Below are 144179 nucleotides of genomic sequence, written 5' to 3'. Positions count from 1 at the left end.
GAGGCCAGGCTGAAAAGATGAGATTAGAAAGCAGTGCCAGCATCAGAGGTCTGGACTCTATTCTATTTAGCATTGAATTTTTCTGGGCATGGCATAAGCCAGAAAGATATTTGTGTTTCCAAAGATTAACATGACAGTTATATATAGAAAGGATTTTAGGGAGAGTGGCTGGGAAGCTAATCAGATAGCTAATAGGTAAATAGGTAAATAGCAGTGGAAATGAAAAGAAAAGATGGATACAATGGGCATCCGTAAAGAAGAATCATAATGTTTTATTGTGCTGATAAGTTAGTATATATCCTGAATATTAGAGTAAATCTTTTCATTTATGAAAGTTATTTTGGAATTCTTAAGGATGACAGGCGTTTTTTCATAAATACTAATTTTGTTTCTTTGGCCAAATTAATTAACTGAATAATGATAGATAAAAGAGATAACAATTACAATGCGCATGTAATTTCATGTTTACTTTGAAATCTACTTCTCTCAATTGGGGATTGACCATAATTCAGTTACACAATTTAGAATTTACTTATATGAGTTTGGGCAAATTTTAACTCTCTGAGCTGCACATTTTTCATCCTTAAAATGCTGAAAGAACCTTTTCTTATAAATCTATAATGAGGATGAAATAATATAGCTTAAGTGCTCAAACATATGTACATTATGTAATAATTACAGAATAAATATTAAGTATATCGAAAACAAGGAAACCATGTTTAAGGAAGCAGAAACCTCGTAATACTGTCATGTCTGTCACTATAGCTAGAATATAATGTACTTTATCTTTCTTCATTCAACAATGTTGCAGTTGTTTTTGTTTGTTTGTTTGTTTGTTTCCTACTGTCTTATCCGTGCTCTTTAAACCTTCACTGATTTGTCCCTTCTGTCCTCTTTGACTCTTGCTGTTGGTGTGATCCAGGGACCACATCTTGGATTTCTCTCATATTTTCCCTCAGTGATTCCATCAGTTCTAAGACTTCACATATCATCTGTGTGCTTCTAACTTCGATGGTACTTTTAAAGATGAGTTCTCAAGTTATTTGATGTTCTTCCTTCAAAAAGTTGAGCTTAATTCCATCTCCTTTAAGTATGAACTCCACTTAAGGTCTGTCTTATAGAATACAAAGTGGTGTATCACTTTTGAGATTAGCACACCATCTTGGGCTCTCTCCCTCTTCCTTTCTTTCTCTTTCCTTCATCAGTTGCTCTGGATGAAGACATGCCATAAGAAGCTCTACAGAGGTCCAAACAGTGAGAAAGTGAAGCATCCACATGAGTAAACTTGGAAGCAGATTTTAGTTTCAGTCAATTCTTCAGAGACTGTAGCCTTAGTGAAGATTTCATTACATCCTCATGAAAAACTCTGAGCCAGAACCACTCAGTTAAAGCATGTCTGAATCTCTGATATTCACAAACTGTGTTAAGATAATAAACATTTTTGTTTTAAGATATTAAATTTTGGGATAATTTGTTACAGACAAATAGATAACTAACGTTAAGTGCTATCTCCTGGACTTCAGACCTGTGTATCTAACTGCCTACTTGCATTTATGTTTCAATATCTAATACACATCTTGATTTAAATATGTTTGAAAGTAAATTCATATTTTATGTCTACCTGTCTCCATGACCCCAGCATAAGTTTCCTGTGTCAATTATAGTAAATTGTTAAGTTACTAAATCTTGGAGAAATCCTTGATTTTGTTTTATACCCTTTTTTTATCTATCATAAATTTCTTTGGGCTATACTTACAAATGATATCCTGATTTGATCACTTTCACCACATTATGATACCATACTAGTATAAGATGACCTGATTTCTTTCTTCTTTCGATTATTTTAAGAAATTCCTAATTGTTTCTCAGTTTCCATCCTTGTCTCCCTCTCTTCTTGTATATTCCCTGTATATTCTCAATACTGAAGATAGTTATCCTCTCAAATTTTTTCATTGTTCTTTAAAAATGTTAGTCAAATGTATTGAACTTGTCTTCCTGCAGATGGTAAGTATGAATCCTGGGCATTTTTTTAAAATAAGGCACTGGAGAGCTGTCAAAAATAGGCAGACATAAGAGGGACTTTACTTTGAAAGAAGGAAACCACACTGAGTGATAGACACATTTACACTGAGGGCAATAATCAATGTGTGGTGCAGTTGGATAAAGCTAAGTAGAAGCCCCAGTTTTACTGTCTTGTGATATCTAGGAAAAGAGCTAGGAGCCTCCAGAGTGATGGGAAATTAAGGGGAGAAAGTAGAGAAGAGAAGCCACAGACATAGGACCTTAAAAATCTACTTTTAAAATCTCTTTAAACCTGAAAATCATATAATTAAGGCATACTCTAAAGAGTTCAAAGAAAATCAACAACTTGAAGGCTGATAAAGCCAATAGACTTCAGCTATAGGTCTTTGTTGGGGAGTCAGAGTCTGGAGTTCGAGTCCTGCCAAGGTAAAGGAGCTTGGTAAGCAACTCACACTCTCCACTGAAACCCACAAGATTTCCCAAGTAGGTGTAAGTACTTTGTTTTCTGAATAAGGAATATACATTAATGCCAAGGGAAAAGCTCAGTAGACCTGATATAACAAATTACAAAATCAAGTCTTCAAAAATTTAGTGTGACCAGCCAATAATTTAACTGGATGCTGGAAAAAAATAAACAAATCACTTCTTATAGGATTATAAGGAATCCAGAGTCTCTGTCTATAATAATCAAGTATATAATAAATGTTTGTTGGGAATGTGAAGACAGCAGGAAAGTGAGCCATCATTAAGAATAAAAGTAATCAATGTGGTAACTAGTAGACAATCAACAGTCAAGGACATTATAGGATCTATCCTGAGGACTAACTTTAAAGAATGGTTATGATGAGTGAACAAATGGAGTAAACTCTATAGTGAAAGGGATACCATAAGAAATCACATAAAAATTCTAAAAATAAAAAAATTTTCAGTTGAAATAAAGAGTTCTGTGAATAGGGTTAGCCAAAGATTGGCATCAGCAGAAAATTTTTGGTGGGGAAAGTGGTCTATTCAAAGATCCACATTCTAATCTCAGGAACTTTTGAAAATGTTTTTTTTTTTTTAACATGGAAAATGAAATTTGGAGACAGAATTAAGTTTACAATCTTTAAAACAAGGGATATTTTTCTAGATTATGCAGGAGGGTCCAATGTAATCCCATGAGACCTTAAAAATGGAAGAGATTCAGAAATCTGAGATAATGGGAGAAGAGGAGAGATGTGAAACATCACCCACTGTTGCTAATTTGGGGAGTAAAAGAAGGGGATCACATGCAGAGGTATGCAGTTGCTTCTGCAAGCTGGGCCTAAGCTGATGGTAAAAAATTGGGACTTTAGTTTCATAACCACAACAAAATGAATTCTGTCAATCACCTGAATAGGCAAATAGGTTCTCATCTAGAGCTCCTGGAAAGGAAGATGGCTTTTCTGACATCTTGACTTTAGCCCAGTGAGAACTGTGTCAGATTTCTTACCTATACAATTATGAGATAATATATTAGTGTGGATCACCTGAATGCATGTTAATTTTGTATAGCATCAATTGGCAATGAATATAAAAGAGTCAGCAAACTTCAACACACACAAATATAAAGAACAGGGCAGAAAATTTATTTTTAAAATATTGGTCCTTAATTCCCAAGTTTGGGGAACAGCATAAATTTAAAGATCCAAGAAGCTTAGGTAATTCCTAGAAAGATTAATGTGAAGTAAATTATACCTAAGCAAATGATAGTACAGCTTCCAAAAATAAAAGGTAGAGAAAAAATATTGAAAGAATCTAGAGGAAAAAATATTGTTTCATACAAGGAAATAATTATCCAAATGATGGCTGAATTTTATCATCAGAGCATTGGAGGTCAGGAAACAGTGAAGACACCTTGCATTTTAACAAATGATGCTCAAGCAGATGGATAAATATGTGGAAAAAATGAACCTTAATTTTACCTTTTATCATACCCAACAATAAATTCAAGATAGATGACAGCCCCAAATTATAAGCTTAAAATGATGAATTTCTTAGAACAAGATTTAGAGAATATTTTTTGACCTGGGCTTAGGCAAACATTTCTTATAGAATAAAAATGCATTTAACTTGAAAAAAAATAAACATAAGCGAGACTTTATCAAAATTAAAAATATTCTTATTTTTTTTTTGCACCAATAAAGCCCAAAACCATGGACTGGGAGAAAATACTCAAAATACTTCTCTTTAATAAAGAAATTATATCTTGAATATTTGCAGAACTCTTTCAAGTCCATGACAAAAAGATGATAATCCATTAATTTGGGTTAAAAAAAATTAAATAGCTATCTCATAAAACAGGTTGTAGAATAACCAACAAACTATTCAAAAATGTTAAACATCACATCATCAGAAAAATACAAATTAAAACTACAAAGATATGCCATATACATCAACCAGAAATTATTTTTACCAAACATAGATTATATCCAGTGTTGGCAAGGATGTGGAACAACTGGAGCTCAGATATTGCTCAAGGTAGAGTAATGTGGAACAACTACTTTGGAAAACTTATTGGTAGCGTCTTAAAAACTTAAACAAGTAAAAAGCAGCCATCACTTCCTACCCCCAGTATTTATCCAAGAGAAATAAAAATGTGTTGGCAAAATAACATATAAAATAATGTTCATAACTTTATTGTTTATACCAAATAGCCCTCAAATATCCATTAATTATAAACAACAAATTTTGGTATATTTGTATGCTGAAACACCACTTAGAAGTAAAAGTAGAACAAATTTCTGATAGAAACAACAATTTGGCTAGATCTCAAAACATTTTGATAGGTTAAAAAAAAAACCCAAGACAAAATGTTACGCTATTTAAATCTGTTTATATGATCTTCAAGAAAAGGCAAAATAATATAAGAATTCTGAGAAGTAGGATCTTATGGAAGTAGAGACTGACAGAAAGGGGACACAAAGGAATTTTTGGTGACAAACATGTTCCATGAAAAAGCATTTATTTGAGCATTTGCACTTATGAATATTTATTGAATCATACATTTCAACGTGAATTAATTGTGTAACATTCACCTTAATTTAATCAGCAACAACACAACAAAACAAACATTAGTCCTCTCTTCCAGATCCTGTGATGGCTCCCCATCCCACTCAGCCAAAAGTCAAACAAAGTAACAATGATCTTGACATTTTTCTCTTATACATTTGTTAAAAAGAAGCAAACAAAACAAAAACATGTTTCCTCCAAGAAATCTTTAGAAAAATTTGTCTCTTGAAACTGTATGTGCATATTCATCTGGTAGTACTTGGCAGAAGAAAAGGAAATATCAACATAACCTAAAAGTGTCACACCAGGAACAGAAATGTCACATAATGGCACATGAAGGTCCTGGCTTGATGGAAAACTAAAAATGGGAGTTTCATGCATATGGTCTATGGGGTTCAGTAATAGTTGTAATGCTATGCCCTTCAGCCTAAAAGGTGGTCATTTTCCAGATGGTTCTCTTGAGGTCTCAGGTCCAGGTCATTCCCTGAGTTCTTCAAATTATTCCACTAGATCTTATATACCAAATTATACCCTTAAATCTGTCAATCTGTCCCTTCCTTCCTTCCTTCCTTCCTCTTTCCTTCCTCCCTCCCTCCCTCCCTTTCTTTCTTCCTCCCTCCCTTCCTCTCTCACTCCTCCATCCCTCCCTCCTCCCTTTCCCGTCCTCCCTCCCTCCCTCCCTCCATCATCCATCCTTCTTTTTCTTCTTCTCTTCCTTCTTTACTTCCTTCCTTTCTTCCATCCTCCTCTCACTTCTTTCTTCCATCATCAAATATTTATCAGAAGATGTACTGCAGTACTGGTAAAGGTAGAAATACACAATTCCTACCAATGAAGAACTTCAGAAGAATGAGTGAAAGAGATAAAAGTACATTTGTAATATAGATTGGTATTTGGAAAGTAGATGTATAGAATAACTATAGTTTTACATGCCTGCCTTTACATATTATGGTTTCACTCTCTCTAAATCTTTCTTTTGTGTGTGTTAGTGTTTTATCTTATTTTTTTAGTACCTTTCTTTTCATCAGATAATATATAGGTATTTAGAGATGTAAAAGTCACTAGTATTCAGATAGTTCCATGCTATTTATAAAGCCATTTCACAACATATTTCACAATGTGCTAGTGAGGGTACCAACATTTTACTAGTGGGAAGACAGCAGCTATAAAAATCACACTCCTTTACCCACACAGAGACCTGTAATCAGACCTTAAGTGTTTGGATTCCAAGTCTCATTCCCTTTCACTCTTGTTGGTGATATTTCAGGTGTTAACAAAATATAGTATGTATAAGAAAAATGTAGTATAAGAAAATTTTAAAAATAGTTGAAAGAGTTAAGATATTCCTTGGTTTTATTAAAATTTATTAATCTATGCAAAAATTAAAAGATATTAAAATGAAATAGAAATTACTACAATACTTTGGAAAGTGCCTATGTGATAATTAGCAAAGGATAAACATGGAGCATAGATACAGATTATAATCTAATTTTGTTAACTGTGATCTGGTTAAATTAAATATTTTTTGTTTTTGTTTTGGGAAAATATATATTGAGATACCTAGGACCTGGTCAAAAATAGTTTAGGGAAGTGAGAGAGTGAGTAAGTAAATGCGGTGAAATGCTAACCACACATGAAGTTGGGTAGAGGACTTCTTTGTAGTATATTCTCAGGTGCTTTTGTCCATAATTTCTAATTATTTCAAAATAGCAATGATAATGAAGTTTTTTGAAAAGAAAAAAATATTAGTGTCTACCAAGTGCAAAAAGGAATTATGATAAGTGATTGGGATAAAAACAGATGATTTCAAGAAACCAGTGCAAAAACATAAAATTAAATAGGAATTGCAAAAGGATGCCATGAGGATTACCATCTAAGTGTTTTGTCTTCTATACAAGGCTACTTCTGCGATCATCTGGTCTTTCAAAGAATAGTCCAAGATTCTCCACTCCATCACATTGTCTTAAGCCTTAGCCTTGCCTTTTATTCCTGGTCACTGTGTTACCTACATGGTGGGACATCAAAATGATCATATGCAGCTCATGCCTTACTTTTTACTTAGTTGTGATCTATATTTTCTGCAGAAGAAGAATCAAGATACACAGCATACATATGGGCAATTACAATTATAATTATGGGGTTTGTTGTATGCTTTCAACACCAACCAGACTATAATTTTTGGCACCTGCTACTGAGAGAACAATTTTGTTCATTAGAACAATTTCAGTAACCTTCCCTAGTGTTTTCAATGGGGCAGGATAAAAGCATGGCTCAATAAAGAAACATCCAAATTTCTGTCTATAGGAGAGAGAAAATTTGGTCCCTCCATCCCTGTGCCCATTTCAAATCATTGTACATCAGGAGAGGTAATACTGATGGTGGTGGATGCTGATGGGAAAGTAACAGGCAAAATGTGTGTAAGTTGGCACTTATCTATGGTTCTCATTTTACAGATGATAAGCTAAGACCTAAGAAAAGTAAAGTGTCTTTGCAAGATTATTAAACTGTTAGGTTGAGACCTATGGGACTGATGTTATTACACCTGCAAATTGTCCAATATTTGCACCATCATGAAGTTAAAATAATAGTGGTATGATGGTGAGAAACAAAAAAGTCTTCATACTTCTTGGAAAGAACCTTTGTAGTATAGTATGTTCTTCACTTGCACTACAAAGTTGTTTTCTGAAAAGTTCTCCAGTAGCGTGTCCTTCTTTTAAATTAAAACACTGTCATGATACATATACACAGTGGAATATTATTCAGTCATAAAAGGATGAAAATCTGTCATTTGTGACAACATGAATAGAAACATGTTGAATGAAATAAGTCGAACAAGGAAAGACACGTACCACATGATCTCATTCCTATGTAAAATATAAAAAAGGTTGTTCTCATAGAAGTTGAGAATAGAATAGTTGTTACCAGAGGCTGGGGAGTGAAGTGGGAAGGAGGGAGAGAAGAAGTTGGTCTGTGGGTATATAGGTGAGAGTCTGATAAAAATAAGAATTTCTGATGTGCTATTGCACAGTAAGGTGAATATAGATAATGAAAATGTACCACATATTTCTAGAAGCTAAAAGAAATGATTTTGAATGTTTCCACCATAAAGAAATGATAAATGTCAGAGGAGATATGTAATGAAACATGACATGATAACCAACAAATCTATAACATTTTTACATTTTCACGTTATCATTTAAAAAAGTAAAAAAAAATATGACAAAACATTTTTGTAACAGCAAGGGCTCTCACATAATGGCCACATTCATTCTGCAGGGCACAGTTTGGGAGGACAATTTGAGAGGATTGCTTGCATATTGTACAATGACTTTAGAAGAATCATTACATCATATTTTGGGGAAACCACATTACATTAATACTCTTGAACTTGTTTCTCTTTCTAGATATCTGACATAAAATATTTATAAATTACATCTACTTCTACTTCTTTGTATCATCATACCTTCAAACTTGCTTCAAATTCCCCACTTTTTGATATATTCTTTTTTACATAATCTCTTATGGTCTACTCGTTGACTTTCCATTGATGACTTATTCCCATCATAGCTTTAAATTCTTCCCTTCAATTTCTTTAATGAAGTTCATCTTCCATTATTCTCTTTTCTCCATGATCAGTGTCAACAAAGTGTGCTCACCATCTCTAGCAGTCAGAGAAATGCAAATCAAAACCACCCTAAGATACCATCTCACTCCAGTAATATTGGCAGCCATTATGAAGTCAAACAACAACAAGTGCTGGCGAGGATGTGGGGGAAAGGGCACACTTGTACATTGTTGGTGGGACTGCAAATTGGTGAGGCCAATATGGAAAGCAGTATGGAGATTTCTTGAAAAGCTGGGAATGGAACCACCATTTGACCCAGCTATTCCCCTTCTCAGTCTATTCCCTAAAGATCTAAAAAGAGCATGCTACAGGGACACTGCTACATCGATGTTCATAGCAGCACAATTCACAATAGCAAGACTGTGGAAGCAACCTAGATGCCCTTCAATAGACGAATGGATAAAAAATGTGGCATTTATACAGAACGGAGTATTACTCTGCATTAAGAAATGACAAAATCATAGAATTTGGAGGGAAATGGATGGCTTTAGAGCAGATTATGCTAAGTGAAGCTAGCCAATCCCTAAAAAACAAATGCCAAATGTCTTCTTTGATATAAGGAGAGTAACTGAGAACAGAGTAGGGATGAAGAGCATGAGAAGAAGATTAACATTAAATGATGAGAGGTAGGAGGGAAAGGGAGAGAGAAGGGAAATTGCATGGAAATGGAAGGAGACCCTCAAGGTTATACAAAATTACATACAAGAGGAAGTGAGGGGAAAGGGAAAAATAATACAAGGGCGAGAAATGAATTACAGAAGAGGGGATAGAGAGAGAAGAGGGAAGGAGAGGGGAAGGGAGGGGGGATAGTAGAGGATAGGAAAGGCAGAAGAATACAACAGACACTAGTATGGCAATATGTAAATCAATGGAAGTGTAACTGATGTGATTCTGCAATCTGTATATGGGGTAAAAATGGGAGTTCATAACCCACTTGAATCAAAGTGTGAAATATGATATATCAAGAACTATGTAATGTTTTGAACAACCAACAATAAAAAAAGTGTTTCCTGTCTCCACCCAAATTTAAATACACAGATTAAATCATTTAGATAATACAGGTCTTATTCTAAGTAGAGAACCAGGAACATGCATCAAGTAACAGGCAAAGGATCTCAGTGTGTTCATTTTTTTCTGTACTATTTCTGAATATGTAGGTGATTAGATAGAATTAGAATAATATTTGAAAGTCATTTATTATTTTATTTTTACATACACTTTGGCTGGATGAATGTGTTTCAAGCTGGCATGATGGTGCATATCTGTAAGGTACTAGGGAGTCTGAGACATGAGGAACAAAGTTCTGGGTCAGCCTAGGAAGCCTGGGAGACCCTCAAAATAAAATATAAATAAAAAATAAAATAAAAATAAAAGGGCTCAGGTGTGATTTAGTGGCAGAGCACTCCTGGGTTTAGTCCTAAGCTTTACAGGGTCTCTGCAGGGCACAGTGGAACATACCTGCGATCCTAATGTCTGGGAATGCTGAGGCAGAAGGATTGCAAGTTCAAGACCAGTCTCAGCAATTTGGTGATGCCTATCTCAAAATATGACAACAGCAGGGCTGGGATGTTGTGGATGTAAGTCAGAGTATCCTTGGGCCTAATCCCCAGTACCACATACACATACACACATACATGCACACAATATGTTTCAAGACAGTGCTCTAGTAGTGAGATGGAGAAAAAAAAAAAAAAACTAAGAAAATGTAGAGTAAGGCCCCCAAAAGCAGAGCTTGGGACATTTTCTAGGACAGCACTGAAGAAATTTATGTAGAAGAAACATCAGTAAGCTTGAAGGGGCTTCCGCTCATCCTAGCAGCAGCTCTTAACAACCAGGTCCAAGGCCCCATTACTCAGAGAACACTAAGGATCAAAGTTTTCAGTATTACTTCATTTTTAACTTCCAATATGCATTCTCATATTTAATTTGGTTTAATGTGCTCAACAGTTATTTTTTTAATTAAAAATCAAGTAATACTAAAAACTTTGGTCTTCTATGTACTTTTATTTCTGCATTTCACTTCATTTTTAAGTTAAACTACTAGAATTATTATTTTTTTCATCAAATGTAGGACCAATTTGATGTTCTATTGATTTAGAAATACCTTAGAAATACTTTGCTTTCTCAGATGTTGCATGCTAAGCTTTGATGGTTTGACTGCTGGGCCCTGTATTCTAGCACTGTGCCTTAATAACACTTTTAGTGATAGAAGATCTATAGCTCTTTGGTTGCTTCTGTTTGTGTGCTTATCATTTTCTTCCTGACTAGGAAGTCAATATAAATAAATACGTGTATTTCATGCAGGTTACAAATTACAGATTGGTAATGGTGTTGTAAGACATGGTTATTTATTCTCCTTTCATTAAATCTGGCATAAATAACAAACATTTGAAAAGAATAAACACGGAAGAAAGGAAATAACCATGAAATATATTATATATAATCATATAAAATAATAATAAAGAAGTATATATATACATATATATATTTCTGGGAACTGTTGTTTAGGCTCATGGATTCATTGTAAGTTACAAATTAGATGTCCAACTTCAATATCCTCATTATTTTAGGAATTTTATATAAATTCTATTCCATGCACTATGAAAAAACACAATTTCTTAAGTTATCTACTCTAGCAGCAGAATTTAAAATGCCATAGAAAGGGAAGAAAGTGGTGAGAATGACACTGCATAAAAGAAGATTTCAGTTGACACCATTGCTCAGTAAAATATAGATTAAAATCACCAGACATACTGGATCATCCATACCAATTTCAATTCAATTCACCTCAGCAAATAGGTTTTTAATAGTATAAAAATTAGAAGACACTGAAATGGACTTAGTAGGAATTAGTAGGTATTCTTAAATAGTTTAGTTGGGGTTAGGAGAGGCAATAAAACCTGTACATGGTAGCTGTTATAAGAATCGAGAGTAAAATGGGTTTTGTTAAAGCATTATCAGTCCAGTGCTACCTATGAAGAGTCCAAATGGGAGGAGATATCATTTCTTCTGCACTGAGAAAGTTATTAAGCCTTCATGGAGGGAGATAGTTTTTAAACGAAACTTGAAAGAAATGAACTAAAAGCAGATTGTGGTGAAATAGTATTTAGGAAGAAGTTGAAAAAGTGTGAACCAATTGCAAACTTAATATGGAGGGCAAATAGGAGGCAGCTATATGAAGTCTGTTGATAGAGATTGAAATAGCATTTTAGAAAAACTAACCTGACAGTAACATGGAAGAAGAGGTTTAGACAAACATCTCAGCAGATCACATAGGAATACATATTTTATTTTGTTTGTTTGTTTATTTTGCTAGGTGAAATATAACAAATGCTTAGTATAAATCTTTTTACAATGTAGACTCAATCTATTTATTTTCTTTGACATTTTTTTATACCCACTAAGATTATAAGTCAAAGCCTAGAAAATTCCAGAATTTGAGTGGTGGGCACAAACAGAAGTGGAATTAAAAGGCTGAGAAGAAACAACAGTGTGAGAAAAATACTTAAGGGTCAAACCAAAAGAGAAGGATGAAAGGGACACTTTTCAATGAAGTTTTTGAGCCTAGCATAATCCTGACCCCAAAACCTGAAAAGAACAAAAGGAAAACTACAGGACAATGTTCTCAATGAACATGGATTCAAAAATAGTTAATGGAACCCAGTTATGTGTTCCATTAACTATGGAATGAGAGATGACCTGGTGAGTCTTTTTCCAGGAATGCAAGGATAGTTTAAAATTTTAAAATAAACCAACACAATTCGTTACATAATCATATCAATAGATGCAAAGAACCATTTGACAAAACTCAATGGCCATTCATGATAAAAGTTATCATCAATCAGAGATTGATGAAACTGTCTTTTTTTTTTTTTTTAAATTTTCTGGGGATTGAACCTAGGGCCTTGTGCATGTGAGGCAAGCAGTCTACCAACTGAGCTATATCACCAGCCTGACACTGTCTTAATCTGACAAAAGACATCTGTATTTCAGAACTTGACGTTAAAGACACTTGGAGAGTGTGTTAATGGAATGTTTGTTGTGGTGAGCCGTTTCTGTGAACTGTGGCCGCCATTACAAGATGGCGCTGGTTTCCCCTGTAGTCTGTGACAAACAACTCCTTATCAGAATGAGTTGGCACGCTGTGACTTGGCACCCTATGAGAAAAGTCCACGTGGCAGTTGTGCATTGGGGCTTTATCTGCTTTATTAAGGCTGGGGCACACAGGAGTGGGGGTAGTGGCAGTAGTAGTAGTAGTAGTAGTAGTAGTAGTAGTAGAAGTAGCAGTAGGAGTAGAAGTAGAAACTAAAAGACATGTCAAAACAAAGGCTTAAATAAACAGCTGGAAGAAGAAAAAGTATCAAGGACCTGAATAAACTGTTGAGAGAAGATTCCCGAGTTGCGTCTTCCTTGCGGGCAAGGGGTCGCGACAAGTGGCGCCGAGACCCGGGAACCAGAACTTTCAGTCAGTCAGGGGTGGTGCACCGGTTAATCCCAGGTGAGTGGGATCTGCTATGAAAGCAGGGATAGTCCCAGTAAATGGGATCCGCGTCCAAAGCGGGGTCAGCTCCTCTACAAAAAAAGAGAGAGCCTCATATTTATTGCAGCTGCACTGTGTACTTTCACTTTTGTTTTCTGTGTTTCTTTTGTTGTGTCATCTCGTTTTTGTTTTTTGTGGTATCTCTTGTTGTTTTTTGTGCGTCTTTTGTTGTTGTGTCATGGGTGCCGCGTCTTCAAGTCCGCTCCTCCTGGCCCTAGATGACCTGTTACGTTCCAAGGGCCTGGAAGTGAAACGTAGTACTTTAGAGAGATTTTTACAGAAGACAGATATTGCTGCGCCGTGGTTTGCATTTTCGGGCAGCCTTACTATACCTAGTTGGGACAAATTAGGGAAAGATCTGGATTTCGCTTACAAACAAGGAACTTTAAGGGGCAGTACCATTCCGCTTTGGAAATTAGTGAGGGGGTGTATAATGGATGGTAAATGCCAAAAAGCTGTGAGCGAGGGTCAGGCCGTTCTTGAGCAATTACATGAAGAAAAATCGGAGGAGTCACATAGCGAGGTAGCAGAAAGTATTAGGAGTAAGAGGGGTGAAAAGATAAGGGAGTCTGAAGTTAAACAGAGGAGAAGGCTCTATCCGGACTTGACTGAGTTAAAAACTCCCAAGGACACAAGTAGCTCGGACAGTTCTGAGGAATTGGATCCACCCTAGCCGCTCTCAACCCCGCCTTCTCATCTTCCCCCTCCCTATCAGGCCCACAGAAAAGTCTTATTTGACCTTCTCCAGAATATTCACCATGGCTTATTTTAGGACTTTCAGCAAAAAAATCTCTACAAAAAAGTTCAATATAGATAAAACTTCCTATTTTCATGTTGCCCTGTTTTATTTGGCTACTGTCTGAAAAAATCAGCACTCCAGGTGCTGGACACTCCCTTACTAGTTTTTCACAAAAATATGTAACAAGGCCTCTGGCCTTGAGCTGGGCTTCACAGTGCTGACTACATTTCTAAGATAAGGGAGTTACTAACTGGGCTCCAGGGTAACAGCTGACAGGAGGAAAAACTGGAAAGGGAGATAAAAGAACTGGAGGGTCGATTAAAAAAGTCAAGATTTAAAGCACCTACGGCCCCGATGCAGTCATGCTCCCTCCTTGTAACCCCGATTGGGACAAGGACAACCCCAGAAGGCTGGGGGATGTTCAGTGGCAGCCTAAGACGGCCCAAACTTCCCAGTAATTGAAAACTTGGATGCCGATGGACAGCCGGCCAGAGTACATGTTCCTTTAGCCTTTAAGGATATTAAACAACTAAAGGAGGCAGTTACTAATTACGGATCCCATGCCCCCTTTACATTGACTCTCTTCGAGTCTTTCTCTGCCAATCAGCTGACACCTAGTGACTGGCAACAGCTTTGCATGGCTGTGTTGTCCGGAGGGGATTTTTTGTTGTGGAAAAGTGAAAATCAAGAGAGGTGTCGCGAACTAGCCCGAGTCAATCAGGACACCGGCTTCCCACGACATAACCTTGAAATGTTAACAGGCTTGGGATTATATGCTATCATAAATCAACAAATTAATTATAATCCTGGGGTCTATGCTCAGATAGCTACAGCAGCCATTTGGGCTTGGAAGGCTCTACCTATTTCAAATGCTAAAACAAAAATTTCAAAAATTGCTCAAGGACCCTCTGAGCCTTATTCTGACTTCCTTGCCTGATTGACACAGGTAGCAGAAAAAATATTCCCTAACTTGGAACAAGCCATGCCGGTCATTAAGCAATTGGCTCTTAAATATGCAAATTCCTATTGCCAAAATGCCATTAAATCTACCAGAGCAAAGAGTGTTGATGACATGATTCGAGCTTGTAAGGATATTGATGGAGCTCATATTACTGGACAGGTTCTGGCCGCTGCCCTCAAACCAGGAACAGGGGCCCACCCCAAGGTCTACTGGGCAATCCAGGGACGGAATGGTACCCCGGGGAGTGGGCGACTTCGTCACCTCCCACGGACCAACCCCTTTCTATCTGTAGACTCCCTAGGGGAATGCCAGGAAGTACAGGATGTACAACTGCAACCGCAGGTCGCAGAGACAGAACAAGCTGCTACCGCAGTAAGATCTTGGCCAGGCGGGGGAAAATACAGACAAAATCAAACAAAATACAATCGGCTAAGAAAACTTGGAGAACTTTTGCCCCGAAAATGGGCAGCGGACTCCATGTTGTTTGCATCACCATGGTAACCATGGGGTGCCTGGCCGGAAGAGTAGCTTCCTGGTCCCACCTCCCACACCTTTTCGGGCTTCTGATTGGTTCTTCCACAGTCACTCAGACAGGACTTCTAGTCCCGCTTTCCAGCCACTAACCTGTACTGCTGTGTTTCAGGTTTCTACCGGAGCTGCTCAGAGCCTGTATTTTTTTTTACAACAAAATGCCTACCTGTAAATGCTAATGAAAGATATCTTTTTCAGACAAAATTTAATTCCACAGGTTTCTATGTTACAGTCCTAAATTTAAGCTAATTCTAAGTTAAATAACCTGACTTTTTCTCTATAGTTGTGTTACTAAATAATGTTCTATTGATGAGAGATATCAAATATACTTCTTTATATTTTACTTTTAATTTTGAAGGTTATGAGGATGCATTTGCTCGCCACAGGAACAAGCCGACAAAGTTCCTGTGATGACCAAAAAATCCTTATTTTCATTGCTAACTATAAAAATAAAAATGTATACTCAAGGATCTTATTTCAGTTACATCAAGTGACGTCACATAGAAGAGTGCACTCCTAGTTAAAAAATAAATTTAAATGGATCCAAATATTTTAAGACCACGTGGTTACATAAAGTTAATACAATTATAAGTTATGTTCTTATTCTTTATATATATATTTTAGATATTTAGATAACCTATATTTGTTAATCTATAAATTAATTAGTACATGCCTAATTAATTAGTTAATATATATTTGCCTAATTGTTTTTCTTCAACAGAAAACCCATAATTTATGTTTTATATTTACATTTATCAGATACTCTGCCTTTTCAGTTACAGATATTTGAGATAAATGTGTTTACTATAAATTTGCTTTTCAGTAAAAATACAATCAAGTAATTTCTAAATCTCAAAGCAAAATTAATCAACACATTTTATCTGGGATTTTGGCTGCTAATCAAAGGATAGATCTGCTTCAAGCTCAAGTTGAGGAATTGTCTGACCTAGTACATTTGGGTTGTATTGATCAACGAGCACATTTATGTATAACCTCTGTCAGATTTTATGATTCCAGAAATGCCTCATGCATCATTGGAGAGTATCTATCCGGAACCTGGTCCATGGAAACAAAAAACTTGATCCAGTCTCAACTAACTCAGATTGCTGTTTTGAATAACACCCGTGTCAAACCAGTGACCTTGAGTCAATTCACCACTTGGATATTTTGGATATCTTCTGCCTTTTCCTTTTTTAAGGAATGGGTGGGAATAGGCATTTTTGGTGCAATGTGTTGCTTTGGTATGTTTCTCTGCTTGTAGTTTCTCTGTTGCCTCAAGGCCCGCAGTGCTCACGATAAGGCTATGATCATACAAGCTCTTGCTGCTTTAAAAAATGGCAACTCGCCACAGGTCTGGCTTGCGCATCTTAAACAGTAAACCTTTGACATGGTCGTTGCACCCCAAGTTATTATAACATTGCACTGGGATCGACATGTCCTTCTTTTGTCACTCTTCTAGTGTTGGAACTTCTACCATATCTTTCCTTTGTGCATACCTCTCCTCCCTGCCTTTCTGCACTAGGATCTTTGCTAGCTAATCTTACAGTCCAACTACACCTGCCATTTGATGGTGATGGTCATGGGTCCTGTTTATGGAGGCGGTTACCATAACAATGTCCTGTTGGCCACAACACGCTGAGCTGATCTTGTAGTACCCAGTGACGGGCAACTTCCACGCTTGCACTGCAACCTAAGACAGGGGAATGGGGCCTCCCCAGAGACGGGTAAGCAGTGCAGGGGCGGTGGACGACCTAAGACAGGGGCTACTTGATTCCCTTTGACATGCAATAAACAAAAAAGGGGAACTTGCTGATAGCAGGCCTTCCCTGGCCCCCGGGGCCCAGCCCCCAATTCCTTGTTCTGCATGTCAAAGTGGCCAGCTCACTAGGCCTCCTGTTTTTCCGCCTGAGACACTTGTATTCCACGGGAACGTCTTGACCTTTATCTAACAATGGCAGATGTCACAACCAAATTTCTCCCCCTCTCTATTGTCCGTGCCTTTCTCTTAGGGTGTTGCCAACTTAATTTTGTCTGCACTACAAAGACAGCCTCAGCTGTCCCCCTTTGTCTACCATCGTCACGATACAGGATGCGAGGCAAGGCACTGCACTTGAGTGATCCACTTGAGTGGACCTCAAGGGGAGCATGTCCTATTGCATGCGGGTTTGACGTCCTTCCTTACCCCACCTTATCCACGCCCCGCCCCACGAAAAAAGGCGTCGGCTGATATGGCCTCGGATCTGGGGAAGGCGCCTCCTTAGGGCTGAGCCATACTATGCAGCCACTTCTGCACAGTGGGATAGGACCTCTACTCTCGCCTGTATTGTCATACAAAAACAAAAAAGGGGGAACTGTGGTGAGCCGTTTCTGTGAACTGTGGCCGCCATTACAAGATGGCGCTGGTTTCCCCTGTAGTCTGTGACAAACAACTCCTTATCAGAATGAGTTGGCACGCTGTGACTTGGCACCCTATGAGAAAAGTCCACGTGGCAGTTGTGCATTGGGGCTTTATCTGCTTTATTAAGGCTGGGGCACACAGGAGTGGGGGTAGTGGCAGTAGTAGTAGTAGTAGTAGTAGTAGTAGTAGAAGTAGCAGTAGGAGTAGAAGTAGAAACTAAAAGACATGTCAAAACAAAGGCCTAAATAAACAGCTGGAAGAAGAAAAAGTATCAAGGACCTGAATAAACTGTTGAGAGAAGATTCCCGAGTTGCGTCTTCCTTGCGGGCAAGGGGTCGCGACAGTTTGTGGTTGGGAGAGTTGAAGCCAGACTGAAAAGGAGTGAAGAGGTGGGAACTCAATGTACCAGCCTCCCTTTTACAAGCTTGACAATGATTGGAAAAGGAGGAGAAGGGTGGTGGTTCCAGGAGAATATTAAGAAAAAGTATCTCTGAATTTTATGTATTTTTCTTACTTTGAAAATAGTAGAAAACTGAGCTTTTTATTATTTTTTGAATAGGCCAGCCATTTTGCTACCTATGCTTTGCACATTGTAAATTTCTGGCCACACAGGAAAAAGACACATACTAGTAAAAGGGTTAAATGTACAGACTATTTCCAAATGGTCCTACTCATCATCGTTCAGCAATAGAAGAAAATGTGTTAGCCAATATAACTAGAAATTTCAAAGTCTATATGGCTTCAAAAAGGTAAATCTAAAGCTTCAGAAGTTTATACAATGTCTTCAAGGTGTTTTCTTCCTCACCTTTACTTGGTTTAGCTTTTCTTTGCCTCAATATTGGCTCGATTTTTTCATTTTGACCAGTTCTCCCTACTGCTACTGTCAGCCATAGGTTTGCGTGACCTTGTCTTAGCATGCCTAGTTGTAAAAGAACTTCTTTCCAATACCCATTTATCAATTTGGGGAAGACCTCCATTTGGTCCTGCTTGTTTGCTAAATACTCACTTTAGGGTCATTTGCTGTAATGAGGAATTTGGTCACAATAATTCATCATGTTTTAGTTATACATCTACCATCAAGAATGGGAGAAATAGTAACTGTAGGGTATTAAAAAAAATGAGATGTAATGAAAGATATGCTGAACAGCCTCTCAGATATCTATCAAAATCCCTACCCCATCTCCCTACCACATCTGTTTTCAGATTAGATGCATTCTACTTTCAAGCCTTTTGTTTGTTTTTATTAATAGACTAGCCTTTCCATCAAGTTTCTCAGGAAACAATGAGCATAAATCTAATCATGTAGCACTATGGTGTTTTTGCCTTTGTGAAAATGTTTTTGCACTATATTTAATCTGCATAGCTTACCCATATTGCAGCTTATCAATATTATCACTCTCTTCAAAGGCACAGGAATGGCTTCATATTGAATGATTCTGTATTAGATTCATCTTCACTTTTTTTCAGGGTGCTTTCAACCTTAAATGTATACCTGACAACCCAGATTACTTTTCTCCTCTGTCTACTATTACCCATATTTCTTAAGCTTTTGGGGTCAACAAGAATTTGATGAAAGCTGATGGCCCATTTCCTAGAAAAATATGTATCTAAATATAGCTTTTTGTTGTTGTTGTCTTACAGACTCCTAGTAAGTTCATGCATCTCTAAAGTTTAACTTATGATGTAGGGAGAACAAACCTAGGAACTTGGTACCTTAGCTAAAGATTGTGCAAATTTTTCCCCCTGTGGGATTTATTTTGTGAACATTTCAAATGTTTTAAAAGACATGAGACATTGTCAGATTTGTGTTTTTATTATCTAACTTCATTTACAGAGGAGAAATAAATTGGAGGTTATGGGGAAAGGTGGGTGCCAGGGACATAAGTAGAGAGACCTATTTAAATGCTCAGCAGATCAAATAGGTATAGTTCTAGTGGTAATTATAAGTAGAAGTTAGGGTAGGAGCACTCTAGGATGAATCTCAAGTTTCCAGATGAATTGTAGGGATATTAACTGGGAATAGAAATAACAGAGGAGGAGCAAATTTGGAAGAATATAATAAGTTCTGTCATAAATCTCCACCATTGAATGTGCATGTGGGACAGTTGGACATACAGAGTATGCTTTCATGCTGAAAATCTGGAATCTTGATGTAGAACATGTGTTCTGAAACCATAGCATGCATCAGAATCATTTAAAGGGCTTGCAAAACATAGCTTGCTGTCCCCCATCCCAAGAGTTTTTGACTGGAGATTATGTACTTCTAACAATTTCCTAGGAGATTCTGAGGCTGCTGGTTTGGAGACCATAGTAAAAAATATGGATGTGAAGTATTTCTGTTGTTTTGAGTTCTTATCGACGTTTATTCTTATGATGGTATTCCTTCAGCCTCTCCCATTTCCTTTGATAAATTGCTTTCCTTTTATTTATTCTGTTATTTTTTTCTGTCTGAATATATGCATTCATATGCAATTACACATGGAGAAAGGATCTATGCACAAAGAAGTACCACTAGACTATGAGAAGTTAGGAATAAGAAAATAAAGAAAGAGAAAAGAAAACAAAAACAAAACAAGAGGGCCATGACAGTCTTTGAATCCCACTCATCCTGGAAGTTAGTACTAGATCTTTCCTGTCCAAATACTTTAGAAAAATATATTCCTTTCTTTTCTGAAGCTGATTACAATGTGTCTCTATAATTTTCAAATGAGAAAAAAAAGTCTGAATACATAATTTTGTTTAAAAGACTTTTTGAGACCCCTTCAAGTCTATATCTTGGTTAATAAAGCAAGTTGATAAATGTTCTTTATTTAAAAAGAATAAATATTCACGTATTCCAAAACTAAATTCCAAAAATTTAAATTTTATTTTATGTACTTTATGTTCTTGTTGCCTCATCTTGATATAGACCACAACTGAATGTACAGTATTTTATTGACTTTGTTATTTTACCATAAATCATCTGGTTAGAAACATAGGTGTTGGTAGAACTAGTGATGGTGTATATGCTGGCATGGGCAGTATTGAGTAGATCCTGTTCCAATGGTGGCATTGTTATCATTGTTGATTTAGAGGAAGAAAGTCAGGTCTCTTCTCTGTCTTGTAGTGTTTTGCAAGCGGTACTGATTAACATGTACAGCTGCTCTTACTACATTTTCTTGTAGTACAATGAAATTAATGGGAAGGATACCACCTGAGGCATATTAATTAATAGTTAAAAGAAAAATTTTAACCTATTTGCCCTCTCCCTTTTTCCAACTGGATAGATAATAGGTTTCCATTAATAAAATTCAGCATGCTGCAGTACCATATGCAATGTGAATTACCTTCCTGTTGGGAGCCACAAAACTTTGTGTAACAGGCAGAACTCCCAGATAGCACCAGATTTTTTTTCTTGTTTTCCTCTGAAATCTCTCTCTGGTATGACTCATGATGTTTGGAGGTGTTTTAAACCATGTTACTTTCTGTGAAAAAGGAAAAAGAAATAAATTGATAATTGTCACAGTCTGGCTGGGCACAAATCACGAGCCACTCAAGCAGGAACAAACTTTATTTCTGAACTCCACCAGCACACTTCAAACATGCTCCCCAGGAACTCTCCCAAACGCCACCCATGTGGCTCCACCAGGAACACACCAACGGGAAAATCCCTCCTCTGGCACTTCCCCAACCAATGCGAACTCTCCAGGAATCCCCGAGAGAACTCCACAATAGCGGGCCTAGGCGACAGTAAAGGTCTAATATACAATTGAATCAATCCAGCATCATCTTAATGGCTCGCTTCTCAACCAATACTATTGGCAAAATGCCAGGGGCCATTTCAACTCCGCTGTGGCTCTCAGCAGATAATTACTTGGAAACTGACTTGTCTAATGTTATTAATCTTCCCCTTTATTATTATTTTAGAGAGAGAGAGAGAGAATTTTTTTAATATTTATTTTTCAGTTTTCGGTGGACACAACATCTTTATTTTATTTTTATGTGGTGCTGAGGATCGAACCCAGTGCCCTGTGCATGCCAGGCGAGCGTGTTACCACTCGAGCCATATCCCCAGCCCCTTCCCCTTTGCTATTAATGGTGTCCCCAATTTCTTAGTGACAGTTGATAAAGAAAGGTGTTGCTCAATGTTCATATTGTTCAGAGAGAATCTTCTAATCCTAAGGGGAAAAATGGAATATTATGTTTTAATAAGTTCTGTTATTCCCGTGATGAACAGGACTTTAATAATCTACTGTTACTGAATAAATATAATAAACTACATTTCACTTATTCTTAAGACATCATTTAAACAGAAGCCTTGGAAGGTGGGGTTATTGTGTATCCACAGTTGAAAAAAACTGAGAACCTTATAGCTGTTATTCTCTGGTTCCTTTATTAAATTATAGATGCACACAGCTCTACCAGGCCTATTTAATTGCTGCCCCTGGCTTCTCTTTAGGAGTGAGGACAGATAGTACACATTTCCTTGATGTAGCACAAACAGGAACCTTATTTCATTTGTTAGTTGAGTAGAAGTTGAACAGTTTTTTTTTTTTTAAATATAAAACAGTTTCCCACTGAGCTAACCTCATTTTCTAGGATTTTGTATTGCCCTCTCCATATGTCCCATTGCATTATTACGAAGACCTCCAACTGTTGAGGTTATTTCTATTTCTAGTAAATAGATGCTACTTGTATTTTTTCAAATTATCTATAAGCAAGTTAAATTTCCCTCTGAAGGAATTATCAGTACTAATGTACAATAGCTTTAGTTCACGTAAATTTAAGTTGGGGGGAATGATGTGTATAGAAGGGAAGGCTGAAGAGATGAAGGAATGTTGGAAAAATAGATAGGAAGTAGAATATGGAAGAGGTTCAGGAGCTTGGAATTAATTTTGGTACTGTGGAGCACCCCTTATTGCAGTTGGCCTGGGTCTCTGGGTATCATGGCAATTTTAAACTTAAGCCATATGTGAAGGTTTCTTTGAGAACTTTCACTGCCAGCAGCACTAGCAGGCCTCACTCATGATGTGAAAGGGAGAGCTGCCTCCTTTTTAGCCAAAAGATAATTTCATTTTAGACACAGTGTTTTCATTCAAATAGCCCCTCCATCCATCCTCCTGCCAGCCTCCCTCTGATAAATGCAGAAATTGCTGCTGTAAGCCAGCATTCTCATACGGTAATCTTTCATGACTTTTCTCATAACTTGAGACTACCAAAGCAGTGTAACCTGAACTTTCATCATTGATACACACCACATACATGCAAGGAAAGGTGTGAGCCTAGTGACTATGAGCAAGGGTTCTAGAGTTGGAATGCCAATTCCACGTTCTGATAATAACTTCAGTGACCTTGTGAAAGTAATCTAACTTCTTTAAGTCTTTGTAAAATGAGGATAATATATAGGGCTTCTAGGATTATGTCAATGAATCAGTTAGTTAATACCCATCAAAGCACTTACAACAAGCACAATATATAGAAATGACTCAAAGAATGTCTGAAATATTTCTTCAGGTTCTGAATTGATTAGATTCCTAATCAGAAAATATGGATAATGCAAGTTCTTTGTAGTTAAGCAAATGTGGTTTTAAATCTTAACCCTGCTGCAATGAGGCATGCAAATTTGGGCTTCTCTGAGCCTGTGTCTATATCATAGGGTTGTTCACAGGAAAATGTTGTCTATGTGTGATAGAAAACTCAACCAGAACTGGCTTTGCAAATAAGGAAAGATACTCCCTCAGATAACAAGTGGTCTAGGGGCTGAGGTTCAGTGTGCTACTCTCTGAGTCTGGTTCATCCCTTTTCTCTTAATCAACTTGGTACTATTAATGGCTCTTCTATGAGCCCAAGTTAGTGACGAGGACAATTTGGGCAAGACATTTCTTTTCCTATCTAAAGGGAGAAGGAAAGTTTCTTAGCCAAATATGAAATACAACTTTATCCCTTTACCTTATGAGTCATACAATTACTCTTAGACTTAAGAATAATAAAGAAAATGCTTAAGTTCACCAGCATTGACTAGTTAGAATTATCCTTTGGCTGTAGGTAGGTGTTGGTGACCTACATAAAATCAGGGTTCTATTTAGGAGGAGTAAGGGAGAAATAGATGTTACATGAACAACCTAATACATCCATCACACTTTATTCTGAATCATGGAATGAGAAAAAATACAGTCATTGCATAGTTAGCATGGCTTCCAGGTGCTGCTCTCAAAATGCTTCTCTCTGTTGCAAGTTTCTTATTCATAAAAACTTACTATTTCAAAGTGAGGATTTACCAAGTGAGGATTTACCTGGCACTGGGATGATTAGTTGAAAAAATGAGGAGGCCAGGGAGCTGGAGTAAGAGACTTAAAATGAGTTAGAATAAATTAGGAGGTTTATTATAGTAGTTCAGATAAAAAGTAATAAATCCCTGAACCATGGTGATAGAAATTAAGCCAGAAGACAGTGATGGATGTGAAAGTATTATGGAGCTAGGATTTATAGGATTGGTGACTGATTAGTGATAGGAGGTAGGAGGAGAGGAAGTAACTCCAAGATTTAAATATGGTTGCTAGGGAGAATGCCAATGTCTTTACACAAGGTTAAGAAAAACTGGTTTGGAAGGAGTGGGATGATGACTTTGGCTTCTGGAATGCTCATGGCTCAAGGCTTTGTCAGAATACCTAAGTAGATAATTTATAAGACTCTTAATTAAGGGTATAAAACACACTCTTTGGGTCATTCAGATAAGGTTATTAGATTTGATAAGATTTGAGAAAAGATTGTATACATCGAATAGAAGAGGATCAAAGGAATAAAAACCTTACAAAGCAGTACATTTCTAGGAAGAAGAAAAAATGATCAAAGATAGTGATGTAATTCAATGATAATGGCCAAGGAATAAATTATGTCAAACAGAGAGATTCAACATTTTTTTTTTTGAGTAGTGAAGATATTTAGAGTAATTTAAAGAGAGAGGGCACAACATTTGGTGATTGGAAGGTCATTGTTACCACTGAAAGAATAATTTCAATAACATCTGTAAAAGAAATTGGGATGATCAAGAAAAGACTGTAGAGATAGACATTCTCCCAAAACTTTGGTGGAAAAGGGAGTGGCTGATGGTGGGAAGGAGAGCATGCAGCGAGCGGGGTGAGGGACTCCAGATCCAGAGAGAGCTGAGGTGATTTGTTGGAAAAAAAAGAAAGGCAGAAGCAATGTAAGAGAAAAAAGTAAAAAAATCAAGGAAGCAAGGCAGTTACCAATTAAATATCCCTCAGTTTTCAAGAACTTACTGTATGGAAGGTGCTGTTATAATTCCATTTGTACAAAGCAAAAGCCTGGCTTGTGGCATGGTAAGTACCTTGTGCAGGATTACATAACTGAAAAGGGGAAGAACCAGGCTGGGAGTCCACAGTGCTGATAACCCCGTACTCCCAGCTCTACTGCCAGGCAAGCTGCTGGAGCACAGGTGGGTGAGGTGATCAGAAGTACCAGTGAAAAGGGAATATCACTCTACTAATGGATGGGGCACTGCTTTCCAAATCCAGAACAAAGGAAAGGAGAAAGTGAAGGAGGGGAAGAATTTAAGATGGAGGAGGAAATTGAAAAGCACATGTGGGAGGACCTTAATTTGCTTCTCAGAGCCCTCCATTCAGAACAGGAGTCAGGAGGATTTCTCAGCCTTAAGAAAGTAGAAAAGTTTTCTAATATATAGTTAATACCTGCTCTTTCACCACCTATTAGGCCAAATTCAACAATGGTTTCATATGAAGTTTTTCTTTCGGTAAAGAATGGTTTGTTTTGTGTCTTTGAAAGGGTTATAAACATCTTTTAAAAATTCAGAGTGAAACATTTGGTTCATGAGAATATGAAATTGGTGAGTAGATGCATATATGGTTTTACCCATAATAAGAAATGATAGTATGATAATTTCTGATTTATTCAGTTTCTTTTACCCAATTAACCCTATTTATTGGCTAGACATTTTCTTAATTGGCCTAAGGAAGAAAAATCCAGTCAAATTCAGAGAATACAAAGAGTTAATTTTTGAGGTTTCAGAATTAGAATATGGTTTTCACCAAGTGTTTTTTTTTAAATAGTAAAAATTGAAGTAAAAGCAATAAATAGGAAATTATCTTGATAATTTAAATAAAAATTATGTTGTAGACAGATGTAGAGAGTTATTCCTGGGAAATCCTGGGAAATATGTGCTTTGATCCTGAACTATCATATATAACTTTTTATTTTGTTTAGTACTTGTAAGTTGTATCTTTGAGATAATTGAAATAATAAGCAACATGCCTATTTTCAGAAAATGACTTTGTGATTTATTGGAGTTTGGAAAGTTTATTTTCCAAATCTACTGCCATGAGCCATGGTATTGGTTGCAAAGCTGTTGGAATAGCTCTGATTTGATTTGAGTATAGGACCAATAAACTCTTTTATCAAGTGCTGGCAATTTAGTCAAAGAGCACCTGCTATAGCTCAAAGAGAAACTGCTAAACTAAAATTAATGCTTATGTTTCTCTTCCAAGCAAGTAATTTCATTAACAAAATTAGATTTCTTGAAGGGGTAATTGACACTATCTGGTAATTTAGAGACTTGTCATTAAAAATTAAACATATAGGGAAACAACATGAACTCCACTTCTACTACAAATCCCCTGGCAGCAGAGTATCTAAAGGAAAAATCTCACAAGGCAATGTCAACAGTATCTTAAAGACCAACAGGGGAGCTACAGGGAGCATGCACTCAATCTCTTTGGTTTTAGCAGAGGGAATAAAATGATGACTATATTTCTTTCATAAAAATTTGATCATGTTTGGAGAATGTGTTACTTTATAGAGAAATATTGAAAACTTTTAAAATTTCATGAAGAACTTTTCCAAATTCCTTGAAGAGTCAATAACTCCTGAATTCCAAGAAGTTGTATGAGTCTTCTTTTTAACCTCTGAAATTTGCCTCATATTAATCTTTTTTCATGTGAAATTCTTAAAGATTATGGAAAGATATGTGCCTCAGAAGAGTCAAGTAAAATCTCAAAAGTTTCAAAGGAGAGAGGTTAATACTTCAATGTTCTGTGCCTTAATTTATGGTCTTCCTTTTTTGAGGCTTTTCTCAAACCACCTTAGGTCTGTCTAGCAACAGGATTACTATTTTTCAGAAAAGTCACCCAACCATTCAGACTCAGTGATTTATTCCTTCTCCATATCCTTTTGCATTTAATTCCTGAACTACTCATTTGGTACCTAATTCCATGCCATGTTTAATTTGTTTTTACTAGTTTTGCCATTTGTTGTACATTCCCTAATTGTTCTCCACAGACAATGGCTCCATCTGTGGTACTAACTATGTACATATTCGTTTGTCTTACTTTCTATCAAACATAGGCTTTGTTAAAAAAGAAAAAAAATAAGGACTTAGATTTATAAACACCTAGAAAAAGCACACTGCAAAGTAGAAAGGCTGGTTCAACAAATTACACAATACCAAACATTTCAAAAGAAATTACTCTGTGAAATTAGAAAGATTTCTGAGCTTATATTTGTCTGTTCAAAGTGGAAAGCAACATCTTTGTGATAGGATTATTATGGTCACAAAGGCCACAGCACAGCTTCCACATCTGCATAGAAAAGATCAGGGGAAAATTTGTTCTTATCAAAAAATCTAGATTCCAAGAAGTGTTCAAATTTTTTATTTGGGAAATCAGAACCAGTTAGAATTCATATTATTTGTACTTCTTTTTTTCTGCAGAGTGTAAAGTATTGAGTTTTTACTACAGTATGTGTTTACTACTATTGAAAGTAGTGTCAAGGGTTAGCTTTGCTTCTACCATCTCCCCTTATGACCAAGTGTTTGCCATTGAGTTACCAAATTGACCACATAATTTTTTTGTCAAAGTGATTAATTTGATATTTGGTTTCATGGTGTTGTGGTTTGGAAGTGAGGTGTCCCCCATAAGCTCATATGTGATACAATGCAAGACGATTTGGAGGAGAAATGATTGGGTTGCATTCTTAAACCTAATCAGTCAATTAATCCCTGATGGGATTATCTGAGTGGTAACTGGAGGCTGTGGGTGTGGCTGGAGGAAGTGGTTCATTGGGGGCTTGCCTATGGGGTATTTATTTTGTATCTGACTAGTGGAGTCTCTCTCTCTCTCTCTCTCTCTCTCTCTCTCTCTCTCTCTCTCTCTCCCTCCCTTCCTCCCTCCCTCCCTCCCTTCTGATCATCATGTAAGCTGCTTCCCTCTGCTGCACTATTTTACCACGATGTTCTGCTTCATCTTGAGCCTCTAGGAATGGAAACTGCTCGCTATGCACTGAGACCTCTGAAACAGTGAGCCCTCAAATAGACTTTTCCTCCACTATAGTTGTTCTGGTTGGGACTTTAGTCTCAGCAGCTGACTAAAACACATAGTTTCATGACAATAGCTTATTATAAACATTTGGATATCTTTTCAGCATGACTAAAAAATGTAGACATGCGAAATATTAAGCTTTAATACTGAACTTTTATCTGCAGGTATTTAAGTGACATGAGTCTGTAGTAAACTTTCATGTCTCTGAAGAAATTTATGCTCCTATTAATTCCACTGAGATTAAGAACTAAAACACCTTCACACTTGCTGCTATCAGGCTTCTCTTGTAGATACCATACATATCAGGAGGTCATCTTTCACTGAGATCCCTTTTCTGTGGGCATCCTGGCTCTACCAGAAGTGGATGTCTTTACTGCTTGGAAGGCTGAAACTTCATATGCCACAGAGCAGGAATGATGCAATTTGTCCTGCAAGGAATTTGTAGGCACCATTTCTGTTTCTATGAAACAGTTCCTGCTTAGTACTAGTGGGCTTATCTGACTCAGTTAAACAAGATCTTTGGGTTGGCTATAGTGACACATTTGACTTACCCAATTATATTTTGATGGAAAAGAAAATACATTTTTATTAAACCCTTGTAAATAATTACAGAGTCATAAGACATATTTATTCACATGGTCACTTCCACATTTTCACATATTTGTTATAGTAGCCCAGATAGACAAGACAAAGTTCTAGGTAACTAATTCATCTTTAACTCAACTTGACTTAGGTATTCTACTCCCATGGAGTCATCTGCTTCTAGATCTGGTTAATCCTGGAAGTCCTGATTCTATCCTGTGCATCAGTTCAAGCTGATAATCTAGGATGCCTAAACCAGGAGTTTATAGCCAGCAATAGTAACAATCAAGTCTATGTTATTCTGATATTCTGCTGATGACCCTTCTAGAACCTTTGATTTTTAAATTTTTATCTTTTAGAAGACCTATTTGTCAAATATAAGCAAAAAGCAAAAAAAAAAAAAAATAGAATATTTTAACTGTTTTATTTGTTCTTTTTTAGTTATACATGAAAGTAGAATGTATCTTGACATACCATACATACATGGAGTATAACTTCCCATTTTTGTGGTTGTACATGATGTGACACTGGTCATGTATTCATATAAGAACATAAAAAATAATGTCTGATTCATTCTATTGTCTTTCCTATTCCTATCCTCACTTCCTTCCCTTCATTCCCCTTTGTGTAATCCACTGAACTTATATTCACTCCCCATGCCTCAGTTATTTTGAGTTAGCATATACATATCTGAGAGAACATGCAGCTTTTTTGGAATTGGCTTATTTCACTTAGCATGATAGTTCATGTTCCATACATTTACCGGCAAATGCCATAATTTCATTCTTATTTAGGGCTGAATAGTATCCCAATGTGTATATATATATACCACATTTTCTTTATCTGTTCATCTGTTGAAGGGCATCTAGGTTGGTTCCACAGTTTAGCTATTGTGAATTGAGCTGCTATAAACATTGATGTGGCCATGTCACTGTAGTATGCTGATTTTAAGTTCTTGGGGTATGTGCCGAGGAATGGGATAATCGAGTCAAGTGGTGATTCCATTCCAAGTTTTCTGAGTAAACGCCATACTGCTTACCAGAGTGGTTGCATGAATGTGCAGACTTGCCAGCAATGTACCTTTTTCCCACATCCTCACCAACATTTATTATTACTTGTATTCTTGATAATTGCCATTCTGACTAGATTGAGATGGATTATTATTGGAGTTTTAATTTGCATTTCTCTAATTGCTAGTGATGTATAACATGTTTTCACATATTTGTTGACAGATGATATTTCTTCTGTGAAGTGTCTGTTCTGTTCCTTTGCCCATTTATTGCTGAGTTATTTATTTATTTATTTGGTGTTAAGTTTTTTTGAGTTCTTTATATATCCTAGAGATTAATGCTGTATCTGAGGTGCAGGTGGCAAAGATTCTCTCCCATTTTTTTGGCTCTCCCTTCATGTTATTGGTTGTTTCCTTTGCTATGAAAAATTTTTTAGTTTGACATTATCCCAATTATTGATTCTTGATTTTACTTTTGTACTTTAGGAGACTTGTTGAGACTTCCATTTCTAAGCCAACATGATGGAGATTTGGGCCTACTTTTTCTTTTTTCTTTCTTTAATTTTTTTTTTTTTTAGTTGTAGTTGGACACAATATCTTTATTTCATTTTATGTGGTGCTGAGGATTGAACCCAGTGCCTCACACATGCGAGTCAGGGGCTCTACCAATGAGTACAGCCCAGCCCCCTACTTTTTATTCTAGTAAGTGCAGGTTCTCTCTTCTAATGCTTATGTACTTTATCCACTTTGAGTTGAGATTTGTGCAGGGTGAGAGATAGGGGTCTAATTTCATTTTGTTTCATATGGATTTCCAGTTTTCCCAGCACCATTTGTTTAAGAGGCTATCTTTTCTTCAATGTATGTTTATGGCACCTTTGTCTATTATGAGATAGCTGTATTTATGTGGGTTTGTCTCTGTGTCTTCTATTCTGTACTGTTGGCATTTGTGTCTGTTTTAGTGCCAATGTCATGCCATTTTGTTACTATAGCTCTGTGGTATAATATATGGTCTGATGCCTCCAAAAGCAGAAAGTTTTGTTTGGATCATAAGACTTTATGCCTATAGTTCTTTTATTGTAGCAGTCAAAGTTATTAAAAGAGAATGGTCTGTTCTGTTGATTTCATATATATATATATATCAACTTTATAAAGTTTTGATAAATTACCATGCTGATAGAATGAAGGCACTAGTAAATGGTTTTAAATTCACATCATTAAGTGCATTTTGGATGTCACCAATAATAATGGGTTATAATTAAGTGAATACTTAAGTATGAAGAAAATATCTTTAAAATTGGTTATTGACAATAATTTGTTAGTCTTTGAAAATGAACATAATTTTTAAATCTACTAAAACCATAAAAACTGAAACAATTATATTAATCTTCTTTTTCTATATGAAACTAACCCAAGAAGATTGGCATTTTTCCTCTCAAAAAGTAACAATAAGCAAGGTGGCTCTCCTAACAGTGGTGAACTAATCAAACATCTGGAGAATGTCAAACATATCTAATTATTTTTAAGATGCCTTCCTTTGAAACAAAGACTAGAGCTAGGGGTCTGGCTCGGGGGTAGAGTTCTTGTCTACCATTTATGAGGCCCTAAGTTTTATCCCCAGCACCACACACCTACACACACACACACACACACACACACACACACACCTATACACACACACATACCTACACACACACCTACACACATACGCACACCTGCACACATACATACACACCTACACACATACACACACACCTACATACACACACCTACACACATACATACACACATCTACATACACACACACACACAAACACAGAAAGAAAAAGAGGAATAAATCTGTTACCTGGTGAGCACTAGTAATGTTCTAACTGCAGGGTGATTGAAACATAATTTACATGTAAAACAATCATAAATCATAATAGTAAGTATTTAAAATTTGGAGCCTGATTTTGCAATAGGCAATATCAAGAAGAGTCATGAGAAAATATAAATTATGAAACTATGTCACAAGTATCTAAAGAAAATAGTAACCATGCAATATTTAAAAATAGCAATCACTAACAATGCTATTACTACTAAGAAATTAAACATTTTCAAAAGAGTAAGAAGCTAAAATGATTTAAAAGTGTAGCAAGAAACACAGAGGTTGGCTGTGGTGATAAAGACGGACTTTTTTATTTGAGCACCACATTATGTGGTCTTTCTAATGAGGAGAGCTCAAGTTTTGGGTTCACATTTTTGGATATTTTCCTTATACCAACATACGATAAATGATTCATATATTGACTTTCTTCATGAATAAATAAACCACATTTACTCAGCTTGGTTAAACATTTCAACACATTTCATACTTTATCTTAAATGTGTTACTTTTAAGTTCACAAACCCTGGCAAATGAGGTTCACATCTCCTCAAACCTTCAACATTTATGGTGCAAATCATTATCAAATTTTGTTTTAATATTCTTTTACATTGTGGCATATTCTTATTTTAGAACTAAATTATTCTCTTTTGTCACATAACAAACTAATATATATTCAGTACCTGTGTATACATCCCCTTCCATTCTGTACTTCTACATTTCTGCAGAAATGAATATGAATGTAATATAACCTAGCTTTGTTTGTACTTTTTAAAAATGTATTAACTGATGGATTCTCTCCATTGTAGTAAATGAGAACAGAACCATTTTATGAAGCTTCCCAGATACATAATGACTACTTATGAACTAATTCAAATTAGCATTATCCCATAAATTAAAATTAACAAAATATCTAGAAATCAAAATTTAGGCTGATTACATAAAATTGTTATGACTGGGCTCATTAAGTGTGTCACTCTCCTTTGATTAGGACATTGTTTATTATTATGTTTAATTATTTGAACACAAAAATTTCCAATTTCATAAGTAATATTAGTTTATTTATTGCACCAAACTTGAAGAGGAAATTTAGAGAATTTAAACTCTGTCTATGAAAACACATATCCAACTCTGCATAAACTAGAACATTTTGCTAGCATCATTTTACTACTTAATAGTAAAACCAGGGAGGAGACAGAGCTTTTTTAAACCAAATTCATTAAATCAATCAAATTTCTGCAGAATTATCTTGAAGAAGAAAATGAAATAACATTTTTCCTTTTATGAAATATTAAAACTTTGAAGTCATTTCAAGATAATTTTTTCATATCTTATAACATAGTAATTAAAAACTTTCATTAACTTTATTGGCAAAAGCTTTTTCTTAAAATAATTAAACTTCTTATTTTAAGATAATTTTATATTCACATAAAGTTGTAAGAAATACAGAGAGATTCCATGTGCTTTTATGTGATTTCTCTCAATAGTAATATTGTGCAAAAATATTGTGTGTGTATGTGTGTTCAGCTCTGTACAATTTTATCACTTGTGTGGATTTGTGTATCCACCAATGTAAAAATGCAAAATAATTTCACTACCAGAGGATCTCTACACATAGTAGTGTAATTTTGCAACCACATTATCTCTGTCCTCCTCTTATTCTAATGTCTGGTAATCCCTTCCTTGGTGGGGGGCAGGAGGAGAATATATATATATATATACACACGTATATGTATATATATATATGGCATTCTTAAAATATATATTTTAAGTGTATATTAAAATGGAATCATATACATAACATTTTGGTATTGTCATTTTTTCTCTTAGATAATTTCCTGGAGGTTCATCCATGTTGTTGCATGTGTCAATAGCTCAATTCTTTATATTGCTTAATAGAATTCCATGTTATGGATGTACCACAGTTTGTTTAATCAATCACCTGTTGGAAACTGCCAAACTGCTTTCCAGAGTGGTTCTACCATTTTACATTTTCACAAACAATGTAAGAGTGATCCACTTCCTTAGTATTCTCCCAGAATTCAGTGTCACTATTTTAGCCATTATGATACATATAAAGTGATATTACATTGGGGGATTAGTTTTAATTTGTTTAATGACTAAAGAAATTGAAAATGTTTTCATACTTTTATCATCTGTATAGTCTCCTTAGTAAAATATTTCTTCATGTTTTCTATTTTCTAACAAGATTTTTAAAATGTGTATGTTTACATACATCATACAGGTAAAACTTGCTGCAGCCCTCATTTTCCTTGGGTTTCTGTTGCCCTTTGAGTCAGTGTTTTTATACACATGAGGCTGGATTCAGTGTTGCTGACCTGCCATGTGCAATTTTTTTATTTTATCTTAATTAATTAATTATTTTTAAAATGTGGTTCTGAGGCTCAAACCCAGTGCTTCACACATGCGAGACAAGCATTCTACCACTGAGCTACAGGGCCAGCCCCTGCCAGGTGCGATTTTGAGGACAGTAATATTACTTGTTGCTAAAAATTTTTGACTCACTTTTCTGACAAGGGTCCAGGAACAGTCCATATATGATTTTTCTTATTTAGCAGCATAGAGATGACCCTCCATAATTTCTAAAATTAATTTTTTAATTTTAAATTTCTTTTATTTGTGCATTAAGTACTATGATAATAAGAGTAATAATAACATTCACTTATCAGGTGCTTATATTTTACTAAATACATTAGATAAAATACCCCTGTTTCTCACAATGGTTTTTTCCAAGGTAACATATTCTTTTTCCCATTTTACAGGTGAAGCAATTAAGGCTTGTATAGATCTTTGTTTTGTTTTGTTTTTTATTCTAGTGCTTTCATGTTTTCCAATCAGACTCTACCCCTTGCTATAGGCTTCCCATTACTATTATACTGAAACATGACAATTTGCCACAATTTTAAAATATTGTTAAAATTCTCAAATTCCTTTTATCACAACTTTGTCTCCAAACTTCTTATATTTTATTTATTTAATGCCATATTCAAACATTACATTACATGGGGTTTTCCTCCTTGTTTACTTCCTAACTTTAATGTCTGGCTATGTTTATTCTTCTCCTATACAGGAACTTTATCCCGGATGAACATACGTTCTCCATAAAGCTTTCTTGCTCCTTTCTTCTCATCTTCAATTCCATTATTTTACTTTGTGGTACATATCACTTTGTTTACCACAACCTTTTCAAATATAGCCAGAATTAACATGGAGACTAAAACATGCCTCCTTATGAAGTCTTTTTGATCATCCTCCTTCCACTGTTCACTCAACAGTTTCTCCATCCAACCAAGCCATTCATCCATCCCTTTATATATTTATCCAGTAACACAAAATATATTTGTAGGATACATACTCTTGTTAAACATTATATAGACTTGAGTTATGAAGATATATATCAGGTATGGGTAAGAATAAAAATATAATTTGTCTTAAGGGAGTTGAGTAAAGTTCCACTTGTGGGGTTACTTGGGTATTTTATTCAGCTTTTTCCCTGCTGTGACTAAAGGATCTGACCAAAACAACTGTAGAGGAGGCTCATAGTTTCAGAGGGCTTAGTCCATAGAAGGCTGGCTCCATTCCTCAGGCTCAAGGTAAGGCTGAACATCATGGTGGAAGAGGGTGGCAGAGGAAAGCAGCTTACATCATGATTGGAAAGCGGAGAGAGAGAGAGAGAGAGAGAGAGAGAGACTGACTCTATGCTACATATAAACTCCATAGCCATGCCCCCAATGGATCACTTCTTCCATCCATACCCCACCTGCCTCCAGTTACCACTGAGTTAATCACATCAGGGATTAATTCACTGAATAGGTTAAGGATGTAACCCAATCTTTGCTCCTCCAAACCTTCTTGCATTGTCTCCATTGTCTCACAGTGAGCTTTTGGGGGCCACCACATGTCCAAACCATAACATTGGAGGATATGAAAAGTTAGACAATTGAAAGGGTATAGGGAGAACATTTGAGATAGAGACAATAAGTTTTGTAACATTGTGGACAGAAGCAAGAGAAAGCAAGTTCCATTGGCATCAACCAGAGAGATTCAGTGTTAGCAGCTCATGAAACACCATGTGGACAAGGTGGGAAATAAAACTGAACAAATCATGGAGAACAATGATACTATTTTTAGGAATCTGGGACTTTGTAGTAAGATTGTTGAGATCATTTACATTTCTTAAATAGGGATTAGTGTGGGAATATTTACATTCACAATGATAATTCTATACAATACTGGATTGAGGTTCAGGCGTGATATTTAAGAAGGAAGACCAGATAAGCCTATCACAAGAAAAAGTAAAAAGGAAACAAAGAAAGATATTTGTTTACTCTGAAAGAGAGTAAACTTGTAGAATATGATATTAGATGGAGGTAAGAGAGAAAAAGGAGCAGATAAGAACTAGCATTGGGAAATAAATTCATAGTGATATATTTTGCCAAACTGGGAAATAAAGACCTAGGTAGCATGTTTATACTATTAAAGTGGAGAAATGAAAAGATAGTTTGATTTTATACATGTTGGCTTTAAGATACCTGTGAAACATCAAAGGGGAAATGCTTGGTAAATGGCTGATACATGGGTCTACAGAATGGACTATACTTGGGAATGGACTTGGGAATGGAATATACTATACTTGAGAGTCATTAATGTCTAGGTTAATAACTAATTGATAAAGCTGTTTCCCCCACTGCATCCAAGCACTCTTAACCTTATGTGCAAGGAAAGATAACTGACGTCTATTAAAGGCTCTGTGAATGTTATTTATTTGTAGCTCAATAGAGTAATCTTTGTTTTACTCTCTTGCCAATGTGGCCTCGGAGCTTATTCCTACTTTGTTTTCATCCTAATAATTTATTTAAGCAAACCATAAAAACTCTTGGTTATGCCAAATTATTCATGGGATAACTGAAAGATATGGTCTGCAGAAATAAACAGCATCCAGAACAACTGTATTAGGTTGAAAAAAATCCCCATTAGACAACATACATGTCTTTTCCTAGTCTCTCTTCTTTTCCTCTTGCAAGAACCCAACATGCAGTTCTCAGGATAGTGCCTCCTGTCTTCTCCCTCCTCTCCTCCCCTTCCTCCTGCTCCCTCTTCATAATGCTATGTAACTCTTTTCTCCCCAAAGAATCCTGTACTAAGATTCAGTCTAACTTTTGTGTCAAAAGAAGTCTACCAAGATCATTCTCAGAGTCCCTTTCTCCCTGAAAGGAAGCTTTGTCAGATGCTGAGTAGATAAAAATTTTTCTATGACATCATTAATATTTATTGTTTTAGAAGCTGTTGTTACATAAGAGAATGTCCTGTCATAGTGGTGTAATGCATGGTCATTTGATTATGTACATGCATTTTGTGGGTCAGATTTGGACAAGACATTTGGGAGAGGGCTTGTCACTTGCTCTATGTCCTGCCTCACCTGGGAATACTCGAATAGCAGGAGCTGACTCCTCCTGGGAACAGCATCATCTGAAGATTCCTACTTTGACATGTATGTTACTCAGGATGAGTTCACTGGAAGTCTGGGCTCATGTGTGACTGTCACCCAGAGCACTAAAAGCAGCCTAGCACATTGGATTGGGCTTCTCAATGCATTGCAGCTGGGTTTCCACAATGAAGGTTTCAAGAGGGAAGGCAGGCATTGCAACAGACCAAAACAGGAAATGCACATTCTTTTTTTTTTTTTTTTTTGATGACCTATTTGTGAAAATCACATTGGATCTCTTTCTTGGATTCAACATGATCTATTGGCCTCAGCAGCCCCCAAAACTACTAAATTTAAGGATTTGCAGCAGTGCCAGTTGTATACTTTATGGGGAGGGAGAAAGTCAGGAAAGAAAGTAGATTCGGGAGAATACCAACTGCTATGGTTATTGCTATAGCTCTATATAAATGTATTGTTTGGGGGTTTTATTTCTACAGGAAAAAATCTAAGGAAATATTAATGGTTAGGAATATTATCGGTAACTGATCTGCAACGTAGTCACAGATCTCAGTAGAGATTACAACTTTGTTCTGACCTCTTTTTAATTAATAGATTTTCTTTCTGAGCTCTTGACAACAACAAAATACCATTTGTTGCTACTTTTCCAAGTGATAAATTGAGTTGCTACAAATTTTCATTAAGGTTCTTATTAATATCTCCTATTACTACGAGATTCTAAGTACTTCATTTATAACATCACCGCTGGTTCTTTACTTACATTTTGTCAGAGTTGCAGGCTAGAATGATAGAGCATTTTGAATGCAATAGAGATAAATGATGGCATAAAAATGGATTCTGAATGTTGCTAGAAAAACCACAATTCCCTTCACCTAGTTGAAACTCTAGAGGGCCCACACTTAATCACCAACTGATCATTTTTGTACACTTTTCTTGTCTGGCCCACTGAAGAAAAAAAATGTAGGACTGCTACCCACTTGGAAGTCTCTGTTGAAACCATTTTCTAAGGTCAATTGGAGATACAAACACAAACACTTGAGCACAAGAGGATTTGTGCACACACAAACACACACACACACACACACACACACACACCAGTTTTCAGTTTGTCTGAGCTTCTTCATTCTTATATCTGTTATAGAATAGCATATTATTTTCTTGTCTTTTTTATTTTTTATTATCTTTATTAAGAAGTTATTCTTATATCATTAGTAATCATGGGAAAGTTTACTTATTTTAATAATCCAGTTCTGAACCTAATTATTTGCATACAAAACAATGACCTCTGTAGTTAGTGTACTTAGGAATTTGCTTGTGGAAGCCGATCACATACAGACTGTCATAGAAGCAAAGAAAAGATAGTACTTGCAAAACTATTAACCCGTTTAACACTTTTCCTGAATCTTTTGTGTGAGGGCAATTATGAGTGGTAGAAGAAAAGAACAAAATAATGGTAAATTACAAAAAAAAATATCAATAATTATATTATTATACCTAAAAAGAATGTTCTTTTTTCAAATTAAAGTTATGTATGCTTATTACAGAAAATTTGGAAAATATCAAGTAAAATTTAACAAGTTTTCCCACTTAAGGGAAACCACTCAATATTTTGATTTTTTTTTCCATTTCGACCTGAATGTGGATATGGGTGTATTTTGCATATAAAAATATTAACTCATAGAGCAGTGGTGGTTATGGTGGGTTTTTACTCAGTTGCTGAGCTAGCTTCCAGCTAACGTACTAATAGAATACCACTGTACCACAGAGGTTAAAAAATTCTTTAACAAGCACATTTTCTAGACCTTTTGTCGCTACACTTTTGGATGTAAATTGGCTTTGGCAGTCAGATGCTTCTTATGAGTTCCAGAGGGCTTGGGTTTACTTCCTCCTTGTGCTTTGGCTCCTGCAACTCATTGATTCAGCCAGAGGGTCTCAGCAGTGGTATTCCAGTGTTTAGGCACATGCTTCAGGAGTGTCTCAACAGTTCATCATCAGCAGTGATTTCCATGCCCTGGGATGTCAAAGGTTCCCAAGAGGTTCTCTGGATTGCTAGTTGTGCCCCTGGTTCCAAATTTAGTCAGGCAAGTTTAGCAATTGTATTAATTGGACAAAAACAGGTTTAATAACAAATGAACACTAAAATTTCACTGTCTTTCACTCGATTTTTTCTTATTATACCGCAACGCCAATGTTCCTAGTTAGCCAACACATTCCTTCCATTTTCTGCCTCTGCCATCTTCTGGGTCAACCTGCAGAATGAGATTATAGAAAAAGCATATATACATCTTAAAATCCCTGGACAGGAAATGATGCACATCCCTAGTAAGCAAACAAAATTGTATGTAATTTTTATCTTTGTGGGCATTTGCCCAGGGGCTTTCTTCTTCTTCAAGTTGAAAGCAAAAGTAGAGATGTCTGATCTACAATTCATGCTTTTTGAAAGTTGGAAGTAGATCTGTCTCCTAGGTCTTTTCCCTCTCTCAGCCTCTTGTGATAATTACAATCAGATCACCTTACTGTGGCAATCTTATTGTGGGTTACTGAAGATTGCCAGAGCCTTTTTTTTTTGTTTGTTTGACATTTCATATCACAAATAAATTTCTCTCATAAACACGATTTTGTGGCAGCTAAATCTCTGTGGTATGAATAAAGGAAGAAATGGAATACACAATTTGCTCAGAATAGCTTAGAATCCACTGATGGAAGACTGCCAAATATACTACCATCTCTGATAAAACCTGGAGGTAAGTCTCATGAAAGTGAGCACAGGAGAATTTAGTGACAGAAGCGAACCCAGGTTGGGGTAGAGGGGAGGATGGAAAAGGTAAGAAGGCTTCCTGGAGTAGTTAGTCTTGAGAGGGCTGACTGATGGTGGCAAGTCCCTGATGGGAAGAGTGGTGAACTGGTGAGAGGTGAGAACGTGGTATTTGGGAAACTGCCAGAATATGAGCAGGTTGAGCCCAAAGGGCAAGCAGAAAATTGAGAGGAGAAGGAAACTAAAGAGGTCAGCGGGGACACCATCTTGTAGATCCTGATACTTTATGGAAGGATTTACTGTGCTAACCTGGTGAGGGTAGTGATACATCAAAGACGTTAAAATGATCTATTTACATATATAGTACATGTACACATATGTGTATATATATTAGTTTACTTGCTGCAAATGGAAGAGACAAGAATTATGACAGCATGAAACGAAGGAGAAATATAACAGACTGTGCATCCTTACTCACTATCTGAAGAATAAGTACACATTGAAACTAAGAGGGAAAAGACTAATGATGAGTTTGAAGCCATCTGGAGAAAAGAGAACATATTCTTGGGTACTTAAAGAGGAAGAACACAGGTTGCAAGAAAGAAGATAGGCTTGAGGGGAAATAATTGAGAGTGCTAGAAAATAAAGTGTGAAAAAGAAAAGCACAGAAAACAGAATAAAAGCCCAGAGCAAAGAAGAAAAGAAATTTTTTACTGAGAGATGGGCATGAAGCAGAAAGTAAATGACAATCTTAAAGTGAAAACACTGGCTCTTAATTGAGTCAAGGAAGAAAGGATAGAAAAGCCCTTTGTCAATTCATGTGGAATCTTGGTTTTTATTTTGTCTTTTTATTCTTTCTGCAATACTTGAGGCAATCTAGTTAGAGAAAACATGTTTGTTACAACCAGTATAATTTTCTTACAAACAAAACTGTTTCCTTTACTATGTTAAATGCACTACAAAATATTGAGCTGTGTCATAAACAGTCACGTGTACTTTGTTGCATGACACTTAGTAATGGCCAGAACCCTAAAATGATTTAGTTGTGACGAGGAACTATAGGTTTAAAGCTCATCTGAAACTAAATTCTTTAGTAATTTCCTGGAAACAGAACAATTTTCAATGAGATTATTGATGTCATCTGATTTGATGCAGTTAGGAATAGTGTGTCTTTCAAAGGCATTGTGAATAGTACAACATGGGCACAAGAGGACATCAGTGGGAGGAACAATGGGTTGTCCCAGTTGCTGAGTGGTCTGAAGGGTCTAAAAATGTCTAAATTTTCTTCCCTGCTCAGGTTGTTGATGCTTGAAATTTTATTCTGAGAAACATATTCTGTTTCCTTCTTTCCTTCCTTCCTTCTTTCCTTCCTCTCCTCCTCCTCCTCCTCCTTTTCCTCCTCCTCCTCCTCCTCCTCCTGCTTCTCCTTCCTATTAGTAGTAGTAATAATAGTAATAGTACTGGGTATTGATCCTGGGGACATTTAAGAACCCTTTTTTATATTTTATTTACAGACAGGGTTTCACTGAGTTGCTTAGCACCTTGCTAAACTGCTCTGGCTTTGAACTCACAATCCTCTTGCCTCAGCCTCCTGAGCTGCTGGGATTATAGAGATGTGCCTCTGTGACTGGCATTATTTTTTTTCCCCGTAGGGAATGAGGGACCAAACAAATATTTTCCAATTCTAACTGACCTTTTAAAAATCCAAATATCCCTTTATAAGGTTATGTCCTTTGTTTGTTAACTCCTATATTTAATCATTACAAAAGCATGAAATTATGAAACTGTCAATAAGCTTCAATATCTGAATTCATCTATCTTTACTCAGGTACCTTAGATAACAACAACATCCAAATTCACAACTGCAGATGGAGAAGTAGCTCAGTTTATATGCATCCTGCCTGGGTGCTTGTGCTTAGTGATGGTGGATTATATTTATTTTTTTCTGAGAATGAAGGTCCAAGGGCATAAGAGTCCTGAGGTTCATAAGTAGACAGGACAGGATGGGAGAAATGGAAGGCAGGGCTAGACAAGGGAGATCGCCTCCTTCTCTTTGAAGCCTTCCATTGCTCTGTGAGCATGCAGGGGAAAGGGTAGGATATGGTCTACTCAGGTTTTAAACTTTTTCCTCCCAATAGATAGCATTTACCATCTTCAAGTTGGGATATTATTTATTTCAAAAGGGAGAAGCTTAAAAAAAAAGGAGAAGAAAACTTGTTGGGAAGTATTTTGTGTCTGTGTGCCTCAAGCAACAAACTTTCTGCTACAGGTTAGCAGAACCAGAAACAGGATTCAGGGAATGAAATTCAAGTGTTTTCTCAGTATTTTCCTCTACTCAGTATTTTCCTTCTACTCCAGCTGTGTTCCTGATTAGAGAGTTGGCATTTGGAACTTTTAGTCTCTGAATGACCCTTATATATACCAGTGACCAGGAAACCTGCAGTGTTTCCTTTCCCCTTTTAAAGTACCCATTTCAGGGCCTAGAAAACATTTCATTTGTCAGGGGTATCAATAATTTTCATGCTGTGAAAGTGGGCTGTCCTGGCTACTTGCACAAATAATGACCAACATTCTTTTCAAGAGCTACATAAATAAGCTAATCATTATGTAGAAAGTGCAATTGAGTGGTTCTATATTAAACTCTGAAAGATTTAGAAAATAAAATGTGTACCATTGTCAACTTCTTGGTATGCCTTGTTGATGTTAAGAAAAGCATATTTTACTGTAATTTCTCCCCATTCTCCCCCAATTTCACTCCTAAAAATAGTTTTAGTGCTTAGTATAAGGAAAAAAAAACATTAAACATACCTTCAATGGACACCTAAGACATTTGCAGCTAGTTTTAGCTATCTCTAATGCCCTGTTCCAGGGTAAGTCACTCAAGAGTTCTGATTGACTTTGGACAATTTGCAGATACAAATATCAAAAAGAGTAGTAGTGCCCTTAAAATAGCTCCCATTCAAAGAAATAATTACTTAAATTTTTCTATATATCTTTATGCTTTTTAAATTCTAGTTACACATAGAGAATATGCATATATACACAATTTGCCCAAATGGAACCAGGTCACACGTTTTGTTCTCCAATCCACTTTTGGTCACAATAATATTCCATGGCATGAGCATATTTATATTTCAGGAAAAAAATACAATCTATCATTGTTAATGTTAATGGGTGTTTTTATCCATGAATATATTTAACTAGGTATCTGTTGTTGGACACTTAGGTTTTGTTCCAGTTTTTCATGATTATAACTGTATGGCAATACACTTTGCTATCTGTATGCACATTTTTCACTGGTTAGATGGTAATTGGGCCAGTTTTCTAACTAGTCTTTTTTTCTTTTTTTCCAGAAGATGTTTAGCTAAAGGATTTGCACTTAGGAAGATTTCCTCATCTGATTTTATACACTGCTTTCCAGTGGTGCATGCTCTTTCTCTGCCCTGTGGGATGCTGCCTTATTGGTCAACCAGGGAACTACTTCTTCACCTGTGAAATGTAAGTAGGTGACATTATCCCAATTTGGTGATTGAGACAGCCTGCCACAGCTAAGATTGCTTACATAAGAATTCTATCCTTCAGTGGACACCCAGGTCATTTGCAGCTGGTTGTAGTGAACTCAGATGCCCTGTTACAGGGTCTTAGCCACTCAGGAGAGTAGCCTGGTTGGCTCTTTGGCCAGTGTTCACAGCGCACTCACCTAGTTACTTGCCTGTGCCTACACATAATGTTGAGTGTGCATTCTCCTGACTTCTGTTCCTTAAGTAATCAAGGAAACCAAGTTGTACTAGCAATTCACAGCCATAGCCCTATAAAGAGAATTCTTGCAAGTGGTCCCTATCACTATAAGAGGAAATTTAGTTTTGGTGAGTAGATGTTCTTAAATTAGTTTACTTTGCCTGAGGCCTACTAAAAAAGGGGATGGAATCTACATTTTCAATCTCAATTGACACAATTTACTTACAAATCTTCTACTCCAGTCAGTCCCCAGACTTCACAGCTGCAGTGCTTAATCCTAGACATGTCTATCTTTGTGCCATTTTCCCTTCTAAATGTCCTCCTAATTTCTTTTACTCATACTGATTTTAATCCTGTCCATTCTTGGGAGCTCAGCCAACCAGATCCTTCCCTGGATGCTCTCCTTTCAGATGTCTTGTTTCTACTACTTATTTAATGATTTGGATAGAGTGCTTTGTGGGTGTGTGTAGACATCTGTACACACACACACACACACACACATCACGCTCCCAGGACAGCGACAGCACTCCTGTTCCAGAGTGGTAACACGAGGAAATGCTTGTATACATCAGCCCATCACTACTTTTCCAGCAAACACTTATTGAAGCACTTAAATTGGACTAACCTAACTCTCCACTAAAGATTTGAAATATATATGTTGGAGTCATTAGTTGTGGATTCTGAATCTAGAAAGTTCTTCAGACTCAATGGATGAGTTATATTTTGTGAGAGCTGTAGCAAACGCAGCAGTGAAAATGAGAGAGGGAAAGAGAGAAGAGCAAAGATAGGGGAGCCATTTCCTCTCCACCCCCATCTGTGTGCAAATGCACATGCATACACACACACACACACACACACACACACACACACACACACACAGAGGCTATCTTCTTCTCTACTTTCCAGATTTCAATGGGTTTGCTTGCCGTGAATCTCTGAGGTGTCCCTACTTTCACATATATTCACATAAATTATTGCTTACTTAAAATAATTTCCTTGGCTTTTTACTCCTTGAAGCCAAACAATTGGTAATTAAGAAGTAAGACCTTCTTGTGTTGAAGCAACACTCCTAAGTTTCTGTAAGTGGAGTCTTCATCTACGCACTCTTCAGCTCTTCCTTCCTTGCCCCTGCTTAGCCTTTCTCTTCACTGCCCATAGAGCATGGCCTCATTGCTCTGTGGGACCCCTTCCTCCTCCTCTAGGTTGCATAACCAGGCACACTCATCTCTGTCCAAGTACACCCTTAAGGCACACCAATAAACTATCACCTCCTCCTTGTTCCTTACCTACACTTCCTGTTAATACCCTTTAATTGTACTCTGATGTCACTGGCACTGAAAATGTGTTCAGTTTTCTATGTAGTTTGTAAGCCCCCTGGAGAATGGAATTAGGTCTAACATTTCTTTACAACCTTTCCTTTAATGTATAACACAGGCTGTCGATATAATAGGAGATCCTCAAGTATTAATACTTAAACATGGATTTTTACTTCCTTTGGATTTATGGCCTTCAGGCAGTTTGTCAGGTTGTAGGCTTTTGCAGATCTATTTTATTCTAGTCTTCTATTTATCTATCCATACTTGTTCTTTGATTTATCCTTTGTTTAATGTATGTACTTAAGTACAGATGGTTAATATAGGGCTAGGGTTGTGGCTCAGTGGTAGAGCGTTTGCTTAGCATGTGTGAGGCACTGGGTTCGATCCTCAGTACCACATAAAAATAAATAAATAAAATAAATGTCTAACAACAACTAAAAAACCATTTTAGAAAAAGATAGTTAATATAGTTAGATTCCCATGAGCTAATAATGAAATAGAAACAAATGCCAGGTTTGTTTTCATGGATATATTAATTGGCACTCACACATAAAAACTCAATTGTTTCTCAGAACAGACAAACAATGTCTGCTTGGTTACTAACCCTACTTTACAAATGGGGACACAGAGCAATGAAAGATTAAACACTTGCCCAAATTAATGTTTCCAGCCCTTGCAATCTGGTTCCAAATCTCTGCACATATCTGTACGTGAATTGATTCTCAGCTAACTGATGGCATTTCAGGGACTCTGAGCTCTTTTGATTCAACCTGTTCACACTATCAACCATGACCCGAGGAGAGAAGAGCTTAAGTAACTTCACGCTGAACTTCACGCTGTGATGAAGTAAAGCAGAGAGAACTTGAACAAGTGTTGTTATTGTTGTTTTGTTTTTGTTTTTGTTTTTTAGATCCTAGCAGAGAGGCAACTCCATTCCCTCCTGCTCAAGGGATTCTCTTTGCATATGGTAGTAAGATACCACTATCCTAAATACAAAACAATACTTCCAAACTGTTCTAGTCATTGGAATTGCAGATAAAATATCTAATATGAGTGACTCCAAATATAGACAGCATATTTTTATGCCATGTTCATCTTTTAAAAATCATGCAGGATAGGCTCATTGCAGGATGCTGAATCAAACACTTGGCAAGTATCTTCTTTCTGTTGACCTCCAATGGACAAGCTCAGGGTAAGACCATGGACAAGTCATTCCTGCTATAATCTAGTGTCTCCTTAAAGAGATGATACTAGATATTAAACAATTGGGGTTGAATGATTCAGAATATCTTTAAATAAGAATGTTTAGGGTTATGAATGTTAAATTTATGAAGTGAAAGTGTCAAGTAGAAATATTCCAAGTTAGAGATAGGAAAAAATTCATAACAGCAGAATCTTTTTGCCTTTCTATCTCCCTTTTCAAGGTTTTGGGGCAGATAAGAATTGCACTTTCCTCGAAGCCAAATAACTTTTCACCAGCCCCAAATTCCTTCTAAAATTTAAAGCATTTGGTTGAGATGAATATTTTAGGTGCAAAGAATATTGACACTCTACAATAAAATTTTTGATTTCCCACTTATTTCTTTAATAATCTAGAATTAACTCGTGTTTGTGGGAGCAACAGGGGCTCAAACAAGATTACTTCTGGGATGGTTTTTGGAACTCTAGTTTCTAGTCATTGGTTCCTGCAGAAATTATGTTATTTAAATAATAACACTGCCTCTTTGACTAAAATTAGATCAGTACTTCCCACTCAAAGTTTATATTAGCCACATCTGGAAACATTTTTGGTCATCATAAGTGGGGCTGGGGTGCAGAAATGGTACGTTCTGGGCTTTGGGTGTGCAGAGGGACAGTTGCTGCTGGACCTTGCATCCTACCATGCACAGGACAGTATCCACAATGAGGAAAAATTTGACCCAGTATGTAAAAATTGATGGAGTCAAGAAAAAATCTAGACTAGACAGTTGATAGAAAGGCCCTGGCTGAAGATAGAATAATGACACATGAGCCCTTACTGCGGTTCACACACAATCTAATTTTGCAAAATCAGAAACCTGTGTAATGACAACTGAATGTGCTTAGAGGATATATTGCTAAGAAACTTTTTAAACTAGCAAGATAATTTAGGTGTAATGAGCCCTACTACCTTAATAAATATCTCCCCAAAAACTTTCTTTTAAAATATAAATTGAGCTATGAACCTTATCTGTTTAGAACATTTTAATAGATTGCTCTCAGGGAAAAGACAAACTCACTAAGTGGTCCACAAAACTTCACCTGGCCTGGTCCTGGCATGCTCTCCAGGCTTCTCCCAGGCTCCTGGCACAGTTCCTCCACTCTAGCCTTTTGGGTGCTTAAATGCATATCCTTTTTCCAGCTTGGGGCCCTCTCCAACCGTTTTCCTTTATTATCTCTGCTAAGAACATTTCTTCTGGGTCACAATGACAGCAGGAGATAGAAATGTGTTAGATAGACAGGGTTAAGCACCATCCCCGACCCCCACCACCCTTGTCATCCCATAAGGAGTTTACAAATGGAGCAGACACCTTGGAACCAGTGATACCACTGGATCCTGAGACCCTGATCCAGTCCCTGAGGCCAAGCTGCACTCGATCAACATCCTGCTTAGACAGCGGGTACATGAATACCAGGTGTCCTCCTGTTACTGGACTCAAAGACTCACTTCATTAGAATCTCTAGTCTGTGCTCTTGAAGGTCATCTCATTTCCCTCTAACCTTTTCCTATAAACCCCTAGACAACAGACACCCCTCAGCAACCCTCTCTTCAGATCCCTCCTGCTGGGGGAGCTCGGCTTTCCTTCTATTACTTAAATAAATCCCATTACTTTGCTCTCACCCTTTGCGTCCATGAATGACATTCTCTGAATTCATGAAACAGCACAAACACAGATTCTCCCTGCTCAACAGTACCCTCTGTGTACCTACTTACCCTGGGCTCTAATGTTGACATCTCTGCAAATATTTTATTATAATTTTCACCTAAACCACATTAGGTTCTATGACTCATGAGGGGGCAAAGTGGATGACATTTTATTTTTTAGGTTAATAGAAAGTACTTATTACCTAGTTTCATATTATTTGGATGATGACAAATAGAGAACACCTAATAGAGAACCTAATAGAGAACGGGGACTTTGGATTACTTTCCCCAACTTCATCCTCTTTCAGCAGGAAGAAGCTTGGCGATGCCGTTGCCCATTTTTCCATACAAATGGAATGCAGACATTGACAGTGGGGAAATGCAACAGCGGTCCACTTTATGCTTTGAATGTAGCCCTTGCTGCTCTACCACTGAAATTTATGTTTAAAATGGACATGTTTCTCTTCCTCTCCCTGTTCCTCCCTAATCTTGCCCCATCCTTAATCTCAGGGGAAACAAGAATGCCTTTCTTCCCCATTGTAGGCAGATTTTTCTGTGTTTAAGTACACACCCACCATAGGGACAAAGTAATGCAGACTTTGGGGATGGTAACAGAATATCTCAGAAATGACTATCTCCACAATTAATAAGTGAATTACAATCCAACAAAGAACACATGGGATATAGCCTTTGAATCACCTCTCTAATCATGGACCTGCTGAAGGGCAGATCACAGCCTCTGGGACACGAGTCCTCTGTATTTCTCCTTTGCTATCAAAGCAACAAAAGTTCTTTTTCCTTTTTCTCAAAAAAAAAAAAAGAAAGAAAGAAAAAGAAAAAGAAAAAATAATAGTTAATAACAGAAAACATTGTTTTATGAAAAACATATTCCCCTTAAATAGCTTGTACCTAAACTGTACTATTTTTCTATTGCTAGGCAATTCACAACAAACTGTGACTTAAAACTTCACGCATTTATTATCTCACAGTTTCTGTGGGACAGGAGGCCAGGAACAGGTGAATTGGGTTTTCTGCTCAGGCTCCCCCAAGACAGCAATCAAGGGGTTAGTGGGGTCATGATATCATCAATGGCCCAGGGTCCTCTTCCAGACTTATTCAGGTTTTTGGCAGAATTCAGTTCCTTGCAACTGTGGTACTGAAGTCCTATTTTCTTATTGGTGGCTGGTTGGAAACTACTCTCAGCTCTTAGGACTGTCACCTGCTGTATCTTGCCACATGGCCCTCTCCATAATATGGCAGTTTATACCTACAAGATCAGCTAAAGAACCCCTCTCAGGATCAAATCTCTTTTCATAAGAGTGCAGTCCTTTGTAAGGACTACTGAGTAGGTCACGCACATCCTGAATAATCTCTCTTGATTAAGAAAAAGCCAAATGACTAGTAACTTAATCATGAGAGTGAAATTATATCACATTTATAAGTCTTATCCATACTCAGGAAAAAGAGATCTTATAGGCTGTGTGTACCAATGGATGGGAAATCTTGGGGGCTGACTTTTAGTCTGTCTACCACACTTTCAAACCCACTTATTAATTTTTTCATCTCTTTCCTATAGACCTGTGCTGTTTAATATGGCAGTCAGGATCCACATATGGCTATTTAATTAAAATGAAAATTAAGAATTTAGTTTCTTAGGCTCACTTCCTATGCTCTTTAGACACATGTATCTGTGACTATTATAGTAGTTGATGCAATTATAGATTTGTATTATTGCAGAGAGTTGTGTTTGGGGTTAATGTGCTAATAATTGGTATAGATCACCATTTCCATATAACCTAAAGAAGATTTATATTGTCCTAAGAGATTAACTAAAAAATGGCAGTTTTAGGCATTATGCAGGCAGGCAAGAGGAGAAATATTTTTAAAGTGTTTTAGTGTGTATTCAGCTTGCCACAAAGGCAGTGTGTGTTGGTGTACTTATAGCTTAGCCTTAGGGACAATTTTATGCTATTATATGTTTTTCTTTTTTCTTTTCTTGCTGCAACTTATTGCAATACTGCAACATTGCCATAACTATAGAACATAGTATTGAACACTTTCATAGATGAATATATATATATTATTTCATAGATGAATATATGATATATATTATTTTGTAGATGAATATATATATATATATATATATATATATATATATATATATAAACAAACTTCAGCTAGAACAGAGTTATCTGATGGAAGGAAATGGTTTCTATCAGGGCTGCACAATATGGTAATCCCTAGCTACATGTGGCTATTTTGCTCTTGAAATGTGGCTGAGAAGGAACTGATTTCTTAATTTTATTTAATTTTAATTATAAATCACTTACATAGTTTAAAATTTTAAATAGATACATGTGGCTAGTCGTTGCCATGTTGGATATCACAAATTTAGACTATCACAAACTTTCAATAATGGGAGTGTTGAATGAAGTTCAGGACTGTCTTTGATCCATAAATAAAATCTGGGAGCTTTCAGGTTGATGCTGGGAAGCTGTTTCGGTAGATTAAGGAGAGATAATGTAATTTTCATTATGTTTTAGACAATTTGGAAAACCCAAGAAGAGAGGTTTAAGAGTAAAACTTTCTAGTTTTCAATCTTGTTTAGATTCAAGTTTGCTTTTCATCTGTAGCAATTTGTCTGCCATTAGAACGCTACAGCTTTATTCAGCTGGAAGAAATTTTCTTCCAATGTTTTCTCCTCACATTGACTTTCTTTTTGCTTTGTTACATTTAATTATATCTCCCCTTAAGGCAGATGGGAGGGAAAACATCAAGTAAACATGTTCCACTTCAGAACTTGTTCTTCCCCAAAAGGTATAATTTGTAACTTAATAAACATAACCACATTGTGATTTAATTAACAAGTCACAGCAACAAACAAAATAGTAAATCTGTGATTTATTTTAATATGATGAAAGTGGTAAGATCTCTTTTAGATGAGAATTTAAAGTGAAGCAAAATCAAATTTAGCTCAGTATTTCATCTGTAGATGTGCTGATGTACTGTCACGAAAGCACATATTGTCTATCTCCATGGACTAGACACCTATTTTTAGGGATGAAATTTTCCAGTATGTTAACATGTTTAGGTCTCATTTCCAGATGTTCAGCTTCTCAGGAACTGGATCACATGTTGAAACTTTATAACACACATAGTGACAATTTTCTCTATATTAAGGACCAAATTCAAAGCCCAAGTCAAAACATAGTAGTCAAGCAAATTTTTAGTCAAAATTCAACATGATTAGGGTATGGCATTTCACCTATGTAGATTCTTTGGAAAATAAAATCACTGAAATACTTGACATTTGTGACAGAAATGAGAAGGGTGGCTGTTCCCTTGTTTTTTTGCCTGTGGGTCAGGATGCCATCATGGGAAATGAAGTGGTATGACTGGATTTCCAGGAAAGAAGGTAGCATGAAGCTTGCTTCCATGTGTATGGTACTGTAGAAGGCCACTTTGGATAATGGCTTTGATAGGAATTATGAGTTCCAGTTCCCACCAGAACTACAAGGAAAATTAACAGAAACCTGAAGAGGTCTGTATTTCCCCTGCTAATCAATAGCCAACATGTCCAACCATCATTTTTACTTGCTAAAATTCTCCCTTGAGCTACAGACTTGATAAATAGGATTGGGAGATAGTCATATGCAGCAGCATAATGATGCTTTGAAAAATTGTCTGAATAATACTTTTCAATAGTTATTTGTTTTTTCTTGCAACCTTTACCACTCACACTTTGGTGTGAAGCTAAGATGTAATGTTCTGGAAAATGAGAAGGGAAGAGGGTATGTAGCTGAGAACATTTTTCATCAATAGAAGGAATTTACTTAAGTATCAGCAGATGCTTGGTCCAAAGCAAGTTGTATTTGATTTGCAAGAACCAGAAACAAGAGAAAGATAATTTTGGATTTGACTTATCTTGGTAGAGTTTTCTGGACCTACTGAATGGGAGGAAACAAGGCAAGGCATGGAACAGGAGTTTTTGTTTTGTTTTGTTTTGTTTTTTAACTTGGAAAAGAAGGTATTACACTTGTCCAGAGTGAGAAAGCATAGAGCATAGAGAGAGGAAAGCAACACACTGAGTGTAGCTCAAGTTCTACTCACTCTGCTTCTGGGGTAAGAAAATAGAGACTCTGACAATTTGAGGAATGTGAAAGACAACCATTCATCTTTAATTTATTTGTCAATTTAGTCATGATGCTTTGCACTATTCTAGGCACTGGACTCCCAATTGGAGTAGATTTGAGAGCATATGAGATGAAAAAAATTTCCCCTGGAAGAAAGAAATATGTGAGCCATATTTAAGGGAAATAGAATCAAGAGACAGAATTTTCTTAAAAGTACATATTTAGGGCTGGGGATGTGGATCAAGTGGTAGCGCACTGGCCTGGCATGCGTGCGGCCCGGATTCGATCCTCAGCACCACATACAAAGATGTTGTGTCCGCCGAAAACTAAAAAATAAATATTAAAATACTCTGTCTCTCTCTTTAAAAAAATACATATTTAAATTTTTCATTTAAAAAATAGTGTCATGCTATATTCTTTTTTAAAGATAAATTTGTTTAAATCAACAAATAAAACTGTATTTATTATGAACAATGATCTTTTGTAATATATATTTACTTTGTGAACTGGATAAATTGAGCTAATTTATAGTGGCACCCCCTTTCTCCACAGAAGTCCTAACTGGGCTTCTCCAGAAATCTTCACCATGTCTGATTTTAGGACTGTCAGCAAAAGAGTCTCTACAAAAGAGTTCAAAGTAGATAAACTTCCGATTTTCGTCTTGCCCTGTTTAACTTGGCCACTGGCTGGGAAGAAATCAGCACTCCAGGTGCTGGACACCCCCTTACTAGTTTTTCACAAACATGTATCCAGTATAGTAGTTTGTAGAGATGGGTAAACAAGGCCTCTGGCCTTGAGCTGGGGCTTCACAGAGATGTCTACATTTCTAAGATAAGAGAAGTTACCAATTGGGCTCCATGGTAACAACTTTCAGGGGGAGGAAAGAAAGGGGAGAAGAAGCTCTCCCCTTCTTAGGTATTGTCCTTGAAGGGTTAACTTGCCCAGAACAGTGAACTTCTGCTGCTTTATATGAACTTCTGCAGACTGAGAACTTCTGAGTCCCTCCCCTTACATCCTAGGTATAAAATTCTGAAACTACCTGAACTTGTGGTTCAGGGGATTAATTGATTATAGCAAAAGCTGTGCCTCTGAACGTGGCTGCAGCCAAATAAAACTGTTTCCTGCTATCTTTGGTGCCTTGCCTGATCTGTCCCTACAACAAATGAACATACCTAATCTCCCATGTTTTTTTCTGATGTGAACACTTAAAATCTACTCAGGGATTTTCAACAATAGGATATCTTTAATTAACTCCAATAACCATGTTGTACAACAGATCTCTTAAATATATTCTTCCCATTTAAGTTAAATTTTGTAACCCTTTACTAACATCTCCCTAACTTTACAGACCACCTAAATCTCTCCTGTGGTAACCACCATTCTGCAATCTGCTTTATGAGTTCAACTCTTTTAGATTCCACATGTAAGTCATATCAAGGGCATGATATAGTCTTAGAGGAATGTTCTAGCATGAAGCAGAAAACTGTCAATGAGTGAGGGAACAAAATCATTGCAACAATGTTCTTGAAAAAGAGACAGTGAGTGAGTCTGGAGAGGTTGGATTCCTCTGGAAACAACAAGAGAGACATGGGATCTGTGGGTAGATGTGATGACAGGATCAGAAATGCAAGCAAACAGAATGTGGCAGGACTTGAGTTATATAAACATAATGCATCAAATATTTAGGAAACTAAATGCAAGTCAAAAGGGACACCAGTTATGAAAGAGGAAGCTGACTAGCAAACTTCCCTACTTTGAAGGTATTACAGCTGACCAGTGGTTTTCAGCTGGGGTTATTTAGGGTCCCCTCTCTGGAAGACTTGGCCATGTCTGGAGACATGTTCCATGGTCATACCTGGTGAAGATGGTGCTATTCCGCTCTAGTAGATAGAGGTCAGAGAAGTTGTTTGACATCCTACAAGGCACAGGACTGTCTCATCATAAATATTCATCCAGCCCAACGTGTAAATAGCATCAAGTTTGAGAAAGCACAGCAGGGTACAGTTTATTTGACCTCTACTAAAATGGGCTGTAGCTGTTAATGCTACCATAGATTTCGTAGCTAAAAAAGAGGAGGAAAAAGAAAAACCCAGTATCAAAGCCAGAACATTAAAATCTTTTTGCATTTGGATAATATTTTGGCCTTGTGACCACACCACAGAGAATTCTTCTATCTAAAATCGTGTGACATTTCAGCTTAACTACTTGGCTCAGTCACACCAAAAATACAGTGTATTTCAGTGGTACACTTTGGTTCTAGGCAGCCATGCTAATGTAATTATCAAGGCCTATGAGAAACAAATACCTACAAGTATTCTGGGTCAGAAATAGTGCTTACTGGTTGTTAATTACTGGGAAAAATCAACTTATCATAGCATCATTCCTGAAAATCTTACATTTTGATACCTAATGTGCATCTTCTTAGTTCAAATAATAATAATAAGCATGCACTTTCACAAACTTTAAAATTGTATTTGATTTTTTAAAAGTTTTAGATGAAATAAGAATTTGAAAATGTTCTTATTTCAGATACAAATGTCACAGTATCTAACAGGTTTCAATATGATTTAAAGTAGATTCTTAATTACAATACAAGTAGAATGAAGGGAATGGAGATAACAGAAAGGTTTAAAAGATCAGAAAATTTTAACATTTACTAACTTGAAGCTAATGTGAAATATCACAGTGTAATTGTATAAGGTTTACCAGAACATTAGTAAAAATAATCTAAGAATATTCCCATCCTCTTTCTCAAGTTCACTAGAGTACAGACATTGTAAGAAAAGACAATAAAAGCAGTCAACTCTCAGATCACAAGATTAGCCTTAGTCATGCATAATAATGTCATTAAAACATATGAAAAATTAACTGACTCTAAAAAATGTCAGTCTGAAATAAATCATGTAAATATGTGTTTATTGTAAAGTACTTCAAAGTCTTTTTGAAAGAAGCAAGACATACACATGGAACATTTAGTGGCATATGCTTTAATATTGAATATGAGTTGACTTCTCTTGCATTTACTATTTTATTTTGAAGTTTCTTTAAAAGGGTTTTCTTGTGATAACTCTCTGGGCTATAACATTTTATTTCATCACAGAAAATAAAAATAAATTATAAGAATTACATGAGTTGTATTTGCAGAATGTTTTAAGATTGTTTTTCTTGATACATTAAAAATGAAATGCTAAAAGTCTCTTACCTAAAACTTAGGCATTGTTATCTCACCTCAAAACAAATTCTTGTTGTTCATATCTATTCTCTCCTGTTAGATGTTAATGAGTTGTATATGTACTTTTCTTATCCAACAAAGCTGTATGCTTTAATGATAATAGAAATTGTATTTTGCTTTTCAGTGAAGTTAAGGATCTTTACTGCACTTGTATTAAGTAGTTTCTTGATAAAATATTGTTAATATTGATGTTGAAGTACCCTAAGTTTAATCTTGGTACCCCTTTATTTATTTAATACTGCTTACTTTAAAAAGAAATAATGCCCAGGAGCTCTTTTCCAGTTAGAAACCTTGATTTTTCTAAAATCTCATCTTTTTGTTCTGATAAACCAAACTGCAATTATCTTCGACAATACCAAAGTGAATCTTAAAATCACATCAAAGGTGATTTTAATGTTCCATTTTGACCCAGTATAATTAAGATTTCAGAAATATTATTCTTTAAGTGCTTTGACATTTTTCAAACTATCTTCCGTAAATGTTATAGCTCAGAGAAGGGAAAGGGCCACTTTTGTAATAGCATGCATGTGCACAATTCTCCCTTTTACATTTCAATTCTAAGAAAATGCAAAAATCTTCCAACACAGCAGAAATTGTGAATTAATAAGACCCGCAATTAAATCTCTTTTTGTGGCATAAACTGTGCCTATGCCTTAACAAAACAAGATGTCAGCATTGTGAAGGTCAGAGTTGCTTGGCATCAAATAGATCAAATGCTGAATTGTTTATATCCATGTTAGAAAAGTGCACTGCTGTAAAAATACCCTTATAATCTGCAGAATTTGACACTGGAAATAGCATTTGCTATTTAATTAAATGTTAAGAAGGCATTTATAGATAGACACAAATAGACAGCAGTTTTCTTGGATAGCAACTGGAATGACCTTTATTTTCCTTGGCAATAATTCCCTCACACCCCAAATACTTGGCAAAGAAGGATATTTATCAATGGATATATTCTTTGTGATTTCAGCTTGGCTCTGAACATTATGGTCCAAGTGAGATGATTTTTGAGATTAGTTTTTTTTCATTAGATTTCATAATTATTTTTTTTTTCCATTTGATGTTTCCTACCTTTTTTTCCCCCTCATTCTAAATGTGGAATAGAACACAGGTTAAAAAGAGGAAAAAATGGAAAACAGATGTGGAGATGAAACCAAGGCATCTTACTATCATTATACGATACTCCCTTGCCCAAAATATCTCACTATCTTTTCCCTATTTAGTGGATAAAATCCTCCTTAGCTTTTCTATCAGCCAACCTTTCCAGCATCATCAAGCTGTTCTCCAGAGCTTAAATGGCTTACTAGAGGCTTCTTAGGTGCCCATTATACTGTCTTTGTTTTGCATGTTTTATTTTGTTTATATTTCATGTTAAAGAAACATCCTCTTCCATTTTGTTTGGATCCTGATGAAAAGACTTTTACATAAAGATACCTCCTGTACCTTACCCAAGACTAATTGCTACAGATAAAAATAAAATAAAACTTAGAAAGGGTACTTCCCTCAAGAAAGATCATTACTAGTCTCCATGAGGCTAAGCTCCACCCCCTGGGAGGAAATCTCAGACCACAAACCACCTGCCAAGATGCTTGCTCTTCTTCCCTTCATGCTGTTGGTCATGGTGCACTAGACCTTACAACATAGAGGAAATTTTATCCATATATTCATATGTCCTCTACCAAGCACATGATCAATAACATCAGGTAATGAACTAAAACCTCTCAAGGTCATCATGGGGCAAAATGGGAAACCATTGTTCTTATCTATGAGCTGTTATTTTCTAATTTTGGAGATTACTTAAATTGTGGCAGTGCTGATGGAAAGGATTGAGAGGATAAAAGGAGGGGAGAAGAAGTTCCAGACTCTCATCCTGTCAGAACTGTTTTCCTTTCATGGGTTTTAAAATTTTCCCCTAGAATATTTAATTTAAAGAAAAATCTCTACAGATTAAAGAAAAAAAAAACAATTCTACAGTTTGAAGTGAATCACTATCTATCTCATTTTCTTTATTCTAACTTTTCTTAGAGAACATCTTTTAATGAAGTTTATCCTGAGAATCCCACAGATATAACTCTTTCCAAAACTTCTATGGCAATTACTGTCTGGGGCCAGATAGTCCAAATGCCTTTGCAATTTATTTTTCTCACCTATAATATGAGATAAAAGCATCTACCTCAAGGAGCTATGGTGAGGGTTGAGAATAAAGCTCCTAGCACTGTATATGCAATTTATACTCTTACGTATTATGATGATTATTTGCTACTTTTCCCATTCTGCCTTATAGGTATCTTACATTGCTTTTTAATTTTATTCTGAAATATGATATACAATCGAATAATTTATTTAAACATATATTGAATAATGCCGTGCTTAACGATGGAGATAATATTTTGAGAAGTGCATCATTAGGTAATTCTTTCATTGTGCAACCACCAGAGAGAATACTAACTCAAGTCTAGACTGTATAGCCTTCTACACATGTAAGCTATATGGTGTATCCTATTGTGCCTAGGCTATGAACTGGTACAGCATGCTATTGTACTGAATGTTGTAAGCAATAGTAACACAATGACATTTGTGTATGTAAACACAAAGAAAGTACAGTAAAAAATATGGCATAAAAGGGAAAAACTGGTACAATTAAATAAGACACTACAAATGGAGCTTTCAGGATGGGAAGTTGCTCTGAGTGAGTCTGTGGGTGAGTACTGAGTGAGTGTGAAAACCTGGGCCAATACCATATGTTACTGTAGATTGTAAGTATGTGCACTTAGCTGCAGTGAATTTATTAAAAATTATTTCTTCCCTCAATAATAAATTAGCCTTAGCTTACTGTAGCAACTTTATAAACTTCATTTTAACGCTTTTCACTCTTTTATAGTAACTCTTCTTAAATATAATATATTGTGCAGTAGTATAAAATATTTTCTGCCTTTACATTATTTATTATATAAGCTTTTAACTTTTCAAATTTTTATTTATTTAAACTTTTAAACTCTTTTGTCATAAACTGAGATACAAACACACACATTGACCTATACCTGTGCAGGATCAGAATCATCAATATTGTTGTATGTACCTGCACATCTTGTACCCCTAAAAGTTTTTAGAGACAATGATGTGCACTAATCTGTCATCTTCTATGACAACAACATCTTCTTCTGGAATCCCTTTTGAAGGAGCTGCCTAAGGCTCTTTCTGAGAAGGAACTGCTCTTTACAAAAATTTTCCCATGGTGATCTGTTTGTTTTGTTGCTTTTTTTCATCATAGATTTGCTTCTAAGCAGATAATGCACCATGGAAATTCCTGTCTATTAATGAAAACTTTTTGGTATTGGGGTCCATGTTTTGAATGTTTTAAGGAACTTATGGAGTTCTGTAAAAGCTTCTGCTAAACCCTTCCTTGTACTTTTTTTTTTTTTTTTTGGAGGTTCTTCTACTTTTTTTTCTCCTGAAGTTTTCTTTTCTCTTGCTGCTTCTTCAGTTTTGCATTTATCAGGTACTAGGACTTTTTATTTTTAGCTCCATTATAATCTCATAGAACCACTGTAATGAGCATGGTCCATTGCTGACTGATGTCTTGTCGTGTATTGTTAGTCAGCTTTTTGGTACTGTGACCAAAATATCCAACAAGAACAACTTACAAGTTGTTTAGGAAAAAAGTTTATGACAAGCTCACAGTGTCAGGGGTTCAATCCAGAATTGACCTGGCCTGCTTCATTGCTCTGGGCCTGAGGTGAGGCAGAATATCATTGTTAAAGAGCATGGCAGAGGAAAGCTGCTCACTTCATGGTGGTCAGGAAACAGAGAAAGAGAAAGGGGCCATAGGAAGGATGATCCCTTCCAGGGTACATCCCCAGGGATCCACTTCTTCTTGCCATAACCCAATTGCCAACACTTACCACCCAGTTAGTCTATTCAAAGTGGAATGGACTGCTAAGATTGTAGCTCTCATAATTTAATCATTTCATCTCTGAATGAACACAGGAACTTTTGGGGAATATCCCATTTCTAAACCATAGCATGTGATGCATGACTGTATAGAACATGTATTATATAATATATATAAATAAATATTTACCTACCTGCTAAATATAACTTTCCCAGTATCATTGAGAGAACAATGCACCTTTTACTAATGCATTTTCTTACTTTTTTGCCAGAATTTTGATTTTCAAAATACTTTCATGATGTTTATATCCCTAAAAAACATTTTTAAAGTTTAGCATTTAAAAAAATGTAAATGGTACTATGCTACATGCATTCTTTATTTTAAAAAGCAATTAAAATTATTTTTTTCATATTTTTCCTGTGAAAATCTTGTGTGTTTTTATATATAGCAGTAGACAATTCATTTTTGTTGCTGAAGAATGTATCATTTATAAATATTCTAGAGTCTACTTCTCTGATTTCCTATTGAGAGACACTTTGATTATCTGTAGTTCTGTTTCAAGGACACTGCTCTTATCAACATTCTTGTACATGTTTCCTACTATTAAAAGATACTTTAAGTAATTTACTTCTTTACTCCTTCCCATCCAGCCTAAGTTTGAAATGCCTATTCATTCCTCTCCATAACATTCGATATGGCTTTGTGAATATTTTTTTTCTCCATAAACACTTACATATTCTGCATCATCAAAATAGATGTATCTACTGATCAATATATCAGTTAATTGGATTGGTCCATTTTCATTTTCTGTACCTTAACATTTATCCTTTTTCTGATGCTGTGTTCTCATCTAGCCATTTATTCTGTGCATTACAGCCCTTTAATATGTCAATGATATGTGGGTTCACATAGACAATCATGTTCACAGTTAATACAATATTTCAATATTATATACACACCATATATTGTAAAATCTACTTAAATACTCTGAACCCATTTCTTCTTCTATAAAAGTAGTAATAAAATATGTTTTGTACATTTGTTATAAATATTGAACACAGTATATTTAAAACATTTAGCATAGCCAGGCTCAAACTATGTATTACTAATACTAACCCTTGATTTATGTAGTTAACTCTAATCTCTACAGCCAGATGGCACATCCCTAGAGCATAAAGACTATTCTTATAATTATGCCCATCCACAATGCCTGACATAACTCATGTTTGTTGAATTGAACTGAGTAGTCAGTGGTTATTAAATAACCATTGATTGGCTCAATTCCTGTTCAGCAACTCTTCTTTCTTCTTTCTCTCACTTAACTGTGGGAAGTGATTTATAGATCTTTAGGACTTCCAGTTAGGACTGAGTGTAGGGGGCAGCTATAAGCTACTGCAAATTTAAGAAGAAATAACAAGAAACCTTCCTTAAGGCTGAGATTATGAGTAGACGAATTAGAGGATCACTTCTGTGTTATCATTTGACATATATTAAAATATTCATTTTTAAAATTTCACCTCCTACCTGCATGCCATATTGTCACAAATCTTCACTTTAAGTCATTTTCTTGGGTGAAGACAATGAAAGTTTTGTTCACTATGTTTTTTGGAAGTATTTCCTGTTAACATTTTGATGATTCAGAAGGAAGGAAGCATAATAATACTCAGTGAAACATTTCTGAGTACCAAAATCTTGACAAATTTCTTAATTTTTCTTAGGGCTGCCAGATTCCAATACAGACCATTATTAATCAGTTTGCTATGTGCTAGACAGTTTACTTATATCATTTATAATAGTCATACACCTCAACCACTGAAATACTGTATCTGTAATACAGATGAAGAAATTTGGACCTAGAAAGGTTATTTAACCAATCTACTCAGTTGCAGCCATTAATGCCTAGGGAGTTGGTCTTGGATTTCTGTAATTCTAAACTGTGCTTCACCATGAGGCCTTTCATCGCTTACCTTGACCAGTGTCCTGCTTAAACCACAGCAATTGATAGCATGATGAGATAATTGGGTAGGATGTTCTTGACTTTTGTTAACAACATTGTAACCACATTGTCAGCATTAAGATGGCTTCTGTTTACATAACAGCAAAACCTCTTATTAGGAGTAAACATTTTTCTCAACCATATTTGCGATCTGCATTTCTGTTCCTTCTCAGATCCACATTTCAGCTTGCTTCTCCCATGTAACACTGCAGCTCTCATCCCCATTCTTTACCTTTGTCTTTGTTGTGGCCACTAATTTCCCAGGGCAGAGTTTTGTCCTCCATGAGATCACATTCTTTACTTTTCCATGCCTAGAAAGTGCCAATATTACAAGATAATGACAAAAATTTAAAAACAATAATTTTCTTAAAAATCTGCAGAAGATGTTAGGGCATTGGTATGGCATACTTCATACAGGAGACATTTGTTGTTTTGGTAATGGGGATTCAATCCATGGGAGCTTAACCACAGAGCCTGAATCCCTATCCTTTTGTATTTTTTATTTAGATACAGGATCTCACTGTCTTGCTTAGGGCCTCATTAAGTTCCTGAGGCTGGCCTTGAACTCATGATCCTCGTGCCTCACCCTCCCAAGTCACTGGAATTACAGGTGTGCACCACCACACCTGGCCACACAGGAAACATTTAAAAATTGAATATTATTATCAGACTTCTTAAAAGTTCACATGCAGTCCCAGCTGCTAGAGATATCTCTTTAGCTTTCTATTTTGCTCAGGACTGAGTCTTGAAATCTGTCGTCTTCTCTCCATTGTGTTATTTTAATTTCCATAACCTCCCTAACTTTCTCTTTCTCTTAACTGTCATCTTACTTACCAAGTCTAAGAGGAGTGGATATGAAAGGCAATGGCTCTGTAGGTTAGATGGGAAGAACTGACTTCAATACTAAAATAAAGTATCTTGCAAGAAATGGTCCAGTCTTGAGGTGGTGATTCCTTGTGAGGAATGGCCAGTTGTCTCATCCTTCCTTACTGGGCCTCCAGTTAGCTCTCATTAGTGCTGTCAATTCCCCAGGACTCAGCCTAGTCTTCTTTTGGTTCAGGCTTGAGTTGTTCATCCTAAAGCCATGGCTAAGTGTTCCTTCACTTGAGGCTCAAGAACTGCTGGTGGTCACCCCATTGTTTATTTATGAAGTGTAGATCTCTTTCATGCCACACCGAGGATGAGCTGTAATTCAGACTCTCACTGCTAAGCAGTGCCCTTTCTATTCTATTGCCTATTATACTCTTGCTGCTGTTTCTAACCCTGACTACTCACTTCATTAGGCATATCATTCAATCTTACTGTCTTCAAAACTGTGCAGGAATTACTCTCTGATGTGCATCTCCTACCTATGCCTCCTTTGAATCCCAGAATATACACACTTCCTACTTGACATCTCTATTTTCATAGTGAGTACACATCTAAGGCTTAACACACCAAAGCAGCTCCTGTGAATCTTTCCCCTCCTCAATTCACTTCTCCCTAGTGAATAGACAGATCTATTTCTACCCTTGTTCCCTCCAATTAATTCTCATTTCAGCAGCCAGGGTGCTCCTATTAAAATATAAGTTAGTTCAGGATAGTTTCAGTTCAAAAAGGTTGCCCAACTTACTGTGATTAAAATCTGTGTCATTATAATAATCTACAGAGTTGTACATGATCTGAACACTCCACTCTTTGACTTTATCCCCTCTACTCTTCCCTCTCTCCATTTGGGCTGAAGTGTGACTGATCATCAACCTAAGACTGCTTCCCATGGTCTCTTCCTTAGATGTTCACATGACTTGCTCTCTCATCTCCCTCGGGTCTTTTTTACCGGCTGGGTAAGGCTTTCCCTCGCCATTCTATTTAAAATTGCAAACTTTATCCTCCGTTTTCTACTATATATCCCTATTTGTTGTTTAATTTTTTTCATTGGATGCATAATCATTTTACTTGCACAAATTTTTTATTATGTTTGTTGTTTTGCTTTTCTTGCCTCCATATAATCTAAGCTTCAGGAATGAAGATTTTTGTTATCTTTGCTAACTGCTTTAATTTCAGAGTTTTAAGCAACATAAGGCATATAGTAAATACTCAACACATAGTTCCTTAAGAACTTGATAATTACTTTGGATTACTTAAATTCAGGGGTGGCATTGGTTTTTATGGCTGAGGCTTCTGAGGTACGGGAGCTGAGGTCTTGAATGCTTTTAGGGATAAGTGTCACAACAGCACACATGTTTTCTTACCAGATTTTTTATTAAAAATTAAAACTTGGTGAGAAATATAAAATTATTTAGGATACTCCATTCATTTTTAGGTCTCAATGTCAAATGAACAAAACCTGTCACAGATATTCACTTTTTGTATAATATCATCTTAGCTTGAACAATTTGAACTGTGCAGGATGTAACTATTTTCCCTTCAACTGAATACAAAGAATTTGGTAGAGATTCTTGGGTCCATTTGCTCTCATGGTAAAACTGATTATAGAGGTAAAAAGAAAAGGATGAGAAAATGTAAGTGAACTGAAACACTAAACACTTCCAATCTGTTGCTGATCTACAGCTATCTCTGTATATAACTTATTTAGATCTGGTCAAACATCTGGTCAAAATTTGATGATAAAAGAGTAGCAGTTTTATTAGCTTAATACTTAGCTTTACTCTTTAGTGTCTGATTTATAAGTATTGCCAGGTAGAAAAAAAATCCTGGCAATATCTGTAGAGAGATCATTTGGGAAATTTTCAAGTTGAAATCTTACAAACTTCTCATTATTGAGTTATTCATTCAAATGGATAATAAAGAAAGTCAGGTATTGATAAATATATTAAGGATAAATTTCATGAGTTAGTTTTCAGAAAAGAAACCAAATAAGACTTTAAATCTGACACTTTTCCAGTTTTATAAATTATGCTCTCACATACACACTATATATACATATGCCATATATATATATATATATATATGGCATATGTATATATAGTATGTATATATACATATACACTATATATACATATGCCATATATATATGGCATATGTATATATAGTGTATATATAGTATATTCTATATATGAATATATACTAACCAGTTGTCCTATTGTCTTGTTAATATTTCTTTTAATATGAAAATCATATTTATAAAAATTTCCTGGAGCTCTTTGCTTCCGGATTGTTACATCCTGAGCTGCTTTTCTCTGCCATTCCCTTCTACCATGATTTTCTGCCTTACCTGGGGCCCAGAGCTATAGATTTGACTGACCATGAACTGAACCTCTGAAATCAGGAGCCAAAATAAACTTTTCCTCTCTTAAAGTTGTTCTTTTCAGATCTTTTGGTCACAGAAAAAAAAAAAACAGATTGAAACCAAATTGGTACTAAGTGGGATTATTAGATTATTATGTGAGTCAGAAGCCTTTGGAGTTGGTTTGTGGTAGAGAAGAATTTTGAAAAGTTTACCTATGCAAGCTGGGAAAGCTTTACAATGTTGTAAGTGGAGCTTTATGATCAACTTTGGTGGAAGCTCAGATGACCAGATGCTGGTAGAACTGGGGACAGTAAAAACTGGATTTAGGAAATTTCAAAAGAGAGCTATTGTATTAGAAAATGGATAAAGAGACCATTTGTGTTATGCTCTGGCAAAGAAGTTATCTACATTTTGCCCATGTTTTCAGACTTTTTGTGATACCGAATTTAAAGTTGATGGACTAATTAATCTGGAAGAGGAAATTTCAAGGAAGCACAGCATGAATAGGTAGTGGCATGAAAATATATGCTGGCAGCTTTTGGCCAAGTTTGCTCTGATAATCTGGATCAGGAAACAAAGTAGAATGATTTGAAAAATTTGCAGTTTGGCCAGAAAAGTGAGTAAAACTCATGCTTAGGAAGTTGTGATTATTAATGACATTATGGCCACTAAAGGGATGCTAAGTACTTTGAACAGATACAATAGGAAAAAAATGGCTTGAAAGCATCTCAGGAATTGGCAAAAGCATACCCATCTCAGGCTCAAGTGTGTAAAAGTAAAAATTTCTTTGAGAAGGGTTCATGGTGTACTCTTCTTACACAGGACAGCTTAAGATTTCACCATGATTGGCCACTCAGGGACTCAAAGACTGCTCCAGCCATAGTCCCAGGAGGCTGGGTGCTGCTGGAAATGGTGGCAGATCTTGGCGTCAACCATGTGATGCTAGTTGTACAAGAAAGCAGGATGCTGGAATTAGGAAGTTATGAAGGTGTCCACTGAATTTCCAAAGGAATGCCTAGGAGGCCAGGCAAAACATAGCAGGACCAGAGTACCTTCATACCATCCCTAAGAGGGTGATTCAGGAAGATGTGAGAAGAAAGTCAAATCTGCAATGGAGATCCCTGATATTGAGAGATGCCAATAACATGGGATATCTGCTAAGAAAAACTGCAGAAGTTCAGCAGAAATAAGACAAGAGAGAGTCCATGTGGACTGTAACCAGCAAGGCCATGGGGGTGGAGTTACACAGGTTCTTTGAAGATAATATTACAATGTCATGTGCCTCACATGCAGGACTGGAGCTACAGGATTGTTTGCCCACCTTCATTTTGGTCTTGCTTTTGTCCCATCTCTTCTTTCCATGCCCCTGTTTTTTCTTTGTGGAATAGAATTACTTACAGTGTATCATTATATATTGGATATATTTAAATTGCTTCTGATTTTTATAGGGGCCCATGTTCAGAATTTGCCTTGAATCTCAGCAGAGACTTTGGATATGCTTTTTGGGTAATGTTGGAACTGTTAAGACTATGGGGATTCTTGGAAATGGCCTCACTATATTTTGCATTGTGTGATGATCCTGAGCTTTTGGGGACAAGGGGTAAAATATCAAGGTTTAGATACAAGGTGTTCCCTAAAAGTTTATGTGGGAGACAATGCAAGATTTTTCAGAGGTGAAATGATTTGATTATAAGGCATAAGATAATCAGTGGATTAAACCACTGATATGGATTAATTCAGTGGTAACTATAGTCAGAGTATGACTGAAGGAGGAAGGTCACTAAGTATGTGCTTTGGGGTTTATATTTTGTCCCTGAAAAACAGAGCTCTCTCCTGGTTTCCTGATTGCCCTGTCCTAAACTGCTTTCCTCTGCTGCAGTCTTCTGCTGTGGTACTCTGCCTCATCTTGGGCCCAGAGCTATGGAATTGACCACCCATGGACTGAACTTCTGAAATTATGAGCCAAAATGTACTTTTCCTTCTTAAAAAAAATTCTGGAGGTTTTACTATAAATATATCCTTTCAGTTGTTCTTATTTTTAAATTTGGATTCAACTAGACCATTGGAGAACTGTATACTTGTTTTTGCATTGTTTCAGCCCCTTGTAGAGTTGCTTGTGCAGAATTGCATTTTGGATTTATGCCATCAGCCCATGTTGAGCAACATTAAAAGAAACAGCCATAGGAGAGACACTATCATACATAATTGTAAAAATCTTGTCAAACACTTGTTCAATACATCCTCATGAAACTCCCAGGAGAAATTTCTCTCTATGTTCTGCAAGAAGAAAAACTAGGCTTCTTTGAGCAAATGGTTTGTATTTGTCTTGTAAATACTGTGAGTCAAATGATTAGTAGGTTTTTCCCTCTGCTTTTTTCCTCTAAGGAGCTATACCAGCCAGGAGTTGGACAGGAAAAGAGAAGCCATTCTATGCTTCCCAAATATGAAAGATTATAATTTGGAGAATTAAAGGTTTGCACATTGCTGAAAAATCTGCACATTGTGAAGGCTGACACTACAGGTTTCAACTTGAAATAGCAGAGAGAGTTATTTTTAAAAACTCAGTAGAAAGCTATAGTCAATCCCACGTCTACCTTGGCTTCTGTAGATGACAGCCTCTTTCATGCTTCTGCCTTCCAAACACATGCCTGCTTCTCCTTGGCAGACTAACCTGGGCGATATGGGAAAGGGATTTTGATAAATATATTTGTGACTTCTCCAATTCCATACAGAGAAGAGTTGAGAGAGGCTGCTGGTAAGGCTGAATTGATCAAAGAAGTTAACAACAACCAAAAGCCTAGCAAATTTTGTTCACTTCTTGCACAAGGACAAAATCATATTGCATGCAGTTTATATTCTAATTTTGTATCTGAATTTAACTTACTTTACTACCTATGTCAGTCAGCTTTCCATCACTGTTTCAAAATAACTTAAGCAAATTAAAAGTGAGAAAGATTTATTTTAGCTCATGATTTCAGAGGTTTCAGTCTATGGTCACTTTCCTGTTGCCTTTGGGCCTGTGGAAGTATATCATGGTAAAAGTGGGGGCAGAAGAAACCTGTTCACCTAATGTTTGCCCAGATACAAAGGAGAGATGGAAAAAGCGAGGGGCCAGGATCACAAAGTCCACTCTAAGGACATTCAACCAATGACCTAACTTCCTCTGACTAGGCCCCACCTCTTAAAGGTTCCACCACTCCTTCCAACAGTGCCAAAGGCTGGAGACCACGCCTTGAACACACGAACCTTGGGGAGACATTTCATATCAAACTATAGTACTACCCCTCGTTTTCTCATTCTAATTTCTTTATTTTATTAGTTTTATTTATTTATTTAAAATTTTAATTCTCTGTTTATGCATTCTACCTTAACTCCTTTGCGGGGAAAATTATATATAGTCATCCCCTGTATCCCTGGGGGATTAGTTCCAGGATCCTCATGAGACATCTACAGAAGCTCAAGGTTCTTATGTAAAATGGTGTAGTTTTTGCACATAAGCTACTTATATCCTCCCACATACTTTAAATCGTCTGTGGATGACTTATAACACCTAATATAGTGTAAATGCTGTATAAGTGATTGTGCTGTTTAGGGGATAAGGACAAGAAAGGAAGTCTGTACTTGCTTTGGACCTATGTAATTTTAAAAATATTTCAGTCCATGTTTTGTTGAATCTGGAGATTCAGAATCTGTGGATCTGTGGGGTTAATTGTCTGAATAAATAACTAATGTGAACAGTGAGTGAAAGAGAATGAGCTTATGAGAAATACATATCTAAAACAACCTAGTACACATTCAACATGACTAAAGACCCAAAACAGATGGGAAGAGTAACCCAAGAAACCACCACACTATTCTCTCAAACAACACATCTTACAAAATTTTCCTTTTATTGTTTAAATTGTTTCTTTGTGTTGCTGTTTTGCTACAAACAAATATTCAAAGTATATGATTAAAAAATACAATAAAGTATGTATATTTATTCAGCATAATTAAATAATAAAGACTTTCTTACAAATATTTCATGAAGCGTACGTTTACCCAGTTAAAGGTTTTAATTTTTTGTTTGAATGATTTTTGCAATTTTTATGAATAAATATAAATATTTTACAAATAAAAATATTATCACTGCCTTCTGAAACAGTCAATGGTAAAAATACAAGACTTTTTGTGCTAAGCTGGAGTAGTTATTATGAAACATTGATTTAGCTGTCATGCATATGATCATGTTGATTTCAGGGACTATTGGGATATACAGAACTCAGATTCTTCAAAATAGGCTTAATTATTTTATTTGTTCTTTCAGGTTCCTTTCTTTCTTGCACTGTTATCTTTATCCAATGTCTTATTTCATACATAGTTGTCTAGAAGGGGTCTAAAGGTGGCTCTACCTTTCCAGTAGAATAAGTATAATGGTCTGAGGATAATAGTTAATATTTCTTCATGCTTGAGAGCTCCCTTTTTCTTTCTTTTTCCTTTTAAGTTTAAGGCTATATATCAACTTCTGAGGTTTCCAGAAGCTTGACCTCTGATGAGTGGGCATTATTGCATGTATTTTTTTTTCCTTAATAGGATTACAGAGTAATGAAATTTAAAGATAAAAGAGACTGTGAAAGGTCACCTGGTCCACCACTTCACAAAGAGTCCACTTCCATTTAGAGTCATCTTTAAACCACTACAGGCAAAAAGGGCAGCCTCTACTATTTTATAGCCTTTCAGAGACAGAAATGGTACAATCTCTAGTGGCAAGCCATTTTTATGTTTCATAATTTCCAATGTCAGAAAGTTCTTCTTTCCATTTAACTTAAATTTTTCATGCGAAAATTTAAGCCTAGGAATTCAATCCCTGATGAGATCTGAAAATAAAACTTAACTTCTAAAAAGACTTGAGAAAATTGACTTCTACTGTTTCTTTGTTTTATATTCCTTGTACAAAAGCTGGTATAATCGTGTGTGTGTGTGTGTGTGTGTGTGTGTGTGTGTGTGTGTGTGTGTGCATATGAAAGAGAGTGGGTGCAGGGAGTGGATGTGGGGGACAGAGAGAAAGAGAGGGAGAGAGAGAGAAACTGAGACTGAAACTTTCTTTGAGTGAATTTTATTCAATTACCCATCATTAATATAATATAAACATATTAAACTAGTTGGTGAAGGACAAAACAAGACTAGTTCTACATCTTCACCAGTTCTCCTTGAATAGAAAACTCACAGGACTCTTGGCACTTGTGAACTCTACAAAATTGAGCAAATCAACCTCTGCTGTAAAATAGAGATTGATATATATATAAAATCTCCTAGGAAATTTTGAAGATCCAAAGAGAAAATGAGTGAGCAAATTATTTGAAAATTGTAATCCATTTAAAAATACATAGTAGTTTTTCCTTTCCTAGATTTTTACCTCTTAATTAGTGGAGTACAGAATAAAACCTCTGGTTTGGGTTATGGCTTTGGTATTGCCTAACTACATGGCCTTAAATATCTTAATATCTTTGAGCCATGAGTTTCCCTTTGCACAATGGGACAATATAACTGACATGATAGGTAATGGTAATGATCAGAGATAATAAATGAAAAATGTCTATCTTGCTTTTTCTCAAGCAGTAGGTATTCAGTAAATAACAACTGTTGTTATCTTCCAGTCCTTGAAGCAAAAAAAAATGCTTTAATTTTTACTTCTTTGGATCATTTTTCATATCTCATATCTACCTGCTTATGAAGTTATGAAGTTCTACATGTTTTACAGTCTTTGTCTACTGTATCTCCTGTTCCATTACCATAGCTCATGCTACATTTCAACAGTATTAAACCATCCCTTTTGCTTCCAATATTTTCCCCTTCAATCCAACCTCCATTATGCAACTAAAATTATCTTTCAAAGTATCTGAATATTACAATAACTTTCCTACTGAATGAAGCACAAAGATACTCAGAGCCAGTTAAGACCCTTCACATTCTAGTTTAGCTTTATATCATCTTTCACACTCCTCCTTCATGAGTGCAGCCAATATTCATTCTATATTGACCTAATGGAATTTAATCTAAATATAACATGTTTGGGTCTGTTTTTTTCTGCATAAAATGCCTGGCAAGTTTTTGTTTGCTCTGTTGAAGCATGTAGAATGTCTTAGCCTTGCAGCCTACAGACATAGAAGGATACATACATAACCTTCAAGAGATCAAACTTTTGGTACATGGATTGTTCATCAAAGTTCTGTGGCCCTCAGAATATCAGTTACCATTGTTTGGGACTTAGTTAAACCATCTTCTCCTTTGCAAAGTCTTTACTTCTTGGTGATGATTTTAACCATTGAATATTACATAATGTATAACATTGTTCTTAATATTTTTAAGTAAGCATGACTGTTGCTTACAGTAGAAAATCAATGAGTCAAAATTTGATTCTAAGGAGTCAAATTCCTGTGTGAAGTGCCTCCACAGAAGATTCTATTGCTCAAGATCTTCCCCATTGAATGAATACCTAGAAATATATAATTACAATTTGTTTCCCTAGTATTAGGTTGTTGGTTGTTGACCCTTGTTACTACACAAGTTCATACACTCTAGTATAAAAGTATACTTCAGATTATTATCAATTAATATGCTTTAACAGTTTCTTTTTCTTTTTTTCCTTTTAAAGGAAATGACAGGTCCCAAATAACTTAGGGAAAGTAAACTGGTTACCACTAGAGAAAAATGGGGATTTTAGGGAAATCAAAGTAAAATTTTACATTTTTTATTTTGTTAAGTAACACAATAAGACAGCATTCTTCATGCTGGAGTGTAGGTAACCAGATCACAAACATCTTCCAAAGAATATGGTGACACTCAGGACTTTGTTTTGTTTTTGTTTTTCAGGACAGACATGGAATCCATCACACTGAGCTACTTCCCTAGCTCTTTTTACCTTTTGAGACAGAGTCTTACTAAATGGTCAAGGCTGGCCTCAAACTTGGCATTCTCCTGCCTCAATAATCCCAAGTCATTTGGATTACAGGTGTGGATTACTGCACCTGGCAGCTCTGAGATTTTTGAAAGGGAATTTCTACCTTTTCAGAGTCATTAAATATTTTCTCCTAAACTGTCTATGAAAAAGTCAGAGGTCATGCTAATTTTCCCTTTTCTCACTTTATAAAAGAAAGGAAAAAAATCTTTTATCTGTCAAGAATCACAATATGTTTTGTTTTTCCATTACATAAAAACCTCTGGATGCCTAGGGCTGTAGCTGGGTGGTACAGCGCTTCCCTCATGTGTGCCAGTCCCTAAGTTCAGTCTCCTGTACTGCAAGCAAAACAAAATAGAAAAGGCAAAGAAAAGCATCATTGGGAAAGTTGATGAAAGCCAAGAAAGTGAATAATTTTAATTTTAATTGCCTAGTCACAAACACATTTGCCAGTAAGCTTGATTTCAGGTTTTTGTATTCAATAGAACTGAAGGAGGAGCCATATGAATTATTGGCTGTTACAATTTTTATACGGTAACTTCGTACTTCAATAAATGAAAAGGCATCATAGTGATGCCCTTGCATTTCTTACATTGTTTATATAACCAAGTGCTTACATGCATAAATGAAAGATAAAATTTGAATTGAGGCTAAATTCTCTTATTTTATCAACAATATTCACCATGGTTATATATACTGATTGAAGAATAAAAGCTCCATATATCTCATTAAGAAATGTATTTTCAAAAGAATTTACCCTTTTATGTTTCATTATTATCTACCAAGTGTATTATATTGTTTGTACCAGTAGTGTATTATTGTAAGAAAATGTTTTCTTTTTCTTTTTTTTTTTTTTTTTTAACATTCAGAGCTTTGGAGCCTACAAAAAAAATAGACATAGATTGAAAAAAGAACCTGAAGGTGTATGTATGTGTGTATGTACATGTACAAAATGCATGATAACTTGAATAACTGCAAATGTTCAAGTAAAAATATTTACAGTAGGAAAAATTCTTTGGAAGAAGTGGAATAATATTGCAAGTTTAATGGGAGAAAAGAATTATGTTGTATTCCTGACTATTAAGAGTCTTTTCATATTTCTAAATGAATGATGGTAGGTATTCAATTACTATTAAAACATTTGGAAATATGTATTCTAACATTTTAGTAATTACAATCTGCTAGAGATTACATTCTTCACAAAAATTTAGACTTCTGTAAATGTTTCATACTCAGTTCTAAAATGAGTCAGTTATTAAAAATTCTGTTTAGAATAATGAGCAACAAAGTTTGTAAATCCCCTCCACTCTTCTGAGGTACACAGAGGTCAGAAACTTCTCTTCCATTCCGGTATCATCTATGATGAAAGATTATGATTTGGGGCATCCCCCCATTGGTTTTTTTTTTTTTTCTTAAAATGCTTATCCTCCTGAGAATGGTTCAAAGATGAACAGATTCACATTAAAGCCATTTACTCCTCAGAGGGATCCCAGTGGGATGTCATTGGGTACTTAGAGTAAGATAGCCTTCTTAAAAAACAAGAGGAAAGGGTATGTGTGGGGTGGGGGTTGTGCCAGAGGCAAACGTCCTGTGCCTTGGTGTTTCTGGCTGTGGCTTTCCTCACTGGGTGTGATTACAAGACCACCTGTGGTTTCAGAGGGCAGAGGGAGTCTGTCTCTGGGAGAAGAAGGACCCTGGGAACTGCAGGCATTACCTCCACACCACCTCAGGAGAATCATCTCCAAGGAAGGAAATGAGATAATAACCAGGCCAACATAATTCAATGAGAGAGAAAACAGTCAATTTCTGACTCATTTATTTTTAGTGATGAATTATTTTCTCCTAATTTATTTTTCCTGTTTATTAAATCATGTTCAGCTCTTCCTCATTAAAAATCTTCATTTCCTTTAGACTCATTTTACTATGTCTCTCACTTTTTTCCCCTCATAATAATTTGTAGGGTTAGCTACCAACTGAATGCTCGGGGTTGGAGTGAGTGACAGGACAATGATCTTGGCAAATTCCTAATTCACGTGGCTCTATATCTAAATTTATGCTATGTATATAAAAGGCAAAGCAATTGATAAATGTTTCCCATGGTGCCTGGGGAGAGAATTCTGAACTTCACTGATGTGCTAACAAAAATTAACAATTTAAACACTTACCAGAAAGTACTATGTTTTATGATCTATGACATTAGAAACATTGGGTTTGGTGACAACATAGTCTGCTGAAATATTCAAGAAGTGGGTTCCTGAGACAGCCGGTATTACTACCTAATGCTTAATGTCATTCAAGAAATTTTGGCTCCAACATTTTTTGTATTGTTTTCAAATTTATACAATAAAAATGTTAGACTGACTAATCTTGCTTTCCATTTTCTCCTAGAGCCCCATAATATGAATACCTAATCTTATAATGGACTGTATTAAGGGAACTACTTTTCCTCATTATACTACATATTCTATTCCCAGGAACCCTGAGCATAATCCTCGTAGAATTTTAATGCTTATAGATTTCTGGTATTCCTTGCATTAGGTAGATATCTCAGTAAGGAGAAGGATATATTTGGGTTTAAATTAGGGTCCTACATAGCTTGTTCATAATAGATGCTATTTATTTATTTATTAATAATTTGATTCAATATCCCCCTTTATTTTTTTTAAAGGGAGAGTGAGAGAGGGGAGAGAGAGAGAGAGAGAGAGAGAGAGAGAGAGAGAGAGAGAGAGAGAGAGAATTTTTAATATTTATTTTTTAGTTCTCAGGGGACACAACATCTTTGTTGGTATGTGGTGCTGAGGCTCGAACCCAGGCCGCACGCATCCCAGGTGAGCTCGCTACCGCTTGAGCCACATCCCCAGCCCCAATAGATGCTATTTAAATATTTGTTAGGTTAACCTGGAATTGTCTGTTTTCGTGGTTATTAAATTATGTTCAGTTCTTCCTTACTACATACTACAAATGCCAAGGTTTATTTTGTAGGTGGATGTTGACTGATCTTCTTTCTCTTTAGAGCTTTCTTACATTCAATCCTTCCTGTCATCTTTCCAGGATAGGTAACCAAACATATATCACTTCTTTCCCTGTCCTGTGTCCTATAATTCTCTTCCAATGCTTTTCCTTAATTTTCTGCCTTCTATCACTCCCCTTTGCAGGATTCTTATCGTTAATGCAGGGAATTCTGGAAATGATAATAGTACCACAAGATGTACAATAATATGTGATATGTGAAAAGTAATTCAATAATTAAACAAATAAAAGCAGATTAGTTCTCAATTTTCTGCCAGATGAAAATCAGGGAACATAATTATTAATTAGAGAAAATTTTGTTGTTGACGTTATTCACCACTCCAATCAATTCACCCTGTATCAACTGGGATGACTATCATGGGGCAGGACACTTTCTTGTTGTGCTGGATAAACAGAATGCCCTTTGCCTCCACATGAACCTAAGCTATTATGGGCCCCAAAACTGAGGAGAAGAGGTCATAGAGGAATGATGGAGGAAAATTTGAGGGCCAAAGCAAAACAATTGCAGATAATAAAAGAGTATGCTGGAAATAAAGGAAGACAAGCAATCGGGGACAATGTGTCTCTACAGTCACAGACTTAGCAAGGAGGAAAGGAAGACTAATGAACAGACCTATATATTTTTACTTGATTACTGAATGCTCCTCAGAGTGTAAATGCCACAGGGAAAACACAAACCTCCAGTCTCTCTTCCTAGGGAAAAAAGTATTATTTAGATTTATTCCTTAAAGAAAAAAAGGGTGTGAGGTATAAGTTCTCATATGGGATAAATATATACAGAATAAACTACAGAAAATATCTTCCCAGAGGAGAAGCTTTAAATAGTTCCATGATCCCCACTGACACCACCTAAATTATACACTGTGTGTGCTAAAACTCACCAAAGACAGGATTGTTTTCAAAAAACATTTTCTACTGCTCTGCACATGTCTGTTTCCTTTAGAACAGTTATTCTGCTAAATTTTATAAATAAGAAAATCAAATTTTTATTTGAACCTATGTCTGTTGGTGTGTATTATTTGTGTGAAAATACTTAGAACAGGGTTTCTTTAACCCATAGTTGATTTTCACTATAGAGATAAGATGTTAGTGTGAACCTTTATTTTCATTCTTCCCTAAAATTGGCACACCTTCAGGCAGCACACCTGGGAGTTGATTAAAGCTCATCACAAAGTTTGGGATACTCTGAAGTTATACTGGGCATATCTTTAATGTTTTAGTAGGATTAAAATTGTATATAATTATAAATTCCAATTTGAATAAGAAAGAAGTATAAGCTCATTGAAACAAAATCTAAGCTGCAACAATAAAAGAAACTGCTAGGTGAAACAAGTTCTATTAACTCTGAGTTCACTTATAATTTACCATATTTATCTTATTGGGAAAAAATACATGACATTAATGTATGATTTGATCAATTTTATAATTTGTTTGTTTTAATTAGTTATATATGACAGTAGAATGCATTTGTGCACTTTGATATATCATACATAGATGGGACATAATTTCTCATTTTTCTGAGTGTACATGTTATAGAATCACATTGGTCATGCAGTCATATATATACATAAAGTAATAATGTGTGTTTTGTTCTACTATCCTTCTTATTCCCACATCTCCACCTCTCCCCTCCCTACACTTCTTTCTACCTGATCTAAGGTAACTCTATTCTTCTGTAGTGCCCCCTATTATGAATTAGCATCGCATATTAGAGAAAACATTGGCCTTTGGGTTTTGGAGATTGGCTTATTTCACTTAGCATGATATTCTACAACTCCATGCATTTACTAGCAAATGCCATAATTTTATTCTTCTTTAAAGCTGAGTAATGTTCCATTGAATATATGTACCAGATTTTCTTTATCATTCATCTATTGAAGGACACCTAGGTTGGTTCCACAACTTAACTATTGTGATTGAGCTGCTATAAACATTGATTGATAATTTTTACTTGTGGAGTTCGGCGGTATTATGTATATATAAAATGTTGTGCAAATTTTATTACCATCCATCTACAGAACTTATTCATTTCAAACTGATACATTGTAACTATTAAAGAATAATTGCCTGTTCTTTCCTCTCCAATCCCTGATGGTCATTATGCTTTCTGTCTTTGTGAATGTAGTTTCTCTAAGTACCTTATATAAGTGGCATCATACAGTATCTGTCCTTCCTTGACTCTTACTTCAGTTTGTATAACCCTGTTAAAATTTATACCTGTTGTAGCAGTGACAGTATTTCCTTCCTTTATAATATTGAATAATATTCTGTTTTATACATACATACACACACACATATACACACACACATATATATTTGTTTATCCATTCATCATCTGATAGACTCTTGGGTTGCTTTCATATTTTGATTATTATAAATAATGCCACTATGAATGTGGGTGTATAAATATGATTGAGACTCTGCCTTCACTTCTTTTGAGTATATAATAAGAAGTGGGATTGCTGGATCATATGGTAGTTATATTTTTAAGTTTTTGAGAAATTACCCTTGGTTCTATCATCTCACATTTTTGCCAATAGTACATGAGTTCCAATTTCTCCACAGTTTTTATAATACCTATTTTTGCTTTTTTAACATAACAGCCATTTGAATGGTTATCAAGTGGCACTTTTTAAGTAAGATATATTGCTGATTAATTTCTGATTCCCACATGAATGAGTTTACAAATCTTCCTTCCTTCCTTCCTTCCTTCCTTCCTTCCTTCCTTCCTTCCTTCCTTCCTTCTTTCCTTCCTTCCTTCCTTCCTTTGCAGATTTCTTTTCAGTTTTACTGTCCAGAAGACTTGTAGTTAGTTTGGTTTAGGCAGGTTAGATAACCAGCCCACAGACATGAGTCACTAAAGAATAGAATCAGAATACAACCCTGATTGTAGTGACTCCATCACACAAGTCACTTGAAACATAAAATCTTCCTTATAAACATTTATGTTTTAGTCTGAAGGATGTGCACCACAAACAATAATGCTTATATCAGACACCATGCTAATTAATGGCTTCATTCATGCTTCCTGCTGACCCTCCCAGAAATCCTATTTTTATATGGAAATAGAGTGAGGCTTATAGAGCTTAGTTTACTCTTGAATTTAAACTGAGATTCAATGCAAGGCCTTCATATGCTGGGAAGCACTGACTGAGATGCCATCCCCTGAATGTCACCACACCTGGCATATCTATAGAATTCATCCTCCATAAGATCCCAAATGTCTTTTGGTGCCACATATCAAAAACTAGTAGGAAGGGGCTGGAGATATAGCTCAGTTGGTAGAGTGTTTGCCTCCAATGCACAAGGTCCTGCTTTCAGTCCCCAGCACCACAAACAACAACAAAAAACAAACAACAACAACAAAAAACTACTAGAAAGACACTTTCCTTTAGTCAGAAAATTTTGGGGAGGAAATAGCACTTGAGCAGATCATTGGAGGATGGGAGGAGCTCAGGAATGTGGAAATGGTGGGGAAAGGATTCCAGACAGAGGGAAAATGTGAGCCACCAATCCATAATCACATCCTGCATTACATTTTAGGGCTACTGCACCTCAGTGAAGTCAACTCTGTCTTCAAACTGCTGATCACATAACTCAACTAGTAACTCCAACTAGTGACTAGTTCTGGCTTGAGTAGCTTCCTGGTCTCATAGCTTTGCCTACATTCTATTGCTCCTTGGGTTTCAGTTTTATATTGGCCACACACTCTGCAGATGCAGTAGCTTCATCTTCAATTTCCTTTCCTCAACTTCCACTTCAGTTCCTGGTTTTAAAAAAATGAGATCTGATTTGTGGCCATGAATTTTAATTTATGCTCCCTGAAGAAGCCAAATGCCAGGCCAGTTCTGCTGATGACTCAAAACCCAGAAGGCAATGGTTTCAGCACCTCTCATTACTTACTCTGTATATTTTCAGTTTTGTTTCATTTCATTTTGTGTTTGGTTCTTGATGGCGTTGTTTCTCTTTTTATTTATCAGTCATTAATATGTGTTTGGAGCATCAGGGATTCTTCAAAGAATAATCTCACAGATCCTTCTTGATTAGAAGTCTTTGATTTGGGTTCTCAGTCGAAAATCAACTAGGGCACAGGGAAAGGTAAAATGAGGTGAAGGAGAATGTGCTATTATCTGTTAGAATCCAGCAGCAAAAGAGAGTGCACTGCCCAAAGGGACTATAAAAACTCGGGCTTGTTCAAGAAGACACCAATATCAAAGGAAATTCAGTATCTACAGCTGTGTCCCACCTGTAGGAGTCCCAGCTGAAAAATGTATTCAACATCAGACCAGACACCATAATAGAATTTGGACGTTCAATTCTAAAACCCAAATGCCAATGGTTTGGGAAAAAGGAGAGGACGCTCCAGGATCTCACATTGTTGTCCTGTGAACTCCCTTGTCAGAGTACTTCCAACACATCAAGGAGAGTGGTATGGCACTGAGGAGGAAGGCATGAGGTGGGATTCCATAACCTCATGGTGGATGGACACTCAGGGTTCACTTTTCCTCCCTATACAAGCCTGGGAACTGAATGTGTGTAGATCTGGGGTGGATCTCTGCCTAAGAAATATTGAGAAAGACAAAAAGTGACACTGATTCTTTCTAATCCTGGTAATCTATCATCTACCAAAAAAAAAAAAAGATAAGAAAAACAATCTATTTATTTGATTTGATTTGCCTTTACTGCTCTTAGTTAATATCATAGCTGGTTAGCTACAGTGGAGTATTCAGTATGCTCCAACAAGAATAGGTCCAGATCAGCACCATATAATAATGTTTGATATAAACTTGGTCTGACAGGAGCATGCCAGGGAAATGCTGTATATATCAAAGGTTGGTTTCCTTTATTTTTAGGTACTGGAAATTGAACTCAGGATGCTTTATCAAATAAATGGAGATACATGTGTTGCCCCTTCTTAAAAATTTTAAATTTTATTATCTTATTATTTTGAAACAAGATTTTACTAAGTTTCTAGGGCTGGCCTTGAACTTGGGAAACTCTAGCCACAGCCTCTTGAGTACCTGGAATTATAGGAGTGTGCTACCATGTCTGGTTCAAAGGTATTTTGTTTTGTTTTTAATTAATAGTCTTTTCCAAAGGGTTTTCCCTTTGGAACTTCTAAAGACAAAAAAGAAGAATTTAAAAAATTAATTGCTAATATGAAATAAAACACTGAATTTAATATATAAGTGAAGTGTAAATTTTGAGTCAACAAAATAGAATTTATGTTTAGCTAAGACTTCTATGATCTTATCGTATTTGATAATTATAGGAGCTTGGGTATAAGCACCATTCCTATAATTAATTGCTAACAATATACACAATTTGGGGGTGATTTTGTATAGTTAATTTAATCACTCATCCATTTACTTAAAAATATTTTTGGTGACCTACTATGTGAGAGATGGTGCACTTAATCCATGTTCTATACATTTATTAAAGTCAGCTTTGAGCTAATCATCTTCTGGGTCCCTTACTGGTTGCATGCTAAATTATACCTAACCATTTTAGCCTGCTCAGTTGTATCTGAGCTAACAAAAGTTTCTCAGAGAATTGTGAGAATAATGTATTCTACCAGTGTCCAAAAATCCATCTAGGGAAATCTAGTACTTTGTGACACCTTTCCCACTTTTGCAAGTAATTCTTCCTTTACAGAAATGTCTACTACAAAATGTTGGTTCAAGACAGATATGTTGGGAAATATAAAACCCTTCTTTGGATTTTAGTAGAAATAGAAACTGGATCCTACCTGGTAGCATCTTCCTCACCACAATCAATTCCTTAGACTCTTAATACTCAATGACTTCTTCCCATATCCCTAAGTCTATTGTGGGTCATGGCCCCCAAACTGAAATTATTACTTGCATAATCCCATAGGCATGGGATTTTTTGTGTTCCAGAGTTTCTATTTTGTGGCATCTCCTATATGCTTCAAGGTAATAAAATGATATACTTTCTACCTAATGGGGTTTGGCTATTTTAAAATGTAGTGTTTATTGATGCTTGTATTGTCCAATATATAATATATATTATAAGCAAAAAATTCAGCTTTATAATCAAGTCTAAAAATAAAAAGACTGATTATACTTTAGTAATTTTTAGCTATTTCTTATTCATGCAAAAAGAAAATCTAATATTATAATGTCAATTTCTTTCCATCAATCATTATGCAGTTACTTGGAGAATCACCTTTCAATATTTTAACAAGTTTATCAGAGTTCTTTAACCAAATTAGGAAATATTCTGGGTAAAATGTTCCCTGAAAGAGCCTTTTAAGATAGGTAATACTGTATCAAATTATCAGTGAAAGAACTTAATGCATGAAAAGAAAGAGTAATCCAAAAGTTTCATTCTAATTATCCTCTGTCCCAGAAATTATTCAAAACTCTTAATTCTGATTTTCCTGCTATTCCCAATGTTTGAATTCATGGCTGATTTCCTATTACTGTGAACAGTCTCAAGATATAGTAGTTGTTCAGTTACATTTAGTGAGTGAATAAATGAATCAAATGAGATGACAGGACACTTAGAGAAGCAAATAATAACAATCAGAAAGTAAAAGTTCATTGAAGAAGACAGAAATCATGAACATAGGCATCTAAAGAAAAAGGTGTATGTACCTACAGACAAATTTGGAAAGATTCACCAAGCCATAGCCAGTTTTAACCTGAATGTGAAGCTATCATGTAAGTGAACTCTAAATTACACAATTGGAACAATTAGGGATGTTTGAGAAAATGATAAACATTACTCAATTCTTCTTTTAAAAAAGGACTCATTTATGGACATCTGTCATAGTCTGGGACAAAGGTACCATGATTAGAATTGTGGTAAATGTAAAAATCAACTGATAAGATTTAGAGAGGGGGAGGTAGTTAGCAAGTGCTAAAGGATAAGATCTTCCATGTCTTTGCTTTTTTCTCTGGTGGTTGCATTTGCCATTTACAACATGATTGACTTGGGCTTCATAGAACAACAGGACTCAGCATCTTACTACTAATCATATTAAACTAATATACCAATCAAGGAAAATATCTATTAGCTAGAATACTTGCTTTGTGAAAAGAGAGGTACTTCAAGGCCGATTAAGCCAATAATAGTTGTCAATAAATCAACTGACTTATTCCATGACTATAAACAACATAGTGATTTTGTAATGAGCCTTGAGGGAAAAAAATATATATATATATATATATATATATATATATATATATATTTATCACTTGAATCATCTCGATGTTAGTGATGAAATAGGTGCTATGTTCTCAGGTAGTTTCCTTGTGAGCAGATTAATAGATTAAATATGCCTAAGATTCTTAGGTAAAATGAAAGTCACATTGGATAAGAGAAAACAAAGGGGCTTTCTCTGTCATTTGATAATATCATGAAAGCATGACCTTCTATGAGGATGCTTCAGGCTGGCTCATAACAGGACACTGAAGTTCTTATGTTATTTTCCCATTCAATGCCTATTCTATGACATTGGTTCTGATTAGTATGTAGACATGGATTCTATATCTGATTTTGTATCTGGACATTGGTTTTGGCTTTGTGTAATGAAATTGGTTCTGGTTCTCTTTTTTGTTTAATTATTTTGTTTTATTTCACTAATGACTCTAATTTTTTTTCAATTTTTACCCAGATATGTTTTGGTGTTGAACAAGTATACAACCCCACTCACATCTTTGTCCTTGTAATGTAACTCTGTGACCCCAGGATCATTTCAGAACTAGATGGGCATTCACACAAAAAGGGATCAGAAAAGGAGTGACTGGAATGATAAGTGGCTACACAGGGCCAACTGGAGGGGGAGGATGATAGATATAACCTAAATTTGTAAGTGGGTACAGATGACGTTCCCTTCAGAGTGACCATGGACTAGGCAGTATAGCAGTAGCTGAACTGGATGCTATGGTCAATTAAAATAAATTTAATTCTACTGAGGGATGGATGTGTGATTCTGTCATTCTCCGAAAGAGTTGGGTTGCAGATGAGAAGTAATGGGGTAAAAGGAATAATGAATCCACAGAATTTTGAAAACTGAGGTCTTTTTTATTGAAAACAGTATTGTTAATACAATTCTACATAAAAGGTATAATCATTCTCTGCCACTTCAAGCTCTCCACCAGCTAGGCTCTGTCTTGATGTACAAATAACTACAAAAATTTAGTGAGTCTTTACACTGTATTGTATATTATGTTTAATTCTCATCCAGCCCTATAAAACTTGCATTTTAAATTAATATTCATGGAACTAAATTCTATTTATTTATTTATATTAGAGCTTAATGGTTATACATAGTAGTTGGGTTCATCTTGACAAACTCATACATGCCTGAAAATTGATTTCAGTGAACTGAATTATTGAGTAAATAAAATGACCAATTTGATTAATTGAATTAATTGAAAATGATCCTTATTTACTACATTTTAAGAGTAGAAAATTTGGATTTTTTTTCCAATGAATAATATGTTGACTTATTATATAGTTACACTAAAAATTTACATATATTTACATAAAAGTTCAACACATATTAAATGTATGACATGGCATATGAAATAATAATGTACAATTAAAATAAATATAGTATATACATAGAAATAGAAAATAATTAATTACCCCTATGAAGTTTTTAGAAAAATTTCTCAAGTTTCACAACTAAACATAGGAGCTGCTACCAAGTGGCATATGTTTTAATAATTTGTAGGGATTAAAAACAACAAAATTAAATGTGGTTACTTTATTTCATATATAGAGAAATGTACATATTTATGTAAAATTCATTGATGTGTTTTTCACTATAATTTATTGTGGTTCAGATATATGTACCTATAGATCAACCATGCCAATTAGGTAATTGTATGACCAGGATATGTAGCTTAAATATTTTGAGGTAATTGAATGATTAAATAGCATTTGTGAAGGAAAATCATTTTGGAGCTCAAGTTCTTTGTTGTGAGAACACTGCCCACAAGGTATTTCTTCAAATTTCAAAGCTGAGAAATCCAATTCCTAAATCTTTGGTTGTTTTATTACCTGAAACTTTCTCATCGTGAAATTCTTTAAAGAAATAAATTATTAATACCCTCAAAGTACCAGGAGTCTTCAGATACCTCAGCTAAAGTTCAAGAAGCTTATTTTTTGAAGATAGGAGGAAAAAAAAGTGAAATCCTGCACAGATTTATCACTTGGCTTTCATAGGATATGAGAAATCTAATTGTGCACTAGTTACCCCATTACTGGGTAATGTGAACGGCGTCTGTGTAAAATATGAGGACAATTAAATGCTTTTCCACAGTTGTGTGTGTGCTTTGGTGTCTGTCAACATGTAATTGGGTTTAAGTTGAAGTAGAGGGGCTCTGGGTAGCTTTATACTTGCCCTGGAATCACCCACAAGAAAAATAATTCAACTGTGAGAAGAAACAGATAAGTATCTTAACCTACCTTTTAACATTGGCAGCCTGTGCATTAATTTCTTTCTTTCTTTCTTTCTTTGCATACTCAAATATTAGATTTTGAGGAAATTTTCTAAGAACAGCCATCAAATTCCATTTCTATTTAAAAATTAAACAAATACATTGGTCAAAAGTACAAACCCTCAAAAATAGTTTCAGAAATTTAAACCATTGTTAGTGAAGGCAAGTGTGAATTGAACAGAAAGATCTTATAAAAATATCTTTGACTTTCATTTTTCTGGTATAATGATATGTTTTGATTGCATAAAGGATACTTTGAATTTAAGAGAGAAATTACTAGTTCTAAGACTAAAATAGCAGTAACAGTGCCTTAATAATTTGAGAAAGAAATTAAAAGAGCCCTTGTAAATTTATCCTTTCCATGAACCATGTGAAAATTATATAATTCAAGTCAATTTATTTTTAGCAGGTTCTTTTCTTTATGTCTATTTGCTGACTGAAAACATCTAATTTGCATATAAAAATCTAGGTAGTATGTCCTCTGAAAATAGAAGTACTTAGAATGCTGAATTAGCCTCTTGCTCTGTATAGAGACACTGCTCTAATAGATTCTGAGTTAAACTATATGTCTAGGCTAAGGTCCTGAATGGGCTAATGTCCATTAACAATCAACAAATTAGTAAATTGCCTTTATTGAAATTTCTTTTCTCAACCTAATGGTTTGTTTAACTGATGGCTGATGTGACCATTAGGAGCTATTAGCATGTTAAGAGGGTATTAAATAAAGCCAACAGTTGGCCTTAAAAACAAAAGGATAAACACAGCACAATTTATTATTTTGCTAGGCTAAGCAAACATGGTTTCAATGCATTACTGCCTTCTAACAATGCCAGTAGTCATCTGTTGAATAAATATTCTATTGGGTTAGGAACAAAAGAATCAGCAAATCTATGATCTGCTGAACTTCTAATTGTTGAGGCATATTAGCCGATTTGTGGATTTAAAATTTTGTAACATGTTGGATTTTTTTTTTTCTATCAACTATCATTGTTGCAGACAAGCAACCTGAACATTGCAAACAGCTGTGGGGGGAACTGTCTTAAATTGAACCTCCATTTAATTGTTTTGAAATAAAGAAGAATCCCGAAGAAGTGTTGACTCTTACTATTTATGTTACCTATAGCTTCCTGTTATTGCTTTTATATCTAGAAAAGCAGATCCAGTCATGCCACATGGAGAAGATGCCAAGAAGATATTTCCTTTTGATTGTTTTAGTTTATAATTTAAATACTTGCATTTTTTGCAGTTGTTTTGTTTCTGATAATATAAAAAAGAAAGAAAGAAAGAGAAAGAAAATTTTTAATCTGTGTATTTCTCTTAGTCTCTCTTTTCCAGGAAGGAATGAAAGAAATAGCATTTCCAACAGACTCCCTGAATGTCTTAAGAATATGATCCCACTGCCTCTCTCAGGGCTTCATTTTCATGGATTCACTATCACCAGGAGATGCCAGGTACTATTCTGGGCACTAACACAGTGAACTCAACATAGAGGAAAAACCCAGGCTCGAGAATCTTACATTCTGGTGGAGGATAACCTAGGGCAGGCAAGGAACCTAAGTAAGAAGGATATCGAAAGATGGTAAGTGCTAAAAAAGAGAGAGTAGAAGAGAGATTTATAATAACAAGAGGAACAAGTAGCACTTTAAGCAGTGACATGGTTGCCTTTATTGAGACTATGATACTAAAGCAAAGCTTCAACGGAGATAAGGGAATTTGTTTTTCAGATACTAAAGGAAGGAATACTCCAAGCAGAAAGATGCAGAAATGGCTCAAAACGTTTTAGGCAGGAACTTGCCTGGTATGTTCAAGTCATGGTCAAATCCAGACAAAGAGAGGAGAGGGTTTGTAGGAAATGAGGTTAGAGAGGGAAAAGCAGGGAGGGCCTTGGAGTCCATTGTGAGAAATGTGGCTTTTACTCTAAATGTGATCTCACTTATGTTTTAAGAGGAGCACTCAGATTGCTATTTTAAGAGTGGACTGCAAGAGGGCAAGGGTGCATTAGTGGGCCTGGTTAGGAGTGAATTATAGCCATCCTGGAGATAGAAAACAGTAACCTGGTTGTGGAGGAGGGCATTTTCAGTACAGAAGTGAGAAAAAGTCTGACTCTAGACATATTTGAGAGCTGAACCAACAATATTTGGATTGGATATGGGGTGGGAAATATAAAAGAAGAAGAGAAATCAAGGTTGGCTCTAAGGTTTCTGGACCTAAGTGACTGGAAAGATGAATTGGCATCACCTGAATTAGGAAAAGGCCTTGAGATGCTGAGTTCAGCTTTGAACACGTTGTAAGGTTGCCAGACTTAGAAAATGAAAATACAAGTTACTTGGTTACATTTTTAATTTAAGTCGGTATTTAATCAGATAAGCTTAGTATGGCGGTTCTGAATGTCTATTGTAGACATCAGTGGAGATGCTACAAAGGTATTTGAATTCTGAGTCTGGAGTTTGGGCCTCAGCTGTATCTGGAATTATAGTTGTGTGACTCTGAGGAAGATGGAATTTTGAAACCTAGAGACAAGTTGATAAAAAGAAAGATGTATAATACATAGGGAATGTCAGTTCTGTCCCCTTTCTACAATGGAAGTTTGGGTCATCTCAACTTTATGAAGATGGGGAAAAGAAGAGAGATAGCAAAGAAGTCTGAGAAAGAGAAACAAGAGCAGTAGCAGAAAAACCAAGATGGTGTAGTGTGCTAGTAGCCAAATGACAACAGTATATCCAGGATGAGGTGTCATCCATTGTGATTTATGCTGATATGAATAGTCTAACCCAGAGTAAAATACTGATAATGTAGTCAAGAAAGAGAAGAATGGTTGAAGCTATATCCTTGATCCTGTGGGAGGTGACAGGCTTTACCAGAGACATATGTGAATGAAGCTTGGTATCTAGAATGATAGGCAGGAAGACAGAAATTTGGTGACAAATGCTGGAAGGTCTGCAGATGAAGTACTGATGTATTTTTATTGTTTCCATTTTCTTAGTAAAATAGCAAACGGCATTGAAGTTTCAATTCAGGATAGGTAAGGAAATATTTGAGGTTTTTTTTTGGGGGGTGTTTACTGGGGATTGAACTCAGGGTTACTTGGCCACTGAGCCACATAATCAGCCCCATTTTGTATTTTATTTAGAGACAAGGTCTCACTGTGTTGCTTAGTAACTTGCTTTTGCTGAGGCTGGCTTTGAACTCATGATCCTCCTGCCTCAGCCTCTGGAGTTGCTGGAATTATGGGTGTGTACCACCATTTCTGGCAATATTTGAGATCTGAAGAGGAAGAAAACCGACTAAGACACATGTCTAGGTTGTGACTTTAGCTGGACTGGCCAAGAGTATTGTGGCACTATTAAGTTAAAGGTTCTATTAATTTGTGGATATGAATTGAAATTAAAACTACTTAGCATGATTTTGCGTTATTTGAGGCACATTTATATTGAAGTAGGACATGAAAACCTTTATAGTGAAAATTAAAGGATAGCATTTTCCAAAGTGAGTATTACCTATCATGTCTTACACAATTTTAGTGAAAGATTTTTAAATGTAATAGACTGTCTATCACTTGCAGGCATTAAACTATAAGAATTCTTAAAGAATGTCTTTTAGCTAGAGATGAAGAAAGCTATTAAAGACTGAACCCATATAAGGGAAAGCTTTGTATACTTTGTGGTAAAAGAAATTATCAAGGGCTTCTGAGAGTAGCTCCCAGATCCCACAAGGAAGCAGCAGCAATTTTTAAACAGTGTTAAAAATTCACTCTCTAGTAAATTTCCCTTTTCTTCTCTGTAGCCTTAAGTGGCGCTCTGAGATGGACCTTGACTTTTTTACTTTGAACCTTTGTAGTGATTGCAAAATTATATTTTAATTCTATTCCAGACATTTTATGTGCTTGGTGAGGTAAGCCATTAAGGATAGAGTTTTTATTCTATTCTTGTACTGAGTGTTTTGTTTCCGCCAACAAACACAAGCTCTGAAAAATGCAGACAGCCTGCCTTCCTAGGTATGATAGTGGCCATATGACACTATAGCTGCTTGCTCCCCAAACCAAGCAGAATACTTGTTGCCTTGTGAACATAATCCCTTCAAAGCTACATTTTTCTCTACTGTGATGAACCTTTCCCAAGAAGAGCCTTTTCTGAGGTCTGTAGTCAATGTTATGTCAAATGTGTTTCCCTGGGGGGGAAAAAATCTCTTCCTTCTTGGATTCCAGCTAAAAATTTAACTTTTTCTAATAGTGTTATAGCATTTAAAAATATGATCACTAAATATCTACTTAATAGCAAATGGTAAGAGGCATTTTTAAAGTATAATGCCTTCATAGGTTTAGGTCCAGTGGCTGCTACATGGCAGCTCACTGGCTGCCTGATGGTACTTTCACCAGCCTCTGTAAAAAGAGAAAAGTAAGGACCTTGAAAGATTGTCAATTTTTCTTCCTTGGGAAACACTGAGATACTCTTAAATTTCGCATCCTGCTTAATTTTCAAAAGAACTCTAGACAACTCTATATACTCTAATTTATTTTAAAATTTTAACAGGCCCACCAAATGCAAAAGACTGTGAATGAAACATTCAGTCCACAGAGGATTCCCTGAAGAACAGAGTATCTGAGTGGCCTAAAAATACATGAAGTATTTAAAGAGCAGCAGTTCTGTTCCCTTCATATCCTGATAAACATCATTTTTTACATTTATGCCCACAGATAGGAAAATGTGGCCCAGAGTTTCCCAAAAAATTGACTGAATTATATTTTTTCAAATTATATTGCATATACACTAATTTTATATATATTGCATATACTGATTTTATATATGCAATATGAAATTAGTTTTCTGTGGTCGACCTTTAAAAGTCATCTGTTTTCTTTCCATTACTTTTGTAAGAGTGTTTACTTTCATATTGGAGAATGATCTAATACTTAAAAGGGCAAAATGTCATAGTTAGACAATTCCCTCTTGTATTTTAAAAGGTCCTTCCGAGTCAATTTTTTCTTTTGTGTGTTTAGGTGCCTATGTAGACATTAGAAAGAAGAGCTATGATTTATTTTTTGTAGTAAATACCTTTAATCATAGAATTAGCTTAGATAAATCCTTGAGTCATGTAGAATTTTTAAAAAATGGATCTTATTTAAGCCAGGACTAGAATGCAAAGTAAACGTGAGTGAAGTCTTATCCCTAGATTTCCCAGTTTTGTGGACTATGGTTTTGGTACAGCATGTATAAAGTAGCAAAAGAACTTGGGGAGAAAAGTGGCAATCTGTAGTTAAAATTTTTATTGTGTTTCAAAAAAAATTGATAATTAACCAAAGCACATGATTTTTCATGACTAATGGAAAATTATTTTTAATATTCAAAAATTAAGTTTACATTATATTTTTCACTTAAACATGGTTTACCATGAGAAGATTTCATTATAAGCAGCAAACAAAATGCAACAACTGTTTTGATCCTAAATGTCTAGTTACAGAGTACTACTTAGAAAACTCTGGTAAACATACTTTATGATGCTCAGGGATGTAGGTATCAGGGAAAGAATAGCTTAAGGGTAAATGTACAGACTCTGGAACCAGACTGCCTGAATTTGCATCACTGCTTATCCCTTATTTGTTGTGTTAAAGTGGGCAAGTCACTTTACTTCTCTGTCTCCATTTGCCTATTAAATCAGAAAAGTTGAGTTACTAATTGTATGTTCATCATAGCCATAGTAGTGTGAATAAGAATTTAATCAATGTTGAAGCATTTAGAATTGTAACTGGTGAACTGTGTAAGTGCTAGTTGTCACTTTTTGAAATAAAAAGTTTAAAGTTTTTGCAAAGCATTTAAAATAGCATAGTATGTGATATTAGGTGATATGAACAGGGTCAATGACTAGATGTGTTGTATGATTAAATCTACTTTTCAGATATGATGAAAACAACTCAGACATAAAATATCTGCAAGAAAAGTTATAGTTTAATATGCGTTTATATTTCAAACTAAATTAGTGTTCATTTTGCACAGTAGATTTAAAATTCAAAATCTCAACCTTCAATTTGCATATAGTAAACAATCCACCCTTCTCTTTTAAAAGTGAATTCTGTGATAAGAAGGGGAACATGTGGCCTTGCAGAAGGAGGTCTTGGGTCTGGTGGGGGAAAAGCTTTCTCCTTGACAGCACTGCATGCCTGTACCTTGCAGAAAGTTCAATTCTAGTTATCATACACACTCTGTTCACCCTAGGATGATGAAAACTGCAAATTCTAAATTAGGGAAAAGTCAAAGGCCAAGCACCTTCCATGATGTACTTCTGCCAGTCTTGACAGTTTTTCCCCCTTTCTATGATTATCACGAAAATTATCTCTCATTGAACACAGCTGCTAGAGAGTTCCAAAATAAACTTGGTTTTAAAATCCTCTGTATGGATCAGAAATATATAAATACACAATCACTTTCCTCTTTAAAGTCCTATTATCTGCAGGGATCAACAATTTGAGCGTCACTCCTAAATTCACAGTTGCTTTCATAAGCAGTTTCAGTTCATTAAAGAATATAAATCCAAGTTCACCTCTGGTTATCATCACAGCACAGGACCAGTTTTTTGCTTTTATAGTAACTTGGCAAATGTATCAAGACAAATGAATGGGTATTTTCACATTAGAAAATGGCTTATTATCCAGGAAAATGTCTATAGGTGGTATTGGGACAATTTGGGGAAATGGAAAAGAGTACAAAATCAATTACTATGTTTTCTGTATTTTTTCCAAGTTTATTTTTTGTAGGTGTTATGAAGGAATTCCAAGAAATGCAACTTTTTTCCAATATATAGGCAATAAGGTAATTTTTTAATGAAATAATGAGTAGTATCTCTACAACTGTACCATGGCCACACATGGTGTGTAGGGTGACTTTTAACCACACATCAAGAGAGTGATTATGGCCCAATGACTGAAAGCATTTTCCATGCACTTACTTTTCCATAAGTTATTTACTAAAGAGATGAGAAAGAAATGAATTATATTTGAATGTTTATACATTTGCAAGTATATTTTATAAGGGTTATTTGTTTGTGCATGCATGTATGAAAAGATCACCATAGAACAAGTTTCTTTTACCTCAACACATTAGCTTTGTTTGTTTATGTGAACAAAAATTAGGTCCCTGATTATTAGTATAATGATAATTATCTAGCTAATATTCAGTGGCTACATTTTATATTCATTTAGCAGTCATAAGGCTACAGTTAAACTCATAATTAGTAAATTACATCCTTCAGGAGCTACCATGTTGAGACTTTTTCAAAGCTATTCTGCAGCATAGGTGATATTCAGTGTAAAAAATATTTTTAATCATCTGAAATACTTTTGAAATTCCTTTTGTACAGAGTCATGCAAAAATAAGTCAGGGAAACCAAAATGTTAATGTAGAAATGACATCAAGGGTAATCTGTCATGGGAAGAAGAAAGGATGCTGGAAGCTAAGATTGGTAAAGAAATTGGATAAAAACAAGCAGCAGGGCACTAAAGGTATCATTCAGAAGTATAGCACATGCTTTGCATGCACAAGGCTTTGGATTCTGTCTCCAATGTGCACATGCACATGCGCATGCACACGCACGTGCACACGTGCACACGCACACACACATGTAAACACACACACAGTGACTATGATTTTAGTAATGCTTTTATGTCCATTTATCTTTAATAGTTACTCCAGAATATATATTCAGTTGAAATGTAGTGTATCATACCCATAAGCTATGTTATTTATTCAGATTGAAGATGATGGCTATACAAATTGTTTGTAATGCCACATGATCTCACAGAGTTTCAAAGCCATTGGCTGTAAATTATTGTAAATTAAGATGTGTGTCCAAAAACTACTTATCTATGCATGGGAATTAATAAGCATATAAAAAGTTGTTCTGATATTTTTTGAAAGCCAAGATACAAGTATTTCAAAGTTCTATTTATCTGAGTCTAGAGTTGAGCAAAACAAGTTTTTGTAAGAGAAAAAGAAAAAAGAATCAGACCTAGATTGTGAAGGGTCTTAATGCTTTGGCAAGAAGCAATAAATGATTTTGAGCAGCAGAGCAGCAGGCAAGTTGAGGTTTACCAGGCATCTTTGAAAGCAAGTCTAGGAGAGTATTAACTGCCCATTCTAGTTCTATGAGGCTTTCATAGTGATTCAAGTGAGAAATAACAAAGGATGAGATGTAGAAGCAGTGGTAGAGGAGAGGAAAGGATGAATTCAAAAGCTTTGACAATGTTCTCCCTTTACTTCATTCTCTTCAGAATTTTCCTTGCCTCATTTCAATCCAGGGTTTTATTAACATATAGTATTTCGGTGAAAATTTGAATAAATACGTAATATTTGAGGGAGTGAAGGATATGAGGAGGAGACAAGGCATGGCTTTGATACTGCACTAATAGTTTTGGAAAATGTAACCAATGGGAGAAACTGGACAAAGAGTACAAGGACCTCGCTGTTATTTCTTACAACTGCATGTGAATCTGTGATTATATAATTTTAAAAATATAATGATGAAATTAGAAACAGACTTGAGCCCTAGAAATACTGTTTAATTACTAAGAATTTTACTATATAAATATTAATTATTAAATATTTTGCTACATAATAAAAAGAAACTTGTTGGAAAAACTCCCAATCTTGTATAAGATTCTGACAATTAGCTAGTATCTTTATTGAGTTGATTTACTCAATTTTGTCCTACTTGATGTTGAATCCAGGGTCTTGCACACTGAACTACATATCTAGCACTTTATGTTTTTGAGATTTGGTCTTACTGTGTTGCCCAGGCTGGCCTTGAACTTCATGCATTAGCCTCCCAACTAACAGGAATTACAGGCCTGTATCATCATGCCCAACTCAGCTGACTGCTCCCTAAGTAATTAATGGAGGTGCTAAAGAGGAAGACAGGACATCCTTGAGTAATTTCACTGGATACATCAATACACGCCATTTGTTTTCCTGAAGAGTGACACAGGCTTGCTCAGAATACTCAGCTTTTGCAGCTACAATAAATTAAACTTCGTATTTTCCCTGTCTCCCCATTTTAGAGATGTTGCCAAATGGCATAGGACTAGAAATTTAACAAAGATGATGTTTTGCATCTTTATATGTGTAATCCCCTTTAGATAATCTGTCTAATTATAACTCTTTATTCACCCATCCTGTTTTTATGTTATAGAAAGAAAGTAAATTAGGCAGATCAGGTTTGTTTTTGAACTTTTTTTTTCAATTCCTGATGATCTTTTAGATATTTGCTCATTGAGTTTTTTAAAGATGTTTAATATAGCCTGTGTACAATTATGCAGTTCAGAGAGTTGTTCCTCTTTTACTTAGAAATAATTGTATACTTTCTGGGAAAACATCTTGCTAATATGGGGATAATTGAAATTTCCATTTCCCCTCTTTGTTTGCTTTCTATTTCTCCATCTCTTCTCTATTTTCAAGCTTAGGTCATTTTTGTTGTTGTTGTTGTTGTTGTTTGTTTGTTTTTTTGCTGGAAGTTGCTCTGCCAGTTCTCTCTGGACTACCCAGGAGACTCTTCAGAGTATACTGCAGTCAAGCACACAGAACTGCTGCTAGTTTCTTTTAAAGGACCTAAAGCAGGGTGGTGTCGCTGATGGTAAAGGCCCCCTCCCCATGCTCTCCAGTGATGACCTGTGCAAACACCTGTCTATGGAAGTGATGATTAGTGACACTCCTCTCTGGATGTAGCTCCCATCTTTAGGTTGCTTCTCCCTGCTCAAGCCCCAGGTGAATTTATCCCCTTGATATAAAGATTTTCCATTTGTACACACATGTAATTAACAGTGGATTGCCCATGTATATATAGCATTGATCCTCTTTTAAGGCTGTGAATCTGACATTTAAGAATCAGTATTGGCTCCTGGGTTATTGACATTGGGTTAGAACTTTTGTTTATTTTTTAACACCATTATGGGGGATATAATAAAGAGATATAGTTAATAAGATGAATATCTATAAATCAATATTTTAAGTTAGATTTATACGTATTTGTTGTCAAATGTCTCACTTGCCTTTGTTTTTATTTAATCCATTAAGTCCCAAGTTTCAATCTGTGAATATTTCAATGAAAATAACATAGGTACATTAAAATAGTTTGGAAATAATAATCTAGAATTTATATGTATAAATATTATTATATCATGATATAATAATATCTAATTATTATATAATTATAGATTAAACAGTTTTCTAAGATATTATATTCTACATTTACATTTTTATAAATGGGATGGTAGGATAAAAATGGGTTAATGGAGTTTAAATATGCTGGGTGCAATCTGCAAGTAATATTTCAAAATAAATAGAATTCTATGGAAAAAATTCCACAAAAATAGCTAGAAATATTTATAAGAATGAAATTAATAATATTTACCCAATATAAAGAAGCAAAGAGTAACACTTAAATGCTTATCTTAGTCCATTATCAGGTTTTAACCAGAACCACCTTAGACAAGCAGGATGGCAGTCCTCACCTATGCTGCTGTGTTTCAGAGAGCCCTCCATGTCACAAACACAGAATTTCATTGAATGTAAAACATGCAAGCTGTCACTTGGGAGTTGGCACTCCTGACTCGTACACTTAGTTGTCTGCTTGTGACTAATATCATTTAGACCTCAGGGCAAAGGAGGTTTCTCCTACATCTTTGCCCCCTGACATTGAAATGAAAGGTGATTTCCTACTAATGACAAAATGCACTTAAAATGATCTTCTAGTGATGGACGCTTCCTAGCTCTTTTGTTAACAGGTCAAGGAGAGCGTACTGAAGGAGTGGCAGGCAACCAGAAGTGGATCAGTCCAGGTATGGACAACCCAAGACTTCTACTGCTCAGTTGCCAAGTTGGTGAACTCAGATGCAGGAGTGAGCTAAGCCAACCAAGGACAGTTCAGCTGATCATCTACTAAATTTCTGTTTTAAGAATTGTGAACTCGGGGCTGGGATTGTGGCTCAGTGGCAGAGTGCTTGCCTAGCACATTCGAGGAAGCCCTGGGTTCAATCCTCAGCACCATATAAAAATAAATAAATAAGACAAAGGTATTGTATCCATGTACAACTAAAAAAGAAATTTTAAAAAAAATTGTGAACTCAACAGATATTATTTCTTAATTACCATGTTTTAGGATGTTTTTGCAAAATAAATATTTTACATAGCAAACATTGATACATTGGTATATAGAAATACAATTGGCTTTTGTTAATAAATTTTTCATATAATAATCACTATGTCCTCATAATTTGTGGATTCTTTTGATTTACTATAATTAAAAGTCATGAAATGTGATAATTTTACTATAAAAAATCCAAAATGAATAATTACGAGTTTACTTCTTATCAATTCTTGTATTTATTTATTCTTCTCATTTTTAGTTCAAATAGTTCAAACCTCTGCTATAGTATCAAACAAAAAGGGTGATCTTTATCCTGTTCCAAATCTTAGGAGTGTTTACAGCAAGTCTTCTTTTGGTGTGAGGCTACAAACCAACTTTTGAACTTGACAAAGCTCTTGAGAGAGAAACCATCTCTGTGCTAGAAGCTCCTTGAGAGTTTATCTCTTTTTCTTTCTATCTCTGTAGAACCACAAAACCATCAAACACTGCCAGTTTTTCTGTCCCCCAGTGAGATCCTCTGTCTAAACCCATCTTCTACTGCCTGCTTTGCCTGCCTCAAATCAGCAAGTGCTCCTGGGGAAAAGTGACAGAAACCTGTCAGCCAACTCTCCAGGATTCCTCCCTGTCCAGTATTTTAGCCTCTCCAGTCCTCGTTTCTTCCATGGCTCTTCACAGCTTATAACAGAAGCTCTTCCTTTTTTATCTGATGTTTTCTTTTTTCTTAATCGGAGCTGTGGTTAGATATAAAATATATCATACAATTCAGAAACTTCAGTGAATTAGCCTGATATTTGTAACACTTGCACATAAAAGCAAAAGAATATTTACATTATTGAAAATTTATATTGCAATTAAACTGGCATATTTGCAACTTATCTGGCAATAATTAGGTCTCTACAATTGACATTCATATATACACTATAGTAGAAACATTGTTTATACTTTAAGAAATAGTAAAAATCTCAGTATTAGTAACTGTGACTTTTGTGACAAAATTACCATGGTTTGTAATGTTTTCTCCATAAGAACAATGTGGTGGGTGTCTCAAATATGATGTTTGAAAACTCATGGTTTATTTCTGGTCTAACTATTGCTTTAGTGTATTGTATGCAGAACTCCATTTGTATTCTTGCTCCAGGCCATGCAAATAATGAATTCAGAACCAGCTAATAAGTTAACATTAAGAGATATTTTGAAAAATTTTCCTTATTTGTCCACATAGACTTGTAGAATTAGTTTTTACAATTAAAACAAGACAAAATATTTGTACTTTTTTCTACTGTTATTTAATTTTTATCCTCTTGTGTTCAATCACAGAAGAGTTGATATGAATATTATGTAATAAGAAAATTATTATACAACATAAGCCTCACACCATGGTCAGAGAAGCTAGGGAAATAATTATTTAGGGGAATAATCAGAAAAAAATCACTCATTTAACTCTGTCATTTATGAATGGTCTGGGATTTGTAGGAAGCAAGTTGGGTTCAGTTGCTAGAGTAGAGCCACTGCAGAGCATCATGGAAGTGGTTGGCTCTTCAGGACAGTTATCTTTCTTGAGCTCTCAGTAAAACAACTTTGATTGGCCAGAGGTTGCTCATACTAAGGGCAACATCCAGGAAGAAGAGATGCGCATGGAACATCTTCAAAGTGAGGACAATCTGCAGTCTGCCAAACAAGGGCAAACCAATGTCATCCCTTAGAGCACAATGGCTAATTCTTCATTTTTGTCTCTAAATCATTCTTGATTTTATTTATTTATCTTGTGGTCAACCTCAAATTATTCATAGAAAGAAACTATAGGTTATTTAGTTTAAGGTTAGCTAAGACTGCCATATATTATATAATCATATGGGTGGATTAAAAATTACAGATGGTAACAGTGAGGTGTAGAAAGATTACAGGATTTTTTTTTCCCCCAAGAACAACACACATGGCTGAGTTCTCCAGGACTTTCATCCTCTGCTTTTTAGATCAGTGTGTTCAGAATTTTGCCTGCTTATGTGATTCTTTCTTACTTTATTCTGGACTCGAATAGAGAAGGATTCTTGAAAAGAGAAGGATGCTTGTCTAGCAGAACTGTCTGAACTTTCATAGAAATTATACAGCAAGGGATGCTAAGGAGCTGGAGCAGCCAACTTAAATTTAGGATAACCATTCCCTAAGGAAGTGGTGCTGGCCACCACTGGTATCATTAACCACATCAAGCACTTCCTGAGCTCTGCAAGACAATAACATAGAGGATAAATGACTTCACCAGCAGGATTGTCTCTGATATTTAATGTGCAATTTAATGCTCTGTTCCCTCCTTATCAAGTGTCTCTGCATTATTGAAATGTCAGAAAGATGCCATCCAGGGTTTTTTGCAGAAATTTAGCATTTTATGTCTTGGGTCTTGGATCTGCCAGCTGGCTTTCTTACTGCAGTGCTTCTTAGGTGCTGTCCTCAGCTGAAGAATACTCATGGCATTTGCTTCTAAGAAGAGGTAGTACTAAACAGGAACCAATTTCTGCCTTGTTTTGTTCTGTAATCTTCCTGTACAAGCCCAAGAAGTACCTTAAAAGTCAGCACTCATGAGATTTCTAGACCAGATTGTCCCTAGCTGGCAGGAAAATCACAGCATTGTGAGATGGGATACTGATTGCAAAATCCCCTTTGGGGTCCCAAGCACATTAAAGAAAGCTGGAGCATGTAAGTCTAATGCATATTTCAGCACCAACTAATATTTATATTTGATAGACAAAATACCTAAACAGCAAGAAAATACAAATATATCATTATATATGTAAAGATTAGAGTTTTCTTAAGTTCCAATGGAAATAGAATTTTGAATGCTCTCTTCCTTTTATTTTACTGTCTCTTTAGATATGTAAGGAATATTTATTTTGCAATTCATTATTTTTATAAATAGCTTCATTTAAAAATCTCTTTCCTATAAAATTATATTTGCTTAGTACAGTAATACCATAAGGATCAGTGTAAATAATTTCATTTTCAAACAGGAGAAACAGAGGCTCAGAGGATCCTCTGAGTTCACTCAGAGTGAGTGAGGATAAAAGGCAAGACCTTCTTCAGGGCTCTGCTATGGCATGAACTCAACCTTATACCCAGCACAATGCTGGTGAACAATGTGCTATTCAGTAACAATATTTTTCTGTTAGAAAATATCAAAGCTATTCATGTAAAGCTGAAGTTATAGCCATGTCTCTATCATCTCATAGGACCTTCACTTTTTGGTAACTGATCATCTTCTTCTTTCCCTGATCATTCACTCTGAACAGGTAGCCTGCACTCCCTGCACCCATCCCACCAACCCCATCCTTATTCACTTTCATTTTTCTCTAAATTCTCAGCTACCCTATTTCTGAAGCCACCATACTTCATTAGAGCCACAAATATCCCAGTTATGAAGTAAAGTGTATATTATTGATTCCCCTCTGGGATTGTATTTCTGTTGAATTGAATTTTATTATAAAATGTGACTCCTTAGTAATATTTCTTGCCTGTAAAGCCTAATGTGTCTGATCTTAATAAAATAGCTTTTTATTTCATTCTTTTACTTTCAACCTTTTTATGTTCTTAGAATTTAGATTTCATCTTTTGTAAATAGGGCATATTTCTGACTTTATTAATGCAGTCCCAAAGTCTTGGTCTTTTAATTGGAGTCTTTAGTTGGTTTATATTTCTTGTATTTTGCCCTATATCTGTCATTTGTTTTGATTTCTGTTTGTTGTTTATTTCTATATTTTATTTCTATATTCTTCTTCCTGTTGTCTTTTTTCTTTTGAGTTAATTATAAATGTTAACATGCTATTTTTTCTTTAGTAATTTTTAACTTAATTTTGAGCATATTTATTTATGTTTTATTTTTTAAAAATATTTACCTATTTATCTACTCTTTCTATTGCTTTGCATTTCTTTCTGAAATTTTGTGCTTTTATCTATGAAAATATTTTTCCCTCTGTTCAAACATCTTCCTTTAATATATCTAGCAAGGCAGCTTTTGTTTGTATGAAAATATCTTTTCTTGCCTTTATTTTTAAAGGGTACTTCCAATGAATGTGAAATTCTGTCAGCAGTTTAACTTTTTTTTTTCACTTTCAGAATGTCTTTTCTCTCCCTCTGCTTTAAACATTTCTGCTGAGAAAGTCAGCTGTCTTTTCTGTGTTCTTGCTCTTTTCAAAATAATGTGTTTTATTTTTTCCCTCTGCTATTTTATGGGGTTTTTTCTTTGTGTTTTTTTTTACCAGCATTTACCATACTATTCGCATATGTGTTTTATTTATATTTTCTTTTCCTGTGGGTTGCAGAACTTTTTGAAAGTAGGGATTGAAGTCTTCATAGTTTTTGAAATTTATTGCCAATTAGCTGTTCAAATATTTGTCTGTCTTGTTGGTTCTCTCGTTTACTTCCAAAATTCCAATTATATTTATACCTGTCCTTCTGACTACAACCCAGTGTGTCTTTTTTTCTGTTTTATTATTTTTTATTTCCTTCAATTAATATGTTTTTCTACTGATCTGACTCCAAGTTACCCAGTCCTGCCTTATGTTGTGTCTGGTTTGCTATTATTTCCCATAATGGGTTTGTTTCAGATACTATATTATCAGTTCTAGAATATACATTTTATTCATTATACAGATTCCAATTATTTATTGAAATTCTCCATCATTTTATTCATTTAATTCAGTTTTTCAGGTTTTTTAACATGTTAATTATTACTTTAATATTTTCTTATACTAAATCCAATATTTAGTTTATTTGTGTGACTGCTTCTAATACATATATAATACACATACACATATATATATTTATATATATTTATAATATATATAAATATATATATATAATATATATATATTTCTTTTAAATATATATATGTATGTGTATATATATATATACCGCAGTCTGGGCACAATTCAGGAGCCACTAGTCAAAATAAACTAACTTTATTTTTAGAACTAAAAACGCCAAACAAAACAGCTCCTCAGGAAAAAAAACCCTCAGAGCCCAACTGCCACCACCGGCTTCCCACAAGCCTCTCACCCCCACCCCAGCCTCTCCATCTCCCACAATCCTCCTGCTCTTGAGGCCGATTGGCTGGGTCGTGTGGGTGGAGCCAAAGAAGTCCCCCAATGAGCAGCTCTGTGGTCTGAAAGGGCAGGGAAACAGCCCAATGAGCATCACCGCAGAGGAGCCAATCAGCTAGATGTTTCTGGGGCCGCTGTGAGCAAATCATCAGCAGGCAGCTGGAAGTTTGCTGGCAGCTGTAAGTTTGCTGGGGCCCCTTTGGCTGTGGCTCTCTCTCTCTCTCTCTCTCTCTCTCTCTCTCTCTCTCTATATATATATATATATATATATATATATATATTTCTTTTTAGTTGAGTTTTACCACTGCTTCAACTTTCTATTCATTGTGTGCCTAGCATAGTGTGAAAGTGGTATCTTCTAGCTGTGAAGTGTTTCTTCTACCTTGCCCAGCACCCCTAATCCCCAGGACATCAGATAAATAGAAGGGAATGACAACCTCAATTAAATAAGGCACTGAGTTGATTCAGGGCTAGGTTATTCTTTTAAAAAGATTGTCCTTCCATTATTTGACTCTGTTTATTGTGCAAGGCTTGGGACCATTGAGAATACTAGCTCTCTATCTTCTGTGATGTCAAAGATTACATACAATGTGGTTTAGCCCTTCAAAGGCAGAATATCAATCCAGTCAGGGCACCTTGCATCCATAGCTCTCTAATTTTTAAAACATATATGTTTTCCTAACTCTCCAGAATTTTTTCTAGATGTTACAGCAAGAACATTGAGCTGCCATGGCCAAGTGATCTAGCCAAGAAATAGAAGTACCTCTACTTTTCTCCTAAGATTCATTTTAGCATCAAATCATCCAGTAGGACTTCATTGATTTTTTTATATTGTATGAAGTTAACAATGTGTTTTATTTCTTTATTATAGCCTATAATTTTTTTAAGTTGGCATTTATCATATGTCATTATAACTTTGATTATATATGTTTCTATTGTCCAAAATTATTTTCAGGGCTGGGAGTATAGTTCAGTGGTAGAGCACTTGTCCAGCATGTGTGAGGACTAGATTTGTTTTTCAGGACTGAGGGGGAAAAAAGACACAAAAGATACCCTGCCTTCCTTGCCCCCACAAATAAAGCATTTACAAGAAATAAATTGCTTTCCAGGCACTAAAATTCTGATATAGCTTATTTTGCCATACTACTGCAAAAATCTTTGTTTGAAGGAAGAAACTCTAGAAGTTACTCCCTTTTATAAGTTGAGAGGTCTTTGCTTGTAGGACATAATTTGAGAAGCATCAGAGTCCTATAGCCTGGGGAATAATTTCTCTCTACATCCTCTACAGAAAATTCCATTCATTTTTGTTAAGATGTGATCTGCAGGCAGCCCTCAGCAAGGTCATGATGATATTCCACATTTCCTGAGGGTTCCCTGTGTACCAGATCCTGTACTAAGTGTATTAACTCATACATCCTCAAAACAATTGTGAGAAGCTGATCCTACCATTGCTTACATTTTATGGATAAGAAACAAAGAGGTAGTAAAACTTGCCCAAAGCCACACAATTATCCAATAACAGAGCTGGATTGTGAAGCTAGTTAAACAAGCAAAGCCAGTGAAGTTCTTTGGCAAAGATGGAGAAGCCAACCTGGCCAGTGCCCACCCTGTAAGGAGACTCTCAAGGAAGGAAACCAGTGGAAAGATCCAGAGTGGCAAAGTGGTTCTGATCAGAAGTATTGACAAATGTTCTATTGAGTCAGGCTGCCACGTAAGATGGCAAAACAACTTTGCAGTTTGTTCCCTGGTAAGCATGAAGAAAAGAGTGTAATCTGAAGGTCAGATTGGAGGAAGAGGTAGCTGGCTTACTATGCATAATAATCACCTTCAGTGCTTGGTAAAATGCAGATTCCTGGGAAGTAGTCCCTAAATATGTGGTTCACCTGCACACCTGGAGAAGGCTCAGGGCTTTCCCTTTTATAAAAGAAAGGGAATGTATTCAGTTATCTTTCTGACCACACTTCATGTTAGTGTAAGATAACTGGCCATTTTTACTTTTCAAGGTTTTCACAACTTTAATCAGCTACACATCTTTAAATGATAAATTGAAAACCTAAGGAAATGGTTACATTTTGTACCTACTTAGATAATCAGCTTTTCTGCTCTAGTTACATGCATGCTAAAACTTATTCTTGAAAAAATTATGAAAAAAAACTTGCACAGCCTAATCATACATACCATACCACAATTTTTTCTGCAAACTTATTCAGCATAATAATACAACAAAAGTTTTATAATATTTTACACAAATTTCAAAATATATTTTAATATATACATTTCTTTAAACAGTTTCTTTCCTTAAGAAATTTTACACACACACACACACACACACACACACACACACCACCAAAACCTACACATGCTCCTTGACCAAATGGGTTTAAGTTTAAATAAACCCCATTGTAAGCTGAAAGTATTGTGAGTCAAAAGTGCATTTAATACATCTAGCCTATGGAACATCATAGCTTAGCCACACAGTACACCATGGAGTGCTGGATGTTTACCCACATAATTGTGTGACAAACTGGGAGCTGTGGCTTGTGACCACTGCCCAGCATTGTGGGAAATTATCATACTGAATATTGCTAGCTTGGGAAAAGATCAAAATTCAAAACATGAAGTAGTTTTTATTGACTACATGATACTTTTACACTTTTATAAAGTCAAAAATCTTATCAAACTATTATAATTCATGAGCCATCTGTAGTATATCATAGAAATGAGGTTTTTCTGAAGTTCTATTACACTCTTCTATGCAATGCTGATAGATATGTGTTCGTGACTGTGAATCTAGGGAAGCACATGGGGCAGATCAAAGAGGAAGAGACATTTCTTAATTTCCAGGCATCCATTCCTCAAGTGGTTCACTTTTCTAAGAATCAGCACCAGCCTTTATTCAGTACCATGGTTCCTGCTAGCTTTGTCAGCATAAGCTTTATTTCTGGAAAATGTGAAAACCAATTATCAGTGCACTATCCAATGATAATTTAGATAAACACAAAATAACACCAAGATTCAATTATCAATATTTTTTGGGAAATAAGTAATGTTTACTAAGCTGATACCTTGTTAGTTTGGGGTAGAGATGAGAGTTTGGCATGTTGTGTTTTGCAACAACCAGATGGCAGTTGGTAGAGCCCGATCTGGAATGACGGAGATGCTGCTGCAGCCTATCCATAGTCCATGTTGCAGGTAAGCCCAACATGAGTGTATAGAGACCTAATTTGCAGAAAAACCCACCCAACTGAGTTTGGATGCTCAATAAGAAAATAAGAATAAATATTAAAATTTTTCAATGTTCTTCAAACAGTCCAATCATTTGATGGCTAAGTTTTGGAAAGAGTCAATGTCAGATACTGCATTTTTGCTCTATGATCTGAGTAACTGTTAAGGAAATGGAATTATAATACTTGGTTTTAAAAATACCCTGGACTTATTTTTATATCAGACCTTATATATGCTACATTTTTATGGATATTCTTCTATATGCATCAAGTAAAATGTAATACAAATAAAAAACTAACTAGAACTAAAATTTCAGTACAATCATTTTTACCAGTTTTTACATAAAACCCCTCTCTTGTTATGATGAGTCTTAATGGACAAACATTTTTATTGAATGAAACTTCATTTCAAACTGAAATCATATTCTTGGCAGTTCATGAGAACAATTTCTTTTAAAAGAAGTTATATTGTTCGAATGAGATCCCTGCATACACTCCTGGGTGTTGAGTATGGGAACTAAATCCCCTGAGAGTTGAAAGCCAGAGACAATGTGGAGAAGCAGGGATGGGAAGAGTAGGGTTGGGTGGTGTGAAACTCATGCTGCATTCATGTTTTGAGGAAAGCCCTGAAAGCAACAATCCCTTGCTTACAAAGAAGATGTCTTCTACCATTTCTCTTGGGAAGTCAATTGCCTGACAGAAAGAACACATTTTCTCGTAGAATATTGTAAATGGTAGGTGGTTGCTATGGTTTTGTCAAAAGGCAAAAATTATGACAATTTTAAGATTTGAATTAGCTTTTATTTGTAATTCTAGAATTAGGCAACACCTCACTCTCTAACATAGAATGATTGTTTTAATGAGCTGAACAGAGGAGATTTTAGCTTTACAGAGAGAAAAGGGCTGAAAAACCAGAAACAGAGAATCAAAAGCAGACTGGTCATCATTTCAAAGTTGCTTTCCTTGTAGAAAGGCTAAAACAGATGGAACATCCTTATCATGTGGACAAAAACTGTTCTGTTTAGTGGCTTGGCTAATTTCTTTCTTTCTTTCCTGATTTCTGGAAGGTAAGATAAACATCACAGCTTTGTCTTGGTGGTGTGGATGATCATCTCCAGTTTGGTTTGGTCTTTTGAGCCTAGTAAAGAAGCTCAGTCTAAATCAATGGCCTCCTGTAAATTTAATTTAGGAATTTGAATGTGTATCATGAAAAATATGTTTTGGAAACTTAATCCCTAATGCAACAATGTCGGGACATCGGGCTTAATTAGAAGTGTTTAGTTCATGAGGGATCTGCCTTCAGGAATGGATTAATGTCAAACATAAAAGGGCTTTGGGTTCCTAGTTTAATCTCCTGCTTTCTCCTAGCCTTGCATTCAACTTGGGGTGCTGCAGCCAGAAAGTCCCACCAAGAAGCTGGTTTCTTGATCTTGGACTTCCTAGCCTCTAATACTGTAAGCTGACAAATCTGTTTAAATTACCCAGTTTCAGATGCTCTGCTAAAGCATCAACCAAACTAAGACATTGTGCTCCAGACAAATCACAGAAACAAAGCCAATGTGTCACCAAACAAAAGCAGTGGTGAGAGTTATTGACTTCTGAACATTTTAAGGGCAGTAGTCCCTTAGAAAATAAGATGAAAAGTATGGACCATTGATGTCTCTGACTCAGTTTCTCTCTCTGAGTCTCTCCCTCCGTCTCTCTGTCTCTCTGTCTCTCTGTCTCTCTTCCCTCTGTTTCTCTCTCTCTCTCTCTCTCTCTCTCTCACACACACACACACACACACACAATCTGGCTAATACCAAGCAAGTAAACATAGATGCGGAGAAGCTCATGATAGAAGAACTTTCTTTTAATAATCAATTTTGAATTACATATATGTATTTTAAATAGTTTTTTTTTAAAATGATATGCCACAGTTAAGAGTTCCAGGAAGTCACAAAAGTGATCTCAATTATGCATTATCATTAATTGCCATTAATTAATAGGCATCATTTATCAACTTTCCCTTTAAATTGTGCAAGGTTTACTGGATGCAACTCGCATTAATTATTTATGCAATTTGTATTTGTCTCACAAATTCATCGTGTATTTGTGATATTATTTTGGTCTTTATTGATAAATTCTTGCTGCAATTAATTAGTCTCTGAGGGGAGTTTTCTCTTTATTTTATCCATGTCATGAATCATTATTGAGTTTTTATCAATATTTTTTGAAAAAAAATCTCTTGATTGGATAAATGTGAAAAAATAAATTTATAGAACTAATGTTCAAATTCTCAACACAGCAGCTAAACATTTTCTTCACCCTCACCTCCTTCACCTGATAGTCTTTTCTTGAACACCTATTCATTTCTCTATGCTCTTATTGATATGCTCTGTCTAGTTTACTCTTCCTCCTGTTTCTACTTGATGAGCTCTTAAAATCCCAGTCCAGATGTTTCTTACTCCTGAAAGCCTCCTTTCTTTGTAAGGGGATAATTTTTCTCTCCTCACTCTCATTATATTTTTGCATACCTCTATTATAGACCTATAACATCATTGCTATATTATTTATTGAAATATATGTATTTAATATTAGGGTCAGTGTTCCTAACTCCAGATCATCTTTATATTTATGCTTACGTTTAGCATGGGATCTAGAATACTAATGATATCTAATAAATACTTAGAAAATAACTAAGCAATCTTCAGTGTGACCTTCATTTTTCTTCCCTCTTACTTTTCTTTTTTTCTTCTATGACTAAGAGATTCATTCGCGTATTTTAACATATGAAACATTCATGAACTACCTATTTTATACAAGTCATTGTGTTACTGCTATGGAGGAAAAAAAATCCACCCCCAAAACATGACTTTTGAGTTTCATGAACTAATAGCTTCATATTAACTATTATTGGTTACTGTAACTTGGGATCTAGGAGAAATATATATGTTATAAAACTAGACTATGTACAATTTGTATTATTGTAAAATTTATATTTCTTTGTACATATAGATAGATATATACATATCTCCCAAAAGTTTCAGTTACTTTCTTAGTTATTGCCTAGTTACACTGATTTACAAGAGGTTTTGGCACATAATCAATTTAGGTTCTTATCATTCTGAATCTGATAATAATTAGACATGACAGTGTTGTGATTATTTTATTTAAGCAAGGAGGCATGGTTTGCTTATTATGAAAAACTTCAATCAAGAGTAGGCATATGTGGTTAATCTTAGATATTTTAATACTTTTTTAAAGTTACTGCCAACTTCTTTATTGGAATATTTTGAAAACTCAACCTTGAGAACTTTACTTTGTGGGGTTCTTTTTTTGGTTTAATCTCAGCAATAGCATTACACCAAATAGATACTGTACAATAACTTAAAAATATTCCATAAATGAAAGATGGGGGCACCTTGATCAAACAAGGTGACTTAATTATCCTCTGGATACCTCTTCTTAGAAATCCACAAACTTAGAAATTAAAAAGCTCAGAGATATCCATCATTGAAGAAAGCTGAGTTTAACTTTTTTTTTCACAAATTCCTTTGGTTTCTAAAACTTTTTCTGTTGGTCATCTATTAGCACCCCTTGTCATTAGTGTTTTGAAGTACCTAGTGACATTGGTTCCTACATTGATATTGGTTGGTGCCATCTGACATAATGTCATAGTCCATTCCATTCATCATCATAAACTGACAGGCAGAGAAAGAGTACAATCAAATGACTGCTTCAGGTTGAATATCTTGGCAGAGGGAGTGAATGCAGCACTATGTCAAGGTGCAATACAGGATCAAGTAGAATCAGAAAAATTGTAGATTTTTCAGAGTTTACCACATAGTCAGAATTAGTAACCTTGAATCTGAACTGAAAGGAACTGGAAAATGGCATTGATCAAACTTCGGAGAAAACATCTTTCTTTCCAGATGAAGGACTCTGCTTCCAAGGACAAAGCCAGCATGGATCATGAGCTGTCAAAGTTTGGAAGAGGAATTAGAGCCCCAGGAGGGATATCTGCCTCATTTTCTGGACACTGAGATATACACTTGAAACATATTGGCTATTGAAGATAAATGATGCCTCTTTTTCTTTTTCAGTTGGGATTTTTTTTTCTTTTTGCAACCCTGTGATCACATATAATAGGCAGTTCTAAAATACTTGTAGGATTGAAGTAAATAATTTATGGAATTAAAGAGTGAATACATGCATAGTCAATGTGAATGAAGATTATTAATTTATTTATAGTGTTTTAGTGAAGTCACTCCCTTAAGGTATTTTTGCCTTGCTTTGAGTTGATTTTAAAAACAGTTTATTTATGTTTCTGTTTGTTTCTTCTTGGCATGCATGCATAAGGCTACAGAGAAAGAAGGCCAAGGGGAAGGTGCTATTTACCACCTACCTTGTAATGATGCAGGGATTTATTAAATGATGGTGACTCTTCTGTGGTTGCTTCCCATATGCCAAGCAATCCATACTGCTTCCTGTGGAGAAACCAATGTGTAAATAGCAAGAACGCTTTTTAATGGTGACGGTGAACCCAGAAGACAGACTGCTTCCTTAGAGGAGAGTCTTTAATGTTCTTTTATTGACAGAGTATTGGAAAAATAGAAAATTATGATCTTCTGTCTCACCTAGCCTGGAGTTCTTTCCCAAATCAATCTCTTACTCAAACACAAAATGTACTTCTACGACCCTTTTCCTTCTCTTCAACTTCTAGCTTAGGGCAAGGCCGATGAGCTTTTGAAGTGCTCCAGTTTAGCTGGTTTTTAATCTTCCTTTTAAAAACATCATTTGCAGCTGGAAACTTGATTCAGTTTAAACTGCTGAGATATAGTATGCTTGAAATCGAGGTTTAAAAAAAGATGGTAAAAACATAATGCAGTAATTGTAGTAATAAAATTATGTTGACATGCAAGTTTGGAATCTATTTTTCAAGTATTAAATAATGACTCTAAATTATGTCAAAATCAACATGCTTTAAAAATAGAAAAGAGCTAACAATCACATAGTAAAATGTCTATAAATTGTAGTTATTTTATAAATCACATTGACAAAAAGTTTTTTTTTTGACAAAAAGTTTTTTAAGGAAAAAAGTGATTAAAAAATCAGCTAAAACTACAAATACAGAATATTATTTTTCTATTATCTTCCAATTCTCCTTTACATTATGTGGAAATTTGTTTCATTTTTGTTTTTTAGTCTCATGTTTTATTTTTTGCAGGCTCTACTAGGGAATATTTGTAATGCACATTAATATTTCCCTTAATATCTAGGTCTAAATAATACAGAAAGACCTTGAAATAAGTGAATTAGGTGCTGTGTCTATATATAGATGCAGCACAGTAATCATACATTAATGTAACATCAGTAAAGCAAAGTAGTAGCTCTGGTGATAAACATTAGAGTATCCAATAGATTTCTGTTCCTTTAGGATATCACCTTAATCAGAATTATTTTTCTCGTGGACAAAGTCAAAAGTTATAACAACTACTAAAAGTTATAAGGAATTGAAGTTTTATGGTAGTGGGTGGTCTATCTCATGCTCCTACCTATAGCTGTAGTTGGCAAACTTTACTTTTTGAGACTTATTGTTTACAGTCAATATCAGTTCTACCCTATGGGCTCGTCACCAGGCAGAGACTCCAGTAAAAAAATGTTCCAAGACCATTTGTTCTTAATGAAAGTAATTTGTTATGATCTGAGGGGAAAGTGTCCTTTGTCCTTCTGCCAAAACAGCCTCACTCTGTTTGTTGAGGTCATTCAGATTAATGGGGATACTACAAGATGCTTTAAGACAAAGGCATTAGTGAAAAGACACAAAGCAGTTTTCCAAAATGATGCCAAATACCAGTGAACACACACATCATGTTTTAGACATCAATTATGAAAACTGCTTAGAATTCTTTGCTCTTAATTGTGTTTTGCTTTATGCTGTCTATATGGCTCTGTAATTCATTGGAATATAAAATGTTTTTAAGGAATGTGATTCTTCAGGGTGATGGTAAGAATTGTACAGAGGGAAACAGCATTAATAGGCTGCACATTTTATAATTGATGGCCAGTCAACTTTAATAAGATTATGACTAGAATACTATATTCCATTTTATAATTGATAAGTTCTTCATGTTAAGATGATTTTGGGGTAAATAATAATCATCCTTGATTGGCAAGCCAAAAAAACACAGCATCAAATCTGAAGAAAGTTAATGGATCATCTTGAAGAGGAAATCTATGGCCGGACCATGTGTAGAGTAAAAGCATTCAAGTCCTCCAATCATCGCTTAGGCTGAGAGAGATATACATTTGAATAGAAATAGCACTTATATGGCTTTGTGGGGAGGGGGTTATGCTCCTATAATTTTCAGGGACTTCAGTCAGAAAACTCAATTCAGAAACATTGAGTTTAATCTTTATCATACTTCTCATGGGCTACATTCATTAGATGTTTATTTCAAATGCATTGTCTGTGATTTCTGTAAATTTTGTAGCTTTTACCATGCATCTCTTTCCAAGGATTCTGAAGTGGGAGGGATTGATCTATATATTCAATTTGGAATTTAAAAAAAGACAATCTGTTAAAATTATATGCAGTCTGGTTCTGGATGACAAAGAGTTTATAAGAAATAACAAATATTTCCCCACTGAGATCTACAGACCATATGTGCCCATTGCATGAATCCTACCTAATAGCAATATTTACCTTACTGACATCATCATCCCATTTAGGAACATTTAATCCATTTCTTGAGAGTTTTTAAGTCATCAGTGGATAAATTATTTGTGGGAATTTCTGACCAGTTCTTGTTTTGTGGTATTTATGTTATTCAGATAATTAATTGTATATGTGAAAATTTTGTTTTCCTGTTCTTTGTACATCAGGTTTTAACCTTTTATACAGACTTATTGATGGGATCTCAGTTGCTATATAAGAAAAGTCAGCACAGAATATTTAAATGGAAGGTCTATTCCATATACTAAGTAACTACTATGCTCTCTTTGCACTTTAAAATATCTTCAGTAATTATTAACTTGTCCCTGCTCATGGATATAATATTGATTAAAAGTCTTGCTTAGCTGAAATAAGGAGAGATGGTTACTGTGTTGCTGTCATAGGATTTCAGTCTTGCTGCCACAATATGTATTTCCATCCTGTTGAAATTTCATGGAAGATAAGGAAAAGACTTACTATTTTAAGTCATGTAATTAAAGAATTATTACCAGCTCCTTTTAGAGGCACTCACTTGAATATCAGGTTGGATCAACTGTGATGCTATCCTGGCTATTGGATACATTTGCTAAAAACAAAACAAAACAAAACAAAAAAACATTGAGATGACCATCTCAAAAGTGTCATGAGAAGGCATGACATGTGGTAGCCCTCCAATTACCATTCATCAGAACTTAGTTCATACTATAGTGGAGGAGATTCAATCTGATTTACATGATAAAATCACAAGAAAACAATTTGCTTATTGCTTTCTTCATCTACAATAAGGCAAAATCCTGCCACAAGAATTTTTTTAAGAGTAACTGAAAACTGAAACATAATTTTATAGGGTTTAGCAAAATCTTCATAGCAACAAAAATAATAATTATGATGCATGCCAGCTAACAAGATAATTGTACAGATAATTGAAAGATGTACTTCCTTGGCAGCAATGTTTATAATAAGAGGTACAATATTGTTGCTAAGAATCCATCAACATTCATAAAATACAAATTAATTAATGGATTCATGCTGCATCTAAGTATTAGCACACATTTGTATTAGAATTAAATTATAGGCATGTATAAAAATGGAGAACTTTTTTTCTTTAAAGTTAAGTGATATATTATTAGGGAGATTTGTTCTTATACTAAGAACACATATTTTTAAAACCTTAAATATTGAGATAAACAAATATAAAAGTCAAACTGAAAAATTGCAATTAAGGGAGCTTGAGAGACATACAAACAATTTTGGTCCTGTATGCCTGGTACTAATAGAAAAAAATAAAATATTCTGACAATTATCCTTGCTTCGTATAGATATTATTGTTCTCTGAATTCCACATATTGATTAGCTGAGTTAATTAGCTGCCTTGCAGCTATTTAGTTGTACTTTTAAAACAAACATGGAAAGGCAAGTAATCCAATAAATTAAATTTTAATTTATAATTTCTTCTTTCCTCCCTCTGTCTTGCCCTTTGCCACCTGGTCTGTCTTACTTTAATTGTTGTTGTCACACCTCATTGTACAGAGAATTGCAAATGATTTTAATATTAATTTACCATAGACAAAAAAAACACACAAATGAACTTGACATTTTGAAAATATAAATATGGTTTTCTTCTGCTGATCATCTTTAAATCTTACTTCAACAAAACTGTTGCTCATATTTCATGCATATCTGACCCTATTCTAAGGTATTGGCTTTAAATGAGGTGTAACCCAACATGTGACTGAGCAAAAAATTCTGCTTGCCCTCTATTTTGGAGAATCACTGATTTGCTCTGTCTGCCTACATTTTCTGCACAGTTCTTATGTGGTTGGCAGTGTCTGGCTGGCCAAAGGCACTTGGCCCAGTGGCTCTGCTTTGTGGTAATTGGTTTTTGTGGGTGGTTCACATCAGATCATAGTCACCTTCACAAGTGCCTATTCCTTTGGCTTCTCCTGTATGCTTACCTAGTCATGGAAGACTGTACTAGATACACTGCCCAAAACATGCAACAGAGATTAGGCTTTCAGATAATAACTATCTTCCCTGTTGTCTGTTCCTTTGGTGGTAAGTGCAACATTAAGATCAGGGAGATGGAGAGTCCAGTATCAGGCTTTTCATGAATTTTTTGTTCTATTTATGCCTTTTTCCCCCTCAGAATATGATACAGAAAAGGAGAGTTACTTAAAAACTTGATAGACGAAATAAATAAAGAAATAAAATAAATAAATCAAGAGTAAACTTAGAATAAACTTATTTTCTGATCTTAAAGAAAACAAGTCTGTACCTCTGGATTTCATACAAGTTTGAATTTATTCTCTACATATTTCTTCCAGGGTGAATTTGCCTTAAACATACTTATATTTTATGTTTATATTTTTGCTGGATTTCTAACTGACTAATAAGTCAGACATTTTATGGTAAAATTTTTACAGAGTTGAAAGGGGACATGAGAGCATATTATTCAAAATTTATTTGAGGCTTTTTTTAAATAATTAGGTTTATTCCATTCTTTTAAAACATCTTTATTCCCAATCAGAATTTTGCTAGAAATTGAGTCTAATCATTTCTAATTTCGTTAAGAGCTGAAAAGCTAAAGCAATATGGAAAGATTTTTAGATACAACATTTACTTCTGGAATATGCATAGCTTCAATGCTTATTGTACAAGACTGTTACTAGAAAGCTTTTGAGACATTGGATTTTGATTTATAGAAAATTTCATAACAGTTGGCATGTTAACAGACAAATAAAATTCTGAATTTGCAGGATGTTTTTAGTAGAGAATTTATATTAAAAAACATTGTTTATTATAGGACAACTTACAGGTTATATGTAATTATATTAATAAAAATTATCTGAATAAAGAATCTTATAAATATATTTTTGTAGCATAGACTTTTATTGGGAATAGTCATGGTGATCACTTGAAAAAAAATAACCTGTTGAATTAAAAAATAACATGAAAGCCGGGTGTGGTGGTGCACACCTGTAAACCCAGCTGCTCAGGAGGCTGAGACAGGCGGATTGTGAATTCAAAGCCACCCTCAGCAAAAGCAAGGTGCTAAACAACTCAATGAGAGCCTGTCTCTAAATAAATTACAAAATAGGGCTGGGGATGTGGCTCAGTGATTGAGTGCCCCTGAGTTCAAACCCCAGTACCCAATAAATAAATAAAATAACATGAAAGAAACAAAAGCTTATTTTTTCTAAATAGTCTTATCCTTTCAATAAATATGAAAACATTTTTATGAAATCTATAGCTAAATGTTGAAATCAAATCAATTACCTCTCAGTATGACATGTTTGGATATATTGTTAATTAGAAAATATAAAATACAAAAAAAATTAGTCAAAATTTTCTGATTCCACAATTATTTATTTGTCATGTTTGCCAAACACTAAATTATATTAATTATATTATTTGTACAAGTGCCTAGGAAATAAAAACTAGAATTAGGAAGCTACAATGTGAGCATTTCCTACCAGACAAACTAAAATGTGATGACTAATCAAGAGAAGATTCCACAGTATGTCATTTGTGGACAATGTTAAGTCTAATTTCCAAGTTGTATATTTTTTAGAGTTTTGCCATTTAATAGTCGGGGAGGGGGAATAAGTAACCACAAATTAGTTGCCTAATTTTCAAATTAATCCATTGTTTACTGTAAAATGTCCTGCATATTATTCATTTCCTTAACTCATCACAGTTAATTGAACTGGATATGAGAAGATAACTCTTAACATTTAAATGAACCTGATATGTCACTGAGCTCAGAGCAGACCCATTTTTGACTTAAATGAATAGGTTTTGGAGAATTAAAGAACAGAGAAGTAATGAAAGATAGGAAGATTGCCAGTGGATATTGAATGACAGAGACAATAGATGTCAGGCAGGTATATTATACCATACTGAAAAACCAGTTCAATAAAAGAGATGAAGATGAGCAAATTGGATGATAACTTATTAGCTCTGAAACTCATAAAGGCTCTGATGTGATCTTGGGGTTAAGCCCGTGGGGCATTGTAATCCAGAAGATTTAACAATTTCTTAATTATTATATAATGTTTAAGAATGCACTCTCTGAAGTCAGGTCACATGAGTTCAAATTCCAATCCTCTCACTACTTAATGATGACCTTAGGAAAATTACACTCACTTTTGTGTCACCCGTATTTTATTATCTATAATGTGAGTTTTACATTTGTAGTACTTTATAGACTTATTATGGGAATTAAATCAGATAATATATGCACAAAATATTAAGTTGTGTCTGGATTTCAAAGAATCCTCAAAAAATATCATGTGTTCTGCCACTATGGGAGCTTGAGCTAGGTGCTCCCTTACACATGAAATGGTGATGATACCAGCAGCTGCCTTGTAGACTGGCCTCAAGGCTTAAGAGGGATAATGCATGGAACACATTTTGTACAGTGTTTGGCAAAACCATTGGTAAGTGACTGTGTTACCACAATCATTCTTCACCCTCCTATGTTTCTACTTTGCCTTTCTGGACCTGATGAGCCTGCTATCAATTCATTCCTGCAGGTTCACAACAGCATGACTGTCATCATATGATTTTTCTACTTTGATAAGGAATGGGTATTAAAGGGACACAAAGCGATGGGAGGGCTAAATTAAGCCACTTGGGTCTGGATATGGAAAAGGCTGGAGCCACAGTGAAAACCCCCACATTCTGGAACAGTCTGAGAATGTGCTTGCCATGCCGTCACAGGGATGGGCAAGCTGGAAAGAATGAGTAATTGTGATAAAAAAACCCAGAGCTTAGTGTGAGCAGTATTAGTGTGTGTGGGGGGGTGATCCTCCCACCAGTCTAACTGACACTGATGGTCTCCAGGTGACTTTGCCTTTTGTTTGTCTAGGAATGTTTAGAAATCTTAGTTCTGGAAGGGGCATCCTCCTGGCTCTGTTTCAAATGCCAATGTGAGGATGTTAGTGGAAAGGAAGCAGAGGGACATCTGTGTGCAATCTACAAATTTAATATTGCTAGCATAGTCACATGAATAGATCTGGATAGACTTATCATATTTTGAAGCGTCTGTATTCAAATAAGTACCTATATTCAGATAAGTAGAAACTCATATTTTTGAGTAAACATGTTATTTATTTATTTAATTCTCATAACTATGTAAACTAGATATTGTAATTCTCATTTTGTAGATGGAGATGGAGAAACTCAGTTTCAGATACTGAGGCTCAATTCCAAAACCTAAGAATACATAAAAGTGTTTGGATTTGATTCACAGTCTGATCTATTCTATACTATTGTGTGTGTGTGTGTGTGTGTGTGTGCACGTCTGTGTATGTGTGTGTGTGTGTGTGTGAGAGAGAGAGAAAGAGAAAGTGAGAGAGAAGTGAGCAAGAGAGGAGAGAAATGTGGGTAGCAGATACAAATTTTACTATAATTCAGGTATGTAAATAATAGAACTGTTTTTTGTATATATAAATTTGATTTCTATTTTGAGCTATATTCGACACAGTCACAGAATTATAACCTTAGTTGATTTTACACCCTTTTTCTTGAGGTTACTATCACCAAGGAGGGACACTCCATCCTTGATATTGCACATCCATGAATGTATTTATGTAGACATACCTTGTCTTTATGGAGATCATATCATTTATGATCTCAACTAGACTCTTTTCCAGAAGAAAATGGAGTTTCTGAAATAATTATGCCAAAGCAACAAACAAAAAGCATGACTACCTAAGACAAACCAGAGGGGTCATTATGAAAATTTCTTCCTGCTAGGTCTCTTCAGGCCTGCTAACTCTCTTCATACTGTTTTTCTGCCTTGTCAGGATCAAAATGAAGGATGCACAGAGGAAACATATGTAAGAAGGCATTACAAAGGATAACACAGCAGCAGGCCTGTGCAGTGAGTGCAAAAATATTGCACTGGCCAGATAGCAAACATACCCTGAATCTCCTGCTTTGGGGCTCTACTAGATGCTGGGATCCTCTGTGAGGCTGCCTATGTGTCTGTCTTCTTCAGCCCATCTGAATCCCTTCATTTGTTAGGGTTTTTCCATCTTCACCAGACTGTCTACAGAGAAGGTCTCTTTTGTTCTGAGCTCACAAACCTACTGTGGGTTCATCAACCCAGTCATAAAAGAAGTTAAGATACAACAAAATAATTCAATTCCCACTGCCTTTTATCTTGGTTACCTCCTGCTCCAACTGAATATTTGGTGGGCATCTTTCCAGTCACATTATTATTCATGGTCCAGACATTTTCCTTTTTGTGACTTCACTATTTTCCAAGGTGTCTTCTATAGAAGGAACAAAATGGTCTTTATAGAAACCCCAAGTAGTAGTATATACCACTTCTACCCACATCTATCCTTCTAAACAGAGGGAGCTGAGAAATATTGGCTAGCAGGAATGGAGGCAAAGAGGATGGGCTGCATTAGCTTAGGAACTGGTGTTTTTGGCCAGTGAGCACCGACCAGTGTCAATCATTTGTGGCTTTCCTCTTCTCTGTCATTAGCTGATTTGGGTTAGACATGCATACTTTTCTTAACCTTCTGCTCTCAAATATTTTATCTGTATTGATTTCTCTTGTTTCTTGGAAGTTTTATGCTTTTAAAAGCAAAGATAGAAACACTCTTTTTTTTTTCCTTTTACCCCATTCTATCACATTCCTCCTCTGACTTAGAGGTTGGGCTGTTTGCATCATGTTCCTGTGTTTTACAAGAGTAGTGAAGGAAAAAAAAAAAGGCAGGGATTAAAAGAAAAACTGTTAATATTCTAAAGACATTACTTAAAAACATAACTACGAAGCTAGATTTTAGCTGAGAACTGGCTTGTTTCCACAGTGCAAATGAAACTACAACATTGTTTTCTTTTCAGGGCTGCACCACCCACTTGAGTGTTCAGAGAATCTAATGGCATTACAAGAGTCTTCTGGGTAACTCATTTTACCCTGATCCACTTGCAGAGACTCAGAGAAGCTGGCCACAGCCAGGTGATGTTCAAAATTTGAAATCTGAGCAAATTCCCTACGTCAGTCAAAAGTTTAAGCCGTTCATCTTCACAACTATAAATAATGCATTACATTGTTTCTATAGAATGAAAGAAATTAAATTTTTCTAATATGGTACATATTAGTTTCTCACTGAAGGCAAAACTGGGAAGAATTTGACAGTTTTCTCAAGCCTAGCACAGTGTAAGTGGATAACTCTGAAGGTGGCAGATACCAGGTAGAAATTGAGGCTCCTCACTTGGAAACTCCAGGACACAGAAAAGGCAAAAAAGGATAGTGATCTGAATCAAAAGCAAGGGACAAAAATACTTCTTAATCCAAAGGTTTTGGGCTGGACATACATTCTGGATAGATGCTGAGGTTTAAAACTGCAAGAATTTGCTTGTAACCTTGCATTGCATTAAGAATGGCAGAAAATAAGGTACCTATGGATATGTGAATACCAAAAATTCTTCATCCTTTGAAGAATTTTTGTGAAGGGCAGTAATCAAGTATATTAAAAGTCACCAACATAGAGGATCTGGATTCCATTCTGCATTACAGATACAGACATCTGTGACAGCCTGCAGCTGCTATTCTCCACTGAAGAAGGTTCACTGTCTCCAAAACTCCCATATCTTCACCTCCAAAGCTGCAAACCAACCAGTTCAAAGGGAGCTCCCTTTTGCCTTGAAGTCTTATTAAAAAAAAAAAATATATATATATATATATATATATATATATATATATATATATATATAGTAGTTGGAAACAATACTTTTATTTTATTTATTTTTATTTGGTGCTGAAGATTGAGCCCAGTGCCTCAAACATGCTAAGCAAGTGCTCTACTGCTGAGCCACAACCCCAGCCCCTGAAGTCTTATTACTATAAAGATCCTGCTGCTCTAGTACCCATGCTGCTATTGGTATGTGGTGAAAACCGCATTCTTGTAGTTTCAAACCCATACCTCTACCCAGAGTGCAAGTCTAGCCTCAAAAATCTGGGCCAACAAGCATTCTGTGTCCACTACTGCTGATCGCTATCCACCACCCCTTTGCCTTTTCTGCAATCCTAGTCTCTGAGTGTGATCCTTCTGTTTTCACCAACTACCTATTTTTCTAAGGTATGTTAACTACTAGAATTTGGTTCTGAAATGTCCCCCATAGGCCCATGTGTTAATGGCTTGGTCCTCAGCTTGTCACTATTGAGGGGTGGTGGAAGCTTTAGAAGGTGGTGTCTTGTGGGAGAAACTTACGTCACTGTGGGTATGTCCCTTGGAGGGGACATTGGAACCATGGCCCATTCCTGTCTTTATTTCTTGGTTACACTTAGGTGGCAGACTCCTCTACCACATATACTCTTGCCAATAGTACTGTCCTTTCACTAGCCCAAGACAAAATGGCCAAGTGACCATGGAATTAAATATCCAAAACCATAAGCCAAAACAAATATTTCGCCTGTGTTGTTTATCCCAGGTATTTTGTCATAGCAATGGAAAGCTGAGTTACCATCCTCTTAGAGTCGTAATGACTACTTTGCCACCCAACATTGTGTTATACTTGAATACAACTCTGTACAGCTGTTTTTTTGTTATTTTTGCTTTCAAAGTGAAGTTTACTTATAATTTATTAGAGAATTTCAATTGTTGCCCCTATATAGATGGAATGTAATGGGTTATTTGTACCTGTGAATTTGAATTACTAAAACTTATTGATTGAAACATTTTTATCCCCTTTGTGTATCAGGGATTGAACTCAGGGTCACTTGACCACTGAGCCACATCCCCAGCCCTATTTTGTATTTTATTTAGAGATAGAGTCTTACTAAATTGCTTAGCACCTCGCTTTCACTGAGGCTGGCTTTGAACTCACAATACACCTGCCTCAGCCACCTGATCCACTGGAAGTAAAGGTGTATGCCACTGTACCCAGAAACTAAAATATTTTCACTGGAATTAATGCTCTATATTCTTATTTACTTTTAATATTCTTATATAATGCAGATGGCAAAAACTTAATAATAACAATTTTTATCTATTTTTCCATCAGTATATATTTGTGAATCTTTGAAAACTTTGGGTCATTCAACATAAATGGGAATTTCAGAGCTAGCTGCCACAGTCTGACTGGGCACAATCAGGAGCCACTTGTCAAAAGAAACTAACTTTATTTTTAGAACCACACAGGCCAAATAAAATAGCTCCTCAGGAAAAACCCTCAGAGCCCAACTGCCACCACCAGCTTCCCACAAGCCTCTCACACAAACACAAGCCTCCCCACCTCCCACAATCCTCCTGCTCTTGAGGGCGATTGGCTGGGTCGCATGGGCGGAGCCAAAAAAGTCCCCCAATGATTAGCTCCGTGGTCTGAAAGGGCAGGGAAACAGCCCAATGAGCATCACCACAGAGGAGCCAATCAGCTAGATGTTACTGGGGCCGCTGTGAGCCAATCATCAGCTGGCAGCTGGAAGTTTGCTGGCAGCTGTAAGTTTGCTGGGGCCCCTTCAGCTGTGGCTCTCAACAGCTAGCAATAATAGGAAGAAAAATTTTACTGTATCTCGTTCTAAAAGTTTTCTTGGCCAGAATAAGAGGACATGCTATTTGGGGAGGGCATCCTATTTAAAAATATACTATTTTCCTTCATGGAGCACTTAAACCCATTAGCCTCATAGGTCTCATGCTTACTGACATGGTTTTTACAATGTTTTGTAAGGCTGATACTTTTAAACAGGACAGTCAGATACACCTGCCTCTTGTGAAAGTACTACTCAGAGAAGTATGGAAGTAAATATTTTAGTTGAAGTTCTGAATAATTTTTTAAACTTATTCACTGGAATGGCTTTTGTGAATCAAAGTTCAGAGGATCTTTAGTAAAATCTGATCTAATTGAATGTCTCGGTACAGACACTGCTGATTTGAGGTTGTTATCACTCCAGAAAAGAGCACACTTTGGGGAGCAGATTCTGTCCCACCAAAGAGGGACTCTTTAATAACAGTCATGGCCTCTAAAATTCTTAAGTTTCCTCCTCCTCATATTTTCATTCTCATTCCCAACGCTGCTATTTTGGCTGGAATTTGGGAACAAGCCTTCAGACATCAATCCACTGATTTGTGAAATTTTCATAGGTGAAAGCTAGAAAAAAAACAGAAGCAATCTTCTTTATATAGCTATTCTTAAATAAAGGTAGGCATTTGAATTTATCTTTGCAGCAAACCCTGTTTGTTTATTTGTTTCTTTTGGAAAAAATCTTCTGGATTGTCCATTTAATTTCAAAAATACAGAAAGTAACCATTCACTGGTCTTGAAGTAAACTATAGAAATCTAAATGCTTATTGAGACTGAACTGCTAAGAGTTCTGTTTAATATTTCAAGCTGTTATATGTGCTGAGCACAAGCTACATTTGTTCTCATTTGATATAGATTATTTTCCCCTCTGGATGGATTTAGACTGGTCTTTCTCTACAAAGTAAAACATAGTTTTGATAGTGAAGATATGTCCTTGTTGAGCAGTAGTGTAGATGAGCTAACATAGTCATGATATTAATAGCAAAAAAATTCATAAAGTCTTAATTTTATCTTAATTGTGCTAGGTACCATAACTGCTTGTAAATCATTTAGCACTTTTTGGACTAGTCTTCCCTCTCTCTATTTTTTATGTCATATGTAATCAAATATATGAATAATTTGATTTTAACAACTTTTTCTAGATCAAGTTCACTAGATCTTAGTGCTTCTTACACCAGTAATTCTTTGTTGTGAGAAACTATCTGGTGCCTCATAGGATGCTTAATAGCAGCTATCTCTACCTTCTAGATGATGGTAGCACTCTCTCAGTTATGGACAACCATGTTTTTCTCCAGACATTGCCCAGTGCTGCCTGGGAAGCAAAACTGTTTCTGAGAGAACCACAGTTGCATAGCCACCATTCTATTTCTTCAAAGCTTTGTAAATTATCATAGGTGATAGTTGTCTTAACTGGCATTAAATCTAGTGCCACATGGTATAAGATTTACTCATGTGAACATTGAAGTTCTGATAGAGATTTATCTGTCTTCTTTCTTTACTAAGCCAGGTAACAAATAGCACAGACATTATTAGTGCATGCATGTGCGTATGCACACACACACACACACACACACACACACACACAATTAACTATAGAAGTATAAGCTTATTTTCCACATTTGTTATTTGTTAGCTAAGGCATATGTCTTCTTAATGCCAAGATGCAGAGTGTAGTAGTAGTCATAATTTGAGCCATGATCTTCTCAAAACAAAAGGAAAAGTGGAAAGGAAAGCCATCCATGTGATGGCTTTTATTTTGTCTGCTGGGATATGGAAGACTTGAGATCTGCTATGTCAAGGCAAGCCATCTGATCAAGACTGAAGTCAATTGCATGAGAAAGTTATTTCCACAGGAGATACTGAAAGTCAAGACGATGAATAATTGGGAGCAATAATACATCCTACAATGAATGGAATAATCCTTTGGGGATATAGGATAAGTCTTCATTCTTCAGAGCAGGAGATACAATTTCCTCTTTAAGATGTAGATATTCCTGCTACCAATTTATCATTCTGGAAAGGGTCACTTCTTGAGCAGTAATGAAGACATGGTTGCAGGACTTATACTGGAAAGAGGGAAAAGAACTAATATGGGCAGCATACACTTAGGTCTAGTTATTTTCAATATGCATATGCTGCCCCCTGCTCCAAAGGGATTAATCAGGAAATAAAAGAGAAACTGTCAGGAAATCTGGCCTGGATTCCCTGAGAATGGCCTCATCAAAGAGCAGCTACTAGTAACCTTCTGGTATGTTGCATTCTCCACACCTTTGGGTATAACTCCGAAATGCAATAGGCTGATCTGGGACTGTATTGATTCAGGGCAGAGGTGTGTAATGATTTTCTGTAAAGGAAATATTGTAAATATTTTAATTTTTATAAGCCATATGGTCTCTGGCTCAACTATTCAATTTTGCCATTATAAGATAATAGCAACCATAGATAATGTGGAAATAAATACACATGCCCATGTTCTAATACATTTCTAAATATTCAAATAAGTTATAAAAACAGATTGAAGTGCTGGAGGAATGGAGTATGGCAATTTTTCATCCCCTGATTTAAAGTAAATGTTTGCTCTGTGCCTAAGTTAGGGTCACATGACTACCACCACAAGGTCAACAGAACTGCAGGAGGGGGTGAATGCAACGCAGTGGTCAGTGTAGGGTGGCCACAGGAGTTTGAATCAAGCACCTTACCTCTGAGGACCCCTTTAGATACCCGATGGACAGAAATCAAACCCTAGAAAAGTGACAGCATTTAAAATTGAAGAAATTCCTTTTCTAGTATAGATAATATGCCACAATCTTTTCTTATTTAATTCCACAAAAACTAAAGTGTTCTGAAATACTATAATATTTTCACATCCCTTCAAACTCTTTGTTACATAGGTAATTGGTGTTTTCATCTAGAGTTATCAACAATCTTCAGCATTGATCCATGTAATTATAGCTAGGGTTCTCAGTTAATAAATTGATCCACAAGTTATTTAAATTTTGGTTCCCATGTGGCTAGCATAATGCTATTAGTCACTTTAAGGCAGAACCCCCAATTTTGACTCAGCCATCTTGGAGTGAATAGAAAGAAGCGTCATGTCAGTGGACACTTCATTTCAGGATTTCCTATTCAGCAGGCAGACCACGGCTTCCACTGTTATCAGGACAGGTCTTCTCATGCCTTCTGGTCATGGGCTGGAGAAGGGCATATTATCCAAGAGGACTGAACCTAGGGGGAATGTGACCCTAGAAACATAATGGGGAGGCAGAGGCTGACTTTGTCCCTATGCTCTTCTCACTTTGCTTAGCTTTTTCCTGTTAGCATGGGCCAGGAACTTGACTTTCCCCCTAAAGACTGAAGTCTCTTCTCCTTAAACTAAGGGTCACTGAGTCCTGACATGTTGTTGTTGGACTTCCCTGAGTCTATTTAATTCGTTTGACCAGTGAATAGCCTCTTGAACACAGTCAATTCCTAGGAAGGGGGATGTTTGTCCCTAGATAATCGACTCTTTTATGTTGCTCTGTATAAAAAGGATTAGTGTGATGAAGGACTATGTTGTGAGATTTCTCTTCCTGTTTTTCTCCCAAATACAATAATTTAAAATAATTGAACTAAAAAATCACATCTTTTGAGATAGAAAGGCTATTAAAGACTTTAAAGTCCATCTTTTAGAACTAACTAATGAAAATGATGACTTCAGGGTTTTTTTTAAAATAATCAAACTAAAAAGGTATAATAATTTTCTTGGTTATGGGCCCTCTTACAGCCCTTGAAATTTTTCATTTGAGGACAAGATAATCCATTAAAATATTCAGGATTTTGAAGACCACAAATATGCTAGAAAAAATTCAATACATGCTGAATGTAGAGTTCATGATTGGTAGTAGTATGCAGTATGATTTTAAGGTTTTAGTTTAATTTTGTAAACAATGAAGATAAAAACAGGGTAAGATCATACAACTTCAATTTTAGTGCACATTACTTTAATAATGATAGCCTCCAAAAATTTATGTGTAGTGATAGTAAGAAACAAAATTTAAAAGTATTAAAAATTCACAACTTATAAATAAGTATTTTATATATATGGTTTTAGGAAATTAGAATATGTGTTTTGCTATTTATTTTGCCATCTATATATTGTTAAGTTTAACAAAGGAAATTTAATTTAGGTGTTCTATAGAATTTTCATGCAATGATAGATTCTTTTAAAAATCCTCTCAATTCAAGTTCTTCTAGTCAACATTCTTTCCCTATAGCCAAAGCTTACATTACTTTATATTATGTTAAAAGTTCATAAACTCTTGTCAGCTATGGGAAGGTCAGGATAGAACAGACCTTAATAGTACCTTCATTTGAAGAGACAATGCAACCTCTTCCTCTGTGGCTTCCCTGTCCCAACTTAAACTGCACAATATCAGTCCTAATAGGCATTTAGTTACGTTACAAACATTTCTGTCACTAGAGCAGGTAGGTTTCCTGGCTCCTGCATGATGTGAAACCAAGAAAGTAGACAGGCAACTTTTCAGCAAAGTGCATGAATGACAAGAAGAGAGAGAGAGAGAGAGAGAGAGAGAGAGAGAGAGAGAGAGAGAGAGAGAGAGAACGCTCGAGAGCGCTTTACTGGAATTTAACACTGGACACTCAAAGCAGATTCAGGACTCAGGAGGTTGAATATAATAAAGAAGAAATTTCTAGCACCACAGCCTCTACCACAGCTGGAGGTTATCATCCAGAGTGACCCTTCCATGAGCACAGTGGAGGGATAAGGAAATTAAAGGAGCCCACATTTTTTAGGAGGACTGATGTTTGTCTGGGTACAGAGAGTTTAGAGATCAAAGATACTGCCTGACATAACAGAAAGGCATGCTACATATCTTCTCTCCTCCTCCCTCATAATTATCACATCCTATATTACTACTGTTCTCTCCCTGTCCACCATTAAAAATTGTTAACCTTTTTGCAAATGTACAGTTTTCATTGTAGGCAATAACTGATAATATCATTTCTGTTTATTGTGATAATATTGTAGCTATCATAGCAGGAAGTATTTGGTTGAATGCTGTATATTGTTTGGATTGATTGTTGTTATTATTTGTCTCTTCCTAAATGATGAGGTACTAGAAACCTTCAGGAACATTATAATTCCAAGGGTAGAAACTCTACTGCCTCAGATCCATACTGTTAGATGGGTAGACACAAAAATAACATGAAAAAGCAAGGGAACAAATCTTCTCAAACAAACCAAGATTACTCCAATAACAGAATTCATCAACAACAGAGTGGAAGAAATTTCAGAGAAGAAATTTGGAATGTACATTGTTACACTGATCTGAGAAGTAAAGGATGGTATAAGGAGTGAAATCAGAGAGAAAATACAGTAGGTGAAAGATCACTTCAATAAAGAGATAGTGATTCTGATTAAAAACAAAGAGCAGAAATGCTCAAAACGAAGGAATCAAAAAAAAAAAAAGACATAACAATTCAATTTAAAGCATCACCAAAAGACTAGATCACTTGGAAGCTAGAGTTAATGAAAACAAAATACATGATCTTGAAAATAAAGTTGACCATGGAGGAAAGGTGTTAGGACATAATGAGCAGAACTTCAAAGAAATATTGAATACCTTGAAAAGTCAAAATTTAAGATTTATTGGAATAGATGAAGGTTTGGAAATACAAACCAAAATAAAGCACATTTTTTCAATGAAGCTTCCTGAATCTAAAGAATGAAATGGGAAATCAGATACAGGAGGCTTACAGGACACCAAATATATATTTAAAAAAATTACAACACACTACACCATTACACATTATTAATAAAATGCCTAACATAGATGGAAACCAATCATGTTCAAAACACTAGAAAAATTAGAGATATTAGGAATATACCTCAACATTGTAAAAACTATTTATGCTAAGCCCAGGGCCAATATCACTCTAAATGGATAAAAATTGAAAGCATTTCTTCAAAAAACTGGAACAGGATAGAGATGCCCTCTTTCACCACTTCTATTCAACCCAGTTCTACAAATTCTAGCCAGAGCAACTAGTCAGAAAAAATAAATTAAATGGATATGAATATGAGAATAACTCAAACCTCAAACTAACCCTATTTGCTGATGACATGATTTTATATATTTAGAAGACCCTCCAAAAAAAAGAAAACTGCACTAGAAAACTTCTAGAACTAACAAATGAGTTCAGCACAGTTTTGGGATATAAAATTAACACCAGTAAATCAAATGCATTCCTATATATCAGTGATGAATTCACTGAAAGAGATATTAGAAAAATTATCCTATTCCCAAAAGTGAAAAAAAAATAATTGGGGGAAGCAATCTAACAAAAAAAAGTGAAAGCCTTCTACAGTGAAAACTACATAACTCTAAAGAAAGAAATTGAAGAAGATCTTAGAAAATGAAAAGATCTTTCACGTTCTTGTATAGGCAGAATTAATATTGTCAAAATGGCCATACTACCAAAGGCATTATACAGATTTAATGCAATTCCCATAGAGGTTCTGATCATGTTCTTCATCTATTTCATGTAATAGAAAAGATTTCATAAAATTGATTTTGAAAAATAAGAGGACTGGAATAGACTAAACAATCCTCACTGAGAACAGTGCAGCAGGAGGCATCACAATATTAGACCTTAAATTATATTACAGAGCTATAGTAACAAAAATGGCACTAAACAGAAATGAAGTCCAATGGTACAGAATATAAGACATACATACAAACCCACATAAATATAGTCATCTCATACTGGACAGACACCACAAACATACATTAGAGAAAAGTTATCCTCTTCAAATGGTGCTGGGAAAACTGGAAATCCATATGTAGCAAAATGTAATTAGACTCCTATTTCTCACCCTGTGCACAACTCAACTTAAAGGGGATCAAGTACCTAGGCATTAGACCAGAGACCAACTCTCCATTATGTCTGCTTAGGAACTGACTTCCTCAACAAGACTTTTAAACCACAAGAAATAAAATCAAGAATCAATAAAAGGGATAGTATCAAACTAAAATGCTTCCTCACAGCAAAGAAAATAATCAATAACTTGAAGAGAGAGCCTACAGAATGGGAGAAAATCTTTGTCACTTCCACCTCAGATAGAGCATATAAAGAATATATAAAGATATATAAAGAACAGGATATATAAAGAACTCAAAAAACTTAACACTGAAAAACAAAAGCAAAATCAAAAACAACCTAATCAATAAATGGGCCAAGGAACTGAACAGACACAGAAGAAGAAATACAATCAGTCAACAAATATATGAAAAAATGTTCACCATCACTAGTAATTAGAGAAATGCAAATTAAAACTACACTGAGATTTCATTTCACTGTGGTCAGAATGGCAATTATCAAGAAAACGAGTAACAATGTTGGCGAGGATGTGGGGCAAAAAGTGCACTCATACATTGCTGATGGGACTACAAATTGGCACAACCACTGTGGAAAGCAGTATAGAGACTCCTCTGAAAACTTGGAATGGAACCACCATTTGATTTATTCCATTCTTCAGCATATACCCAGAGGACTTAAAGTTAGCATACTATAGTGATGCGGCCACATCAATCTTTTAGCAGATCAGTTCACAATAGCTAAAATGTGGTACCAACCTAGGTGCCCTTCAACTGAGGAATGTATAAAGACACATGGAATATTACACAGTCATAAAGATGAATGAAATTATGGTATTTGCTGGTAGATGGATGGAACTGGAGACTATTATGCTAAGTGAAATAAGCCAATTCCAAAAAAAAAAAAAAAAACGAAGGCCAAATATTCTCTCTGATATGGAGATGCTGACTTGCAATTGGCAAGGGAAGCAGATAGGGCAGGAGGGAGGAGGGTAGGTTCACCAGATAGTACAGGACAGAGTGGGGCAAAAAAAGCAGGAGTGGGAATGGTAAGATAGTAGAATGAATTGGACATAATTTTCCCATGTTCATATATGAGTACATGACCAGTATAACTCCACAACACACAAGAATGGAATACTAATTAGAATGTTATTGTACTGTCATGTATAACTAAAAGGAACAAATTTTTACAAAATTTATAAAAAGAATCTCTGTTAAAATAGTGATATCTTTTATTGCTTTATTAAAAAATCTTAAATTATAGCAAAATCCGAAGGGTAAAAATGAATATCTTACTGTAGAGCTATTTTTTTAGCACACATTTTAAGATAATTTATTCAGCACACACACACACACACACACACACACACACACACACACACACACATATATACAAAAAAAAAAAACACCCAGAAATTTATCTTCTGATTTTTTGGAGATACTTGTTTACTACTATGACTTTGTTTTCTGACACTTATCAATAACTAAAATAGGATGCTGTTAAGTACCTCCACATTATATTTGTTGAAAGAAAAATATTTTTCCTTATAGATCTATTAAAATAATTGAGAAGTTATAAAGTATCTTCTTTCCCTTAATATTTTTTAAAAGGAAATGAACACTAAATATTTTGTGCCAAGAAATAGAACAATCTGTATAATCATATTAGAGAGTAATACTGAAACAAAATATTTACCATCTTTTGGACTGCTGTTTTCTTCATTTTCCCCTCACTGCTGTGATATAACAAACAGTGGCTCTCTACACATGTTCACATCCTTACTGACCCTAGGAACTTGTGAATCTGTTATCTTATTTGGCAAATTGGACTTTGCAGCTGTGATTCAATTAAGAAGCTTGAGAGGGATTGATTTCCTCCAGATTATCAAGGAAGGATGAATTGAAACACATGGGTCCTTAAAAATCTCAAAAATTAGAACCTCCAGACACCTTGGTTTTAGCCCAGAGAGAGTCATATAAGGCTTCTGACCTACATGTGTATAAACTCCTGATATTTTTAACCACCAAGTTTGTGGCAATTTGTTAGAGAATCAAGACAAAATTAACCAAGAGTCCATGTTTCTTTTCTTAATTATCCAGTTATACATTTGACATTAGGATATGTGAAGTCTAACACCCTCCAATATTTCACCTTTTATTCTTTGCTCTGATTGCATATGTAGTTGTTCTTAGGAATTAAATGGGAACAAAGTTTATGCCCAATACTCCCAACCATATCTAATAACCTATATATTTGTCACACCTAAATAAATCCCCAAATATGCTCTTTAATTTAAAAATCACTTAACCAATTTTGACTTGTCATCAAGAAATGCATTTATTTCATTTAGAATTCATTAACCTCTACTCATTTCAGTGTATTGAACTCATTCAATTTTTTTATACCCCTCCCCATCATCTTTTAGCTTTTCTTGCATCAGCAACCACAAGAACAAATAATGGAAAAAAATTTCGTTATAAACAGGCATTACAAAATTTTCTTTTCCTCATCTCTAATGTTTGCAGACACAGTGTACAATATTTGGGAATAATCCTAACAGTGAAATAAGAGCTAGGAACTTAAAAAAAGGGCTGTCTCCTAAAATTGTCTTGGTCTTTTCCTCTGAACCAGCATTCTGTCAAATAAAAAGTATTAGTCAAATAGACTACACGAGTCTTCAGAGATCAGTAAACAAAACAAACAAAAACCCTCAGCAATTTTCTTAAGAAAAAGGCCTTTACTTATTATTATTATTTACTTGTAGATGGACACAATATATTTATTTATTTATTTATTTATTTATTTATTTATGTGGTGCTGAGGATCAAACCCAGTGCCTCACACATGCACGGCAAGTACTCTACTACTGAGACACAATCCCAGCCCCAGACCTGACTTAAAAAAAAAAAAAAAAAAAAAAGAAGAAAAGAAATTCTAGAGTTTTTTCCCTTAAGTACTGTTTCAAAAATATAAACTTAGATCCTTAAGAGTAATCTGTCATAATCTTAATTGTTTCTGTATTTAAAAGGAAATATCCAGAGATATTGCCTTTTTATTTAGTTGAAGTATGATTCACACATGATAAAAAACATATCCTAAGGTTTATGCCTATGAGTTTTGAAAAACATACACCTTTTTCATTTGTGAACCATGCATAAAACCTTCTATTACCCCCAGAAGTATCTTTTCCCCTTTTAGGCAATCCCCTTCCCCTGAGGCAAGTGCTTTCTGATTTCTATTACTATAGATTTCTTGTATCTATTTTTTTGCAATAGATGTAGATGAAATTATATGTAATATCTCTTGTGAGTCTTTCATTCAATTAACATGATTTTTTAGTTGCTCTTTAGAGAAACCCAACCAGACCATTAGAATATTAAGAGGGTGAGAGAGAGAGAAAGAGAGGAAGAAAGAGGACAGAGATTTGTTTATTATTTAAACAAATAATTGGGAATAATTTGTTTATTATTTAAACAAATAAGTCTGGGAATTGATTCACACAACTAAGGAGGCTAAGAAGTGTCTTCGTCTGCTGTCTGAATGTTGAAGAGCAGGAAAGTGAGTCGTATAATTGAGTCTGAGTCTGAAAAGCCTGTGAAGCCAATGGTATATATAAATTCTGGAACCTGAAGGGCCCAGAAACAGGAGCTTCAAAGTCTAAGGTAGAAGATGGATAAACCAACTCAAGAAGAGAGAAAGCAAATTTTCCATCCCTCCACCTTTTTGTTCTATTCTGGCCACAATGGGTGATGCCCACCCATGTGGGTAATGATAGATCTTCTTTTCTAAGTCCACTGATTCAAAGCCTCATCTCTGTTGGAAACACCTTCAGACATACACTTAGAAATAATTTTTGATCAGCTCTCCAGATGTCCCTTAGCACACTCAATTTGGCACATAAATTAATCATTATATTAAGGCTCACACCTGTTGTAAATATTCTATTTATTACTGAGTACATAAGAGTACACCACAGCTCACTTGCCCATTCTCCTACCTATAGACATTTGTGCTATTTAGTTTTAGCCATCATGACCTCATACATAGAAGGGAATTACCGGGTCATTTGGTGGAATTATGTTCATCTTTATTAGAACTTCCCCAAGACCTCTCCAAAGTGGTCATGCTTTACCTGCCAGAGTGAGATAGAACTGGCTTCTAGTTGCTTTACAACCATTTGCACAGTCCTTCTGATTCTGGCTATTTTACCTGATGTGAAAACAGCATATTATTATGATTTTAATTTCCATTTCATAATGAAAAATTAGTTAAACACTATCCGTGTGTTTACTAGACATTTGTATATCTTCCTGTATTATGAACTGTTATTGTTTGTTGCAATTTGTGGGAGAATTTGAGTATATGCTGCTCAATAAGATTCTTAAAGTGGATTCATGTTACAAATACCTTTCCATTCTGGTGTCTTGCTTGTTTGTATTTTTAAGAATGTCCATTGAAGAGCGAGGATTTTGTTTTGATAAAGTTTAACTTATTATTTTGTCTCTTATGTGGTTAGGGATCTATGTCATTTCTAAGTAAATACTCCCTATATCAACGTAGGTTAGTTTTATACATCAACCTTGTTGTAAGGATAAAGGGAATATCAGAATTTGGACAAATTTTATTCTGGGTGTTTCTATGATTTGAATTAACATTTAAATCCCTTGACTAAGTTAAGAATATTCCCCACTGTGTTTGGACCTCATTTCTTTAGGTGAATGGAAAGGAGGCCCCTCTTCTAAGCAACAGAGAATTCTTTCTCCTTCTCATTTCACTGTCATATCTCCTGGATTCCTTGTCTTTGTATGTAAGCTTTAAGAGTATAAGCTTTTACCCTTAGGTCTATAATTTATCTGTCTTAAATGAACTCTTGAGTATTGAGTAAAGTACAAGTTGAGGCTATTTTTTTTCATGAATATAATTCAATTTTTCCAGCATAACTTCTTAAAATGCTCTTCTTTCTCTATTGAAATGAGTTTGAAAAATGGTCAGAAATCAGTGGTCGAAGTGTGCAATTGTTTCTATATTTTGTTGATTCCACTGTTCTTTATTTTTCCTTATGTTGTTACCACAGCCACAGCTTTACAGTAATTCTTGCAATAATATCTAAAATTCACTAAATTTGGTATTTTTAAAGATTGCTTTTTTCTAGATAATTTAGATTTTCACATAAAGTCTGATTTTTTTTGATACTACATTGAGTCTGAAGATGATTTGGTAAAATGAACATTATTGAATCTTATTCTTTATTAGCATGTAATATCCATTTATGTTTCCAAGAAGTCTTATATGACTTTAGTTAGATTTACTCCCAGGTCTTTGATATTTTCTGATGCTTCTCTTTTGTTTTCTCTCAATTTTATTTTTCAACAAATGAACATAAATTAATTTGTGGGTAAATCATGCTAGAAAATTAATAAAAATAAAAATAATCTCTTTTCTTGCCCTTCCTTCCTTCCCTCCTTCCTTCCTTCCCTCCTTCCTTCCTTTCTTTCTTTTTGTTATTGTTGTTGTACTGGGGATTGAACCCAGACCCTTGAGCATGTGAGGCAAGCACTCTACCAACTGAGCTATAGCCCAGCCTCATAACCTATTTTCTTTTCTTTAAAAAGTTGTTTTGGATGATTGCTGCACTGAGGCCATCTCTGTGTCTGTTCTACCTGAGTTTCTGCTCTTTACTGTCCATCACAGTTTTACACTTTTCATCATATACTGGACATTGTGTGTATAATAGAAACTGGCATAAATATTTATAATTAGAAAAGCTTATGCTGCTTCTTTAGTCAGGCTATTAGTGTAGGAAGCAGAACTTTTAATCTAAGATATATTTGATTTGTGTTTGGGCTTTAATGCAACTCTAATTAGTTTTGGCTTACAGCTGTTTTCAAATTTTTGGAAATTAGGACTTTTCCTTAATCAGCAAATGAAATCTTAGCATGCTAAGACTTCAGATATTTCCTTATTCTTTATAATTTCTGGTGCCCATGATCTGAAGGTAGAAAATATATATTTTGTCTCTCTTCTTTTAAGTCAGGCAGTCAGCATTTGAGTCACTACAGTGTCCTGTTTTTTCAACTCTACCTCTGGCTTTACAAACAATAGATCTTTTCCTACCTTAGTCATATTGCCCCAGCTTTCTAATAGATTCTGTAGAGCATACTGTGACAGCCAGGAGTGTCCCATGAACTTCTGTCAGCACTCCTGCCATATTGTCCTCAGTGTTCAGTATAACTTAGCCTTGCTGGTAAGAAATGGAACACTCTCCAGTTCTCCTGACTCTGACTGGAAATGGCTCCTGCACTCACTGAGGACCCATGCAGAAGAATCAATGGGTGAGTAGAAACTGCAAGTTGCTCCTTAGGATTCCAATTCATCAATATAGCCACATGTAGTCATTAAAAGCTGATGAAAATTTAGCTAGGCGGTCTTGACAAAGCAACTGCTAGTATCTTCTCTCCTAGTGGAGCACATCATTTTCTGGAATATAATTTATTCAATTATTTATGATCTCAGCTATCTGGTAGGTATATAACCATAGAAGTTTAATATTAAAATTTATCTCTTGTTCTCATTAATAGAATGTGGCAACCATCTTTTAAACTGGGACCAAAAGTCTAAAATCGACATGAAACTTTCAAGTCAATGATATATGCTGAAATGCATTGAGCTTTTATGCAGCATGGGCTTGCTGCTATAGCTGAAAGCAACGTCTTTGATTTTATAGTAATCTTTTGTTTTTGGTTTCTCTGTCATTGATTTATGATGATGATAAGATTATCTAAATGTGAAAAGATAAAATTCTTTGGGAACCTAATATAATAAAATTTTAGTCAGGTAAGAAGAAAAGTGTCTGATACTTCAAATGCTTTTTTTTTTTTTTTTGGTGTGTTTTCCTTTTTTTTTTTTTTTTTGGTTGGATGATTTTTTATTTTGTTTTCCATAGTTGGCTGTGTATTTATTTTCCCAATTAGGCTTTGTCCTTTGGAGCTGTAAATTAAGTCCTCACTCAGTGTCTGCACTTAACAATGACTTCTCTGGGTACATATTTGTCCTTTGATTAGGAAGGCCAGTGTGTTTGTGAGTTCTGTCCCACCCTTGGGTCTCTCAGCATCCAATCTTCTAACAGCATAACTTCTATCTCCTACTTACCAAATGCAGATATTTAACTTTCTCTTTCCCTTCCTTTCTGACCTTACTGGGCTCTACCATTGGGACACTCTAACAAGAGTGTAGTGGTTAGTAACATGGATTCTGGAGTCTGATGGTTTTGATTTGTTTTGATTGACAAATATTTATAGAAGGCCATTGATTTGGACTGAGCTCCCCAAATAGGCCAAACATATTAAATAAAAATGGAGTTAGTCATACTGAAATTCCATGCCATTAAGTCAAAACCAAGTTCTTTATCAAACTTTCCAAGAAATAAGGAGATATAGATAGATAGATAGATAGATAGATAGATAGATAGATAGAAAGATAGATAGAATGAACATACCAAATCTTCAAACAGGTAGGTCAGTTTTAGCCAGCATGATAAGGAGCCCCTTCTGCTTTAACCTATATGAGGAAAATAACTTTGAAATGACCAACTTGGTTTTGTTTCTGATTTCCTCAGCACTTCTCTGTCTATAAAGCCAAGCTCACTAGGGCATCTATGTTATATACTATAAGATAGAATGAGGTGTGGGCTGATTCTAGACTTACATATAAATTCCAGTTAAGATATTTAACTAAGTTTGTTGTCATTTGAGGAATCTTAATGACATACTCTCTGTTGGGTAACTTGGATATATGCTTCTTAATCATTCTATACTTAAATCTATCATATGAAGAAAATAATGATATTTATCTCACATAATTACTTGGGATATTTGGTTCATACATAAAAATTCTTGGAACAGTGTATGGCCCATAACTAGCACTTAATTAATATAAGATATTATTATTCATAATATTTGTGGATAGCTTTTTACTAACCAGGTAGTATACTAAGCAATTTTCAAGCATCATCCTCTTAAGGATCCCCAAACCCTGTGGGATCAGCATTACCAATGGCTACTCTGCTCAAGGGAAAACTGAAGCTCAGAGTGTTGAGTTGGGTTGTCTATGAAGTGGAGCCAGGAGTTGAAGGCAGGTCTTTTTGATTCCAGAGCCACACTCTCAACCACTACCTTGCTAACTCCATTTCCAGTGGTGTTTCCCTTGAATCATGTTCCAGAATTTAACTTTATAAAATATTGCAAGGATTTAATTTCTTAGTAGAGAATTGCTTAGAAATCTAGAAGCTATTGATTCTGAGATCACATGTCCACTACACTCAGCCTGCACATATAATTTTGTCATCTTATCAACACCATCAATGACTATAGGATCAAACCCTATTCTCAATGGTGAGTAATTCATCATGAATAATCACAAATGCTAATAATTTATCCATAACTCATAAGGTGCATAAAACTATGCCAAATAATTTAAATTATTACAGTTATCCCACATCTGTCCCTTGGTGTCTATGGAAAGTTGGTTCTAAGATTACCCCACCCCCTGTGTATGCCAAAATCCTTGAATGTTGCTCATTATATAAAATGGCACACTATTTCCATATAACCTAAGTACATCCATCCACATACTTTAAGTCATCTATAGGTGACTCACAGTATCTAATATAATTTAAATATCATATAAATAGTAGTTATATTGTTTAAGAAATAATGACAATGTTCTGTACAGATGCAAATTAGTTTGAATACTTTTGATTCATGGTTGTTGAATCAATGAATGCACAACCAATGGATATGGAGGACTGGCTGTATATAATTTTCCCTTTGGAAAACTGTTTTTAAAAAGAAAGACATTTCTTTATTTTGTTACAGTTGAGGAAATTAAGGTTTGGTCTGAAATTAAAGTTAGCTGACTCCATGAGAGTTCAGCGATTGTTCGAATGTGCCAGGGGCTGACAGGTTTTCCAGAAATTTTCAAAATCGGGATAGATCCAGGCAAACTATGGTGGTGGGTTATCCTGCAATTTTGACTGGTGTTTCCTATTAATATTGCTCCCTATTTGCCTGTATAATGATTCTGAGTTTGAGAGTGTAGGAGAATGTCAAATGGTATTGCCCATACTGTTTCACAGTATGATGCCATAGAAGAATTCCTAAGCCCTTCTTGATCTTTTGGGACCTTAACAACTTGGTTGACTTCAGTTTTCATGCTGATGCTGCTAAAAGAAACCAGGATACTCTAAGAGATTATAAAAATCTGTGACTATCAGCAAATCTAGAAAAAAAGCTATAGGGTACACGATTTTTCTTTAATTGCTAAAATTTTTATGGCATAGAGGGATTCCACAGTTTCCAGTCTTGCTGAAGAGAAGTTGTTTCAGTTCATAGACAGTTGGGCATCCTTTCAGGGTCTTAGTGTATAGTGTGAGGAAGGGAAACAAATGAAGGTTCCTGATGCTCAGAAAACAGTTCTAAGTAGAGCTTGCTTCTCCAGGCTAGGGGAAAAGGAACTGTGAATACTTATAGCTGATTTGCAATCAGAATCTGATTAGATAATATATTTAAAGGGATTCTAAAAGGACATATATTTTCTTCCCTAGATTGCTTTACCATCTTCCTTGCTATAATTTTTAAAAAAGTAACTAGTTTTCTTCTCCATTCATGTTGGTTTTAGAGATTTTTTTTTCCCCCTGGGAATATAACCGTATTTGTCAAAATCCATAGAATGTTACAAAACAGAGGGTGAAGTTTAATGTACATGAACTAAAAACTACAACAATTAACTCTGGTAAGCGAAATTTTATAAGAAATTATTAAGTTCCAAAAAGAACTATAGAAGCTGGGGATATAGCTCAGAGTGCTTGCCTCGCATGCATAAGACCCTGGGTTTAATCCCCAGCACCACAAAAAAAGAAAATGAACTGTGCACAAACACTGTCCTGGAGTTAGAATTTTTTTTCTTCTTTTCATTTTTGATGAGAAGGCAAAACTTCTAAATTTCTAGAGGATTTTTGAGAAAGCTGACACAATTTAAAAATCACAATAAAAATAATTTTTGTGGCAAAGCAGTATTAATTCCCTTTTAATGGTATTTCATCTAATGCTTCAAATAGTCTTTGAGTTTTCCCACATTTCATTGGTGGGGAAGGAGTTTTGCAGAATTTACTTGACTTGCTCATGATCTTATATCCAGTTGATGGCACAGGGAGGATTCAAATATTGCTATGCTTTCTCCAAAGACAGGCTCAGAATCCTCATGAATAAGTATGTGGGTCACTATACTAGGTAAGCCACCAAAATGTGATAGATGAGGAATAGTTTTTAGAAGAGGAAGGTGATAAATGTCAGTTGTGATCTGACATGAATGCAGTTCATTTTACTACCATAGCTTTTTGAAATATCCACTCAGAAGGAAAGGTCCCCAAACCCCGAAAGAGGGTTTCATTAATATATGGAGAAGTGAGTCTGCATGAACCAAAGGGTGGGCTTTGACAGCCATGAAGATGCTCTGCTTGGATCTTCCTATCAGCAAGAACTCACTGTTCAGCTCCAATGGTGCCTTTAGCTATGAGTGCCTTAAGGATCCACCTTGGTTTTTAAGCTTGAGACCTGACTCTTCCTTCTTAATGCATCTAGTCAGTAATAGACAGTTATTCATTGTAGCAGGATACTAGTGACTGGCACTTTTGTAAAATGGAGACTCTTATTTTTTTTTTTATATAGTGGGAGTTAAACCCTGGGGTATTTTACCACTGAGCTACATCTCCAGCCCTTTTGATACAGGGTCTCACTAAGTTGCTTAGGGTCTTGGTAAGTTGCTGACACTGGTCTGGAACTTGGGATCTTCCTGTCTCAGCCTTCTGAGTTGCTGGAATTACAGGCATGCTCAACAATGCCCATCCCTAATGGGTACTCTTGACTATGCATTTCCTGGTTGAATTAGTCCTGTTGTGATCTGGGGCTCTCCCTGAAATATTCTGCTTCCTCTTCTCTTTCCTTTGTATTAGATATGCCCTGCCCTTAGTGGTCTTTTCCTGCCCAATTTTGCTCTTCTCCCATTTGTATTTCACAGTCATTTTCACACTTACCCCATGAAATAATCCCTGTGTTTTCCTAACATGACCTCAGCCTCTGCTTCCCAGAACACCCAAGTGACACAAGCTCCTACTTCCCAGCTATTCTAGTTATTCCCACTGTCAAATATCCAGCCTGGGAGAAACAGAAGCCAGTAACAAATACTGGATATAGTTTTATTCCTTGGAAGATCAACTTTCTATTGGGTCTCATGTTGATTATTTAGCACTTTTCTGCTCCAAATGGCATAGTGATTCATCTGGACTGGAACTGACTTATATTTTGAGTGAGTTTGCTTTTCCTTCTTTCAAGGACTTAACCAGAACCACTATCCAAGGATGTTCACTGTGCTTGATTCACTAAAATTAGATCTCTACTTAGCATCTCAAGAAACACAATTCCCAGAAAATCTGCTATTATGACAGTATGTACACAATTATGAGAGTCACTGGGCCAAATTATACTTCACCACCCAGAAGCTTCTGCAATAATAGTGAAATAATGGAGAGTTTTGAAGGTGCAGATGAGGAGCCAAACTGGATATCAGATTCTTCAAAGATGGGGTACCACCTTTTTGGAATATACAATGCACTCTGAAGTAAATGATCCATATATGGTTCTATGAATCTATTAATGGAAAAATAAATCTCCAAAAGAGAATGCAGAAGTTGAAGTGATCTGTTGATGGTCACCCTTAGTGATCCACTTCAGTGATATGTGTTCCCACATTCAACAATTATAGTCTCTTTGGTCTACATGTTCTCATTAAATCTGAGATAGGGTTTCCCTGAGTTGCTTAGTGCCTCACTTTGCTGAGGCTGGCTTTAAATTTGCAGTCCTCCTGCCTCAGCCTCCAAGCTACTGGGATTATAGGTGTGTGCCACCATACCCAGCTGCTCTTCTAGATTTCTTATGTCAATAGATAATCAGGCAACGAAAACATTATCCTGGAATGATCAATTGATATACTGAACAGGATATGGTAGGAATGTTATTACATGGTTTGGGTAGGGAAGAATATGTTTGGCATCTAGCAGCTTTACTTTGGTACTTCTTTTCCAATAACAATAGCCAATGGACAAGTACATTAGCCATAGCATAAGAGAGGCATGATGACCAGGAATAAGGTTCTACACCATCTCACCTTAATGCATCATGATGCCTGGACCAGAGGAGAGGCTCATGGAGAATGAGTGTGATCTGGGAAGTGTAGTAAAGCAAAGTGATCAATAGTGCTGGTCATGATTTCAGGATTACAACATTGCTTTTTAAAAAAATCTAATTAACTGTCCACTTCTAGGTTTCCAAAAGAAATGAGATCAGTCAGAATCTTAGAAGCAGCTATGTTCCTGCTGAGCTGAATTTAATATATGTAACAAGTAGATTCATACAGTTCATGTGGTAAACAGTAGTGGATGTTGGGGTGTGTGGTACACATTCCATTTTAAAAGCCAAACTCCTCTCCACCCAGCTCAGCTTCTAAGTTCAGAGCTGAGGCCTTGTTTAGGAATTCCAAAGATACTAACTTACCCAGAGTTCTTCCTCTTGGAATAAAAAGGGGACAAAGAGGGCAAAGCCATCAGCGTGGCTTTGCTCCAGTCTCAAGTTTAGCTGAGGTCTGCCAGCTACCAACATCTGGTAAATTACATCCCTTAAACTTATTTGGGTAGTATACAGTTTTTGAATGAATTCTGTTTCTAAAGGCTTGATTGATCATTTTCTTTTCAAAAAGGGCAATAACAACAAAATAATGTTAAGGATTTATTTGGAGAATAAAATTAACCAGCAACAAACAGAAAGTATGATTGAGAGGTGGGATTAGGGTGAGGTGTGTAAGACACTTTCCTCAGATGCAAAATTTAGAGGATGCCAAAAGCTCAGTCATCTAGGTATTATTTAATGCACTTTTGCTAAGAGACTGTCCAAAACATGGTGAATGTAGGAGGTACTGCATAATTACTCCGTTAGCCCTTCCACAATGTAAACACGTTAGAAAGCATCATGTTGTACATGATAAATATATGCAGATATTCTCATTTACAAAAAGAAATAAATAAGTCAAAATTTAAAAATACAAACCATCAATGATGAATAAATATGAGCATCTTGAATAGAGGTCATTATTGTTCCTTTGTAACTTTGCTTCTGATTCCAATATATTTAGGCACATAATCATTACAATGACATCTATAGGTCTTGTTCATATTTTGCAGTTTATTTTTTAAAGTCTTTAGGACGCCATGAAGAAGTCCAGAAGAGCCAGGAGCAATGGTACATACTTGTAATCCCAGTTACTCAGGAGGCTGAAACAGGAGGATCACAAGTTTCAGGACAGCCTGAGCTACTTATCAAGAACCTGTCTCAAACAATGGAGATGGTGGCATAAACCTGTAATCCCAGCAGCTTGGGAGGCTGAGAAAGGAGGCTCATGAGTTCAAAGCCAGCCTTAGCAAAATTGAGGTGCTAAGCAACTCAATGAGACCCTGTCTCTAAATAAAATACAAAATAGGGCTGGGATGTAGCTTCATGGTAGAGTGGCCCTGGGTTCAATCCCCAGTACTGTAAAGAGATAGGAGCTGAGAAGAGTAGTAATTTGCAAAAGGGACCCTGTAACTTTAGAGACATACAAGCCACCTAGAGGTCCCTAACTTTTTATATCCTCATCAAGGAGACCATTGGATTACATGAATTCTTCCTACTTTTGAACTGCATGACTTTAGTAAGCAATGTCTCATTTGTTATTTTCAAAAATTTAACACAAGATTTTAAAATAAAATTTGATAGTTGCCATTTTAATATATAGACATCTTTCCTTGGACAAAAAAACATTATTAGGTTCTTGTCTTTCAGATTATAAAGGCAATAATACATTTTTATTAGAATACTAATCAATCCAGAATGTTTGAAAGAAACAGAAAATGTATAATAAATATATCCTGGGATCAGAATGTCAGTATTGTTTTGTGGTATCTACATTATTAATAAATTAAAACTGATTCTTATGGAAATCTAATAATTTAAAAAGATGCAAGTAATTCACTGAACAAATTCTTCTTCAGGACAGACTTTCAGTCTTCAAAAAGTCCTGGAAATGTGATTTCAATGTCCATTATACCAGAAGAAAACCAATTAAAATAATGTTGCCCTGACAAAATAAAGTTTGTGTTTTAATTTGCCCTGATACTAATAACATTGTAGATTATTAAAACTGAAAGACTTTTAGAAATCCAATTTATTTTCATTCTTTAAGGTCATAATTTCCCTTTTGTATTCTTCTCATGTTGGGTACTGGATAAAAAAAGATGTTTCTTTTTCTTATTCTATTTATTTTATTTTCTTCATGCAGTGTAATTATTTTATGCACAACAGTGGAAATATTTTAAATAATATTTCTATGTCAATGTTTTAAAAAGGTTATAGGAACATTTTTCCAGTTGTTTAAAAAATAGTCTCTGGGTTCTTCATTTAATTTGCCTTAAACATTACAATAAACAAAGTAATAATAAACAAAGTACTTATGATAATAAGCCACCTGGAATTTGAAACATGATAAAATGTTTGCACTTGAAATAAAATGTGATGAACCTAATTTTTCTCATTGGCAAACAGAATGTCACCTTCATAATATTTTGATAATTACTTTCAAAGACAAAGTATGTATGTGTAGTATTTAAAGACCATAGAAAGGGAACTTATCCTCAAAATTATTTCATTAATAAAATTATCCATGTTTTCAGATAGAATATGATTTTTCTTGGCATTAAAGGATGTATTTAAACAAACTTTGGAATATGGAAAAGTGTAGAGAATAAACATGTAAGAAATTACTGATGGATAATCTCATAATCAAAAACCAAAACGTTTTGGTATATTTTCTTTAGGATTTATTTACTTACTTTTCTTGATATTCTAAATATAGTTGTTCATACTTCTGACTTTACTCAACATTATACCACTGATATTTTCCAATATCACTAAAAATTCTTCTGAAACAGTTTTTAGAATTGTATATCATTATGTAACTTGACCAAAACATCTCCAATCTTTCCTATGCTATATGGCCTTTCTGTTGTCTTGTTTCTAGTTTGAGTTGTTAATAGAAATATTGAAATGAGCATTAATGAATTCAGAGCTTTTCAGACATTCATAATTAGTTTATTCAGCTAACTTTCTAGAAGTTGAATTGCTGAATTAAATGGCTTGAATATTTTCCGGATTTGATACACTTTGGTAGACTCTTGTCCAGGGAAGATGGACCAATTTACATTCCAAGCAACAGTGAAAGGGAATGCCTAATTTAGCACACCCTGGAGACCAAGGAGCTTGATCTTTTGTTTGACTGTTCCTTGCAAACTGTAGGAAAAAAATTGATGTCTTCTTGATTTAAATTACATTTATTTGATTACTAGATAGCTTAAATATAATATAAATGTCCTATGCATTAGCTATTCTGTATTTCTTCCTTGGTGAATTTTAATTTACATTCTTCCTCCATTTTTGGGATATTACATTATTTTTATTTGTACATTTAAAATGCTGTCAGTTGCATTAATTGCAAATATTTTCCTTTTTCTTTTAATTAGCTTTTAAATGATTTTTGTGCATTGAATTTTTTACCTTTTTGCCTCTGTCAGTATTTTTTCTTAGGGAGTTTATTTCATTTTTAATGCTTATCTTCCTTCTACTTCAGAGATCAGATAAATATTCTCCTAATATATTCTCACCTAATTCCTCCTTTTGATCTTTTTCTTTCTCTCAACTCCCTCTCTCTTTTAACATTGACTATCTGGAATTTATTTTGTGGGTGGATGATGAAAGATATTTATTTTGAAAAGATGAAGCATTTTTATTATAAGAGTGAGAATAACTCATTCCCATTGTTTAAAAAATTCAAATAGAAAATTCTTTAAAATAGGAAGCGAAAAGTCCAATCTCTGTTTCACAGCTTCCAGTTTCCATGTTAGTAACCTTATTAACAGTTATTATCCATTTATTCTCTTATGAATTCAATTTAGATGACTCAACTATGTGACAGAAAATTTTGAGACCTTACTTTGTATAGTTCACTCTTGCAACTAAGGTGATTTCAGAGTGATGAGTGTCATCCTGAGAGGTGAGGCATGGTAATGGCATAGAGGAAAACTTGGAGGAGTTATGAGACACAGATTTCATTTTTCACCTCTTATTTTCAGGTCTCATTTTAAAAAGGTGGTTGAAAAGACCTTTTTTAGAAGTTGACATTAATCTGCCATTAATGGAAAGTCTGGGTAAACCTGTTTCAGGTGAATGGAGGAATGAATTCAAAGACCTTGAAGTGGAAACAGGTTGATATGTTGCCAGAATGGAAGAGCAAAGGGCCAAAAGTGGTAGGTTTAAAAACAAAAAGAAGAGGAGGAGGAGGAGGAGGAGGAGGAGGAGGAGGAGGAGGAGGAGGAGGAGGAGGAGGAGGAGTCCACCACTGACAAATAAGTTCATAAGTCATTTCCCTGATGATTGCACTAATGACTCCTTCAACAATTCAGCTATCAGATTTGTGGTCGGTTGTCCAGATATATTTTGGACCAGTAGTATTATGTTTTAACTTCTTAGGATTTTGAAGGCATGAGAATGTCTGTAGAATATAGTTGCTAGTAGAGGATTTGCTAGCTGACAGACTGAGGTCCAAATTCCTCATCTGTCATTTAATAAAATATGTGCTCTTGAGCAATTCACACAATTCATTTGAGACTTTCCTTAGCCGTAAAATGAAAATTTAAATTTCCGGTCTTATATAATTGTTGTGAGGATAAAAGAAGATAGTATTTGTTAAAGCTTAACTTGATAAACAGCTAAAAGTGTTATTGTTTGGTAAGAAAATATGTTTCATTAACATTCTACATTTACTCTTTCAAATATGTATTAGCATAATCAAGATATATTAAAAATGATTTTGGGAGTTAAAATATTTTATATTTTTTATACTTATAGATTAATTAAGGAGTATTGACATCTTAATATTCCCATATATCAACAATCATTTAAGTATTCTTTAGTCTTTCCAAAAAAATTTCATGGCTTTTTTCCATATAGATTCATGTTGAGCTTTGCTTATACATCTATAAGTTTGATTTTACAATAAGCATATTAACTTGGTCAGATTATTGTATCAGTATTACATTATAAACTTCATAATGCTTTGAGAGGCAGCTGATTTCTTAAATGTTTAATACAATTTATATGTAAAACAATCTGGCCCTCAAGTTTATGCAGGAAATATTTAGAATGATTTATGTTTTTAATTATTTTTTAAATTTCATCTATTTCTGAAGAAATTTGGGTATCTACTCTTATATAATATTGTCTATTTTAATCATCAGATTTATTAACACAGAAATATGTGTACTCCTATAATTGCTCTCTTACCTTTAATCTAATTTCATTTATTTGTGTTTTTCTTATTGGGCTACTAGGACTATCATAGCGTTTAGTATCACAATCTAGGTAGTTAAAACAACAGAAATTTATAGTCCTACAGTTTTAGAGGCAAAAATTCTGATATCAGTGTGTTATCAGAGTTGACTCTTAGGGCCATGAATGAAGGATGTATTGCAGATCTTTCTCACTGTCTTATGAGTGGCCATTTTATATTCCTGTGGTGTTCTTTTTCTGTGCATACCTGTCTTTTTCAAGTTTCTCCTTTTTGTAAGGATGTTTGCCTCACTAGAATAGTGTTTGCCCTATTCCAGTGTGGTTCATCTTACCTAATCACATTTGTAACAAACTTATTTTAAAATAAGGTATCATGCTGAGGTCCTAGGATTTAAGGCATCAGCAAAATACATGAGTGGGGACAG

This window comes from Urocitellus parryii, chromosome 8 (genome assembly GCF_045843805.1).
Source record: "Urocitellus parryii isolate mUroPar1 chromosome 8, mUroPar1.hap1, whole genome shotgun sequence".
Taxonomy (NCBI): Eukaryota; Metazoa; Chordata; class Mammalia; order Rodentia; family Sciuridae; genus Urocitellus; species Urocitellus parryii.
The sequence above is the reverse complement of the archived record's forward strand: the minus strand, read 5'-3'. Positions refer to the sequence as shown.